At 43.0% G+C, this 128577-nt stretch overlaps 2 protein-coding genes and 1 pseudogene across 13 annotated transcripts; 2 read left to right on the plus strand and 1 right to left on the minus strand.

Annotated features, from left to right (window-relative positions):
* Nucleotides 1-3791: 3791 nt before the first annotated feature.
* On the plus strand, nt 3792-31835 carry rfx2 (regulatory factor X, 2 (influences HLA class II expression)). 8 transcript variants are annotated; one of them, XM_087830610.1, is made up of 18 exons: nt 3792-3808; nt 16783-16891; nt 17834-17923; nt 19947-20029; nt 20515-20785; nt 21865-21939; nt 22697-22878; nt 23063-23182; nt 24630-24748; nt 25328-25446; nt 28252-28364; nt 28540-28691; nt 28947-29044; nt 30634-30783; nt 30903-31111; nt 31223-31376; nt 31456-31498; nt 31631-31835. In XM_087830610.1, the coding sequence occupies exons 2-18, from the start codon at nt 16784-16786 to the stop codon at nt 31750-31752; spliced, it is 2208 nt and encodes a 735-aa protein (XP_087686736.1). In that variant the 5' UTR covers nt 3792-3808; nt 16783; the 3' UTR covers nt 31753-31835. The 8 variants fall into 8 exon arrangements, with proteins under 8 accessions (XP_087686736.1, XP_006799771.1, XP_035767432.1 ...); XM_006799708.3 differs by lacking the exon at nt 3792-3808 and adding an exon at nt 7115-7271; XM_035911538.2 differs by lacking the exon at nt 3792-3808 and adding an exon at nt 9767-9875.
* Nucleotides 31836-33690: 1855 nt separating this feature from the next.
* fcho1 (FCH and mu domain containing endocytic adaptor 1) lies at nt 33691-111734 on the minus strand. Of its 5 annotated transcripts, none has more exons than XM_087830612.1 (27): nt 111656-111734; nt 90963-91013; nt 71912-72003; nt 66462-66536; nt 63752-63893; nt 63411-63563; nt 60043-60147; nt 57378-57476; nt 56650-56746; nt 56396-56513; nt 56286-56310; nt 53189-53249; nt 51054-51247; nt 50726-50744; nt 50538-50594; nt 48363-48414; nt 47633-47757; nt 46436-47491; nt 42980-43086; nt 42724-42892; nt 42527-42641; nt 42285-42440; nt 42078-42210; nt 41814-42010; nt 37608-37672; nt 34748-34915; nt 33691-34175 (listed from the first exon to the last, which is right to left on the minus strand). In XM_087830612.1, the coding sequence occupies exons 2-27, from the start codon at nt 90987-90989 to the stop codon at nt 34147-34149; spliced, it is 3636 nt and encodes a 1211-aa protein (XP_087686738.1). In that variant the 5' UTR covers nt 90990-91013; nt 111656-111734; the 3' UTR covers nt 33691-34146. The 5 variants fall into 5 exon arrangements, with proteins under 5 accessions (XP_087686738.1, XP_087686741.1, XP_087686739.1 ...); XM_087830615.1 differs by having other exon boundaries at nt 46571-47491; nt 111623-111732; XM_087830613.1 differs by having other exon boundaries at nt 46442-47491; nt 111623-111732.
* An 8030-nt stretch (nt 111735-119764) lies between these two features.
* Nucleotides 119765-120997, plus strand: LOC148097840 (uncharacterized; annotated as a pseudogene).
* Nucleotides 120998-128577: the final 7580 nt, after the last annotated feature.

The following is a 128577-nucleotide window of genomic DNA, read 5'->3' on the forward strand; positions in this document are numbered from 1 at the left end:
TTACACAGTGCTGCGATTTCTTTGGCAGTGCGGCTGTACATTCATGCGTATTTTTAACATATTTAGGTATCTTACGTATCTATGTACACATTTACATTATTACATTAGGATTATACCATCATAGATTAACTCATAGTGTTCCTCCCTGTATGTGTTTACCCAGCTTATGCCTGCAGCTGAATGTTTATCGTTGTTTAGTGTGAGAACATTGCGGTCTGTGGAGGCCTTGCCAAAAAGCAATAATCTCCACAATGTGTGTAAGAAAGCAGAACTGGAATTTCTTGTATGTGCCACTGTATACCAGTCAAACTGATGTACTGGTAACAGGAAAAACATACAAGGAAACAACAAGGTAACTGGTGATGGATAGACAGCTCGATCAGAGCCTCTCAAAAAGAACAGGTCTTGTGGTTTGCAGAGTGAGCCCATCAAAAACCAGTGAAGGACAACCCCCAGCAAACTCATGGGAGACAGTGATTAAGGTGGGGAGAGCTGATCCTGCAGAAGAGCTACAGAGTGACTAAAAAGCTCAATGCTGGCCATGATAGAAAGGTATAAGAGTATACAGTTGTTGCGTATGAGGCTATGACCAGACGCCATGCCCATTCTGGGCCCCGTCCACACCTGGATGGGTCTGCAGAGGGCTGACCCACCGTCTTAGGTGGATCCTAGGGCAATGAAAGAAGGTTGAGGTTTCAGGTATTTTGACACCAGCTGGTGAGCATGTCAGAGGTGTATCCTTACACACAGTGGATCCATCTGTCTTTACAATTCCATAGCAAAGATTGTGGTTGTTCACCACACCGCTGCTTCCATTTAGATACGTGTTTTTGTCCTTTTCATTGGGGTTCAATATGCCTCTGGCTGAATGACTCATATTTTCTTTGACATCATGCAGACAGCTGGATGTGTTATTTACACGGGAAGAGACGGGAATCCTATTCAAGCAGTGGGATTCGCTAGAACAGGGGTAGGCAACTCCAGGCCTCGAGTGCCGGCGTCCTGCAGGTTTTAGATGTGTCCATGATCCATCACAGCTGATTTAAAGGGCTAAATGACTCCTCAGCATTTCTTGAAGTTCTCCAGAGGCCTGGTAATGAACTAATCATGTGATTCAGGTGTGTTAACCCAGGGTGCGATCTAAAACCTGCAGGACACCAGCACTCGAGGCCTGGAGTTGCCTACCCCTGCGCTAGAAAAGCTACTTAGATCTGCAGACCCCAGACCGAGGGCTTAAAGGAGCTCCTGGTGTCTGTTTTTGTCATATAATCACTTAGTTCATTTTTACAGGAGTCTTTTTTACTACATGCACAGAAAAGGCTTGTGGAACATGCAGTGGGCGATATTAAAATAGTAACACCTGAAGCTGGTGTTTAAATATAACCTTTCAGTTGACTAGAAAAAAGCTGAAGCCAGGAGGGTTAACTGGACTGGTTAAATATAAGCCTGGTTTTCATTAGGAATCTCTAGGAAGAGGACCAAACTTTTCCTGTGTAGCTGGAAGTGGAGCAACTGCAAATAACAACATCAAAAAACAAGAACACTTAAAAGTTTTTTGTTCCAGGGTTTAATTTAAAAAGTTTAATTAAAATAAATTCATTTAAATATCAAACATTCCTTCCATTTTCAAGTCATAGCATAATTTTAGCTCATAAAATAATAATAAATAAAACTATACTTTAATACTCAGACATCCAGTCCACTTCTGTCTCACTGAATCAGGTCCAGCTCCACCAAAGGCCTCATGGTGACATCAGAGTGTTTTGTACATGACTGATGCTGAGTGAAGATTAATTCAAACACTAACATTTAAACACAGTTTCTCAGTAACACATTTGTGCTGCTCTTCAATGCGTGCTAAAATGTCTGCCCACGCCGTATCACAATATAGACATATGCTGCCATCATGTGCCGCAAATGGCAAAGTGCACTGAAGTGACTGTGACTGCTGCAAGAAGAAAAAATGACATTTTCAGTATACAGATATTTTATACATCACTGGACACTTTATTAGGGACACCTTACTAGCACTGAGTGGATGCCTTTTTTTCCTTAATTCTCCATGGGATACGTTCAACAAGGTCCTGGAAACATTTCTCATAGTTTTTGGCCCCAAATCTCATGTTTGACATGATAGCATCACACAGCTGCTGCAGACGTGTTGGCTGCACATCCATGATGTGACTCTCCCGCTCTAACACATTTCAAAGACCCTCTATTGGATTGAGATCTGGTGACTGTGGAGATCGTCTGAGCACAGTGAACTCAGTTTCCTCTTCGAGAAACCAGTTTCAGATTACATTAAATGTTACCCTGCTGGAAGCCGCCATCAGAAGATGTGTACACTGTGGTCATAAAGGGATGGACGTGGTCAGAAAGGTTGTGACATTTAAATCATGCTCAGCTGGGGTCCAAGGTGTGCCAAAAACATATCCCCCACACTATTACCACTGATATAAGCCAGTATGGATCCATGGTTTCACCTTGTTTATTCTGACACTACCATCCAGATGTTGTTGTTGAACTTCAGCAGGTTTGTACTGATTGTTTGTACATACCTAAATTCATTGAGTTGCTAACATATGATTACATATGCTAACATATGTAATCATATGCTAACATATGTAATCATATGTTAGCATATGATTACAGGGTCTGTAAATTCATGTGTATAACAGAATAAAATGTGTACAAATGCACAAACAAATGCAAAGATCTGTTTATGTGCAGCAGAAATAAATAAAAGTAGAAAAAGGGTGCACAACAAATTTTTAAAACGTAACAATTTGCAACTTAGTGCTAAGATATAGAGTTGTTTGAAACGGTAAGGTGTAATATCAAAAAGTTCAGTTCTGATTTTGATTTGTGCTTATAGGGAACAGCCTATTTAAATGGGTTTATGAGGCCATGATTATGGTATTTGCTCCTTCAAATCACAAACACAGTCTATTTCACGGGTCGGCAACCTGTCTGATGATGAGTGCATCTAAATTTTCCTCAGAAGTCAGTGTGCCATATGATTGCATTAGCAATAAATTTAATAACGCTCTATATCATCAGTTACACACTATATAGATCAACTTTATAGGATTATATTTGTTCACAGATGTTGGCAGCTGTCAGCGAATAGTTATCAGCTATTTTGAAACAAAAAAAAGACTTTTTATCCATAACAGCAAATGAACTGTACAACAGAAAATACAAATGCTATTTATGGTCTCCTCACAACAATGATAAGAGAAATAAACTGGGCCAATATGTTTGTTAATACAGAGACACACATGTTAATGTGATCTCTGGTCTCCCAGTGTCCAGCATTCAGACCTGAGGACTCATGTGAGAGAAAATCTGCTCACACAGACATGTGGAGCCAAATACTGTCAATAAGGCCTCTGCAATGTTCTGAAGACAGTTAACCTTGTCAGGTAGTGACGTCCAGCAGGTGAACATGCAGCTCCATGAACACGCACAGCTGTGGATTCCAGCTGTGTTCGTAGTTCTGCAAACTTTGACCCCACAGAGTCGAGCTTTTCAGTTCAATCAGCTGCATTTCGATGTCGCATTAACTCAGCCAGTTAATGCGACACAAATCCAGCTGCTGATTAAAGCTTCTGGTTTGATCAGAAAGAAAACATTGGTCCAAACACCTGAAAGTCCTGAAAACACTTTGTGAATTCTGTCTCGAGTCTACAGATGTATCCGTGTATCTCCGCGGTGCTGATGCTGCGCTGAGCCGACAGCTGCTGAAGAATGTGGAAATTTCAACATCGCTTGAAAAAACTGCCAGCTAACAACGTCCCTCTCACCGGTAGGTGAAGTTATTTTTAGCCAATTACAAGTTGAGTCTGGTAGTTGGGGTTGTTAGCTAAGATACCGTCATTAAGAAGCGGCACAACTAATGTGTCTGTGAGCTGATTTGCGATGTGCACCGCTGGCCATTTATTTTTTAATGCTCCTTCTCAGATGCCCAGGGCTGCACTGGGACAAAACATCGGCCCGGGCATTTTGACAAGAGACCGGCCCCCCAGGTATTAAAGCCATAAAGCCTTTGAATGAAAACGCTGTTGTGACAGTGATGTACAGTCTTGTTGGTATATGTATGATTTCTATACATTTTACATCAGATAAAAACTTTGGTTGTAAGATTCAGATAATTATTTATTAAAAGCGAGATATTTTAAATGAGAATAAGAAAGTATTTCTTTGTGCCCCCCTCTCCCCGTTAATGCCCTACCTGCCCCCCTGGCAACACTTTGCTAGACCCGCCCCTGCACAGTTACCAGCTGTCAGCTACATAAAAAAAGGATCCTGGTGTTATTTGTCTCTCAGAAACAGTTCATAACTTCCCTTCAACTCATCCATGTCCCCTAAAAGGTAAACCTGTTTCTCCATCACCTGTTCAGCTCTGATGATTCAGTAAGGACATCTCCTGGTTTCATCTTCATGTTTCTCTCTCACCACATATCCAAACCGACATCATGACCAGCAGCTTTTACAGCTGTGGCTCCAGCAAACATCAGCTCATACTAGAAATTAATATTAAATAAATTATAACAACAGCTGATCAAGCTTAAACGCGACATCCGCTGGTTTCCTGTTTTTGGCGCAAAGTGATAAACAAACAAGAGAGACAGAGTATGCCGTACAGTGCAGCGAGGAATGCCCAGACCTCTACATTGGAGAGACCAAACAGCCACTTCACAAGCGCATGGCACAACACAGAAGAGCCACCTCCACAGGACAAGACTCAGCTGTCCATCTGCATCTAAAGGTCAAAGGTCACTCTTTCGAGGATGCCAATGTTCACATTTTGGACAGAGAGGACAGATGGTTTGAAAGAGGAGTGAAAGAAGCATCTATGTCCACTGTGAGCGACCATCTTTGAACAGAGGCGGTGGTTTACGACACCAACTGTCTGCCATCTATAATCCAGTTTTGAGATCCTTCCCAGACGCCTTAACGCCCACTCACATCCTGGGACATCTGACCTCAGGAATTCGCATGATAAGGTGGGGCCAGGTTTCACAATGAACTCACCCGAAACTTTGGCTGATTGGGACCCACACCCAGTTCCACACCTTGGCTCAGGCGATTAGAGGATCATCAGGGGTCCTTTTGTCCCTCTGTGGGGGGAAACTCCCACTAGGTTTATATCTGGGACTCTCCACCATTTGACCTTAGAACTGAAGAAGCTTCTCGGATGAAGGTGAAACGTCTTCAAGTAACTTAAAGAAGTCCAGACGCTTTTCTTTGCAAGCTCCTTTGACTACGATGACCTGGATGACTGAGAACCTTCACAGACAAACAAGAGAGACGATCAGCTGATCATTGATCAGTTTCATGATTATAGTAGAAACAGGAGAGGGAGGGAGGGGAGAGAATGAGAGAAGAAGCAGCTGTGCGGCAAAGACACAGAATAAATCCAGCTTTGTGTCTTTTTTTCATTCTAGCTGAAGTCCGGGACAAACTGTTCCTTTTCACCTCAACACGAAACGCATGATATTTTCTCTGAATGCGGAACGATTCCGTTTTTTACGAGACGGTTGGCAACTCTACTAACTAACCTTATGAATAAAATAAAGTTCACCATCAGTAACATCATAGCACCCACCCAGCTGTATAGAAACTCCATCATGCTAGCTAGTAGCAGTACGAGTTAATGTAACTGACTGACAGATAGACTGCAGGTCACCTGTTGCCTCTGTGGAAGCTCCGCCATAGCCACCACTAGAGCAGGGCGATATGACCAAAAATATTTATCACAATATACATTTGAAAATTTGCGATAACAATATAACTGACGATATAATTGACACTAGACAAAATACTTTACAACTCCTCAACTTTATTAGTGCAAAAAAACAACAACAAAAACATCAATGTATTTTGCACTTACACAAGCAGCTTTTTATGTGCATTAAAGTTATATAAAAAAGTTGCAGTGCAAACGCAAATTCCTTGCTGACAGTTTAACCAAAAGGCATTTCCAGTGGAAACTGGCCGACATATCCTCAGCATAACCATGTATAACATCCACAACACTTAAAAAGAGGTTATACACACACAATACGGTAATATTATGTTGAAGCACTGTACGTACGTAACAGTATGATATAGCCCAGTCCTAGCCACCACCAAACAACTGACTTATTTTTACACATGGACTAGCATCTGGCCAATCCACCACCTTTCATTGTTTATACCGTTACAAACAGAGATGGGCAGTAACGCATTACTTGTAACGCGTTACTGTAATCCGATTACTTTTTTCAAGTAACGAGTAAAGTAAGGGATTACTATTGCAAAAACGGGATTACTTTTTTGGGGAAGTAATCAGTAATTAGTTACTGATTACTATTTTCAAGTAACTTGACCAACACTGGTTACAAATAAATAAATAAATAAATAAATAAATAAATCATCGGCCCATAAAGATGAAAAATCACCATCCGGTATGCCCGATGGCCAATCCAGCTATGGTTGTGCCATCAGTTAACCCAGGGTTGCCGACCCCTGTTGTAAACCTTCCATTTCACTCTTTCTTCTATTCTTCTGTTACGAATCACCCCTGACACTCATCTCCACCCACTCCACCCAGCCTGTATTCTCTGTCTGTTGTTTTTGGATGGTTGACCCCAGGTATTTAATTTCATCCACCTTCACTCTACTCCAGCGTCACCATTACAACCGTCCTGAATGAGCTGAAACACAGTCAGTGTAACAGTGTGGAAAGGTTCCCACTTTGTAACACTTCTGTTTGCTCCTGTTATTTTCAGAAACTCTTTTTTTTTTAATTACAAAGCTTATAAAAGGTTAAAAAGTAAAGCAAAAAATTAGTTTGGGAATATAAGCAGAAAATTAAATTAATTACATTTTGAAGCATTTAATGTATTTTTATTTCATTTTTGTAATTCATTTATTGACTCGTTTTTCACCCTTATTTTATACCACGGCATCTTCGGTCTTCCATACTTGTCTACCTCCTGAGCCAAGACCACCTCCCAGCGGTTCAATATGAATTTACAGCTTTATTTAACTGGGCGGAACACGTCTCTTTGGCCCCTCCCTTGGATAGTGAGGGCCCTGACGTAGGCTTTTGAGGGTAGCAACAGTTGCCTCGAGACCCCGTCGCGCTATAGTGACTGTAGCCGTGGAGACAGTTACTTACCAACGGGCGCAACACTCAGCAACAGCGGCTGCAGCATCTGGAAGTCACCGAGCGAGTGGGAGAGAGTGGAAAGAGAGAGGGCACAACTTTTCTCAAGGCAAAGGTGACTATACGTTTGTAGAATTTAGAAGCTAAATGAATCCTAAGTTCGAGGTCGAACGTGTTAGCAGGGGTCTGGGTTATTTACAACACAACTTTCCCTTCTTTTGTGGTATCCGCCCCAAGTTGAGAACGGTTTTCCACTCTTCATTTGACTGACATTTACCAGTTGCAGGCGACAGCCTTTAGCCCGGGTTCCGTTCTTTTTATCCTACTTATTTTTTTTAACACTCTGCCTTTAACATTATACTCCGTGTCATCGTTACTTCAACTCCAAATCGATTCAGCATCACTTTACACTTGTTGCTACGTTGTACCGTGTGCTACGAGGTTTGAACGCACTTCCAGCTCCGTATCAGCGGGATGGATGGTGAAGCTACCGCTCAAAGCTACAGCTAATGCTAATTTGGACGACCAGCAGCCATGAGTGCAAGTTCTCTCGTTAGTTCGTGTGGCGTTGTTGACGGCGGCTGTGTGTTGTTCGCCACAGCACGGGCAAACTTCGTCGTCCCCAGAATCGGATTCAAGCAGGTGGAAAGGCTAGCTAGCTAGCCTTTAGCACGAGCGGCAGTTATGTTATGTTGCTCTAACCGTAACCAACGTCCGCTGCGTGCATCTTCTAACCGTGACAACTTTTATTTCTTCCGGGAGCTTGGCAGCTCTTTCGTAGCACTTTTCACTCACAAATTTTCTCTTAAAAGCAATGGAAAAATATCGAGCATTTAACCACTGATCAACTTCTGCCGGCGGGGTTACTACATACACCTACACCAAATTCTGACGCTTCCCCTGGTTTTTCCCACTACTAAATAACGTCATGAATCAAACTCGGTGACCTCTGATACCAAAATATAGCTTAAGTAGAAAAAGTTGTGATGTTTGAGAAATGGCTTGAATAAGGGGGTATATTACAGCTAGGTGGTGCTATGATGGTTCCTTTATGTAGCTGTCTTGGATGAGAAACTAAGCGTTGAATTTGCTGTTTTCTGCGTGCTTTTAAAGCAGTGCATGCGATATACCGCCATGCATTTTATAATGACTAGATTTATGTAGTCGACCTATTCCCCACTCTTAAATTTGGAGTACCCCCCCCCCCCCCCCTCTAGTTTTGACAATGCCTTATTTACTGATCAGATTCAGAAGCAAATTGTGTGCTAATGGCCAAGGTGTTCCTAGTGCCACTGCCTCTTTGTTCAAGCAGAAGGTCTCATTAGGGTTGCTGTTTGATCCCTCTGCAGAGCCGAAGGTGCATATCAATCTGTGCTGTAGCATTTAAAGGAAACAAAGGAAGCAAGAGATTTTCAGTAGTTTTAGACTGTGTCTGTAACTGGTTTTCCAGGTCTTTGCACACCAAAGAGGTCTCCCCCCCCCCCCCTGCTTTTGGGATTGTGTTTCTTCCTGTCCCATGAGGTACATTAATTCTAACGAACTGTCTTTTCTGAGACAGTTGTCAGGTGCTCGGTCATTTGTAGTGTTTGCTATTGAAGCATCAGGAAGAATCTTTGCACCATGAAAATTTCACTAATTGATGCCCTCTTTGCAATGATCCATAAACTTAGCAACACACACACAAAATCCTTGGATGAAGAATTCATTTTGGAAAGATGAGCTGAATGATTGAGTGACTAACCAATATCTTGTTTCTTTAGGTCAAAAAGAGGTATGTTAAAATATAGTGTTCATGAACCACGTGTGCATGAACTTGTTTTGGATTGTGTGTCAGAGAGGGAAACTCATGTTTGATTGGTCAGACAACTTCCCACAACTACAACGAAAATAAATAAATGACTGCGCTGAAACCGTGCGTGTCCCCCCCAATTGAGCATGACACTGTTATGTTTACATGGCAACTTGATATACAAATACACCCAAGTCGTGGAAAGAAAGGGGTTGGAGCATGCCGGGGGAGGGGGGTGAAGTGTTATTCTTTTAAAAGTCAGTGTTTTTAATCAGGTTATTTTCATCCCCCCCTTTGTGGTAGGAGTGCATAGCTTCAGCCTGCAGAGGCAGGTCAGCAAAGAGAATTAAAGTGGAGAGCAGCTGGGGGTTAGAGAGCTATTTGGAAATTGTTTACTGCGTGGCTTGTAAAGTGTGGAAATTATTAATTAGCATGTTGCTTTAATTTCTGATGTAGTTTACTTTGCCATCTGTCTTTATCCTGAATTTCAGTGACCACACTTGGCTTTATTGACATTGCCTTCACCCTGAGATCGCTAACCGTAAGTGTTACACTGGGGTGTGATTTAGAGATATTAGTGTTTCTTTTTTAGGCTTTCCTTTGTCTCTCGTAGCCTTAATTTAAGCCATGTCTGGACTTGCTTGTAGATTTATTTATTTTTTTGCAGTGTCCACTGTTGCCTGTGTGCCATTTTGAGTGTTTGTAGTACAGTTCAGCTATCAATAGGACAGCTGCAGTGGTCTCTTGAGCAGGGGGGTGACCTGACACAGCTTTATGTCACATGTCCTTTCTCTCCCTGTGTATGTGGTGTGTGCGTGTGCTTGCTCATGCTGTATTTAGCCCATCTTAATGAGGCCCCAATGCTGCCCCGGGGAGGAGTTCTCAATCCAATAGCTAGCTTCAGATACAGACACTGACCCGACCACTACTGTGAGTTTTGCTGGTGCTGTTTACAGTTGATCGTATTCCTGCAGACTTACGTTTACCTCCCAGTGTGATAAGTGAACTGTTTGGCTTTCGTAACCTATCACTGTCTGACTTTTCCCCCCTGTTTTTAACACCACTTTTAATGGCTTGTCCCATAACTGCAGTCAAAAGCATGTCAGGAAATCACAGAGCGAAGCAGAAGAACTAAGAAACAAATGCCTCGCGGGGCTTGTTAAGTGGAAATTAATAGCGCCATTTGTACACATGAAATGTTTTAATTTCATAAGCGCCATAATTTATTTATTTGTTAAGGGCTTTTCATTTTAACTGATGTGCTGCCATTACTGTTTTATAAGATTTGTTGATAGGGAAAATTGTTTTAAGTATCCTCTTGACTTGCATCAAGTCTTCCAGCTGTAAAGATGTTGGAAATCAGTGGAGACTTGTGCTGCTAGGATACGAAGAAACAAATCCCACACTGAAAAATGCTGCCACTGATTGGCCCTCGTGTGGTGACAACAAGTTGAAACTCGTTGTGAAATGAAATGTTTTTCTGTGTGTGTGTCATCAGCGGCATTCTTAGCATTCCACCTGTTTGTATCGTAGCTACAACACTGATAATTAAATTTCCTGCTGCAAACAGCAGACAAGGCAGTCACATTTGCATTACAAAGACTGCCCCCCCTTCCTTTGAGTCAGAATAGTAGCAGACACCCCCCCCCCCCCCCCCCCATTCACTCCCCACTTTTCCTGTTTTTTTTTTTTTTTAGTGCTAATTTGTTAAGGGATATTTATTTGAATAAAAGAGAACATGTTCTGTTAGTGCAAACCTGCTACAAAGTAACAACCAGAACCAAGACTAGTCTTTTTGATGGAGAGGCCTTCAAACAGTATTTTTAGGCTGAAATGCTTTTTAGAAGCATTTACATGATAAGATTTAATGGGCAACGATTGCAGAGCATTCATTGGTGGAAGCATTCTTGATTCTGTTAAGTGGTAGATGTTTTTTTTACAGTGAGATCTCATTCTTTATCTTAAATGGGGAGCAAATGTTAATCTTGGATTTTTCAGTGCTGGTGGTATCGTGTTTTCTGTCAAAAGAGCGCTGCAGATTGTGAGGTAGGGCAGCAGGCCTAGCAGTGTGTTAGTTTGACTGTTTGTTCTGTGGTCACCATGCAATTTAAGTAAGTTGTCGAGTGTTGATGGACAAGCAGTTTAAATGAATTTACATTGAAATCATTGAATTATATTGGTATGTGGCAACTGTACCGTTACAAAACTGATTATTATCTGTAACCAGTAGTCTGGCACAAACTGTTGCATGCAAAGTACACCTGTCTACATATGCTGTATGTATAGTATTTATACTAAAGAGCTGACAAATGAAAGGAAAAACCCTTAGCGTGAGGGGATTTGGTGGCTTTATTTTGTTGTTGTGTGTGGAAGTAACCTGGCACAGGTTGGTTTCGCTCCACCTCTGAGTCACTGTGAGTCAATACAAAGCTGTTCTGAGTGATCACCTTTATCCTGTGATGAAACATTTTTGTCCTGTGGGGGAGTGTTCTCCGCCAGGATAACAACGACCCTATTCGTAGGACGCTAAGAGTCACTGAATGGTGAGTAGAGAAAATATAGTGAATCAAATGACCACCTCAATCTGCAGATCTCTGCCCAGATTAAACCTGGGGCATTCTGGAGCCTTTTGGAAGACTGGCGAGACAGGTCACGACCTGGAGAATCGAGGGCCAAAGTGCACTGAAATTGTTTTTGTTTGTTCCCCCCCCCCAAAAAAAAAACAAAACCCAAAACAAGTCATGTGTAGAAGGCAAAGGATGCGTTAAACACTTAAATCTGTGTTTTGATGGCAAGCACTCAGCCTGGTGTAGTATTCACTACATAAACAACAGACGCTTGGATCTGTCTCAGATTTAAAGCATTAACTGATGACTCATTATGTCGTATCAAGTACTGCCCCGCATACATGCAGTACGATGATTCTTGGTGTCAGATCTCTATGGCGCAAACGCTTGCCAAGAAGGTAGACTGCTCAAGTGAAACATGAGGCTTATCTCAGGTTCATCGGTCAAGATTGAGAAAGCTTGCTGCCAGCACCTGAGGTAATCTTCAGAGAATGTGCTTCCCTGAAGGAAAAAAAAGGAAGTGCACAGGTTGGAAACACACCTGTTATAGCAGAATACCTAAAACCAGATTTGTGTATTTTAGTGTAGCTACAGAGAAGGTGAAAATCCACCACCAACTTAAGCATTAGGATATGTCACCTTTTTCCAGTTCCTCCTTAAAAAACCAGAACTGAAAACATGAATCCATTTCTGTAGTGTATCTAGATTTTTAATATTGCATCTCAATGACAAAATGGTATTATAATAAAAAAAAAAAAAGCTTATAAAATACAGCTGTAGCTTCTCATGTTTTCTGTAATTTGACAAAATGAAAGCATTTTGCAGGCCTGACAGGAGGATGTGATTTAAGTCTTACATGAGTAAAACTGGTATTATTGAAGATTCCCCTCTGTAGTCATTAGCTTTGCCTCCTTTGCTCTTAAGCAGCCAGGTGACTCGAGTAAACTTCCCTTCTTTGTGTTATCGGTGTGGCAGCCTTGAAACACATTAGCTAAATTCTCTCGAAGGAAAGAGGCGCCCACACACGAGAGGGTACTCTGATTACATTTCCCAGTTGTGACTGTCTCGCTCCGCTTCCTTGTCTTGTGTTGCTTTCTTTCAGTTGAACTTTTGTTGAAAATGTGTCGTTTTCAGATCCTCAGCCTTAATCTTCAGATGTTAAATGGCAAGGATAAAAGGCTCGGGCGGGGGCATGGAAATCTGGAAAGGGTTAGAAGAGGTATGGCGTCGGGGAGGAAGTTGTGAGTGTAATGCATAGGCGAACACACACAGTCTCCATGGCAACAGTTTGATCTTTCTCTCTGTGGCTGTCATGCCTGCAGCACACATGGTGACGGAGTGGACAGGTTGCACTGATGACCAGAGGCGGGGAGGTGCGAGCTGGGGAGGGGAGGAGTGTGCTTGCATCAGAGATAGTGGCCGGTGCCTCCTTTTTTCTTTTCCTTCCCTCTCTCTCTCTCTCACTCGGTCTCTCGTTCTCTTTCGCCCACCCGCCCCCTCCCAGCTCTCCCTAAACTCTGCCATCTGCAGACCCCAAGAGCTGCTTTGATTGGATTAGCCATGAATTAATGAGACAGGCTTGAAGAACAGCCTCTGTTGTGGAAATCTCTTATCATATCTTAATTCGCTCTTTGTGCGAGCGCGTGTGCCTGTGTGATCTTATAAGTTCTTTTAATGAAATCAAAGAAAAGCTCAATGCTTTCTTTTTCAAAGCCACAGATTGTAATGAATTTGCTTGAAATGATGTCGCTGACTAAACGAGTCCCCAATTTGGGGGAGTGTATGTTAAAAGCCCTGAGAGAGACCTGTTGCTCATTCTGGAGAGATGTAGAGAGGCAGTGTTGTACAAATATCCTCCTTTTCAAACGCAACAAGTGTTACTTCTGCTGTATTTTCTCTTCCACCGAGTTGGAAAAAGTTTTGCTCGGCTAAAGCTGTTTACTGTCATCCGCCTGGACAAAGACTGAGCGTGTTTTGGATGTGTTGTTTTTGGGTGGCATGAGTGTAAAGCTAACCCTGAAGAATGGACTCCTGTCTCCTCGACGGCCTAAACGTGCCCTCCTCCTTTTGACCACTGAGTGTTTTCAGAAAACAGCATTTTGTCATGTCGCAGTCAACCTAATCCTAACTGGCATAAAGTCTGTGCATTTTTCTATGACTGCAGCACAGAAATAACTCTGCCTGCATGTCCCCCTGCTGTCTGAAATTAATAGCATACACACTATTTATTGTTGTAAGTTTCTACTTAGCGTGAGATAGAAGGATCAGGTGGGGGATGGCATTGTTTGGTTTGGGAAGTATTCTGTTGGTTGCGTAGCAACAGGCTCCTGGAAACGGGAGTGGACGGTGTTGCCACTAGCAACCGTTGTTGCTCTGCAAACAATGTGGGCCAGTGCAAACATGAGCCAAGACTGCGGGCTCCTGCTTTTAATTGAACATCTGTATGTGTTTTTCTCTGATTGAGCCCTGTGCAAGTTAGATCTGTCACTGACAGATGTTTAAATTTTGTTGGCAATATAGGCCTGATTATTAATGACAGTTTGGGAGGCCTCCAGGGTTCCTAACATGTGACTTTTGTTATTTCTGTGTAGCTTTTAAAACTCCGGTATCTCCTGAAAGCAGGGATTCTTTGTGTAATGTTGTCAAGTGCTTATCTGGGATTTGCTTGAAATAAACCAGGCTTGCAGACCTGACATGAAAACAGACTTTTTGTGTGAAGTTGTCTCTGAGTAGGAGAAATAAAGATCTGACCGTAGCCCATCATAAGTAGTGGGTTTGCAGCAGCGAGCTGGCCCTCCTGCTGGGCTCTACCTTTGTGCCTTTCAGAGCTGCTGGTGGGGATTTTGTGTGGCTTTTAACCTTCTTCGAACGCTAAACAGACTCCTCTGAGCCACAGACTTTCTCCTTTCCCACCAACTCAGTGATTGTTTTCTTTTTAATTTTTTTAATTTTTAATTTTTATTTTTTGGGCGCAGTTTACCTTATCTAATTTGAGTCAGCACCTTCATAGACAAAAACACGCTGGTCAATGATCCTTTTCTTGTTTTGGTCACCACCTTGCTGTGCCGTCCACTCATTAATGGCATAAAGAAGCTCCTGAGGTTTGTCTTGCTTCCCGTTGGTGCTCTTTAATAATAGATTCTTGTCATTTGTTCACATTTGGTCCTTTTACATTCAAATATTTTAAAGGACAATGTCTCTGTCTGACTCAGAAGCATGCCCCAAAAGAAAGACTCATACAACACTTAGGATTAGCTTGGTGTTTCAGTTGTGATTGACACACATCGGGAATTTCAACATAGGCCTCCTACGCTTAGTCTGTTAGTCATGTAAGCAGAACACTGTCTTTGCCTCTGGCACACATGGAAGTTGTCACTAGTGGCACACCCATATCTGTTATCATAAAGGTATTCTATCCCCCAAACTCTACATGTTGCCAAGTTACATTCGGTGTCCAAAACCTGAGAAGTAACAGTTAAAAAGTCTGTTTTTGTTTATGATGGGTTTTTGTGTTTGTTTTCTGGGGTTTTTGTGTGTTATTAATAAGTGTTGCATCTTAAACAAAGTTATGTTTTCTTCATGGTTTTTAAAAGTGCATTAAAATAGCTTACAGAGTGAAAGAACCGTAAGCTCTAAATGCTGTAATTAACATTTGATCGAGTACTTATGAGGGACAGTGCCAGGCGTTGTGCGATACAGTCCTTAGCTGGTCTGCTGGAGATTTACTGCTTCTAGTTATCATTTTGTAGTGAAGCATTTATCGTTATGGTCTGTGTTTTTAACGTCACGGCTTTGCGTGGTGGAGATTGTGTATCTGTGATATTCATGTTTTTTTTTAGATAAATGTATTTGTTCCTTGTTGCCATCAACAGTGTCACTGATCCAGGTTTTTGCTCTCGCGTTGCTGGTTTTTCCAAATGTTTTTTTTTCTTTGGCACGTCCACAGAAAAGTTCACGTTTGGTTTTGAAGTTTGTGTTTAATCTCTAAGGCACACTTACAACCCCTTAGTTACTAGTCTAAGTCCTTTGACTTACCTGAAAGTTAAGCTTTGAGAAAGCCAAGACAAATGTGCGGCTGCACTAATGACTCAGTGTGCAGATTACTGCAGACAGAGTGGTTTTTGTCAGGTCTCTTCAAGTGAATTAAAATAACGTTGTTGCGCACGCTGTGTGTTATGACTAATCGCAGCATGTCTAGAGCAAGTTGCGTCTTGCGGCGCTTGGCTATAACACTCTATCTGAACACTACCTACTTGTTCCCCTACTGACTTTTCCTGCTACCCCACATTTTCGGCCTTTAAATTAAAGCCTGTTCTTCAGTTCAGCCCCCCCCCCCGCCCCCCCCCCCCCCCCCCCCCGCCCCGTATCTCCCTCTCCTTTATTCAAATCATCCTCCCCCTACTCTCTTTGTGGTTGTACTCGAAAGTTCCTGTGCAGAAGCTTTATAAGGGGGCTAAAATAGAGGAGTGAACACGAAGGCGTGGGGGTGGGAGTCAGGGTGAGTTTGCGGGGAGGGAGCTGAGGGGGGGCACAGATTCCTCACCATAGCAACCGACAAACGTTTACAAAGCATTGAGGAATTTCCTCATATCAGCTGGATTATTGGAGCCCTCAGAGATCAGCTCTTGCTTGAAACAAACGCTGGATATCATCAGGACCCTGGCAGGGGCTCGAACCCCACTGCTATTTTCATCTTTTTCCCCCCCATCATTTTTCTCTTTTGGAGCTTTTTTACCCCCCTCTCCCATTCTTCTCTTGTCCCTGCCTTGTTGCTCCCGCTCTTGCTCTGTCCTTTTTTTAAAGAGAGCCTTTGTGTCACTCCATTTTTAGCTCCCCTTTGCTATGCTGTGCACATTGTCACCCAGTCGAAAGCAGAGTAGTGGCAATGGGTTTGGTCCCCACGAAGCACTTCAGTCCTGTTGGTAACTTGAACTCCTCTACTGTAATTTTTCCTCCTGGGTCTCCTCTGTCAGCAGGACGATGTGTGTCAGTAATACTGTTGGCCTATTGATTTTGTCTTTGATTAAAACTAAAGGTGGGCAGCCTCTAGGGTTCTGAGTGCTGTAGTGACTCAGCTTTGGTAAAGCTAGAAACCCCCCGGGGTACAATGAATGGCCCGGTGGCTCCACAAGAGTAGTAGTTTATTTACTAAGGTGCTCATATTATATTCTTTCAAAGTTTTTAAAATTTTGCCTAGAAGGGTATTTCTTCAGTCTGGTAGAAAATGACTTCTGGTGATGTCTTTTCTGATTCTCCTTAACGCTTCCCAGCATGCAGAACTCCGAGGGAGGGTCAGAAACCACGACCAGCGTGGCAGCGCTGCGGACGTCATCATCAGCCCAGGCTCCGGTGGTACAGCCTGTCCCAGCCTCTCAGCAGGTAGGATAATATATCTACCCTGCTGCTACTGTGATGATAGGACAAAGTCTGTCATGACTTAACTGTTCCGTGCCATCTCTTTCCAAATGTTAAGTATAAGGGAGAAGTTATTTTGGAAACCAGGCCAAGCCAGGAGCTAATGTTACATGGAATGCCAATGGAAATATAGCATAGAAGATCCCTTTTTTAACTTCTGATTGGGTGTGCAGCGCAGAGAGCTGCAGCAGGCAGACCTGTCTGCTCGCACACACGGTTACACCGCCCATGAAAAATCACACACTCAGACAAATAACTTGCTCTAACTAGTGCACAGAAAGGAGGAGTTTAGTGCTCTAAATGCTATTTTAACCTAAGTGCTTTAAGCTCATTTCATCAGGAATTGTATGAAAAAAATCTGATGAGGACTGGCACGGCTCGTCTCCTGACTGAGACTACAGCGACGCCCTGCTTTGCCCACGTATTATTTCTAAAAGCCCACCCTAACACAGCAGGTCAAACCCTGCCCTGTCCAGCAGCACCGGCAATAAATAAGAATGTATTTTTAAATTGTGGTTCCAATTTGTAACTTGTCAGCAAATAAAGCCGCTACCGTCCACTCTGCCAACAGATGCCTCTCGTATCAATTTACAATATTAACTTCTGCCATGAGTTCTCTGTCTTGCCAGACCAGTACATCAAATTTGCTAATGTTTCAAGGCTGCAGATAAATGAGAATCATCAGCGCGAGCGTAAATGACAGTCGAGATTTCTGTCGTGTAGTTTTTATGTCTGTCTATTGCTATCGTTGCTACTTTATATTCAAAACCTGTATTAAAAAGAGATGTAAACCTGACATTTATAGATGTTTGTTATTGTGTTGACTGTTGCATGTTTAGAATAATGCGTTTGTATGAATTTTAAATGCCCATCTATGTAATTCAGTTATGTCTCGTATTCACACAGAGAGTGCTGGTTCAAGCCACAGGCTCAGCTCAGAAGGGAGGACAAGTACAGCAGCTTTCAGTACCCAGGGCTCAACAGGTCCCTCAGCAGGTACACAGTACTGTACTTACTTGTACTGTGCTCTGAAAATATGTACACCGCTTGACTTGATGGCTGAAGACCTGTGGAGTCGTACAATAAAGTAGGAAGAAGATTTTAAATGACTCGCACATCCAGAATACCAGACTGGTAACGCGACCGTGTCCCCTGTAGTTTTGTCGTTTGCAAATACTAGTTATTTGTCAGGTCCTGTTCAGGTGACAGTTTATGTTTATAAATAATGAAATTTAGTCCTTCAGCTTTGGTCTTCAATTAACAAACTAGGAAGTACGCGACCAAATTGGTAACAGATCCACCTTTGTGTGTTTAAACGCTCTCTAGCATGGCGGCCCGTTTTTTGTTTTTAAGCACATTTCTCCTCTTGCTGTGCTCCTCATGGGTGTGTGAAAGTTTCTTTCTCTGGCTGAGCCTGGTCCACTGGCTGTATACATGAATAACATGTGTATATCTATAAAATGTCTCTTGGTGGCTTTTAAAATGAAAATGTTATTTTAAACTGTTATTTGTCCCGCTGGATAAAAGAACAAGTTTTGTGTGTGTGTGGTGGTGACAGTGTGTTTCTTGGCTTTTCTGTTGCCTATGTGTGCTTACGTTGTGCTTACGTGTAGCTCTGGATCCCAGAGTGTAATGTGATTTGTCCATTGGTCATCTGATCGCAAATAGGACTCTTCATCTTTATCATTCAGTGCATCGTTCATTAGCACTCAAGACCTCAGGGTCACTTAGAAACGTTCTCATTCTTGGAAGAAAAGTTTCTTAATTTACGTGACTTTGAAATGAATTTGAAGCGTTGTAAATGGGATGTAATCAGTAATTAGTTTTTGTTTTAAACTATGTCTGTCTAATTTTCTGCAGCTGTCTCCCGTGTTCCACTGTACAGCTCTAATGCAAGTTTATCACATTTAAACCTTATTAATCTTTAGATTAGAATTTCAAATTTGTTTGAGTTGAGATGAAAATCTTTGTGCTGGCTTTCGAGAAAGTGAAGTAGGAGGCTGTAGTGGACATCTGACCAAGAAGACAAGTATCAGAGTCTCTAGTTAAAGAAACGGGCAAACTGCAGGTCCTCGACTGACAGCTTCATTAAACGAAACCCACAAAACAGCCTTCTCACTGTCAACAGAGGGAAGGCGACATTTACAGCAGAGTCGGAGAGGAAAAGCAATATATGAAAGGACAAGATTAAGATGGGCACAAGAACATGCCGGACAGAAAATTGGAAAAACGCTTGATGTGCTTGGCCCAAAGATTTTCTACATCTGTGAGATGTAGAATAGACGAAAAGATGATGGCGCGCGGCTTACCATCTGTCAAGAGCGGTGGAGTGCTTTGGTAGAGGTAAAGTGGGAGATTTGCACAAGATAAACAAAGACTTGAAGGAGGAACGCTATCATTCCATTTTGCAACATCGTGGCTCACTCTGTGCGAAACCACACGTGCGATATGTCTTCATTGGTTCAAGCTGAAATCCGCTCGTACGGTTTCACCGAATGCAAAGTGTATGTTTTAATCTACTCTGTCTGTGTGCCTGCAACAGCTGTCAGCGGCACGGTGCTTTTTGTGAATATGTATTGAATGCCTTGAGGGAATTTCCACAAATTTGGCACAAATGTTTACTCCACGAAGAACTGATTTGATTTTAGCAGTCAGGTATCAATGTCACTGTGATTTAATTTGCTTCCATTCTTGCCAAAGCGATAGGATCACCTTTAGTTTCTGGCACAGACGTTCAGTTAAACTCAAGGATGGAAAAGATTAAAAATTGGTAGTCGAAGGTCATTTAATGCTCTTCAGTTCATGCAGTTTACTATGTGTGTGGACAGACATGGATGTAAAGTGTTGATGCATTCTCCCGTGGGTTTGTGGGCGACTGCATCAATGAGAGAATTATGCCGTTATCTTATTTTTTCCTATTGCCCACTTGATTGCAGCTGGTTCTGATAAATAAATAAGAAATCTTCTCAGGCCTGTTTCCACTGATCACTGCTTTCATTGTGCTGTGATCTCCATGTAGGTGCAGCAGGTGCAGCATGTCTACCCGTCACAGGTCCAGTATGTTGGAGAAAGTGGAGAAGCGGTTTATACCAATGGAACAATGTGAGTCGTGCTGCTTTTTCTTTCAAATGGGGAATAAAAAAATAAAAAATTCAGACAAAGATTTATTGTGAAACTGAAACACATTTACTACAATAACTCTGTCAGTGAAAGGACCCGGAGGACTGCTTTGTAAATCACACAGACACAGCGCTGCACATATTTGGCTCCATCTCAAATGTGGAGTCATCTTGGATTATGTCTAAATCGGTGCTGGATAAAAGGAATAAGACAAATAATTGTCCAGACTACTTTTTAACAAATATCTCTCAGATCAATTGCCATTAAAGGTGACTGATGCCTAAACGACTTTTATCCCACACTTTGATATTTAATGACTCTAGCAAAACAAAATATTTTGACGACCTCTGTAATTTTTGCCGATGTCAACACAATGTTGTTTTTTCCCTGTGCGTTTGCATAAAGATTCCTCTTTGCAGGCAGAGCTGAAAATCAAATGTTCTTTCATTTCTGTGGCCTCTCTGCAGCCGAACAGCCTACTCCTACAACCCCGAGGCACAGTTGTACGGGCAAAGCAGTGGCGGGCCCTACTTTGACTCTCAGGCCGGTGGAGGTCATGTTACCACGGTGGTCTCCTCTGCCAGCGGCGGCGTGCCCACTCATGGCATGGTAGGCATCACCATGGATGTGGGCAGCAGCCACATCATCTCCAGCGGCAGCACCTACCTGATCCACGGCGGAAATATGGAGGGAAGCCGCAACCACATATCGCACTCGTCGCGTTCCTCCTCGGCTATGGTGAGCAGCAGCCATCCCGCTGTGCTGTTATTCTGGTGCACGTTTACCAACTCGAACAGGATTAATAACAAAGCAAAAATGAATACTTAATGACTGATAGAGTCTGGGGGGGCGTCTAAATAATAGTTTTGATAGTAACTTTCATCACTACCTGAGATAGACTGTCCTAACTGACCACCCAGTTTCCCAGGAACCCGCAGCCTGAGTCGGGGCCTCCTAGCTCTGTAGTAACGCACAGAGTGGTGCAGGCCAGTGAGCCCGCAGAACCGGGACATTGGCTTAAATAATTCAGCACTGCCTTGTTTCAGAGGTTTTCACAGGCACTTGAGCGCCCTATGAAACAAAGCAACCCTTGGGGCTCATTACCATTTGGCCAAGAGCCCTCGGGAGCCTTCTTAAGGCTTGGACCGCTGCCCGTTTCTTTTTCCTTTTATTCCGTCTCCAGTTTGGCTGCACTACCAAGTCTTTTTTGACTTGATTTTTCTTCTACAGCTCAACAAAATGTCCCTGGTTTTGTCGTTCACTTTGCCCGCCAGTCGGACTCCATTATTTTTCGTTGTCTAGTGAGAGACTAATATGTCAGCGTGTTTTTCTACAGTGACGGTTTTGCTTAAGTCTTAGTCACGGCTTACTCTGTCTGCCATTTAGCTCTTCAAATATTTTTCAGCTACATCGTTTGATAAACTGCGGGGTGGTAGGCGTTGTTGACCTGTTGCTGAAAACCTTAAGCTGACCTGCGACCCCTGTTTGTGGTTCCTATTTGCATACATTAGAGTGTCTGACCGCAAACCTTCACTGAGCAGCTTAACCCTATGAGTCCCTTGATTTGCATGCTTTTGTCAGCCAGTAATAGATTTGGCTACAACACTGACTGATTTTTAATAGAAATGCAGAGATCTGGCTGCTCGCTAACAGTCTTATTACCTTTATCTTTTTGTGTGTGTGTTTGTTTTCTTCATATACCCCTGCTTATTTCTGTTCCCTTTTTCTGTCTCTCAATCTCTTCTCGCCTCCTCCCCCTTCTGTGTCCACTTCTTTCTTTTTTTCTTCTCTTTTTTGCATGCTTCTTCTTTCTTTAGCTTGAAATGGCGATTGAAAACCTCCAAAAGTCTGAAGGAATTGCAAGTCACAAAAGCAGCCTGCTCAACAGCCATGTAAGTCAACCAGGAACTTTCTTTGAAAAGGACGTGAGAGGGGAAAAAAGGAAAGAAAGCCGTGGCTGAATCTGTGGGCTGTGTGCTCTTCTTGTGCTGAGATGAACGCACTGCGACTTAATCTGCTTCTGCACTGTCTCAATGACACGCACACTTAATTTTCTTTATCTGAACTTGCATTTGCTGTCACTCTTTCCTCAGTTATGTATCTCGTACATGTGCATTAATGCTCTGCGTCTGCATGTACTTAAGTCGACTGATGTTTCCAAATATTTCTGTTATTTTCACTTCTAAGTACAGCGACACGCACTCAGATTTTATTACAGTGCAGCTTTCGTCCTGCCCGTCAGGCTTAAGAATGAGATTCACATAATATCTCTGGGTAGGTTTTTATCTGCATGAGGACATTTGTGGTGTAGATTCCTTTCCTTCACTCTTAACATAATTTTTTTTGCTATGTTGTTTGCATAAATTTACTTTGACGTATTTTATTGGATTGCATATTGCAAATCATAATTTTGCTGATTATTTCTTCAGTTTCAGTTATTCTCCTTAGTTACTGTTCGTCATGCTGTAGTCACTTATGTTCTCTGAAGAATACAGTTAGACGGGGTGGGGGGCTGCAGTGGTGTCTCTGGTATTTATATCACTAAACTAAAACAGGCTACCGTGTGCGTGTTGTCTGTTTTGTGCCGTGTCTTCACCGGGTGACTATAACGCTTTATTTTTATTTTTTGTGACATCTGTGTATTTTTAGCTGCAATGGCTTCTGGACAACTACGAGACAGCGGAGGGGGTGAGCCTGCCCCGGTCCTCCCTCTATAACCACTACTTGCGGCACTGTCAGGAGCAGAAACTGGACCCAGTTAACGCAGCCTCCTTCGGCAAACTCATCCGCTCAGTCTTTATGGGCCTGAGGACCCGCCGCCTCGGCACCAGGTAGGAAGAGGAAGAGGTTGTTGCAGATGCTGATGACGGTAATCACATGACCATTATAGATTTGATGATGCTTAATGCTTATAGGCACTGGTAACCTGCTGATGGACCGGGCTAATGATAGTGATTACACTGATGGCAAGGCTTCTCGTGACTGGTTTCTGGCTTTTCTCACTCTATCCACCAGAGGCAACTCTAAGTATCATTACTACGGCATCCGGGTGAAGCCAGACTCGCCGCTCAACCGACTGCAGGAGGACACCCAGTACATGGCCATGAGGCAGCAGCCAGTCCACCAGAAACAGAGGTCAGGTCTTTCTCCCTGTCTGCCTGCTGCAGCGTCCTTTCTTTACATCTCTGTGGCTCTGTGATGACTTTTACTAGTTTCTGAATAAACCTTCACTGACATCAGTCCTGTGACAGCTGCTTATATTCATTTCCCTTTTGCTTAACCAAAAACAAGAACAGCGCTGCTGCTAGTGTGTCCATAATGTACCGTGTGTCCTGGAAACCCATGAGCCTCTTTTAGTGAAACTCACTCAGGAATAAACGCTTTAATGCAGCACATAAAATAGATCGCTGCACGTCTTGGTTTTCAGCTCTGACACACCCACCGAACTTAGAAAACATATTTCAAAAACAAAAATGTAGTTGCTGCTGTTATCGAGTGGTGGAAGGAACACTTCGAGGACCTCCTAAATGCTGCTGTCGTGTCTTCTGTAGAGGAAGTCTGGGGACGACGCACTGAGGCAGCTAAACAACTGCTCGGTGGCAGGGCCACTGGGGTGGATGAGGGTCGCCCTGAGTTCCTGAAGGCTTTGGGTGTTGTCGGGGTGTCTTGGTTGACACGCCTCTATAATGTGTGGAGATCAGGATTGGCAGACCGGGGTGGTGGTTCCCATCTTTAACAAGGGGATAGGAGGGTGGTCTTCAACTTTAGGGGGATCACACTCCTCAGCCTTCCTGGGAAAGTCTATGCCAGGGTGCTGGAAAGAAGAGTCGAACACCGACTACAGGAGGAACAATGTAGTTTTTGTCCTGGTCGCAGAACGCTGGACCAACTGTTTTTACACTTGAGTGTGCGTGGGAGTTTAGTCTACATGTGTTTTGTGGACTTGGAGAATGCATTCGACCGTGTCCCTCGGAGTGTCCTGTGGGAGGTGCTTCGGGTTGCCAGGCCTGTTGCTACGAGCCATTCGATCCTTATACAACTGTTGCCAGAGCTTGGTCCGTATAGCCGGGAATACGTCGGACTCGTTTCCGGTGGGTGTTGGACTCTGCCTGGCCTGCCCTTTGTCACAGGCTGTACCGGTCCGTCGTGGTGAAGAGAGAGCCGAGTGTAAAAGCGAAGCTCTCGATTTACGTCCCCACCCTCACGTATGGTCACGAGCTGTGGGTAGCGACCAAAAGAACGAGATTGTGGATACAAGCGGCAGAAATGGGCTTTCTGTGAAGGGTGACTGGCCTCTCACTTAGAGATAGGGTGACAAGTTTGGCCACCTGGGAGGAGCTCAGACTAGTGCTGCTACTCCTCCACATTGAAAGGAGCCAGGTTGGCTCCTGCGCGAAGTGTTCCGGGAGGAGGCCCCGGGGCAGGATAGTTGCCGCTTAAATCAGCAATAAACTCTCATAAATCAGCCTGGGTTTTGTACCGAATGCGATGTGTGCTCCTCAGTGTCCGATTCTTTCATTGTGCTTCCCCAGACCTTCAAAAATCACTAATGTACACGTTCCACCCTCTTACGTCTACACAGGTTCAAGCCTCTGCAGAAGGTGGACAGCATGTCTGACAGTCTGTGTGGGAGCTCGCAGCACTGCAGCACTCCAGAGCAGTCTGTGGCTGCTCAGAGCCAACACCACCAGCAGTACATAGGTAAGCACAGGCGCTCCCGCTGAAACTGCTCAAGGTGGTTTAACTCTTATCACTTCTCTTTCCAGATACAGTCTTTAATGCTAGCACTAGGTATTTTTATTTCACTAGCTGGGCCCACGTCCTCATTTTAGGTTTGACAGCGTTTCAGTAGGTAAAGGTGAAGCGTTGACATGAGTTGAGCTGCGGTTTGGGGACTGGTGACAGTCTAGCAGATCACCATGCACTAAATAGAAATGAAGAAGTTAAAGAATTGAGAACAAGGAGGGAGGGAGGGGCATGTAAACGAGAATGAACAGCTTGCAGAACTGAGGGAACCTATAGAGATGACAACCGGAAAGAGCGTGTTTGGAGGCGTGGTCCCGCTCCTGAAATTCTGATACATAATCTCCAATAAAAATGCGTCATAGCTTCGTCTTGGCTTTACTAGAACATCGATTTTAAACTTGGGTGATAAAAGTCCGACACTGTGACGCAGACCATATGAGCTACACGTATCCATAAAACAGTCGATGTCATATGTGTCATTACTCCTCGTTGCTGTGTGAGTGAAATGAGTGACGCCTGTCTACATTTATGCAGATATGTCTCACAGCTTGCCTCCGTTTCCAACTCCTGACTTGGGCACCCAGCCTCTGCCTGAGCGCATCAACATGAACGATATTAAGAAGTTGCAGACGCTCTACAGAGACCACTGCGAGGTGGGTCACAGTGACGCCGTGTTCTGGATTTGTCTTACATGTGAACCTTTGTTCTTCAGTTTTGTAGCATCCCAGTTACAGTACACTCTGCCCTCGCCTGCGTCGCTTCAGTTTCTCACATAGTTAAACGTTAAACAATGAAAACCTCGTTATATATAAATACTGTAACTGAAATGGAAAAAAAAACATGACTTTTCATCTATTACTTCTTTATCAGTAGGAAAAACTGTAAAACTCATGGAAATCTAGTTAAAAGTGCAAAATTTGTCCATCACTTTTATCATAACTGTCCAGCGGGCCGATTTTGGCCCCCGGGCTTTATGTTTGACACCTCTCCACCAGAGTTACTTTTAGTGGATTAAGTGCATGTTTGTGACACGTTCAGAGATCTGTGAATATACATGACAAACAGCGATGATGAATTTTTAATAAGCAGATGCATTTTGACAGTGAAAAAAGGTGATTTGTGTGTGTGTGTGGGGGGGGTGGGGGTGGGGGTGGGGGTCTTTCATCTGCAGAAACAATTAATGCGTCCTGTGTAGTTTTGGTTTTAATCATGTTATTTTGGTGTTTTGCACATCAAACACACGAACAGCACGTTTGAGTGGAGCCTATTACTGCACTGTTATAAATTCCAGCTTTGATATTTATTACCTGCTAAACAGGATGAAGCTGAAACAATGGAAGCCTGCAGTTTAATTAGTGGCATCATAAGCTGTAATGACTCATTCTTATGTCACAAACTCTTACGCATCAGTCAGCAGTCGAGTGTGATATCATATCAGCGAGCAGTGAGTTTCCTGCTGTTCGTTTTGAGTCGATCCCACAAACCTCCTGCCTTCATAAATAGCGATCACCTCGTCAGACTGACACCCGTGTCAGCCCTCTGCTCCGAGGTCAGGCGCCGCCCGGCTGCGGTGACCTGGTGTTGCTTTCGAGAATAAGAATCAATTCGACGCCACTGACATTTAAATATCATTTAACTGATGTGCAGAGAAAGAGGAGGAGGAGGACAGAGAGGTGAGACGGGAACCTTACTTGGCAGCTACGGGGTGAAATTTAGTGTCGCCCTCAGCGACCTGTATCGAACCACATTGCAGAAGAGCAGAAATAATTCTGGACATTAAAGCGTGCGTCTTTACAGACAGGCGAGCGGCTGTGATTAAAAGCAGCAAAGCTTTGGCTTTATCGTATTATCCCTGCCCTCCCCTTGTCCAGCCTCACCACGCTCCCTTTGTTCCAGCCGTCTTTTCATCTCCGTGCAGCTTTCAAGACATGCCAATTAACCTTTCAGTGCACTGGGTGGACATCTTGGTGTCTTTGTGGTGGCCTCCCCTTGGGCCTTTGTGCAGCCTCGTCGGCGGACAGGCACACGGGCTCCTGGCTTTGGCAGCCGGCACATTTCTGTCAGTCTCGCTGCCTCTGCGTCTTTAATGTTCATGCACTCGACATTTTATCCTGTTTTGTTATTTAAAAAAAAAAATTGTGTGTGTGTGTCAACACTGACCTATTAACACATTAGCCAAGGGTTTTATTGATATCATTTAACGTTACAACACAAATAATGATTATTTTAGCTAAAAATAATATTTTACTCTAAAGAGTAAAGCGTCTCTTTTCAAGTGTGCTGTAAAGTATCCAGAGTGGGGCATGTATTTATTAATGTCATGGTAACAGCCAAATATCCAGGCGTCAGCCAAGCCTTTGGATGAACGTTTGAGAATGAATGATTAGTTTTCAGTAAACCTCGCAGGCTAATAAATCACAGGATTTTATTGTGCGAGTGCACAGAAACAAGCAGTTAAGATTCAGGAAGCTCCACCGGAGGCCTGCTCGTCTGTCTGAGCTCTGCACATGAGCACGTTTTCTTTTCTCCTGCACTTTTTAAATGTTTTTTATATTTGTGTGTGTGTGTGTGTGTGTGTGTGGCACATAAAACTGGACGCGAAAAGCTCCTGTTTAAGAGGGGATGGGAAATTCTCCTTTTTGTTTTGGAGTTCTGTGTTTGACCTGTTGCTGGGGGCAACTGTAAACACGGTTGCCATGGCGATGGCTGGAGAGGAAGCAAAAACATATCATGTGATTTGAGCCTACGCTGCTGTGTAACAAGATCCAGCAGCAAGTGCGTGTCCTGCCAGATAGAGAAAGCAGAGAATTTCACGGTGCAAATCAAACTTTTCAGTTCAGCAGAGGCTCGGCGTGGACAGCTTCAGATGGTCAGATTGACCTTTTGCTTCAGGTGGAGTCCAGAGTCTCACCTCCTCTGACCTGATGAACGGCCCCAAAAAAATCTGCGCAGCGCTGGATTGGAGGGGGGCGGGGGGTTATGTGCTGACTCTAGTTTTAGAAGCGGGGAATCATTTTAGGTCTGAACCCTGCCGCTGCTTCCTTTGTGCTCGAGTGTTCACTTGTATGCAGCATGCTCTCCTTTCAAAGGGGCTTCTGAACAGGAAAAAGGAAGTCACATGGGTTGGCGCAGGTCACTAAAAGTAGGCAGATGGAAGCATAAATCTGTGTGAAATAAAATGCAAAAAGCATAAAACGACGCGTCCAGATGAAGCCCGAGCGTGGCCTTTAAGATTCTCCTGGTGATTAATGTGCAGGGAGCTGTGTTTGAGCTGGCTCATTGTCTCACCAGGAGGACCTGCAGTGAGAGAGAGGCAGCCCGCCTGGCTGTAGAAACTTTGTTGTGTGTCTGGTTGCCATGGTTCAGCTCTGTGTGTTTTGTCCCCTTCTTCCTCCCTCTCTTTTTTCCCTCCTCTGTTCCCTCCCCCTCAATTCCCTCCCCTGCTTCCCCTCCTGCAGGCTACTTTGGATGTGGTGATGAACCTCCAGTTCCACTACATTGAGAAACTCTGGCAGACGTTTTGGTATTCAACACCGCCACCTAGTGATGGAAGCACAACGCTTCCCAGCAGGTCAGAAAGAAAAAGGGGGAAAAAAGGCTTCAGTGTTTGACGCGAGGGCATTAAATGACCCTGTGATGTCATGTCTGTGATTACTGCTTTTTCACTTGAATTACAAGCAACAGTTTTGTTTGTAAGGCGGACGTTATTTTTAAAAATATGTGTTTGTGTGTGTGTGTGTGTGTAGTGATGATGAACCGGAAGGTGTGATTCCCACAGAGAAGCTGGTGTCTCTGTGTAAATATGAGCCTGTCAGGCTGTGGATGAGGAGCTGCGATCACATCCTCTACCAGGCCCTGGTGGAGATCCTGATCCCCGACGTGCTGCGACCTGTTCCCAGTCAGTACTGCTGAGGATTTCATTCAAATGATTTTTTTTTTAAAAAAATTTAAACAAGTAAAGTAATATATTGAGAGTTAAGACTGATGAGTGACAACAGGATGAATTTAGGACCAGGGGCTCGCTGTGTTGACGTACATGCTGACACATTAGAGGCATTTCTTTGTTTTCAGCGTACGGTGTTTACACTCTTGCCGAAAGGCTTTCTGCAGAGTGGGGACAGTAATGATAATCCAGGCTGCTCTCTTTCTTCAGGCACTCTCACTCAGGCCATCCGTAACTTTGCCAAGAGTCTGGAGGGCTGGCTGACTAATGCCATGACCAGCTTTCCACAAGAGATCATCCGCACTAAGGTATCAGCAGAAATCTTTTTCAGATCGTCTGCATGCATGCACATGATTTATGTGAGCTATAAAACCCAGCAACTCTCTAAGTAGGGTTTTAAAATCATATTTCCACAAATGTTCAGCTGTGAACTTTTCAAACTCTTGTGTGATCAGTGTTTCATTCAACACTACGGTGACCTGCCCACTACCTACAGAGGTTGGATACAGTCTACTATTGTGCTTTATGTGTTATTACTGGCTGTGAAAGTCATGTACATCACTGTTCTTTATACGCTGCTGTAGGGGTGGGCGATACAAACGATATAAATTCGGCAAACGATAGAGATTTTGACTATATTGCTCTATCGCGATAGCGCATGTTGATGATGTCATCAAGCTGCGCCTGTTGTGGTCGAAAGCATCGCAGCGGCTACAACCATAATCATCTGCAAATTATGGCGACAGTCATAGCAAAGAGATGAAGCACTTTTGAAATAAGGGGAAAGGCAAAAACTGCGCTCCACTTCCGTAACATTGATTCATTAATGCTGAATTCTCTCGCAGCTGTTCTGTTCCCATGTTGTTGCAGTATATTAATAACTAACCTCGTATTGTGGATGAATAATCTCAGTTGTTCTCCTGACTGAAGTTTGGCCCGTGTACAGCATCCTGCTATGCGATTGCATTTGTCCCTGACCACCAGAATCCCTCACGTTAACTTTTATCGATTGGAAAAAAAGTTGGCGTTCATCCTCAAGCTTCACTGTGCTAATGTTATGCTAACATAGCTGTGTCGCTAGCATAGGTATAGCTAGCATACGTAGCACAACATTATATACCAGGTAGCCCAACTTCAGTAACCCTGCAAACACCACTGCTGTTTAGTTTTCTGCCTTCATTTATGTTGGAAGTGGTAGCAGAGCTGTACGTTTGAATTAGTTTCAAAAATCTCTCAGAACATGGTATGAAATGTTTAGGTGGAAACTAGCGAGCTAACTTCCTGTTAACTTCTAACTCCGTTAAATTTTAATAAATTCTGTTTTCATGGATGCCTGGATGTTAAACTTAATTGTTACACCTGGTAAAGCAGCAATGCTGATGATTTAATTAAAGATGAAAGAATTTAGACAGTTTTTAACTCTCAGTATTCGTTTGACTTTGGGACCTGAAGTAGACGGAGTTTAGGACCCAGATCACTCCGCGAAGCTCCTCACTACGGCAGCCGTAATGCTCTGACAATCCATCAAAACATTTTTTAACTGATTTCTGCAGCCAAAATTGTTCTGTTTGTTTTTTGTTATGTGCAGAATATTGTCAGAGTGTAATTTTGGTTGCCTACTTGTATTGTCACAGATATCACAGGCAGGTGTCAATAAGAATTTATTCTTCTTCCTGCTCCTTTTCATTGTGTATGAGAAATGAATTATTGCTGCACCATGTGTGAAATAAATAAATAAATGTTGAAGCATCACAGGATTCTGACGCTATGACATTGTGACATTTAAAATAGCCGTGCTTTTTATTTTTGGTGCAGATTTTCAGCCTGAAAACAAACGGTTCATCTGTTCGGACTCGTTCCATTCAGACGGGGCTCACGGTGTATTTTCTGTGCGCAGGTGGCCGTGGTCAGCGCGTTCGCTCAGACTTTGAGACGATACACCAGTTTGAACCACTTGGCCCAGGCGGCGCGTGCCGTCCTCCAGAACACCTCCCAGATCAACCAGATGCTCTCCGACCTCAACAGGGTGGACTTCGCCAATGTCCAGGTGAGCGGAAAACCTCACATCGAAAAGACAAATATTTGCGTTGCACACGGGAAGTGAATGTGTCGACACTGTGTTTGGGGTTTTCTTGCTGAATGTGGCGTGTTTGTTGTGTCTAACAGGAGCAGGCGTCGTGGGTGTGTCAGTGTGACGAAAGCGTGGTTCAGCGTCTGGAGCAGGACTTTAAGGTCACCCTGCAGCAGCAGAGCTCTCTGGACCAGTGGGCCACCTGGCTGGATAACGTGGTCTCTCAGGTTCTGAAGCCTCACCAGGGCAGCCCCAGTTTCCCCAAAGCTGCACGCCAGTTCCTGCTCAAATGGTCTTTCTACAGGTCGGTGTGGTGGACTCGTCTCCATTCACACTTCCAGTATAGGAAGTGTGAACTGTTAGCTTGTAAAGCTCCCTGTAGCTCCTTGACGTGACATCTTTCCTTCTCTCGTAGCTCCATGGTGATCAGAGATCTGACTCTGCGCAGTGCAGCCAGCTTCGGCTCCTTCCACCTTATTCGCCTTCTTTACGACGAGTACATGTTTTACCTGGTGGAGCACCGCGTGGCTCAGGCCACTGGAGAAACTCCTATTGCTGTCATGGGAGAGGTGAGAGAGTGTTTAAAGAGCGAGGAAGGAAGAGTTTAAGTTATGCAGTGACTGACACAGTTTCTCATCTGAATTACAGTTCAGTGACCTGACCTCTATGATGCCATCACTCATGGAAAAAGGTTCATCTTCATTTTTCATTTGATACAATTCAGCATCAACCTTCTGGGGAGCTGTTAGGAATGTATTTCACTGTATTATAGTTTTACTGGTCACTGCTTTCACGCTGACAGTCGCCGTGTGCGTCTCTGCAGATGCGTCTTTCTCAGACGAGATGAGTGATTTGGGCAGCGACGCCGATGCATCCAGAGGACCGACTGAACCGGCCGTAAAGAGAGAGAGGATCGAAATGAGCCACCCTCTGCAGGAGATGTGAGTCTGGTGTGAACGGGGTCAGACTGAGAGCCACACCGACCAGCATCTCACTCGTGGTGTTTTTTTTTTGTTTTTTTTTTGTGGGCCTTTCGGGTCGCCGCTCTTGGCCCCTGGGCCGAGCATCCTCCTGCAGTCAGTGTGTGCAATGTACATAGACAAGAGTGTAGCAATGTCAGCTCTCCCCTCACTAGCATTTATAAATACTGTGAGCTCCTCCCCCCGAGAAGCTCACAGGTTGTTTCTTTTTACTTTTCGCGCCACTCTGTAACAGGTCTGAGCATCTTTGTTGTTGTTGCAACTGTGAACGAGTGCGTGCAGTATCTTTCCTTTTTTACTGGATGTGTGGTGTTGGTGATTCATCCTCCCTCTTTTTGTTTTTAAGACTCTAACTAGCTGTGCCATAGTGTCATTTGAGTGCCTTAGATTGCTAACTTTGAGATGTCTGTCCCTCAGCTGTGCCTCTACCGCAGTATGAATGTATCGTCTCCAAACCTCAAACATTCGAAGCACCTTTAACAGTGATTATGTGTAGGTGTGCTCTCCTCGTTGCCTCTGCTGCAGCTCGTAGCGAACGCTGGGCGGGGGGGGGGGTGTAACAAGAACATGCAACCTGTAGACCCAAAGGACCTTTCTCCTCAGTTGCTCCCACCAGCCGAGCCTCAGCTCCGGCTCCGTGTGTCAGGCAGGACCTCGTAATGTCGCAGTAGTCGGTAAGGCAGCTCCTGCTGTTAGCTTGGCTGTGTAACACGTTGACCCGTTTACCTCAGTAGATTTCTATGCTGTGCCTCATTTGGCTCACGTGATGAGGCAACTATTAAAATAAAAAAATAAAAAAAATTAAAGTAAAAAATGAAAAGTAGCCACTGTTTCGTGTCCCTCACCCAGTTCTTTTATAAAATGTAAATAGTTCTCCTCGTTCCTCCTCACGGTTTGAGTGTCGCGACGGCGCTGTGGGGACCTGTGGCCGTTTACTCAGCTGCCACGCAGTCAGAACAAATCCACAGCGATCAGCTTTACGGAGACGGGACGTTAACCCCCGAAATGGAATCTGGACTCGCTCATTTCAAGACGAATCAAACGCCTCGAAACCAAAAACGATCTCGTGGGCGTCCCAGCTGACGCGCGCTCCCCGAATCCTTCGACCTCACGCTGTTACAGAGTTCAAGTCTTACGTTTTGTTCGAATTAAAAAAAATCCAGTGCGTCGTTTGGGGAATTAATCCATAAATTATATATATATCTATCTTTCTATGATGTAGACAGTGTGTGCTTCGTGGCCTTTGGTCTTTGCCTAATCTTTGTTCATGCTGTTACCTGGTTGGTCACATTGTATCAGACAGAAATGCTTTGATGTGTAACGGATTAGACTGGCGTGTGTGATGAATCTGTATCCAATCTCAACTGTTCAATGTAATGAAATTTAATTATTACTGCAGCGCTGAAGCTCTCAGTAAGCTATTAAACTGACGTAAGGAAAAAACTATAAAATCTATTTATATGGACTAATCTGATTTAATGGAGTTTTGTGTTGAAATCGGTTCGTTTTTTTCCCTCCTCCTCCTCATTTCCCTCACAGAGGATTTTGTTGTAGCAATGGGAATCTTTGAATTTGAGTTTAAGGCTTTTTGTAACTTGTGCCTGTCACAGTAATTTGCCTTAAAGTGCTTTGGAAAGAATAATTTCTATGTGTACTTTGTAATGTTTTGTAAGGCTGTTTTAGATTTTTTGACGGAGGATTATTTTTTATTGAACTAGGTTCTTACAAGTATACTGAACCCTTATTTTTGTGTATTTTTAAACCTGTTCTTGACTACACTTTAACTAGCTTAAGGACAGATGACGGTCTGTAATAAACTGCATAGTTCAGCTGTATTTTGTACCTGGTCACAGTGTAATAAATTGATGTAAACCAAAAAAAAAACAAACAAAAACGTTCCAGCACTTTTTTTTTATTTTTATCAAATCTCATCACAAACATCAGATTTACAAACAAGTTTATTTTTTTTAAAGGTTTTGTACAAGATGTTTGCTCATAATTGACTCGATGCTGTAGAGATTTCATGGAACTCCAGACAGTAAAGTTTTATTTTATTCACACTTTTTTTCTAATTCAAAAAAAGTCATCAACAGCAAATCTCAGTCTGCAGTCTTTTGACACAAAGGCGTACAGAACAACACGGACACAGATTTAATAGGAAAAAAAAGTTTTCTTCCTGGAAGAGGAGGACAGCTGAACGTACGACAACACACGGGTTAAATTAGAGAAAAGAATTGGTCCGAGAGTAGCAGGACACCGACGGGAGGAAGCGAGTTCCTCGACTCAGGCACTGAAAGTGCAAAGTTCTCTGAACCTTCAGCGATCCCCGTTCAGAAATCTGACGGTCCTTTAGTTTGATTCACAAGGAGCAGCCCGCCATGTACTTCCCTGTCAGAGACATTAATGAATAATCAGAAGGCAGAAAGGGAGCCACACATGCAAAATGTTTAGATTAAGAAATCAAACTATTGAGGGGAAAAAGAAAAGATCCTATTTTGTTATGTTAACCATAAACACACAAAGTGGACTCGAACTGGAGCTTCTCTCTGATATCATGGAGCTGGAGCCAGAAATCACCCAGCTTAGCACCAAGTGTTAGCCTAACTAAGTGTAAAAACGTACAGCTGCTGCTGGCAGCCATCGTGCTAAACTGAGCTGCTTTAGATTTAAAGTATGAGAACGATGTTAGAAAGGAAATGCTTAACTGTCCTGCACCTGTATGTCATCGGTCAGCAACAAAATATCAAAATGACAGGAATACTAATACTCACATTATTTCCATTACAGATAAAAAGAAAATCTTAAGTCTTAAAAATAAGTTGGTTCTCAGGTCAGTGCTGGGTGCTTTAAATACAAAGACAGTCCTCTGAAAACAATTGGGGACGGCTGGACTGAAAGTGAAGGGGATAAACGGCCAACGTCCTTGGAGAACGGTTGTGAGTGAGTGTGTTCAGAGTCACCTGTGGCGAATCTCTTCTTGACCAGCGACATGCGGTAGCGACCGCCCACCAACTCCACATCCATGCCCGACAGCGAGGCCCCAGAGCCCACAAACTGAACAGCCAGGCTGGGTGGAGGGCCGCGAGGGACCTCCAGGCACTGCCAGCTGGCACACAGAGTCCCCGAGCCTGGAATCACACATCAACACACGGCAGTGATAAAGAGCAGGAAAGACCGGACCCTTTAAAGTCGGTGACTCACAAGTAAGGCTGCCACGATTAGTCGACTAGTCACGATTACGTCGACTATTAAAATAGTCGACGACTGATTTAATAGTCGATGTCGTTTGAAGCTTTGTAAGATCCCAAAAGACGCAGGAATAAGTAGTAGGATTTAAGAGTGTAATAACGGACTGAAACAGAAGATGGCAGGACTGCATGTACAAGGATGCCAGCTGCCGTTAAACCCCGAAGAAGAAGAAGCTGTGCCCCAGAATTCATAGCGCGGCCCAGCTCAGTTTCCAACAATGGCGGCAGCTAGTTAGTTTTAATATTACTCTTATTATTCTTTCTGGGTCACAAAATAAACGTTTAACATATTTTCAGGCGAGAATGTAGCTGTGTAAACCTCAAATATCTGCTCAGTTTATCAAGACACCACATATTTTCAAAAGCGCTCCGACGTTTTCGGAGACGTCTGTTACCCACTAGCTCGATAGCTAGCCGGGGGCTAGGCTCACTAGAGCCGTGAGAACACCGGACTCCCGGCTAATCGTTTTCAAACCCACCGCCATCTTTCGCTACTCAGGTTAAACATGATATATAAGTCACTTAGATAACTTAAAAATGTTATTGTTTGGCTTTTTTTTAGTATTTTATTTGTTCCTGAGTAAATCGGTTTGGCTGAGAAATAAAGTTATAGTTTTTACACAGCTGAATAAACGTTGACAGCTGATTAACAGAAGTGTGAGATGCTCGAGAATTTACTCCGGTGTCCTGTTATATTTTAGATAGCAAGGAGTTTATTAAACTTCACCGAAACAATCTGCAAATTTCATTAAAATTTAATAAACTATCATCTTGTCTTTATTTTTAGTTAGCACATACCTTAAACACTTAAAGCTGTAAGCTAATGATAGTTATATAAGAGCAGATGCTGCTGGTGCAATAAGCTGTACGTTTTACCTCCAATGGATGATGATCTGATTAGTGACTAATCGCAAAGATAATCGGTGACTAGTCGACTATCAAAATAATCGTTTGTGGCAGCCCTAATCACAAGGTCCGTTTACCTCACTGAGACACACACACACACATTCTCGTTTTGCTATCTTAGTGAGGACATCTAATTGATAATGCTTTCCCTGACCATGAAAAATGAACTCTAACCATAACCTAACTGTAACCCTGACAATAAAACCACATTTTGAGCCTCAAAAATGTCTTTAAACTCATGGCGTGTGTGTCCTCATTTGTGACTGTTGGTCCCCACAAGCAGAGTAAACCTCCAATTTTTGGTCCTCACAAAGATGTCTGAACAGGACACACACACACACACACACGCACACACACACACACACACGCACACACACACACGCACACACACGCACACACACACACACACACGCACACACACGCACGCACACACACGCACGCACACACACGCACACACACACACACGCACACACACACACGCACGCACACACACGCACACACACACACGCACACACACGCACACACACTTTGAGTTCAGGTGAAGAGCAGAATCATTTTGCGGCATCTGTCAGATATAAAGTACAAAGAAGGGGCGGAGTTTCTTAAAACACGACACCCAAATGTTTACATTTGTTTTCCATGTAACAAAAAAGCCACATTATAAATGAAAAAAGTGGTTTTACAAAGAAGAGTAAAAACACCAAAGAAGCCTGGAAGTTGAAAGTAACCATGGAGCTCCAGAGTTTTGCTGACATCTCCTCATGTCTCCACACGAGATCCACATTCAGCCGCTCAGATGTTACGTCTGCTTCGTTTGTAACGGGGGACTGTTACCAGAGTTAACAAAGCTGCAAGTCTGCTCCTTAAGCACACACTGACAGTTTGATCGTGATCGTCCGACAGAAGCAAGTCTACCCTCGGCTCACCTGTTTGACTCGCAAACAAACAACTAAGCGAGAGTCGCAGAGGTGTGCGCGTTCACGTATGATGAAGCCGCGCGTTCGAAGGCGTACGAGAAGAAATGCTAGTTGAGCAACACCTTCTGTTTGTAACACAGTCGGTGAAGCTAACTGGTGACAAACTGTCAGACAGCATTTATGCAAAGCTGCACTTTTAAAATTGAACTCGTAAAGAAACAAAAAGGATTCGAAGGAGTTAAAGCAGCCTTTCAGTGCTTTGTCACCACCTCGCACAACTTTAACTATCAATGCTTTGTCCTGTGAATAGTTAAAGCCCTTTGCTTCACATAGAGGTAATAATATATGATTAGAAGAATAAGGTATGCGATACAGAGGAGAGCTGTGGGTGTCGGGTACAAAGACGCACACGGGTGAAGAAAACCTTCAGCTTAAATGACTTAAATGTTCGACTTTCCCAGCTGAAATTAGAGCCTTAGAGCCACCTCTCATTGTGTAGCATTAATGTCATGCAATCAGTCGGCTCAGTATTCAGAAGCAGCTTCGCTCACATGTTAATTCTGCAGTTAACGAGCTGATCGCACACCGGGAAGAGGACATGGATGTTTGTGAAGTCACCGAGAGCAACGACTGTCAGCGACGCAGAGAGGAGAAAACGAATCGGTTAATGGTGTCGAGCATCAACTAATCGAGGTTTCTTGGTTCTTGGGGGTTAAAAACAGAGACGAGGGAAAAATCAGAGCCCTGACCTTTGCTGTGGTTGGTCGGGGAAAGGTTGGGCAGTTTCCAGAGCAGCCGGCGTTCGTCGGCGTTCCTGCGGAGGCAGAAAAAAGTCAGTGAGGCCAAAAACGCTCTGAACCTCCAACCTTTAAACATCCTCCAAATGTCTCGGGTTATCGACCTCAGCCAGCCTATTAAACGTCTTTAATCCAGAAGACAACAACGATAAACGTTAATCTGGACGATGGATTTGGTGCCACCTGTGGCTGCAGGCTGTAAAAGCAAATGTTTAATATCAAAGGTCACAGAAGTTAAAGCAGCAAAGAAGTTGGCAGATAACTGCACTCTGACGCTTTTGAGCCACTTCATCAGATTTCCTGCTGCAAACAGCTTCAACAGTGAGACTCTGCTTATTTACTGAGAGCATCTCTGCTGCATCTTCCCTGCAGTAAAGCCCTGCTGGCATTTTCTGAATGCCGAAGCTCCCTGAAAACGTCTCTCTGTGTATCCTGCCAGCTTTTGTTTAACCCCCAGGTCAGGGGTCAGCAACCTTTAACAAACAAAGAGCCATTTGGACGCAAAAGAAAACTCTGGGAGCTGCAAATACTTTTTGACGTCTAAAATGAAGATAAAACTGTAAATATTGTTTTTTACCTTTATGCTTTGTGTGAACAACTAAGGTGTGTTGCTGAAATCCATGAAGTGCTACAGAGAAAATTACATTTATGTAATTAACACATTTTGAAATATAACCAAAGGAAAGCTGAACTAAAATGATCCAGCAAACAAAAACTGCTGTGAGCCTCCCTTATATCACCTTTGGGCTTTTGGAGTCTTGACCTGACTTTTAAAAAAATAATTGGAAAAAAAGCACTTTGCTGCTGAAAGATGAAAAATAGATATTTGCAAAATTCTGCCTAAATATGTATTTTACCAGGTTAATGTGTGTGGCGGGGCGTGGTCTGCAGCGCCGCTGTATGGGAGTCGGACGCACCTGAGCGGCACCCGCAATCACGCCGCGCCGCCTTAACGTCTGTGCTCTCTCTGCTGTTGTGTTGGTGTATGTCGGGCTGTGAGCTGCAAAGCTACAGCCGGCTGTGTGCGTACAGCAACCGTGTGCGTAAAGTGGTCAATAAAGAGAAGCTGAAAAGCGAGTTCATGCAAACATCGTCGGGTCTGCTGTGATATGTTTACAATAAGACTTCTGCTCCTGAACCTCTGCGCACAGCGTCTGCAGGTCGGGGCTGTGCAAGTCACTTCATCTTTACAGGACTGTAAGCTGTCGTCTGTGAGGCGTGAGCGTGTTTGTTTTTAACATAGTTCACGCTGGAGCTGCTGACATAATGTGGATCCGAAGATCCATAACTGGCCTATCTGGGGTTGAAAGTGTCGATAAATGCACGGCGTTTCGGCGGGTACACCGGCTTCCGTGAGTGTGACGCTTATTTTGAGCGATGAAAAAATAATAGAGTATAGTTTTATATTTATATGTCAATATCACAATAATCTAATGGCAGCACGGTGGTTAGCACTGTTGCCGCACAGCAAGAAGGTCCTGAGTTCAATTCCACCATCAGGGGTCTTTCTGTGTGGAGTTTGCATGTTCTCCCCGTGTTTGCGTGGGTTCCCTCCGGGTACTCCGGCTTCCTCCCACCGTCCAAAGAGAAGCAGCTTGTGGGGATAGGTTAATTGATTAATCCAAATTGCCCATAGGAGTGAATGTGTGAGTGAATGTGAGCGTGAATGGTTGTCTGTCCCTGTGTGTTGGCCCTGCGACAGACTGGCGACCTGTCCAGGGTGTACCCCGCCTCTCGCCCTATGACAGCTGGGATAGGCTCCAGCGCCCCCCGCGACCCTGAAAAGGATAAATGGAAGCGAATGGATGGATGGATCACAATAATCTTCCAATGTAGAACTACAAGTTAAAAAAGAACTAACATAAGTAAAATACACTAAAGATAATTACTTAAAAAACTAATTTATTTTCCCGAACCACGCGGCGCCGCACTAAAAGGACTAAAGAGCCGCAGGTTGCCGACCCCTGACCTCGGACCTGGCGTCCACATGTGTGGACATCACATTCTGCTCTACAACAGCCTGACATCTACTGACGAGGACATGCTGCCACTGTTCTATCGACATTTTAAACAAATATCCTCATATGTGGCGCTCAAGAAAAAAAATCAGGTAATTCTTTGTTTGCATGTCTCTCTTCCACAGCATGTCTTTATCCTGTCTTCCTTCTCTCACCCCAACCAATCACAGCAGATGGCCCCGCCCCTCCCTGAGCCTGGTTCTGCTGGAGGTTTCTTCCTGTTAAAAGGGAGTTTTTCCTTCCCACTGTCGCCAAAGTGCTGCTCATAGGGGGTCATATGATTGTTGGGTTTTTCTCTGTATCTATGAAGCACCTTGAGGCGACTTTTGTTGTGATTTGGCGCTATATAAATAAAATTGAATTGAATTGAATTGAATTTTTACGTTCATCATGTTCAAGTCTTTGGAGGTTAATGAGGAAAATACGCTCTAATTGAGAAGCTGCAGTAGAAGCACAAGAGAGGAGCATCCTGATATTATGGGGCGGTGCCTGACAATATCAGGATAATCCTGCACCTGTGTCACTGCACCACTGCGTGGCGTTTCAAAATCCTTATCCCAGAAATGTTCAGAAACCATTTAAGTCATCTATAGATTGATACAGAGTGCATCATGCAAACTCCACACAGAGGCCGCAGATCCAAACCAGCGGAGCACTTCCTGTGAGGAGACAAAGACGATCACCGCACCACGGCAGCGTCCTGATATCAAAATGACTAAAAACACAGAATAAACCACAATGTGTCCCATTCGATACAAAAAGTGACTCAACATTAACAGGCCATGTGGAGAGACTGGGTACAAGCAAACTCCTAATGAAGCTCCGCCATCATTTCATTGGAGCGTAAGCCGGACGGCGTTAAACTGACCTCCTGCCACGCTGAAGCAGTGGGAACGTTTAAGATTCAACTACAATCATTTTTCGTTAGCTACTGTGTCCAATCAGCTTACTGTTACAAAACCTGAATGCAGAACTATGAAACCTTAAAGACGGAGTCACGTTACAGGACATGATCGTGTTGAGAGCCTAAAACAGCAGCACGGTGATTAAAACAAAATCAGTTTAAGATTTTTATGAGTAAATGTGTAACTGAGGACATTTTATGCATCCAGACATTTCTGTTTTCCTTCTTGTAGGGAGATCCAACAGTAGTAGTGAAGTCTGCTAACCATGCACATCTGTACCCATGATGCATAGTTTCCCACACATTTATTACTTATAGCAGCTCTCAGGAAGTGTATATACAGCATGTTTTCACTGTCTTCAAACAGTCACAGAGCTGCAGTGACTGAGCATCACCAGCATTATCGTATTATTGGTGGTTGGTGCTCCAACCTGCAGCACTGACCACATCGTCGTTGATCCTAACAACGATGAAGCCAACTACACCTGGTCTAGTGGTGTAAACACAGCATGTTTTTCTTGAATGCACTGAAGACTAAACAGATTGTGGCAGACCACAGCGCCCCCCACTGAGCATCAGCGGTGCTGCAGGAGACAGCGAGCAGCAGCAGCATGTTCCCACAGGAACTCTGAGGATGTCTCCTGGGCTCCGACTCGCCTCTGCTTCCTCTGCGAATCGATGAGAAGCACGAGTCCCGCCTCTAATCACGTTCTCCTTCTGCCAGGGCATCGCAGAGCGCGTTCTTCCTGGCTGCATCACCGTGAGGCTTCACAACCTCCTTCTCGAAGACCCGTAAACGTAGAACCTCGCCGCCCTCCCTCGTGGACAACATTTTAAACATTTGCCTCGCCCCCCTTCATGCTCCATTTTCAGCCTTCGGGGAGGAGGTACCGAAGCATTCAGGCAAGACTGCTGAACAGCTTCATCCACCAGACTGTCAGAAGAGCTCTGTCCATTACCTCCCCCCCTCTGACTGTAGCACACTCGCACACAAGTTACTGCTGCTTTACTGCAACCATGTGCACCTCTGTCATACCTGCTGCATCACAAGCTGCTCTGTTTATGTCATTATTTGGATGTCAAAGTTTAGCTCTTTCTTTGTCTCCCAGGGGTCACACCGCTCCCTATAATCACACCGACACTGTCGTTCTGTGGCCCTCAGGAGGCGTTCTGGATGTTAAAGTAGAACAAAATTAGGATAATTTAAAATACGCCAAAGAAGTCACGTCTGCTCACCAGGAGGCGGGCGGCTGGCACTGCAGGTCTGTGGCGGTGTGGTCCAATGGCAGCAGCACCTGAACGGCAGTGAGTTGGGTGGAGGGCGCGGTGGCGGGGCAGCAGTGATAATCCAGGGACACCCTGGTCACCGTGCCGCTCCGCTGACACTCGGCTGAGAGCAAAAGAGGCGCCCGACCCGGGTCCTGAGAAGACGCCTGAGAAAACGAGGTTAGTTATTTTTGGGTGTCACGAAGCATCGGGATCCTCGGTTTCTATCCTGACCTGATACTTGAGCAGCCCGACGTTGTAGTACGAAGCCTGCGGGTTGACTTCGGCCTCTCGCTGCAGGTGCAGCTGCAGAGCCTGCATGTTGAACCAGAAGTCTCTGGCGTCGGGGTCGCTCTGAGACGGGTCGCTGAGGAGCATCGAAGACAGCGGCGATAAAGACACGAGAGCCGGGACTAAAAAAGCAACAAAAAGATGGCTGACCTGTAGAGAAGCTTTTGATTGGGCAGGAAGTGATTGATCTTTGAGATGTTGACCAGTCTGAAGCTGAGCACGGGAACGTTGGGATTGGCAGTGAAAATGCGAGTGATGCCTGCTGGGAAGGACATCGTGAGGTCACCTGTGATCTTCACCAGACAGCTGAGGACGGAAGACGAGGCAAGTTAGTTAAAGTGAGCGTCTGCAGGTAAATAACAAAACGAAGAAATAAAGAGCGTCACGCTGACCGATTGTGCTGTCCGCCTTTGAAGTAGGCGTTGATGTATTCAGTAATGGCTGCTGCTACTGGCCACGCCTCCTGTGTGCTGAGCGATATGGGGCTGGGGCCTCTGGACAGATGCACTGTAGAGAAATATTGCTCACATCTCTCGCTGCGAGGTTTTAACTGAAAAGACATTTTTAGACATGTGCCCGTGTGGCTTACACTGTCTTTGTTGGAGGTCCTGGTGCTGGAAGGGCAGCGGCGAGGCCTGTCCCACCCCGGCAGGGCTCTGAGCTCGGTTTTGACCCCCCCACTCGCTGGGACTGGAAGAGGAGGAGGAGGTGAGGGAAGGGCTGGGCTCTGGCAGTGGAGAGGAACACAGGGACCGCGACTGAAACGCACAGCCGGGTCTGAATTAGTGCTGCTAACGACAGTGTTGCTTCTGAAATTGAACGGTTAAGCCGTGACCGATACTCACTCGCTCACAGCCACCGAGTCGACCCGAAGACCTCTTGGCTCGGGTCGCTCTCGCAGGAGCGGCTGTGACCCCTTCGGCTGTGTCCTGTCTGAAGTTATGTTTGGAGCCTTGAAAAAGAAACACACACAAAGTGGATGAAAGTGGATCTAAATCACACGCAGAAACCTGAGGATGAGACACGCTCAAAATCTTATTTGCACTGCTTCAACAAAGACTTGCTGAACACACGTTTGTGTTAAGATGAGCGCGAGTGATTAACGAGCTGGAAAAGTGTTTGTTTTAGTCGTTTTGTTTTTCTCTGGGATGCCTGAGAGCTTTGTTTGTTTTGTAGCTCATGTGAGAAAAATTGTTTTGTTTGGTAAACGTTCACACAAAGCAACAAAACAAGCAATTTAAAAACATAAAACCACACGGCTGGTACCGTATTTTTCATACATAAAACAAAACAGTCAGATAAGTCAAACTTTACTCAACTCATTCTTCTTGCTTCCTCCACTTCTGTACCATTGATTCATTAATGTTGAATTCTCTGCAGCTGCTCTATTCCCATGTTGTTGCAGTATATTAATGACTAACCTCGTATTGTGGATGGATTATCTCAGTTGTTCTCTTGACTGAAGTTCGGTCCGTTTACAGCATCCTGCCATGCGATTGCATTTGTCCCTAACCACCAGAATCCCTCACGTTAACTTTTATCGAGTGGGAAAAAAAAGTTAGCGTTCATCCTCCAGCTTCACTGTGCTAATGTTATGCTAACATAGCTGTGTCGCTAGCGATCACGTAGCACATCATTATATAGCAGCTAGCCCAACTTCAGTAACCCTACAAACGTCACTGCTGTTTAGTTTTCTGTCTTCATTCATGTTGGAAGTGATAGCAGAGCTGTACGTTTGAATTCTTTCAGAAATCTCTCAGTCAGAACATACTATATCATGTTTAGGTGGAAGCTAGCGAGCTAACTTCCTGCTAACTTCTAACTCTGTTAAATGTAATAAATTCTGTTTTCATGGATGCCTGGATGTTAAACTTAATTGTTACACCTAGTAAAGCAGCAACGCTGATCCTTTTATTAAAGATGAAAGATGATGCCGCAGTGTTCGTTTGACTTTGGGACCTGAAGAGGCGGAGTTTAGGACCCAGATTCCTCGTGTACGTTTGAACGGCTGTATAAATGTGGCAGCCTCTGGCGCAATGTTGCCAACTTAGCGACTTTGTCGCTATATTTAGCAAGTTTTCAGACCCCCGTGAAAAAAAAAGACGTGAACGCGCATATCGCTTTTACTCTCAACAAGCAGCGGGTGCTGTAACGCAGTCAGTTCTTCTTTTACTCTTATGCTGTTTTGTGGATCAGGTTTAAAACTACTTATAAACACACACACACACAAAGTAACTCCACCAGAGTGCCTACTTCGGGTCACTTTTGCCGGTCCAAGCCCGGATAAAGGAGCAGGGTTGGAATTGTGACATTACAAAAAACAATAATTGCTAAAAGAAATTTAATTTGTAGTTCTAAATAAATTCTAAATGCATTTAGGACGTTTTTTGCTCACTTTATGTCTCGTCCACGATGTTATTTCTCTCTCCAGCAGCGTAGGTTACAATTACGTTAGCATGACCAATTATGCAAATTAGGTGATGACGTCATTTAGCGACTTCTAGCGACTTTTAGGACAGCCAATAGCGATTTTCCTTACTGAGGAGTTGGCAACACTGCTCTGGCGTGCGCACTCACAACAATGGCTGAGCTTAAATGGAGTCATGTGTGGACATATTTTACCTCCACAAACAGCCAACACATGGTTTGCGATACATGTGGCAAGAAATGTATCGCAAACCTCGTCAAACACCTCAGAGTAAATCATATCACAGAATATGACGAGCTTATGTTGAGGCGAACTGAGAGGAGGACAGGGACAGGTGCTGCTAGGGCGAGACAGACGTCTCTCACGAGTCCTTTAGTGCTGCAGGCAACGTGTTCAATTAGCGCACAACTTCAGTTTTTTATTTCTATATGATGAATTCTGCATTATTAAGCGATAAGAACAAGTAATCTGATGTCCAGTAATCATTATGAAGCTATAATTTGAGATACAATAAATAAAATGTATCGGATCAGTATCGTTGATACCACCCCGAATCTTACTTGGAAATCAGTGGTATCGCACATCACTACCTGAAACAGACGGAGTTTAGGACCCAGATGACTCCGCCAGGCTCCTGACTCCGACGATCCATCAGGCGCTGCGGCTTCGTAGCTACCAAAGTCGCACTAAAACATTTGTGACGGATGTCTGAGCGCCGTGTAGCTCATAAAATCGGTCGAGGTCAGTAAGCACAACCAGAATTCACACATAAGGCGCACAGACGATATTACTACTATCTCTACTTTTAAGATTAGGCTTCAAACTTTCCTTTTTGCTAAAGCATATAGTTAGGGCTGGACCAGGTGACCCTGAATCCTCCCTTAGTTATGCTGCAATAGACGTAGGCTGCCGGGGGATTCCCATGATGCATTGAGTTTTTCCTTTCCAGTCACCTTTCTCACTCACTATGTGTTAACAGACCTCTCTGCATTGAATCATATCTGTTAATAACCTGTGTCTCTCTTCCACAGCATGTCTTTATCCTGTCTTCCTTCTCTCACCCCAACCAATCACAGCAGATGGCCCCGCCCCTCCCTGAGCCTGGTTCTGCTGGAGGTTTCTTCCTGTTAAAAGGGAGTTTTTCCTTCCCACTGTCGCCAAAGTGCTGCTCATAGGGGGTCATATGATTGTTGGGTTTTTCTCTGTATCTATGAAGCGCCTTGAGGCGACTTTTGTTGTGATTTGGCGCTATATAAATAAAATTGAATTGAATTGAATTGAATTGAATATTTGAAAAAATTAAAGGAGTTTACGTGCGCCTTATAGGTATGGTACTTCAAAAAAGGCCCCACATCAAAAGTACCTGCTGGTTAACTTTGTACTATTGTCTACTTGGCTAAATGTATTTTATCTCAGCGTTTATTTTTCTCCTGTGAAAAACAGTTTTAATCAGACGCAGCCACCCTGCAGCCTTAATGACCAATCAGGAAGGCATAACGTGCTATTAAATAATCAGACTGCATAACCTTCAACGTGAAATAAAAGGGCTAGCCCACCTAGAAGGGCCAATCACAGCGAGAGTCTGTGAAGCACTTTTCTTTCCAAGTGGAAAACAGCTCACTCTTTAATCTGTGAGCCAGAAAACAGCACAGGTGACACGAAGGTGTTACTAAACCCAGTATGTGCATATTCATGCTTCATTTTTCTGACTACTCTGAGAAGAAACTGATTGCTACCTTTGTGACTAATTAAGGAGCGCCACAGACTGAGGCTGGAGGACAGCATGACTCTTGCGTTTACTGTTATAATGAGTACTGGAAATGTTTTTTAATACAGGAAGTAGAAACTTTGTCTTAAAAGAATAAAGCAGCACCCTTACGAGAGCTGACACTGCAGGACATCTGTGTGCTGAGATCCAGACAGTCTTGATCTTTGTCTGTTGAAAAGCAGAGATCCTCCTGGGGCCCCGAATGCCTCGTGAGGGGAGGGGCGTTCCTGCGCGGCTCACCTTCCGATGATCGGTGTTTTCTCCTCTCTCCGCCGCCACCTTCCCCTTTTCCGCTTGCTTCTTGTGATTTGGAGCCGTTGCCTTCACTAAACGGGTTGTGGAGCGAGTTCCAGTGCGTGAGCTCCTTCTTTGGCTGAGCTGACGGTAAAGTGTTCGAATTGGCGTCGAATCCGAGTCTGGTGTTGCCGGCAGAGCCGCTGCCGCCGCCGCGTGGGGGAATCCCCCCAACAGCTGCCGCCAGCGACGACTGATGCGTCGGGCTGCCGATCATTGTGATCGCAAATGGATCATCGGAAGAAATGGGAGGCGGGAGGCTGCGATCCCGCTTCCTCTCCCTCTCTTTCCGATTGGACGAGGAGGATGAAGAGGAAGAGGAAGTGCTTGGAAGTGTCTTGGTGTCGTTTAAGGTAACGGAGAAGGGGTCCCCTCGCAGATCCATTCCTCTGCCCTCCTGAGCAGTGCGGGGCGGAGGGCGCGCCCAGGCGTCTGACAGGTTTAACGTCTCCTGGGCGACGGTCCTCTCAAAGGCGGCGAGGAAGGGATCCTCGGGTGGGATGTGTTTGCAGTTCCACACTGATGACTCCATCTCTGGTGGGGCGAGGGACTGAGAGAAGGCGGGGAACCGCACCGACGAGGGGTCCTTATCAGGGGGAACGCGCGAGGGGCGCGACGGAGCGACAGACCAGACGGAGGTAGGGTCATCCTGCGGGTGAGGACTGCGTCCGGGGGAGTGGTCACGGAAAGCGGAAAGGAAAGGGTCCGACGGTCGACCCCGTGTTTGCTCTTTACTCTGCGATGCAGGAGGCCAGGCCGCCCAGCCTGCCGGTTCGGGGGAGGGTCCGAGAGGCTGATGGGAGGGTGAGTCGAGGCCAGAGTCCTCAACGTTCTCCGGAGACGAGGAGTCGGAGGAGAAAGCAGCATCTACAGCACATAATCAACACATTAGTCGTGGGAACGAGACAGAATTTAGAGCTTTTATTTTCAGGTCGTCCAACAGTCCCGTCTCTTTGCAATCAAAGAAACAAAACACAACAGTTAAATGAAAGTAGCGTGTAACCTCACATTCAGAGGCTCCAAACGTGCTCTGCTCTCTGAGTTGGTCCCGGCTGTCGAAGCTTTTGGACTTGAAGGCCGATTCCAGCGGCGGTCCAAACAGACTGTCCGAGCCCGACGCTGTCGAGCTCAACCTGATGCAGAGCAGCGAAGAAACGATAAAGAAAATCAGTGAGAGGGACGGAGGGAGGTTCTCTGTCCGCGTACCTCAACTTCCTGCCAGAGGCTAAAGAGTAGCGTGTCGGTGAACTCGTCTAATCTGGCGAGCGTGTGCATGCGAGCACGAGTGCCTGTCCAGTGTGTAGCCCCGCCTCTTGCCCTGTGACAGCCACCCTGACTGGGTAAGAAGCGTAAAGGTGTGGGCCCAGTGCCACCCGGTCTCGCGTATCATTCGCGCCCCTGTTTGAACTAAAACCTGCATCACAGTGACGCTATTGCGTTGTCACATCTGTCCACAATCATATAAACACCGGTCGAACACGACTACATTTAGTGGTAACAAGGTAGAAACAATACAGGCCACACTACCACCGAGAAAAACAGTCGTTTCATCTGAGCGACGGAGGGGAAAGGACGAGGTGATTAGACGAATGAGCCTCACATTTAATCGAGCTTGCAAAGGTAAAATGAGATGGAAGAGGGTGATGATGCCATTTAACCTCCAAAACTGTGTCCCTGCCCTGCTCAGAGGCAGATTTAAAGCAGGTAGGAGATGATGTGAAGGGCAAAGGTAGCTTACCTACTGTGATCGGGGCTGGAGGTGGACCTGCGAAGGCCCTCCTGCTCGCCATCTGTACAGACATCACACAGACACACACATCATTACGACACACCGGAGGATGCTCCCCAATCTGGACTAATCAGCAGCACGCTGTCCTTCGTCAGAGCTTCTCAGAGGCTGGGACGGGCTGACATGAGACTACATGAGACACCCCCCCCTCGCCATTACCTTCTCTGTAATAAATACCAGCAATTAGCCGGGTCTCACTGAGCTCCAGCCAGTGCTGCTGCTACTGCACAGTAACGGCTTTAATCAGATGCTGATCATTAATCCTGCTGCCTGTGGATTTAAGAGGGAGATTCCCCACTGGTGGAGTGCAGCAGGTTGTAGACTCCCACTCGAGCCTAACCTCTGACAAAATAATGAACCAGTCTGCAATAAAACATGCTTCGGAGCAGGAGCAGACTAACGACTGGTATATGCAAGGTCAACCAAAGAAGAGATTTTCTGCCTAGATCAGATCAACCTGTCTGATGATGAGTGCATCTAAAATTTAATGTGCCATATGACTGCATTAGCAATAAATTTAATAACGCTCTATATCAACAGTTACACACTTTATAGGATTATATTTGTTCACAGATGTTGGCAGCTATCAGCGAATAGTTATCAGCTATTTTGAAACAAAAAGACTTTTTATCAAAAGCAAATGAACTGAACAACAGAAAATACAAATGCTATTTATGGTCTCCTCACAACAATGATAAGAAAAATAAACTGAGCCAATATGGCATGTTTGTTAATACAGAGACACATGTTAATGTGATCTCTGGTCTCCGAGTGTCCAGCATTCAGACCTGAGGACTCATGTGAGAGAAAATCTGCTCACACAGACATGTGGAGCCAAATACTGTCAATAAGGCCTCTGCAATGTTCTGAAGACAGTTAACCTTGTCAGGTAGTGACGTCCAGCAGGTGAACATGCAGCTCCATGAACACGCACAGCTGTGGATTCCAGCTGCGTTTGTAGTTCTGCAAACTTTGACCCCACAGAGTCGAGCTTTTCAGTTCAATCAGCTGCATTTCGATGTCGCATTAACTCAGCCAGTTAATGCGACACAAATCCAGCTGCTGATTAAAGCTTCTGGTTTGATCAGAAAACATTGGTCCAAACACCTGAAAGTCCTGAAAACACTTTGTGAATTCTGTCTCGAGTCTACGGATGTATCCGAGTATTTCCGCGGTGCTGATGCTGCGCTGAGCCGACAGCTGCTGAAGCATTTGAAGTGAAAAACTGCCAGCTAACAACGTCCCTCTCACCGGTAGGTGAAGTTATTTTTAGCCAATTACAAGTTGAGTCTGGTAGTTGGGGTTGTTAGCTAAGATACCGTCATTAAGAAGCGGCACAACTAATGTGTCTGTGAGCTAATTTGCGATGTGCACCGCTGCCCATTTATTTTTTAATGCACCTTCTCAGATTAATTCACTGCGTGTCGTGCACAGGGCTGCACTGGGACAAAACATCGGCCCGGGCATTTTGACTAGAGACCGGCCCCCCAGGTATTAAAGCCATAAAGCCTTTGAATGAAAACGCTGTGGTGACAGTGATGTACAGTCTTGTTGGTATATGTATGATTTCTATACATTTTACATCAGATAAAAACTTTGGTTGTAAGATTCAGATAATTATTTATTAAAAGTGAGACATTTTAAATGAGAATAAGAAAGTATTTCTTTGTGCCCCCCTTTCACTGTTAATCGACCAGCATCTGGCCAATCCACCACCTTTCATTGTTTATACCGTTACAAAATAATAATAATAATAATAATAAAAAATCGGCCCACAAAAACGAAAAATCACCATCCGGCATTTGCCCGGTAGCCGGTGCGCGCCCAGGGTTGCAGACCCCTGGCCTTAGACAGAAACACAGAGAGATGCTGCACGAGGCAGATACACAGATGATTCTGACTCTTCTACACTTTTCATAGCAGCAAAAACGAAGCACATCAACCTGAAAACACTCTTACAGATGTAAACAGAGACAGAACTGAAATTTAAAAACGATCAAGTGCCTTCACTGTCCATTAATCTGTCCATTATTTTCCCCAATAAGAAATTTATCTTTAGATCTTTATCGTTTATTCTGTGTAAATAAAGGATTGGACTGGATGTCTGGACACTGAAAGACTCACCCCTGCGGGAGGCGGCGTCCCCGTCTTCTGATCGGCCTCCTGCGGTACTCGAGTTTCCTGGACACACAGTTAAGATATGGCACTTTAAACAAGTTACAAGCAGAGGTATTACTGCACACCAGCAAGGACTGAAAATGTTTTATTTAGTTATTTTTTAAAGCAGTTTAAATGCCAACATTCAAACTTACTGGAGAGATGTCGCTTGACCTGAAAGTCGAGACAGAGAGAGAAATATTCAATATATCGAGCTATGAAAAGGGTAGGAGCTGATATTCTGCTGGGTGTTTTTATTATTGTCAATAAATCCCATGAAAATACTGAGAGGAACAAAGCTTTAGCTTCTTAATAACTTTGTGCTCCACGGTTCCTGCTGATAAACATCAAAGTAGTCGTTTCCAAAACCTCATCATATTGTCTCTTTGTGGGATTTACTAAGAGTACGTCTTCAGACTGTTTTGAGGAGGGTTAACGAGCACATCTCAAATAGATCCTCATTTAAAGGAAATCAAAGCCAACCTGCTGCTTCGGCCCTCTGTTGGGTGGCAGCGTAAGCGCCCCCACGGTAGCTTTGAGCTCCTTCTCCGTGGCTACGGCGCTGCTGCGATTGCTGCTGGCCACCGGTCGGATCTGGATGTGGAACTTCTTGGGCTCCTCGTCGTCAAAGTCTGAATCGCTGGAGTAAAAGTTGGTCTCCTTCTCCTCGGAGCAGCGTGGAGGAGGGTCAAGGAAGAAACTACGTGATGGTTAAATGACACAAAGACTCTGCTGTTTTTAATTTCAGTTAAAATGATCCACCTGAGACGTGAGATTTCAAAAACACGAACAGGAAAATATAAATAATTAAACCGGGAAACACTTCAATTAATTACAATCTGAACAAAAACACAACCAGCAGCAACGAGAGGCCGACAGACGGACATGATGAACATAAGCAGGACCGCCGCTTCCTGCAGGTAAGTGGTGCAGAACTGTCAAACTGCCACTTCCTGCCACATCATTACCCACAAGAAAAGCCACACCCCCTTCCTCCTCTCCTTCAAACTGCACATGAAAATGCTGCGTGCACCTTCAGACTCTTCGTGTCTGCGGGGAGCTCAATGGAGAGATGGCGAGCAGCCTCCTCACATCCACTCACGCTGCCACCAAACATGAACGCAGCCGAGCCGAGGAGCAAATATGAGGCGGCTCAGCTTAACCAAACTCCAGTGAAACAGGATTAGTCACACGAGTCTGCGTCTACGGTTAATTTGAAAACGTCGCAGACACGTTGGTTAAACTCCATCTCTCACCTTCTGATTACATCCATCCATCTTCATCCGCTTTATCAGAGGCCGGGTCGCGGGGGCAGCAGCCTAAGCAGAGAGGCCCAGACCTCCCTCTCCCCAGCCACCTCCTCCAGCTTATCCGGGGGAACACCAAGGCGTTCCCAGGCCAGCCGAGAGATATAATCTCTGCAGCGTGTCCTGGGTCTGCCCCGGGGCCTCCTCCCGGTGGGACATGCCTGGAACACCTCACCCAGGAGGCGCCCAGGAGGCATCCTTGTCAGATGCCCGAACCACCTCAGCTGGCTCCTTTCGATGTGGAGCAGCAGCGGCTCTACTCTGAGCCCCTCCCGGATGGCCGAACTTCTCACCCTATCTCTAAGGGAGATGCCAGCCACCCTTCAGAGGAAGCTCATTTCCGCCGCTTGTATCCGCGATCGCGTTCTTTCGGTCACTACCCCCAGCTTCTTCTTCTGATTACAATCCATTTAAAGATCATCGTAATCCTTCTCAGGTAAGGCGTCTCTCAGACTTCATGCAGGAATCTCAGGGTTATCATTTGTTGTCGCGCAACTTGAGTCGAGCTTTCCTTCGGTCACAGCAACGAAAGAGACGCGAATCATTTGGAGCAGCGATTGTTCTTGATCCTCGTTATATTTGTGCTCGTTCACATTTAGACCCAAGACTCAACAGGAAGTTTATCGAGATTTAGTTGATCAAAATCGCCGTCATTTACTCTCTTGGAGAGTTTCTGAGCGGTGCTCGGACTAAGTTAGAAATACTAACGGGGAGGGCGGGAATAAGACCCCTGCTAGACTTAAACTGTGGACACTGTGGTTCATGGTCATTACTGGGCTGCTAAATAAAGACTTTTATGACATATTGTGGACATTCATCAATTAAATACGGGCATGAAATTGAAATATTGCAGACATAAAAAAGACAATAGTGGCTGTAAGAAGCACTCAGCCTCTTGGGTTGGAAGTGTTCGTGTACTGAAACTGTTACATTAAATCAAAACGTTAATGTTCCAGAGAGAACAGCTACAAAATGATCTTAATAAACCAAAAACTAAATAAAAACTCCTGAGAGGGCGAGACACCGCAGACGGGTGACGAAAACAAGGAAAGATTACAGACGATTCTTTAGGACACAAGTTATTAAAAGTTACTCTGAGCCATCGACTCCCAGTAAGGCAACGTGTTAGAGAAGACTCGCCTCCACATTTTCAGCTCATTTCTAAACATTTTCGTGAACACTGAGGCTTTTCTGTGGCGTCTTTGTTTGCCACGTATCTGGATCATCAGTTATTCTTTATTACAGGTTCAAAACAGAAATATTCCTTAACGGTCTTTCCTGGCCCTGAATGCAGGAGGAGCAAAAGGATATCGTTCTGAGTGCTGTCAGCTCGGATGACGAATCCTTCGTCGTCTACTTCCAGGGGGGAATTCTGCGGGAATGAATGGGAACATACGCGCACAGAGGAGGGAGAGAGGGAGGCAGACACCAGCTGGATCAGAGACAAGCGGCTGATATCTGACACAAAGAAGTGTTTTGTCACACGGTGTAACTGAGCACTCCGGCCTGTGCGCACTGAGAGCTTTCCATTAGTGAAAAATATGACTAACTACAGCTGCTGTGCATTAAACACATTCTTGCCAGCAGCTCGCTGAAGCAGCTCGCTGAAGCAGCTCGCTGAAGCAGCAAGAGCATTTTCAAGTTTGACGGAAATCGTTTAAGCGAGGCCGGATGTCTGGGAGCGAAAGCACAATAAAGACGAGAGGAAATCCAAACTAATACCTCGCCAACATGGGAGCCGTTATTTTTAGAGCGCGGGCTTATTATTAAGATGATATTTCATTACACGCGGTTTCAACAAACAGACCTCTGTGGGTCAGCCTGAGATGACAAGTGTAACCGAGAGCGCCGATGTGTTTTTGAACAGCATCGCAGGGAAAGACGATCTAATTAAGGAGCAGTCGAGTGATCTAGTTAATATGACGAGGTTATAAAAGTCACATTAATAAGACAAATGCAACTGCAGCCACGTGCCGTAGATGTAAAGATCAATGATTTTACATTAGCACTCATCGATTACACGTCGGCCTGCTGTTGGGCTCCACGTCACCCGCTCAGCATCAAACATATAAAATCAGTGATAAACTCTAGAAAGTTAAACATGAAGAATGAGCCGTTTTTCTCGTTTCTTTGAGCTCTGCGTCCATGAGGTCGTGTTTGCGGCAGCGCTGGGATGTGTCGTCCAGTCTGTGAAAACTCGTGTTTACAGGCAGAACCGATAAAACGTGGTAGAGCTGCAGAGTGGCGTCATCTTAGCAAACCTGGCCTGCACCAAGGAGTTCAAGGTTAAATGAAAGATTTATGTGTAAAAAAAAGGCAAAAAGCCTTCGAAACTATGATTATTACAACAAAGTACTGTGTAACGTTTTTGACCTCTGACCTCTCCTTTAAGGGAAATGTGTTGATCTGAAGGTCAAAGTGTTTATCCTGTTATATAAAACACAACACACAGGGAATGATGCACGGGGATTCCTCAGATCATGTTACTTTGAACCTTTGACCTTTTCTTAACCCTTTAAGACCTACCATAGAACCAAGTCCGCCAGAGCTTATATTATATGTTTACATGCTGTGGAGCCATTTTTGGGAGCATTTCAAGTTGCTATACATCAATACAACCATTATAGCCTAAATTTTAATAATATGTATGAATTAAGTGCATAGTAATTACATAAATTGCAAAAAAGTGCAATAAACTACAAAAAAAATTGAAAATCGTTTTTGTTTTTTTAACATATATTTCTAGTTAGAGAAATTTAAGAGGCTTATCCCTCAAAACTGTAAATACAAAAAAGTTGCACAAAATAGTTTCCCACCACAGGAAATTTCTTTTGAGTGTCTTCATAGTTTTATTTTTGAAATACACCAATTTTTATACACTGCAGGAAAAACGAAAATAAATATTATAATGCAAATTTGCAAAAAAGCAGCATATGCATCAAAATAAACTATTTCCAGCAGTGCAATATGAGTCCTAAGCATCCCAGAAACCACACAGAAAGTCATAAAGTCAAACATAACTTTTAAAAACACCAGTATAGGCTCATGAGGCCCGGACGGTAAAAAACTACATTTCCGCGAAAATGACGTCACTTCCGGTTTCGGGCAGGTCATGGTGGACATGCGAAAGTTCGCGCTGACGTCTATTCCAACATAGGAAGTGTTATGAACAGCTGATCAGATCGGCAAAGCCTGTTTCTGGAATATTATGTTTTTGTTGCTGCAAGTGCTTTTTATGCAGTTTTTGCAAAGCTATATGTGGAAGGAAACTGTGACCGAGGACAAGCTGATGGCATAAGATGTAAGTACAACTCCTCTGGCTTCATATGCAAAAAAAATTATTGCGCTAGCTCACGTGGTTGCAGAGCTACCGGGATTTAAAAATAGTTACGCAAAATAGAGCGTGCTGCTCTGACCGGTTTTAAAGGGTTAAAGGTCAAACTTTCATAAATTGTCTTTTATCCTTAAAACATTCTTCTGCCTTTGTTTGTATTGGAAATATAACATTTGACCTCTGACCTCACTTATACATTTAAGATCTTATTTCTTCATCTCTAAAGAAAATCTGGTCAAGAGAAAGAGAATAAGCTGCTCAGCTAGTTAGACTTAGTTATTCACGCCCAGTTACCTACAGATAACCACCGCAAACTTCTTAAAGTTCATTTAACCTCCCAGGACCTGCGTCCACATACATGGACGTCACATTTTGGGTTATTTAGACCAAAATACTCAATTTTGCTTCACATGGGCCTGATATCCACTTACGAGGACTTTATGCTGCCACGGTTTAAACGAGTATCCTCATATGTGGCTCTTATTTTTCTTAAAAACAAAAATAAGGTAAAAAAATAAATAAATCTGGTAATTCTTTGTTTTTATGTTCTTGGGCCCCAATCAGCCCAAATATCAAAGAGAAATTAAAAATGCTGTGGAAGAGTTCGGGTCTTAGGAGGTTAAAGATAACAAAACAAAATGAAAATATCCAAAAAAATAATAATTTCCCCTAAAAAATAAACAGTTTACTTATTATTCTAATCATAACCTTTAAATAAAACACAATTTCATATCTAAACTTTAAGCAGCCACTGATTTAATTAAAGTCCATTAATCGAGAAACTAAACCTGTGTAATTAGATTACTCTCCGTGTTTTCAAATCTCAGTCTGCTGGACGACACTGTGGCAGCGACCACAGGCCGAAGCTACACACCTCTCTGTTTACAGCACTTTGCGTACCCTCACGTGGAGCGCTGCACTTCCCCTCTGGCACAAGTTTGTTCCCAGAAGTACCGAAATAGACCGAGGAAACCCCACACTGTCACACACACACACACACACACACACACACACACACACACACACACACACACACACACACGAAGGCCTTTAAACCTTTTGTGAAACACTCACCAGAGCCTCGGTCACGGCCGAATCGCTGCAAATAAGACGAACACGCAGTGAGTCAGAGAATCCCTCAGATACTCGATGTGTATTATTGGAGCATTGATGCGCACACTCACGCAGAGTCCGGCTCTTTGTCCCTCTTGCCCAGACCTGGTATCCTGAAGGCTTTCGCCCGACTCTTTTTCCCTCCTTCGGGCGCCAAAGCTGTCATGTATTCCTCAAATCCAACCGCAGCTGCATGAAAATCACACACACATCCATTTAACCAGTCACAGTTTGCCTCTATGAATCAGCTTCTGCTACTGTTATGAATGTGGGTGAACTTCTGCAGCTGAACGTTTCCTCCGAACTGGACTCGAGCTCACAGTACCTGGACGATCTTTGCCCGTGCCCTTCTGTTCAGCAAATTTCTGAATGAGGTTTTCGATGCCGATGTTCTCCACGTTCTGCTTGAATTCTTCGTGAACCTACAGTTGAGAAAAGCAGAAGGATTTATTTGGTTACTGACCCAGACCCAGGACACGCTGGAGAGATGTAACCTCCCCCAGAACACCTCACCCAGGAGGCGTCCGTGTCAGATGCCCGACCCACCCCAGCTGGCTCCCTTCGACTCTGAACTCCTCACTCCATCTCTAAGGGAAAGGCCAGCCACCCATTGGAGGAAGCTCATTTCTGTCACTTTTATCCGTGATCTCGTTCTTTCGGTCACTACCCACAGCTCGTGACCACAGGTGAGGGTAGGGGTGTAGATTGGCCGATAAACCGAGAGCTCTCTCTTCACCACGACAAGCCGCTACAGCGTCTGTGTGCTGATGCGTCACTTCCTGGCTCTAATTTACCCACAAACACTGTTTGTTTAAAATAAGCTGCACATAAAAATCCCCCCAGCAGGAAACAGAGCACATGCTGTTTATGGTCATACTGGGAAACGCTGGAATCACCATTCCACCTCTGACACATCTGCAAGGACACCTAGCGTGCGGTCCACTATCACCGGCTGTCACCACAAATCCTGAAGCAGATTTGTGGCTCTGCTCGCTTCTCCCACCGAGCTTTAAACAAACGTGACTCCAGGAGGAAACGATGAAAGAAGCGTACCTGTCCCACCTGGACGTGGGTGTCTTCTATGGAGTGGGAGTAACCTTTGATGAGCTGTTTCATCTGCCGCAGATGAGCCTCCTCGATTTCCTGAAACTTCTGCTCGAACACACACAGACAAAGATGGTGAGACAAGAAAAGCCTTTGCTTTACGGCTCCAAAACCCTCGTGTGAGGTTAAAGCTACTTAATCCAAATTACTCCAATAAATAAGCTTCTACTTTAAAACTGACAGTTTTGTTGCTTAAGTATGTAAGTTCATTATAATCGAAGGTATTTGTTGTCTGGACTAGCTACAAAAGTAGCCTTTTAGCTAACGCTGGTCGCTTTTAAATAAATTAAAAAACATTTCCACATCGTGATCGTGGGGCTTTGTTTTTTTCTGCATTTCAGGCAGGCAGTACACTCTTCAAACTCGACCTTTATTCAATAAAATGGAAATAGCCTTTGAAAAAGCGCCGAGCTGCAGCTGGGCGGTCAGCCAGCTACGGGGGCACCGGCTCGCCAGGTCGTTAAAGCCGCGATAATTCGAGAAGATTTAGCATTTGAGTTTGATCTGGCTCTTTATTCAGCCAGCTCATTTGTCGCTGTCTGCTTCGGGGGAATTGTCTTGATTTAGGGGAAATTGGCTTTCGGTGGAGAAGCAAGCTTATGAGCAAGCTTGTGCCAGCTCCTTTACTCCAATTATACGTGCAAGATCTGGGCTTGGAGAGCAAATATGAAATACTGCTGCTGTCAGCCTCAGGCGGAGTCCTCATTTCCATCTGTACTGTGACACGACTCAAGGTTTCACTGCAACGCTTCAGTGTATGTAACTGGTTTCTCCCTGAAACATCACAAACTGCTCTGAGTCTGAACCATCTCTGGTGCATTTGGTTTAGTTTGGCAGTGAGTTTGTGGATAACTACCTTCAACAGTCAGTCGAATAATCGTTTAGGATGGTCGTTGCCAAAGTGGTCCAATCAATAACTCATGCCTCATCACCAGAGATGGCAGTAACGCGTTAAAGTAATCCGATTACTTTTTTCAAGTAACGAGTAAAGTAAGGGATTACTATTGCAAAAATGTAATTAGATTACCGTTACTTTGCCGTAGGAACGCTGCGTTACTGCGTTACTAAAACCGTGATTTTTTGCGAGAATGTCTCATGACAGTGACGTAAGCGAGTGCGACGTTCGTGACAACAGCTGTGTGCAGATCAACAATGGATCATATATCGAGTGCAGAGAGAGTATGAGCGTGCAGCGTTTAAAGCGTGGAAGTACTGACCTTACTTTGAGTTTGATTCCATAAAAAGTGACAAAAACATTAGTGTCCGTTGTGCGTGGGAAGAAAACTTCTTTTTACAGCGAAAAAAAACCCTAAACTTCCAAACAAGCACCGAGTAGCTACGACGTAATGGGAAACTCACAGAGAAACTCGCGGATTCTTCCACTGACCGCTGCACACCTGCACCAGGGTAAACCTCCGCCTACCCCACTCCTGCTTTACAGGTGAAAATAGAGCAACAGGACCGCTAGTCTTTGACTTTATTTATTTTCTGCTGTGTTTTACTTGCATCTATTTGAAAGACTGAGTGTAAACACACAAAATATTTTATTTTATGTGCTGGAATGTGCAGAAAATAGGTTTAAATGTTAAACTAATTTCTTCCAGTCAGAGAATGTTGCAGATAATTAAATTTTTGCTTGATGCATAAAGTTAAAAGATTAAAACTAATAAAACAAGTTTTAAAAAGAGACTTTTCCATTTGATTACATTTTGTATGATGATTATGTAGAAAAAGTAGAATTGGGCTGAAAGATCTATCACTTTATCACCTATTCAGGTTGTAAATCGTGTTTAATTACTTTTGAAAATAAGTAATCAGTAAAGTAACGGGATTACTTTTTTGGGGAAGTAATCAGTAATTAGTAACTGATTACTTTTTTCAAGTAACTTGACCAACACTGCTCACCACTGACTTTGTATCGTGTGAAGGTGCGCGTCTGTCAACTGCATCAACAAGCAAAATGCAGCTTTAAGCTTTTCCCTAAAGCCGGTGTTGTTTTTGGTGTACGTCACGCTGCCCTCGGCTTCTCAGGGGTTTCATATTTACAGTTCCTGCAGGAGGAATGTGCGTGAACACACACCGCGTGCAATTTCTTCTTCTCTTGGTCGAATTAAAAGGCGTGAGGATTTTGATCTTATAAAAAGCAGCCTTCCTCCACCCGGACGACTGTCTCCTGACACGTTGTTCTTCCAGGTACTTCCTCATAATTACTACCAGACCTTTTCCTTCAGAGCTATTACAACAGATAATTGGTCGCTGAGATTCCTGTCGCCATCTCAAATCTAAAACACAAAGCCGCTCGACGGGGTTTGTTGAAGATTTCCATGGTAACAGCAGCAGTAACCATGGAAGTGCAGAGCCGGTGATTAAAGGTAACGAGCAGGGTTGCGGGATGTGTGCACAGGTCGGTGGGCGTTTAGGAGTCGGGGGCAGAGGTTTCCTTTTTTGGGCAAAGCAGGATGTAGGATGACAAACGAACAGATAAGAGCGAGTTCTCGTGTGGTGGGAGGACACGGAGAGAAAAATCCAGCCCGAGAGAAGCAGAAATGCATAAATCAGTAAATCAGAGGGTGGGAGAGAGATAAAAGTGGCTTTAGGCCCAGCTGGAGCTGACCTGGGCGGACTCGCTCATCTTCTGCTCAAACTCTCCTCCCACGCGGTTGTACTTCTCGATGCACAGCGCGAACGACTCGGCTGCTTTCTTTGACTTCAGCTCCGCCTAGTGAGGAGAAAAAGGAAAAAAGACAACGGGCCCTAAATACTGACCCTCGATCACAAGACGGACATAAAAGTAAATGAGTCCATAAGAGAACGAGACAGATTTGTTAATAAATGTCTGCAGCAACGCTGGAACACATCAAACATGCTCAGATTATGTAACCAGTCATCAACTGGCTGCAATAACAACGACTTTGTTACAACTTCTCAAATATGACCACGTGCTACTTTTAAAACATATTTATGACACTTTTGAGTGTTGACCGTCGTTAAAGGCTCACCTGTGAGCTCTCAGTGATGAACTCTGATGGCAGTTTGAATCCTACTACGATAACTACAGATTAGTTTGTGTGTTCAGGTTCTTTCTTTCTAGCTTGCTTCAGAGTAGTAACCCGTCTACACCACGAGCCTTTGAGCACATCCCTCCTTCAACACGACAAGCAGACAGACACGGGAGTCTGAACCAAAGGAACGTTTTTTGGATTGAAGGCTTACGGGCCGGTAAGTATCCTGAGTTAAACGGGGATTTTACAGCTTTCTTATAAACTTTATTAGCAGTTATGTCACCACGTTTCCCCTTTTTGTTCTCTTTGTCAGATTTGAATTAAATTCTGGTGAATCTTCGTCCTCTTTTACCTGCCAAGGTTTTAAAGACATCTCCTGTTGGTGGCATACCGGTGTGTTCACAGACTGTTTTTAATAACCTTCACATAAACAAAGTCTTTTGAAAAGGGAGCGCCGCCTTAATTCAGTTCAGTTCAGTTTTATTTATACAGCAACAAATCACAACAACAGTCACCTCATGGTGCTTAATATTGTAAGGTAGACCCTACAATAATACACACAGAGAAAAACCCAACAATCATATGACCCCCTATGAACAGCACTTTGGCGACAGTGGGAAGGAAAAACTCCCTTTTAACAGGAAGAAACCTCCAGCAGAACCAGGCTCAGGGAGGGCCTTGAGATTAATAATAAGTCAGTTAAATAAATCTATCATAATACAGTACATTTTAACATAATGACCTTATGTTTATTTATGTCTTTTAACCATTATTTCAAATTCAAAGAATCCTGTTTGAAACATTTATTAAACTTATAGAATTAAATTTCTGCTAGTTGTTTTTTGTTGCAAAAAGTCTAGTATAATAATATTTAAATTTACATATATTTTTCACGTTTTCAATGCCAATTTTGTGTAATGGCGAAGTTTCCCACTACCCGTGAATGCCTCTTTTTTTACGTCTCTGGCTGACTCCTGAATCTCCGCCCACTCTCTGCTCGATCCCTGCCGGTAAGCGGTGTTTCTCTGTCTCTCTTCTCTGAAATGAAATGTCTATAAGCTGTTTGAGTGATTTACCCAGTTGTTGGGAGGATTCAGGGTCACCTGGTCCAGCCCTAACTATATGCTTTAGCAAAAAGGAAAGTTTGAATCTTAAAAGTAGAGATAGTGTCTGTCTCCTGAATCCAAACTGGAAGCTGGTTCCACAGAAGAGGGGCCTTGGAGTTTCTGGGTGTATAAACCAGTACGTATCCCTCCCAAAGAGCACCTCAGACAGAAGTGCGATGAATCCAGGAAGCGTTTCTTCTGAAAGACAGCTGTGCATTTAGTTTGTTCGGCCGGCTGCTCCAGGATTCTCTGCTCCCATCTAAACCTCATCAAAACGCAGTTCTCTGACAGGTCTGACAAGATTATTAATATACGAGTTTTAATGAACTTGCACGCAAATATATTTTAAATGTTAATTTTTACAGAACTACCACAACCTGTGGCCACAGAATAGCAAAGACTGTATACGAAAGACAGCCATATCGGCGCTTTGACTGCTGCCATGTTAGTTTTAAGGAGACAGAAGTGACCAAATGATTAAAAACATCCAGCAAACAACAGCCAGGTTTACCAAACTGAATCCATACAGTGCACGGGAGTGAAGCACAGAGGCACTGACATATTTAGATAATTTCTTAAAATATAAATAAAAATATTCCAGTATCCAGATAGATGAATAATAAATAAAATCATCTATAACACAGCTGCAATGATGAGGAAACTACTTTTCCACCAGGCTGTATGCATCGGATGCATTTAATGTGTAAAGTTGGGCATTTTAATACCAAGATCTGCAGTTTTTCAAGGTTCCTGCAGCCATTTCCTGACAAATAACATTTTAGTTGGTGTAAAAAATAAACCAGCTTGCAGGAGATGAGGGATACAAGCCTACAGTGTCAGCTGCAGAGAAGGACAGACCAGTGTGTACAGCTGTGGGCAGCTTATAACTAGACAAAGTCAGAATAGCCGTCATATCAGACCTTCTGCAGCAAACACCCACACACGTACAATCTACTGATTATCAAGTGTTTCCCAAATTTAATCAGACCAAACTTTATCTGTGATGCTGACAAAGACACTGATGCTGATTTATCACTAGATCCTGAGAAATCCTGTCTGCATAATGAAGATAACTGATAATTATGACTAATTAATGACAGTTAACTGACCATACTTATGTTCCAGTATTTTTTTTAATGCTGGCTGTTTTTATTTTATTGTAAAGATATTCTGTAATGTTCCTGTTATTGTATACTCTTACATTTGTGTTACTCTGTGACTTAATGAGTACTTTTTGTGGACATTTCTGCACCTGAGAAATGTTTTTGGTCTCGTCACGGCTCTTTCTAACGAGGCTAGGTAACAGCACAGACTGCCATTAAGTACCAGGATGAAATGTTTTGACCCACTACGTGTCCCTACGCTGGTGCACGCCAACGCCCGGCCTCACGTGGTGAGGACATGCAGGCAGTTCCTGGAGGATGAAGGAACCGATACCACTGATTGGTCCCCACCCTGCCCGACCTAAATCCAACCGAGAGATCTGATGTGTTTTCAAACTGTTCCTTTATTTTTTTGAGCAGTGTATTTAGGTAAATATTCTTCAGTTGATTGAAACTCGAGGTTGCTCATTTCTTTTCGAGCCACGCTTTCAGTTTATGAGATTTTCCAAGGCCAGCATGAAACATGTAGCCTGGCTCCCTCACGCTGCTGCAGAGCTTCTCTATCTAGTTGATATTTACTTAAAACAAGAGATTTTTCATGCTCGAGACTTAACATCACCCAGGCATTCATGTTTTTAAATTACTGAATCGAATTCAAACTTTCTGAGCGAGATGATGCTGCAGCAACAACAAACCTCTGCAACAACAGAAATATTTCATTTCATGCGACACTTTGCGGTTAGTTTCTGCAGTGAGAAAGGTTAGGCGAACCTTCTCCAGCTCTTTCTGAGGACCTCCCTCCTTCCTGAGTCGATCCAGCTCTAAACATTTGGCGTGGTAACCCTCCTTGGACTTCTGAAGCTGTCCGCTCTGAACCTGAAGCACCTGCACCGCCTCCACCGTCCCCACCATCTCCTCCTTAGTCTGGTTGATACACAGAAACATGCATAAAGAACAAAGCCTACATATGGACATACTGTACAGGGGATCATATGCAAATGCACCAATTACATGAAGGAAAGATGGTAACTGGATATTCTCTGAGAAAAGAGTTGATCAGGACTGGCAGGACTGGGTGAAGTGGGTTTTTTCCCCTCACTTCAGATACGTACCTTGCGGTGAATTTTGACCTGCTCGTCTGCGTACTTGTTGATATCGCGGATGAGATCGTTGAACTTCTTCATCAGCTCGAGGTGGCAGAGGGCAAGTTTGTCTGAAGACACCCTGAAAACATCCCACATGGGAGCAAAAGTCCTGGAAAATATGCAGATAGGAATAAGAGATAATCAACATGTAATTCCACTGTTGTCCTAAAGACTCCTAAGAAATCGTTGACCACCGAGTATTTCATAGGTATATTTGTTCATGTTGGGCACCATATTAAATCGTTTTTATCATCACTAACAGGACTAAATGTTTCCAAGAGTTTTATGTGTTAGTAAAATTACATTTGCAGTTATTATTTTACACAAATTTATTCTCATTTTGTTACTCAGAGATCACTGAAATTGATTTGCCTTCAAACATCAAGCATAACAGTCTGTCTAATATTTTGTTGGTCCCCATTTGGTGCCGAAACTACAGAGCCCCGCAGGGGAAAGGTTTTAGCCGCATTCTTCGGAGGCCGCTAGCTCGAAGCCGACCGGGAGGTCGAGGCACGATGTGCCGGGAAAGCGGTGTTCCTCCCGGCTGTAGTATGTCTCGACCTCCCGTTAGCTTCGAGCTAGTGGGTGTCAGATCTCCGAAAACGTCGGAGCACTTTTGCAAATATCTGATGTCTTGTAAACCGAGCAGGTATCTGACGTTTACACAACTACATTCACGCCTCAAAATATCTTAAAAGTGTATTTTGTGACCCAGAAAGAGTAATATTACAACTAAGTAGCTGCCGCCATTGTTGGAATTCAACTTTTGCGAGATCCCGAGTTAGTTTTGCGAGATCCCGAGTTAGTTTTGCGAGATCCCGAGTTAGTTTTGCGAGATCCCGAGTTAGTTTTGCGAGATCCCGAGTTAGTTTTGCGAGATCCCGAGTTAGTTTTGCGAGATCCCGAGTTAGTTTTGCGAGATCCCGAGTTAGTTTTGCGAGATCCCGCGTTAGTTTTGCGAGATCCCGCGTTAGTTTTGCGAGATCCCGCGTTAGTTTTGCGAGATCCCGCGTTAGTTTTGCGAGATCCCGAGTTAGTTTTGCGAGATCCCGAGTTAGTTTTGCGAGATCCCGAGTTAGTTTTGCGAGATCCCGCGTTAGTTTTGCGAGATCCCGCGTTAGTTTTGCGAGATCCCGAGTTAGTTTTGCGAGATCCCGCGTTAGTTTTGCGAGATCCCGAGTTAGTTTTGCGAGATCTCGCAAAAGTCAGTCTTAATTTTTTTTTCTCCCATGTCCCTTGCGGGGCTCCGTACCGAAACAACCCTGACCCATCGAGGCGCAGACTCCACTAGACCTCTGACGGTGTGCTGTCTGAAGATGTTAGCAACAGTAAGTTGGGAGGTGAGGCCTCCATGGATTGGGACTCGTTTGTCCAGCACATCCCACCAACAATTGACTAGACTGAGATCTGGAGAATTCGGAAGCACCTCAAACTTGTTGTTATGAACCTCAAACTATTCCTGAACCATTCCAGCTTTGTGCCTGTGAGCATCAGGGAATACGTTTCCCATGAAAAAGTGTACATGGTCTGCAAAAATGCTTAGGTAGGTGGTACGGGTCGAAGTAAATCCACATAGATGGCGGGTCCCAAGGTTTCCTAGCAGAACACTGCCCAAAGCATCACACTGCCTCCGCTGGCCTGATGCAGATAGATAGCAGATGAGGCACATGCATCTGATGATCCATGTGATATAAAAGAAAGTCTTCTTCCATTACTCTGTGGTCCAGTTCTGAAGAACATTGTTGGCGCTTTCAGTTGTGGACAGGAGTCAACACCCTGACTGAGCACCGACTGCTCTGACACATTTGATCAGAACCAGCATGAACTCTTTCGTCTGTTGATGGGACCACACAGGCCGGCCTTCACTCCCTACACACATCAGTGAGGCTTGGCTGCCTACAACCACGTCGCTGGTACGTCTGTTCCTTCCTCGAACCAATTTTGAGAGACACTGACCGCTGCAGACCAAGAACATCGATGGTATGGCTGATCGATGTATGTGGAAATCAATGATGCAGGGCTCTCACAGCCCTGTCTGACTAAAACTAATCACTGACCAGAGTGTGCAGAAGTGAGCTTTGTTGCATATATAATCACAGCAGTGATGCTGGACTGCAACAATGTAGCACGGAGTATACATGCAGCTACCAGACGACACAGTTTAAAAACTAAACCTAAACTCTAAATAATGCCAAGAAAACTTTTTGTTGTCTTATAATGTGAAGTAAAAAACAAAACTCAGCTTATTTGGTTGTGTTTTGATAAGATTTGATTGACAACAGCCAAACAATCCACACACTCTGAAATATGATCAGCACAGCAAAGTATTTCCAAATGAGCCAAATCAGCTTTAAAACAAACAAATACAGAAAAACTTTTGAACCAGACTTGTGTCTTCATGTCCAGTGATTCAGTCCTAGAAGGTAATTATACATACAGATATCATGCATCAAAGAGTAGACGACATGACTGGAACGATATAGGCTGAATGGCATCACAAATGTGGGCATTTGGTGCCACAGATGGTGCTCATCCATATCTCATATGCAGCCATATGACCATTACATCTATAATTACCAAACCAGCACCTTCTGGGATATAAAATCTATACAGTAATTTCCTGAACCCCTTCACAGGACGCTGTCCTGTTGTTATATATCTTACATGAGGTACTCACCCTTGTGGACTTCCATTGCTGGCCATTTTAGCTAGTTTACTCATTGATTTAGAGTAAGTCTCCTCGATAGCAGCCCTGTAGGGAAAAAAAGTGAGAAAAACATATATGTAAGCATGAACAGGACATGTGGCTAGACTAATTTTATATCTCATCCACATATGCATATATGCTGCGCACCTTTTCTTAGCCTTCCTGTTATCCTAATAGCATGACAAGAAGACTAAAGATGCGCAAACCCCCTGAAATGTAAATTAATCTAAATACCCTTTAGACCGATAAACCAAATGCACTCCAGTAGCGCTTCCTCACAACGCCATTGCATCAGCTAATGGCCTCATATGTTATGCTCTCCATCTAGAGCTTACTTTGGCCCAGACGCCGGGCATCTGCCTCCTGAGTCAGAGTCTGTGAGATAAAGATTAATTTTCATCGGTGTTGGGTAACTGTTACAAGGAGCCACATTTAAATGATGAATAGATGTTTACAAGGTTGGCCATAAAACTTTAATAACCATCTGTGGACCCTGAAGGGACAGCAGAGGAACATCGATCCAAATATCCCGAGAACAGAGGAACCTGCTGCAGCTGAGTCGTAAACAAACAGACTTATCGTTGCTCTTCGTCTCGTGCAGAGAGTTTGAATCATTCTGACAAGTTATTTCTTATATCTTAAATTAAACTGACCTTTTTAGGCATTTGATTATCTAAAGGATCCAGTTCTATTCTGTAGGAGGCCAAAGACGAGGCTTGATTTGTGGTAACAGGTTAAATGTTTGATGTTTTAGGAGTTTCAGAAGTGGTTTATTTTAATGGAATCTCACATTAGTGCTCCTTGTGAACATCTGTATATCTTTGGATACTAAACTGCACCTATTAAAAATTCATGGGGGCTCTATTTGATCTGTGTCGACAGCATGTATAGAGAATTAATGTTACTGTTGACGGTCGTGCTTTAACATTTTGTTTATTATTGTTACTTTTTATTAGAAATGCTTAAAATCTGTTTTTAGTTGTTTTGCTTTGCCCAGCCTTCCAGGGCTCGTGGTTCCCATAAAGATGACCAATTATTTTTTAAGTTATCACAGTACACCTATAAATGACACCTGCAGGAGCTGCTCAGTCATGGAAGCTCCCAGTGCACAGACTGTGTGCTGACGTTACTGTCAGAGGAGGTTTGTAGCGTTGGAGACTTTGACACACTGTGCGCCTCGGCGCTCTGTGACCTCGCTCTGTAACTTCATGTGGTCTGCCACTTTATGGCTGAGTTGCTGCGGTTTCTATTTGCTTCCTCGTTGTAATAACACAACTTACAGCTTATTGTGGAATATCAAAGAGGGAAGAAACAAACGGGCTGCCATCCTATTCAGAGATGGGCAGTAACGCGTTACTGTAATCCAATTACTTTTTTCAAGTAACGAGTAAAGTAAGGGATTACTATTGCAAAAACGGTAATTAGATTACCGTTACTTTCCCGTAGGAACGCTGCGTTACTAAAACCGTGATTTTTTTGCGAGAATGTCTCATGACAGTGACGTAAGCGAGTGCGACGTTCGTGACAACAGCTGTGTGCAGATCAACAATGGATCATATATCGAGTGCAGAGAGAGTATGAGCGTGCAGCGTTTAAAGCGTGGAAGTACTGACCTTACTTTGAGTTTGATTCCATAAAAAGTGACAAAAACATTAGTGTCCGTTGTGCGTGGGAAGAAAACTTCTTTTTACAGCGAAAAAACCCCTAAACTTCCAAACAAGCACCGAGTAGCTACGACGTAATGGGAAACTCACAGAGAAACTCGCGGATTCTTCCACTGACCGCTGCACACCTGCACCAGGGTAACCCTCCGCCTACCCCACTCCTGCTTTACAGGTGAAAATAGAGCAACAGGACCGCTAGTCTTTGACTTTATTTATTTTCTGCTGTGTTTTACTTGCATCTATTTGAAAGACTGAGTGTAAACACACAAAATATTTAATTTTATGTGCTGGAATGTGCAGAAAATAGGTTTAAATGTTAAACTAATTTCTTCCAGTCAGAGAATGTTGCAGATAATTAAATTTTTGCTTGATGCATAAAGTTAAAAGATTAAAACTAATAAAACAAGTTTTAAAAAGAGACTTTTCCATTTGATTACATTTTGTATGATGATTATGCAGAAAAAGTAGAATTGGGCTGAAAGATCTATCACTTTATCACCTATTCAGGTTGTAAATCGTGTTTTTAAAAAGTAACTAAGTAACTAAGTAATTAATTACTTTTGAAAATAAGTAATCAGTAAAGTAACGGGATTACTTTTATGGGGAAGTAATCAGTAATTAGTTACTGAACAACTGTATCTAACTTAAAGTCTCTCAGTACATAATTCTATAATAAATGAGCACTGTGATGTTTAGTAACTAATTAGCTCATTGAATGATATATTTATATTTATTTAGACAACCGTCGTCTATCCTCAGACTCCAAGCTCTAGCCAATCAGATTGTCTTCCTTAAAGTAAACACAATACTATGCAGAGAATGCAGAAACCCTGATAGTGTGGCTGAAGGGTTGTTCTGGTACTTTAACCGAGTGTTTCATGGACTCTTATATCAAAATGACCTTTCGGGAAAGTGGCGAGAGAGAAAGATCGAGAAAATTTATCAGGGCAATTGCCTTGCCTCCATCCTGCAGGATCACACACGGTTTCACCCACAGCGCTATTTCATTTCCTGACTGCTGATTTGTTGTCTGCTGCTTTCCAAGCAGATAAGTGAATTTCCCCTGTGAGGAATGTGCACAGCGCTCTGAATCAATGTCAGGATTATATCGCTGGTCTGACAGTGTGCTCTGTACGCGTTAGCATCCAGCTGTGAGAGCACAAACTCCTCATTACTCCCCTCAGTGTGCTAACTGCAAATCACAAATGAGTTGACAGAGGATTTGACGTTACACACTCTCAACTTAGTTTTGTGTCAGTGTGCAACTGTCCTGTTTTTACATCCCAGACACGATGGCACCACCAGCTATTACTGATTCGTAGATGGCTCATGCTGATTTTGCTAAGAAAAATAACAACTAGATTTCATCTGACTGATTTATTTAAGTTTGCAAACCATTTAAAAAGGTCCTAAAGACGTGCATTGGGTCTACATGCATAGTAACCGATTAAAAAAGTGGTAAACATGTACACAAGGAAAATATTTTGTACCGCAGAGCTCAATTTAATTTTATTAATACAGCACCAAATCACAACAACAGTTGCTTCAAGGTGCTTTATATTGTAAGGTAGACGCTGCAATAATACACACAGAGAAAACCCAACAATCATGTGACCCACTATGAGCAGCACTTTGGCGACAGTGGGAAGGAAAAACTCCCTTTTAACAGGAAGAAACCTCCGACAGAACCAGGCTCAGGGAGGGGCAGAGTAGAGGTAAATAAGATTATCTGATTGGTCTTTCATTCTAACATAACCTTGTTTGTCTTTTAATTATTAGTCAGCCTTTATCTACTTTGTTGCAGTATCGGGATAAAAGGAAAAGGTGTCTCGTGTCCAACGGCCTCTCTGTGATGCAAGATTATCCCAAATCAACTAAATGCAGAACATCCTGACTCACACCTGACTCTCCAAACGTGTTTATCTGCAGCCTCTCTATGGATCTGTAAATCTATGAGATTGTTGGTTGAAGAAAAATCCCGCTGTGTCAGCGCTGGGGGAGTCAGGTGAGGAAGCTGAGCAGGTGTACACAGCAGGCGACTTCAGGTGTGTCTCACTAGTAGAAGCACTCTGGTTTATGTGAGGGTGCTCGATTGAGTGTACAAGGAGAAGGCCACATTACATTAAGTGACTTTCTGTTTATTTAATGGACAATAACCTGATGAATTTGAACATGCACACCACAGGGAGGTAAAAACTGTCACAGTTAGGTGTAAATATATACATCTGGATACATTTTTACCTGTTTCCTTAAACACATTCCAATTATTGTTATACAATAGACGTGTACAAGACGTCTAGACTCTCAGCTTTCATTTAGGGGCACCCACACTCAACATGTGCCACCCTCTTTTTAAAGGGACCAGAAGTAATTGGACAATTGACTCAAAGGCCATTTCATGGGCAGGTGTAGGGAATTCCTTTATTATGTCACTGTTGATTAAGGAAATCGATCACCTGGAGTTAATCTGAGGTGTGGTGCTTGCATTTGAAAGATTTAGCGCTGCTGAACTCCATAACGCAGACTTGGATGTCCACGGAAGATAACGGTGGTGGATGATCGCAGAATTATTTCCATTAACAACAGCCAACCAAGTAGTAACACTCTCCTCGAGATCGGCGTATCGATATCCAGGCCTACCGCAAAGAGAAGACTGCATGACAGTAAATAAGAGGGTTCACTGCAAGGTGCAAGCCACTCTGAGGTGTTCAGAGACAGACTGTCTGCTCAAATACAGTCAAACTGGTTGGGCGGCGTTTCATAACACAGATCCTGAGGAGTTTATTAAGGCAAAGAAGAGGAATATTCTTGAATGGCCAAGTCAGTCACCTGATCTTAACCCAGTTCAGCGTGGATTTTACTTGTTGAAGACTAAACTTCACACACAAAGGCCCACAAACAAACAGTAACTGAAAGCTGCTGCAGTAAAGGCCCAGCAGGAGGAAACCCATCATCTGGTGATGTCCATAAGTTCAAGACCAGGCCGTCAACGCCAGCAAAGGTATTAGAAATGAATATTTTATTTTCAGTTATTTCGTTTCTTCGTTTACTTTTGGGGTGAAATGAAAAGAATGTGTTAAAATGCTTTATTTTGTCACATTTTTAATCAAACTTTTGTCCAACTCATTGACTTAAAGCTGAAAGTCTGCACTGAGTCGTTTCGTTTAAAACGTATTGTGGTAACGTGCAGAACCAAAATTAGAAGAAAGTCATCTCTGTCCAAATATTTATGGACCTGACTGTATAGATGGCTCCACGTCCGATCCAACTGCGTCGTGCAGTTTTGCTCTGCTCGTCGGATTATGATAGAAAAAAGTTCAGAACTGCAGCGTCCAGTGTGTCGCCTGCTGTGGCGAGCTATGATGCTTTGATATGACCAAAGATGAAATGATGAAACCGATCAGTGGGCACATGTGTCTGTGTTGCAGGGATTGCAGAGGTCATCCACATACAGTGCTCAGACCTGAGTGCTTGAGAAACAGGCACTTCAAAAGAAGCACAATAGTGAGGTCAGAGGTCAAAGCACAGACAGACTTGACACGATCTGCAGACAGGACTTTGAAACAGGAGGAATCTGAACACCTTGTTATACTGAGAGATGAGATCAGAATGCTTTTTTGTATTTTCCAGTATTTCTTCCAACTTGGCACAATCTTTATATCCACGTACGTAGTAAAGAACGGTGGATTTTCCACCCAAATCTCATCACTTGCACCACCTCCCACACAGATATTCACAAATACACACAAACCTTACCTCTCTCGGACAAACTCGGCGAGTTCCTTGGTTGCCAGCTGGCCATGTTTCATGTTGTGGTAGAGCACATCAAAGCCGGCATTCTTTTCCCCCTGCCGAAAATAACACACAGACACACACGTCTGTTAGCAGTAAGTCGAGAAACAGCAAACCAACACGGCAAAGGTAACAAAAGCGATGTCAGTCTGGGCCTCAGAATCAAGTTCGCTCGAGTTTGAGACATTTTTCTCCTGATAGTCTGCTGTAAACTCTCGAGACACTCAAAGGTTCAGGGTGAAAGTAAAAATGAAACCAGCTTCTCTCCATCTGGAAAAAAGAAATTATTAAAAGAAGTTAATGAATCTTGTGCGTACGGGCATGACGGGTAAATCGTAGGGGTGCAACGATACACAAAATTCACGGTTTGGTTCGATACTTTGGTGTCAGGGTTCAATATTTTTTCAATACAAAAAAATGTTCATGCTTTTTTAATTTGTCATTTATTAAAATTATAAATATATATTTTAACTGAAATGTACAGTTTTTAAATTTAATGTTGCTGAAACAGTATTATTATTAAAGTAATAAATAAATATATCTGATGGAGAAATCACTCATCTTTGGAAAAGAGAGTTTATTACAGAGAAATGGCTCTTTCCAAAATAAAAGCTATACTATACGCTTCTTCTGGGCTATATTCCCAGCAGCATATTAAACATATCAGGTCCCCATAAGGAGAATCATGTGCTAACGGCTGTCTAAATGACTCGGGTAAAGTTTGTAGCATGCGTGCTTGTTGTTTTTGTCTGCTTCCACTTGTCTTTGCACTAGGATGATGTCAGCGTAAATGTGCAGTCATATTCGTTGTGTTCCCACTAGTGCTGTCAGCGTTAATCTGAAATGGCAAATCTCCGTTAACGAGCTACCGCGGATCGCCCCGTGCGTGGGGCTGGACAGCGTCAACACGTTAACGAGCTAACTGCGCTAACACGCTAGTTCCCACCCATGTAATTGAGCATTACGTGGCACATCCGACATACTGTTTTACTTTTGTCCATGATGCGCTTACCTTCAGGGTCATACTTCACATGAAAACCAAAATAGTTCCAAACGCCAGATCTGAATGAGGGTGGGGGAGGTTCAATTTGCCATGTTACAACGAGCTTAGCTTCTGTCTTGCTAGCTTGCGCTGCGCTCAGTGGATCTGCGCTCGACAGTGCAGCCTAGGCGGAGTAGTCGAACGCAGATCCACTGAGCTCTCAACACAGACAGCATCGTCAGAAGAAAAGTTGATAAAATAAATAAAAAAAATTGTATTGTTCCATACATATGCGTACTGAACCGAAAGCACTGTTGCACCCCTAATAAATCGCTCACCTTCTATAAGCCAGTCCTCCATGTTACACACGCGTGACCTTCAGTTATAGAAAAGCTATTCGAGCATTCGAGATTCCAAAGGCGGCAAAAATCATTTAACACATGGCCACAAATATTACTCATTTCTTTTGTTCTCCCTCAAAACATCACAGCGATTGGTCATCAGTGCACAAGGGAACTCAACACTTCACAAAAAGACCTTTTGCATGTTTAATGTTTCCTTTTTATATCCCCGAAACACGAGCGTCTCTCTGATGCACTTTTTAAGCCGTTTTACCGCTCGACGACGGTCTTCATATTGTCATATCACAGCATTTTAGCGTTTGAACAGCACAACTTAAAGTTAAACGTAACCACAGCATCTGTGTGCAGAAGCTCGTCTGACTCACAGTCCATCCTAACTCACAGGTTGTTGCCCGTAAAACAACAAAAGTGATCAATCGGGGTGAAAACCTCTTAGTTCGTTATCGTGTGAATCCTGTAGGAGGATCAGTGATTCTTGTGAGTTGCAGGTCGACAGACAGTTGAGTTAATAAAAGAATTTATTGACATTAATTATGAATGAATAACTAATTAATCGGTAGTGTTCAGATGGATTTCCATAAGCACATGTAGCACACAACACTGTGACCGTCTGTAAGCTTCAGCGGTTTAAAACCAGCTGTCCCTCACGGGCCCCTGCAGTTCCCGACTCTTCTCTCACTGCTGTTTTCTTTCGTTGTCACTTTGTTCTGATCGCTGACAGTTTTATTTTTATTTATACCCTGCAGCATCGCACAGCATCAAATAATTTATACTGAATACACTGTGCCACTCATTTAGTGAATATCATTACATGCAGCCTTCTGAAAACATTTTTGCAAATGAATTCATCAAAATAATTTAATTTTCTTTCAAAGGCTGCTTTTCTTTCTTTTGTTATTATGCCCTACGAGTTGGAAAGCATGTTCGTGTAGCACACCTTCAGACGTTGCTGTATAAGCATCAGTACCAGTCCTCTTTAGGTACTCCAATCGTAGCATGACCAGCTGAGAGACACTCTAAATGTTAGACTATCACACAATCAAAGGACCCACACTCTTCACCTCTCTCTCTATTATTTGGCATTAGTTCAAACATGAGCTGTGATAGCTGAACAGATGCTTCGTGCTGATACTCCAGGATCAACTACGCCACGTGTCGGGCTGCGAGCGGCTGCTGCTCCTCTGTGGAGCATAAAGCTCAGGACCAACATGACTCAGTGTTGTGTGAAAGAAACACAAACAAACACAGAACTGGATTGTTGGTGAGATCAGTCGCACACCTTATGGCTCAGCAGATTTAGCACAGTCCCCATCGCCGCTGCAATTACGCAAACCTCCCTCCGATTACATCTATGTAATCTGGATGAGAGCCCGACTGAGGCAGAGGCAGATTGCATCTTCAGCCTCACCACATTTTTCAGTCAGCAGACAGCAGGGTTGTGTGTGCAAGCAGAAACGCTGACAGCTGCTTCGCAGGACCTAAAAATATCGCGCTGGGGAACAGACCACTTCCCAGGTACCAGGGGAACGGCTGGGATGCCAAGGAAGGGTCATCAGTAAATCACGCGCACGCACAAACCAGACGTAAAGAAGCAGGACAAGGAAAAAACAGCTGAGAATGATCTCAGACGAGGTGCTGGCATCTGTCAGAAAACACACAACAAAGTCAGCTTCTCAGACGCTCACGTCCCCTGAGCTTTATTTTTATGATAGCCATAAAAGAGACACACGCACTCATTTTCATATCTTGTGGGGACATCTCATTGACATAAAGCTTTCCCCAGCTGCTGACCCTAAACCCAACATAACCCAACTGTAACCCTGACACTAAAACCACATTTTGAGTTTCAAAAATACCTTCAAACTTGTGGGGACCTGGATTTTGGTCCCTACGAGTAAAGTAAACTTCTACACACACACTTAAAGCAGCTATACAGATGCTGCTGAATTTTGACAACATTTATGAGTCACTGCTTTTGCAAAGGGATCAAAACAAGATCAGATCTGGATGAAAAAGTCAATCAGCTAATAAAGAAGAAAAAATTAAGCTTGTATTTTCTTTGTGCCTCAGTAAAGTCCGAGTTATGCTGTTTCACAGATAAAACAAGCTTTGTGAAGTCTCCTCGAGTTTTAAAGTCTCACAGATCAAACATGAAGATTAGAGAAACTCATTTGCAGCTTAATCTACAGAATAATCATCAGAGGAGCCGCAATCAGTTTAACTTTTGATCCTGTGTCTGCAAAGATTAGGTTCCCCCATAGGTTCGTATGGGTACATCTGTGAGTACATTCACTAACATGATGTTTTATCTTACTCTTAATTTATCTGTGTAGGTTCTCAGACATCCAGGTCAAGCGACTAGACTTCATAAAGTTTCTTTAAGACGTTTCACCTCTCAGACGAGAAGCCACTCGGTCGCTTTTCTTTCCAGCTCCTTAGATTAACCTGAATGTTAGCTTCTAAGTGCAAACACACAAGACAATTTTAATTTTAAGCCCAATATTCAACTCTTTAGAGCAGCGGTCTCCAACCTTTTTTGCGCCACGGACCGGTTTATGCCCGACAATATTTTCACGGACCGGCCTTTAAGGTGTCGCGGATAAATACAACAAAATAAAACTAGTACCGGTACTGAAAAAAAGAAGGTTTATTCATAACACACGTGAAAAGACCCAGGAAAACCGAGTAAACGATAAAAACGATAACAGAATAACGCTGAAAACCGATAAAAACCCTGAAAACTATACATTTCACACCTGAGCCTCAACTCTCGCGGCCCCGTACCAAACGACTCACGGACCGGGGGTTGGGGACCGCTGCTTTAGAAAGCTCTTTAAAACCAGTTTCAGTTTATGGTTTGCTTTTAGAAATAAAACTAGTGCAAGATACAATTTTAAAACAAATAAATAAAAAGATAAGACTTGACTGGTTACATTATCCTGACATAAAGACTCAGTCCTTTAACTTCACATAAAGTGGTTTCGTTGAGCACACGATGAAACTCAAAACACAGATCCGTGTTTTTACCAAACGGCGAGTTGGACTAATGTTATGCAGGAATCGTTCCTTCCTTGCAGAAACTTTACACGTGCCACAGAAAGGTGAGCTGCCAGTTTATACACACACACACACACACACACACACACACACACACACACACACACACACACACACACACACACACACACACACACACACACACACACACACACACACACACACACACACACACACACACACACACACACACACACACACACACACACACACACACACACACACACACACACACACCAGTACTGGTAGGCTAGTCTCTCAGTTGCATGCAAATAGAGCTTCCACAGTCTGCTATGGGGCCTTATAAGGTGAGCACCGTGTGTGATTATGATCACAGTCCTTAAGAACATTGAATTGAATATGTGAGAAGCGAGTCTGAGCAAACTGTTAGGAGCGATACAAACTTTATTACAAAGGCTTATTGCTCGGCACATTGAATTGTCTGTATTTACCTTCTCTAAGGCTCAAATATTCACTCATGTTCCCGTTTAGCCGACAACTCGGCGATCGCAGATTAAGTCGACAAAGACGAGGTCGTTTCTCAGTGACAAGTTTCACGCCACTGAAGGTGACTTTGGAAGCGAGCACTGAACGGACCAGAATGAAACCATTTCTTTCAGTTTTTGCATGTTCAGTTAGTTCAACACGACGACTTTCAGGAGCAGCTGTGCGACTCTGCTGCTCTCTGCACCGTGGCAACGTTTCACCTCAGGTTTGCTTTACAAACCACTGTTAGCAGAGAAAGCAGCGCATGTTCCAAATCTGCTTCATTCTCTGCGACAGCTGGTCTTTTTTTGGTCGTCTTGCAGTTTTCACATTAGATGGAAGAGACTCATTGTTGATGTCAGGAAATAAAAGGCTCTCCCGCCAGCAGGGCTGTCAGACAGTTTCAGCTTTGTCCATCATCTCTTCAGGGGACGACGGCCTAAAAACTAGAATATTCAGATCATGTGTCCTCAGCTGCAGCAGATCTCGTGGTTGAACTGGGTCGTTACCGATTATATGAAATGCTGATGATTGGGAAAACTGTACGGCATAAGAAAATCTTTAAATATCAACTGTTTTAGATCTCCCGTGGAAAAACCCCCCAAAGAAAATAATGCTAATATTAGACACATCCGCATGAATTCAAAGCCTGATGAAGCTCATTCCTTTGTGCTGAAAGCCAAGTTGTACCACCACCAATTCTATTTAAAAACACATCATAACATGTTTGCTGTTATGGGCTCTGTGGTTCTTTTCCAGTCAATCCCACAAACAATTTCCAGCAACGAGTAAAAACCCACCAGAGATCCGAATGTTATCGGCAGCTGAAAATAGATCCCACTGCACAAGTTTAGTGATTCATTTATTCATCTTCACTTCAGCATGAGTTCAGAAGGAAAGGGGCGACTGCAGATCAGGTTGAGAAGAACATCATAGTTTTTGGTGCTTTCCTGCTTTGATTCATTGGCTGTAACTAAACTACTGTATAGAATAAAAACAATAAATATGCAGGTTAGCAATAAGTACTCCTTAAAGCCTTCATGCCTGATATATGCGAACCCCCCTCTCTTCTCACCTCTCGCTGATCTCTTTTTCATCAATTAAGCTGACCGCTTTGGTCATGCATGATGGAGCCATTACCATGACAATGAGGAGCGGAAAGAAAGGAGGCGAGGGAGGGTTTCAAATCTGTATGTGGCCAAGTTTCTCATGAAGATACAGACTTAGCGGGACACCAAGGTCAGTAGGAGAAATGCTCAGATTTGTTAAAAGGGAGGGTGGTGCAGGGAAGACTAATCTAAAAGTGGTTTAAAATCAAGCGTGCTGATGAGTGTACTGACTAGGGATGGGTATCGCTTAGGTTTTATCCGATACCGGTGCCAAACTGGTACTTTTGAAATGGTGCCGGTGCTTAAACGGTGCTCAAACCGGTGCTTAAAGAATGAAGAACACAAACTTTGTCCAAAAACCTCTCATGTTCAGCTGTTTTTTTGTAAAAAGATAACAATGTTAGCCTTTTCTGCAGCTATGGGGCATATATGCTATCACTCTTGGCTGGAAGCAGCTTAAACAATGGAAAAAACACAAACTTTGTCCAAAAACCTCTCATGTTTAACTGTTTTCCACTTTTTCTTTGGTCATTTTAGCCTTTTTGTCCAGGGTGAAGGGAGTATCTGCCATCAAACAAGAAGACAGCTTCATGTAGCTATGATGATGTTTGCTAGTTCACCTTACATGCATTAATGTAATAACGTGGTTAGCCTACTCAACGTAAATTACACACGAACAACATTAAGCTACTCACGCAGAGAAGAACGGCTGCTGCTGCATCATCATCCTCATCATTTCTGCTACACTGGCAGGGCTAGGGGCCAGGACTCTCCTCTTCGGGTTCTTGGGGGATGTTGCTAACTCCGGGTCGATAACAGGCACCACACCCGCAGTAGATGTGCTCGGTGTGAGGTCTCGCAGCAAGCTATCAAATACGGCGCATTTCTCGGCTTTTAAAAAAAACGCTATGCGTCGCCAGGTGTTTCATCAGATTTGAGGTGTTACCTCCTTTGACAGTATCACAGTATCACCTTAAAGCACTTGTTGCAGCTGCTGAGTTTGCATCTTTTGCTGTGAAGTACAGCCAGACTTTTGACCGCTTCGCCTTGGGCATTTTTAATCTGTAGCTCTGCTCTAAAAGAACGTACGTACCTGGGCCCGCCTACTATCCTCGGAAACGTAAAATGATTGGCTAGAATCTAAAGTGTATCACAGCTCAGGAAAAAAAAAAAGCACCGAAATGTGCGCTGCTTTTCGGTCTGGTTACTACCGTTTATGGCAGAACCGGTGCCATCATGGCACCGGATACTGATACCCATCCCTAGTACTGACTATCACTGATGATCACTGGCAGTTTTGGGAGCCAACATACGAGAGAGGCTCACAGGGTTTGCTGTGAACTGCATGAGAGTGAGAAGAAGAGAAGTTCAGTCTTTTCACGGCACACTCAGAGGCTGCATGAAGGTTTCCTGTGAGGTCACTTTCATCGAAATGGCAACAATGTTTAGAGTTTAGAATTTAGTGTTACATTGTATTTCTCAAACGGTTTTCTGTGAACACAACATGTTCACAAGGATATAAACAGGATGTAAGAGTAACGTGGCTCACATGACCTAAAAATGCTGTTCCCTGTTAAAACAGACATAAAACAAAACTTTAGTGTGAAACAGGACAAGAAACAGGACGAGAAACAGGACAGTAGCGGTTAAACTCTGGGGATTTGCTTTCGCAAATCCCCAGAGTTTAACCGCTACTGCGTCTGAAGCAGACGACACTGAAATAACTGAACTTCTAAGCCTGCTGTTTCAGACAGTATATTAGGTCTTTATCTTAGTCATCATTTCAGTGTAATGTCGGTTTCTGTGTGTGAGAGAGAGCATGTATTCATATCTTTGTGGGGACCCAAAATTGGACTGCTACTATACTTGTGGGGACCAAAGTCCAGGTCCCCACCAGTTTGAAGGCATTTGTGAGCAGTGTTGCCAACTCCTCAGTAAGGAAAATCGCTATTGGCTGTCCTAAAAGTCGCTAGAAGTCACTAAATGACGTCATCGCCTAATTTGCATAATTGGTCATACTAATCAAATTGTAACCTACGCTGCTGGAGAGAGAAATAACATCGTGGAAGAGACAGAGTGAGTAAAAAACGTCTTAAACAAATTTAGAATTTATTTAGAACTAGAAATTAAATTTATTTTAGCAATTATTATTTTTTAATGTCACAATTCCAACCCTGCTCCTTTATCCAGGCCTGGACTGGCAAAAGTGACCTGAGATTGGCACTCTGGTGGAGTTACTCTGTGTGTGTGTGTGTTTATAAGTAGTTTTAAACCTGATCCACAAAACAGCATCACAGTAAAAGAAGAACTGACTGCGTTACAGTCAGTGCGGGAGCAGCAGCTTCGCTCATAAGTGATTCATTTGCAGTTTGGAAGCATGGGTGAACGTCTCCTGCCCTGATAGCAGCTGGGGGAGGACTATCCTCCGCCCGTGAGCGCTTTAGCACGGGTGAGGCGCCCACGGCAGCACCCGCTGCTTGTTGAGAGAGATACGCGCTTTCACGTCAAAAAGTCGTCATAAATAAGTCTCCAACAACACCAGAAAAAGTCGCCAGATTTGTCGCTAGTCGCTTTTTAGAAAAAAGGTCGCTAAGGGAGTCTGAAAACTCGCTAAATATAGCGACAAAGTCGCTAAGTTGGCAACACTGTTTGTGAGACTCAAAATGTGGTTTTAGTGTCAGGGTTACAATTGGGTTATTAAGGGTTAGGGACAGCAATATGATTGCAATTAGATGTTCCCATAAGATATGAATACCCAACGTGTGTGTGTGTTTAAACTGCTCTCCCTTGATTCTAATTAGACACATCTTCAGACTTCTTCCAGGCATTTATGAAACTAATTACAGACAGTGAAGTGACTCTGTGGTGGCATCTGTCATTTTTTACAGTGTGGTATGTTGGAGCAGCAGTTTATCTGCAGCTGAGAGGAAGAGGTTGGATAAACTCATCAGGAAGGCCAGCTCTGTTCTGGGATGCACCCTGGACCCAGTGCAGGTGGTGGGAGACAGAAGGACTCTGGCCAAAATAACATCTCTGATGGACAGAGTCTCCCAGCCCATGCATGTAGATGTTGCTGCAGAGCTGCTTCAGTGACAGACTGCTGCATCCTGACGCATGAAGGAGCGTTTCTGCAGGTCCTTCCTCCCTGCAGCTGTCAGACTGTACGATCAGAACTGCTCCCAACAAACAGATGTTTACATCAATGCTGTAACTGCAATAAGTTAATTAATTAACCGATTCACACTACAACCTGGTTTGCCTCTTATCTGTAATTATTTTTATTTAATTTAATAACTGTACAGTACTCTCTGTTTATAGTAACCATTGTCCTTAATGTAAATATGTAAGAAAAATTGTGTATGTTTCTGTTCTGTGTCCTGTTTGTTTGTATATTTGTCTTTTTGGCTGCTGTTACAACCAAATTTCCCCTTGTGGGACAATTAAAGGATTAATCTATTCTATTCTATTCTATTCTATTCTGAACCTGGGCTGAGCTGCACTCTGCACTGCACGGTCGTCTTCACAGCTGCTTCTGTAACAAATACAAACGTATTCCTGTGCATCTCAGCTGTTTAACCTGTGCTGCTGATTGGCAAATGACAGAAAGGGTAAAAGATTATATGGTGCCCTACACAGACGAGCCAAAGACAGCTTGAGGCATTAGCGAGAAATCCTCTGCTTTCACCTGACTTGGTTGGTGGTTTTAGAAACGTCACATTAATTCAGAAATATTCTGCTTTTTAGAATCGGCAGCAGGTTTTACCTGTTAGGACTATTTGTGCTCTTTAACTCGCAGCACACAAAAGGACCAGAGTGAGACACAAAAGGACTCCCAGTAACTGCATTTGTAGATTTCTCTTTTCCCCCAAGAATTTAAGCATACTGAGGGGAAGCGTTCGTCTCAGGCTTTCTGATGTAATGTTCCCTTTTCTGACAACATCTAGAGCTGTGCCTTTAGCTCTGCCTGATATATATGACTGTGCAGTCAGACAGGTGGATGGATCCAGTGTGTGAGCATATTCCTGCTCTTTAACACATTGTGTTGTATTGTTTCATCAATAGTAAGAAACAAGCAGAAACAAACGACACACAGTAGCACCAGGAACACAGCTCCTCTAAAAATCCCAAACAGTCTAACTTATTTCACAGACACGCAAACGCTCCTTTCTGTTACTGCAAAGAAGTTTAACTCCAGAAATAGAAATGCAATTTCAATATATCTCAGTTTTTCTACATGATAAAGACATAAAATAGTAATTAATTAAAATAAATGTTAAAAAATATTTTCTTTTTTTTTTATTATCCCTTTTATTGGGACAGCTGTTGAACATAACAATAGTTTGCCTTTTTACACTTTCTTTGCTGTCACATTTTAAGTTATAATTGAAAAATAAAGAAGACAGAAAAAGAAGAGAAAAGAAAAGGAGAAGAAAAAGAAAAAACTAGGGTTAGGAGGCAGCAGGACAGGTAGGTTTACGTAGTACTCAGGGTTGTAACATCATATACAAAAATCACACCTCATATGCTTAACATAAAAATATTTTCTATTCTAAATTGTGAAAAAAGCAACTTTCTGGTGTTTAACTATTTCGATTTGGCTCGTTTACTTAGGTGTTGTATGAATGGCTGTCGTGGTTTATCAGCAGGAAAATAAAGTTAAATGTCTAAACTTTATAACTGCTATTCAGAGGGCTAGATTGGAGTCTTCGGCAGGCCAATTCTGGTCCCGGGCCTCATGTTTCACACCCCTGGTCTACAGCACGATGTATGAAGGCCTCAGTGATACTGCACGTCTTAAGTTCTTCATATCCAGCCTCGCCCAGCACCCACAGGAAGACGTGTTGGTTTAAACTACATTTGTACAGAATAAATTTCTTCTGCTGGTTTTAGAGATCCAGTGTTATTTGTCTGCAATAAGGCAAAGCAGCTATTTCCAGTCATCACAGTCATCACAGTCACATCAATTTTATTATGTTGTAGCAGTTTTAACAAGTCACGAGCAAAACATCATTTAAACGTGACAGGTCAGCACCACACAGTGATGCACTGAACGGTCCTGCACTGACGGGCTGCTGTTGACAGAAGCTGTAAACTTTTACAACCTTGCGTCAGACTCTATCACGGAGCCGGTTGATTGGCCGGTCTGTCAGAGCTGCTGCGACTTTCGCTGACTCACAGAAACTTTCTGCTGACCGAGCAGGTTGAGCGGCGTGAACGCTCCCACAGCAGAGAGGTGTCAATAACGTCAGCAGCAGGTAGCTGCAGCAGCATCAGCAGAGGCTCGTCATCGCAGACGCAGTCGAGTAGGACGGTTTGAGCAAATTCGCCTCTTTAACCGCGTCTTTTTATTTTGCCTGCTGATTTTCTCATGTCATCTACACATAGATACATGAACTATTTATTTAATTGTTAACCAACCCAAACTATGCAGTCAGTTCACGAGGAACACGGATATTTGGAGATTACTGCCATACATAAAACAGATTTAACGAGTCTCATATTGATCGGTCTTGGCTCTTATTCTAACCTGGCACAGAGCGTTTTTTAAAATGAACAACTGAGCAAGGACGAGAGGAGGTGGCAGGGAGAAGAGGAGCAGGGATGAAATGAGCGAAGAAGGGAAAACCCTGAAAGCAGGAAGGTTTTCTCAGTGTGTTCACAGATCTTCACCCCACAAGAAACCCACATGACTCAAAGTGATGGCAGCAACACTGGCATCATTAAACTGAGACGCAGGCAATAATAAAAGTGCAGCGTTTCTGTGCAAACAGACATATCTGCAGGCAAAGGAGGAGGCATTTTTAAGAGACGACAGCAGACAATGCCGTCCTTTATACTGTACAGAGCTGCACCACTCGCCGAGCTTTAAAGGTTTCTTTGATGCAGTTCTTCTAAATTCCCCTGGTAAGCACGCACTGGCCTTCTGAGATCTACACAGCACTGCAGCGAATATTATTAAAGAACCTGATACAGGTCAGCTTAGTAATGAATTCAGATTATGTGGCTATTTTCTAAAATACAGTCCCGATAAAAAGTTTGACCAGTTCAAAAATGTTACTTTGCATGGTTGGATCTTAACAAGGTTCCAAGTCGAGCTTCAACATGCAGCAAGAAGAAATGGGAGTGAGACAAAACGTGTTTTTGAGCAATTTATTGAAAACAACTGTTAAACTGAAACAGGCTGATCTAAAGTTTAGGACCACTTGCCTTTAAAAGGCCAAATCTGTGCAAAAATGTGGATTCATTGTCCTTTCCTGTCAGGTCGTCACACTGTCGACGTTCTGATGGCAAAGGCAAAAAAACTTTTTGAACATGGTCGTGTTGCTGAACTGCATAAGCAGCGTGCCATCGCTGCTGAGGTGCACCGTGAGGTGTTTCAGGAGGTGCAGGAGCGTCCCTCGTCTGAGGGCCCTCGTCTGTGTGGTAACCACTAGGGGTGGGGGAAAAAATGGATACTGTGTAGCATGGTGATATTTTGTTTGCTAATAATGTATCCATACAGGGACAGCAGAAATCGATACTTTGTTACAAAAAGGTTTTTGTGCTCTGACTTCAGAGCATGTTGATCCTTTTTCTGAGCAAGAATCCTGACATTCCTTCACTGTCCAAATGTGTTGAACTTGTTTTTGGCAGCAATAAACATGACAGTTTACTTATTTTAATTTAAGACATGTTTTATTTTAATTAAGTTTAAAACTTTTTTATTTAATGTAAAATTATATTTTGTTTTAATTTACTTTCAAATTCTTCAGTTGCTGAAGGGGCTGCATAGTTTTCATAAACTGCATAGTTCAGAATAGCTATAATTGTACCAGATGGTTGATTCAGTTAAGTTGGACTAGACTGTAATACAAACCGTTCAGTTTGTCAACAATAAAACTGAAATGAGAGAAAGACTGAGTGTGAGACTTTGATATTAGAGAAAATGAATATTGATAAAGTTTACCTTTATGTACAGAATCTGAATATCGCAAAATATTTTTAAAAATTGCAATAATATCGTATCGTGCGTTAAGTATTGTGATAATATCGTATCGTGAGTTGTATGGTGATTCCCACCTCTAGTAACCACTGGGTTTTTTAACAGGACAACGCTACAGTACACAAGGGACTTCTTCCAGGAGAATAACATCACTCTTTTGGACCATCCTGCATCCCTGATCTAAATCCAACAGAGAACCTTTGGGGAAGTTACAAAAATGGACGACAGTTCCAGACAGTAGATCGCTTCGTGGAGAAATGCTCCCTCTCACCTCATGGAAACACTTGCATCAAGGATGAAGTGATCAACAATAACGGTGGAGCGACTGAGTTCATGTTTGGTTTACGTTTTTGTTTTTAGGTGTGGTCCTGAACTGTTGATCAGCTGTAAAACAGCCTGTATCAGTTTAAGCGTTGTCGTCAACAAATCGCATGCTCACAGAAATGTTTTGTCTCCCGTTTCTTCTTGTTGAAGCTCCACTTGGAACCTTGTTAACATCCAACCGTGCAAAATACGATTTTTCGCCATTTTTCAAGTGCTCTTAAACTTTTTATCGGGACTGTAAAATGATGCTAAATGGTGCAACTTTGTAGGTGATGGCATCAAATTAAATGTAATATTTAGTTTATAAACTGAGAACAGACTAGATTGAGTTTGTGCTGCGTCAGGACTGTGAGGCGCAGACGCAAAAAATATATGTAACCTTCAAGGTCACTGTGATTTGAAACCTGTCGATTTATCCTTAAGATATCAAACTCAAACTTGCCTGTTGGGGTGACGACAATAGCCCATATTTTACATCATCATTTTAAAAAAAACTGTAAAGCTTACTCAGTTAATCCATATTAGAAAATATACTTTGTTAAATATTAAATTATTTGAATTACATCAAAAGAAAAGAACAACAACAAACCATATGAAATTCTTAATTGGGAAGATTTAATGGCGACGTATTCTGCCCAAATTTAAGCTCCATATTTTGCTTTATCTTTGGACTCCAGTAAAGTAGCTCTGCATGATTCGCAGTTCCAAGTAATCCTTATTTATCGTCCTTATTCTGGGCCTTTGTGGAGCCGCTCAGTTCATCCACTGAAATAAACTATTTTAGCTTCTCTGCCTTCGAGGCAAAGGGAGAACCAAGAGAATAAAAACTGTCTCAATCCTTTGACGCACTCGCAAAGTGATGACATCTGAGAGCCAGCAAACGAAATCAAAGCATACTGACGAAATATTTTATATTCTATATACCTCGATGATTATTTCTAAGTGCGATTACGTTTCCTGGAACGATCGAGCGTGACGAATCCTTACAGAGAAACAAATTCTGTTCCCAAGACTTAGCAGCGCCTTAATTTGCTAAGGATGCACTTAATTACAGCCGGTATGCTTCCTCCTGCGGACCATAAGCGCAGCTTTCATTCAGTTAATGGGAAAGGACAGAGTGCTATGAGGAGGCTTTGTGAGGGGCTGTGAATGTTCTTGAGCCAAACAAGCCGAGGCTCTGTGTGTAGCTCGTCCTCGAGTGGCTGTGCTTCCTAATTAACTAGAGAGTGGTTTGTATTTCAAAGCCATTTGGCTCTGAAAGCAGGCTGAATGGGAAATATGTATAGACACACGAGTACGTCGCCTCATTTGTTCTTTAGATTTTGCTTTTCTACTTGCCTGCCTGTAAATCTGCAGTTATTTGTTCAGCACAAAGACAATCGACAGCTCATATTCACCAGTAAAGAAAACACGAAAGCAAAACAACACTACAGCTATGAGCAGTGTTGCCAACTCCTCAGTAAGGAAAATCGCTATTGGCTGTCCTAAAAGTCGCTAGAAGTCGCTAAATGACGTCATCGCCTAATTTGTATAATCGGTCATGCTAATGTAGTTGTAACCTACCTTGTAGGAGAGTAAAATAACATCGTGGAAGAGACATAAAGTCTCTCTAAATGCATGTAGGATGTATTTAGAACTACAAATTAATTTTCTTTTGGCAATTATTGTTTTTTTTAATGTCACAATTCCAACCCTGCTCCTTTAGCCGGGCTTGGACCGGCAAAAGTGCCCGAAATAAGGCACCACAAAACAACATAACAATAAAAGAAGAATTGACTGCGTTACGGTCAGGGCGGGAGCAGCATTGCATTTGCAGTTTGGACGCATAGGTGTGAACATCTCCTGCCCTGATAGCAGCTGGGGGAGGACTATCCTCCGCCCGTGAGCGCTTTGGCACGGGCGAGGTGCCCACGGCAGCACCCGCTGCTTGTTGAGAGCGATACGCGTTTTCACAGCAAAAAGTCGTCATAAATAAGTCTCCAACAACACCAGAAAAAGTCGCCAGATTTGTCGCTAGTCGCTTTTTAGAAAAAAAAGTCGCTAAAGAGGTCTGAAAACTCACTAAATATAGCGACAAAGTCGCTAAGTTGGCAACACTGGCTATGAGAGACAGAGATGAGCAGGAGAGGTAATAACAGCTTGTTACGTGCCAAGAGGTGTGGCTTTGCTTTTGTCTTCTATTTATCTTTCAGGTGTCAAGCCTCCACCTATTGGCCAGTTCGAAGTTGATTGGCATGTGTCTATTGGCTGGTCTGGGCCCAGTCAGCCAATCACACGCCGAGGATCACTACAAATGAGCAGCTCCCTGGCCAGCTGGTGGCTACTGGCTTCTGCTATGACAAACATTTGCGAACAGGCTTCTTTGTATCATGTGTGGTGGGAGGCTGGACAGGTAAGCTGGGGTACCCGATACACTGACTGCAGGCATTAAACTGTTACACACACTAGGTTATGCTGTTGATGCCACTTCTGTATGTTTTCACTGACCTTTTGTCGAGCAGCTAGGTAGGCCTTTTGTTTTACATTTTTGTTTCAGTTAGGCCCTGGGAGCTCTCGACCTCTTTTTGCTTTATTACTTTCTTTGATTTGGCTCAACCGCCCAGTCCTCCTCCCCCACCTTTTTTCTTATAGATTCCAATAAATCCTGATTCTTAACTGTCCTGTTGTCCTCCTTCATTGATTGTGGTTGTCCGGTGTTGCTGTCTCCTTCCTGCCTTTGCCACCACCATGGTGGGGGGGACGTAACACAGCTGCTTACAGTGGGCTCAAGTTCAACACAATCATCATGGGGTAAAGTTTCTATAAGAACTTGAATTATTCCAATGACGAGGTTCTCAGGAGCAGGGTTTTAATAGTTTTGCAATTTTCATTGTTTTTATTTTTATTTAGTTTTGACTTCAGATTTTCAATTTTATATCGTTTTAATTAGTTTTTACCAATTGTTTGCTAGTTTAGTTTTTATTTTTTTGAAAATCCTTAGTTTCAGTTTAGTTTTGATTAGTTTCAGTTATAGTTTTAGTTGTGTTTGCAATAATTAAGTGTAACAAAATCCCAGTTTCATCATATCAGTCATTCTGCTCATCCTTGGGTATGTTGCTATTCCAGCTACCATACTGCACCCTGGACAGGTCGCCTGTCTGTCGCAGGGCTAACACGCAGAGACAGACAACTCACATTCCCACCTATGGGTTCTTTAAATAAATAAATAAAGGCAGATGAACAACCATTGATACCAGGCAACTATAAAATGTATATCTTGGCCCCAATGAGACTATTAACTCTCGCAGCACCGGGTGTTCGTAATTTTGGTTCAAGTGAATTGATAAACTTTTTGAAGGTAATTGACTCACACAGTTGTGTAGATATCCCCGTCCTGTTGTCTCGGGATGCATCACGCTGCCTTGCCTGGGGTTAGCTTCTGTTTTCTGGGGATGAGGGTTGAGTGTGCTCCCTTACCTTCTCAAGGTAAGCTAGGTTAGCCTTCTTGTGTGAGCTTTTCAAGTGCACTTTAAGGTTTGTGGGATTTTTTTCCCTTTAGAAATGTCCCTCATAATTTGTCTCTTTCCACTACAAGACACTTGCTTTATCCAAAACACAGTCATATTCAAAGTAATCCCAAATTGGACTCTGGCTCCCGACTTTTCCTGACATGATTCTGCGCGTGGACGGAGCAGCGACACAGACGACTCGACTAACGTGCTGCCACCTGCTGGCATAATGAGACACAGCAAGAATAAAATCTGTAAACTAAACTTCATTTTCACCCTTGACTATTGTATGACACGCACACATCAATGAAAACTAAACACATTTTTGCTATAAATTCAGTTAATTTTAGTTCGTTTTGTGAACACTCCTTATAGTTTTAGTTATTTTTCCTTTTTTTGTTTTTATTTTTATTTCCGTTAACGAAAATGTTTTTTCAGTTCTAGTTTTCGTTATTTCGTTAGTTTCCTTAGATAATAACCTTGCTCAGGAGGCCCTCGGTAATAAGACTGCATGCAAAAATAAAATACTGTTTAATACCAATATACAGTTTCCAAATATGGGTGGTGTGACGGCCACCTGGTTAAATAACCTGGCACAGACCATCAGCATAAACCAGCTTCCTCTGAACATAAAACAGACAACTTATTACTAAGTCAGTGATGGGAAATGAGGCATGATGGGAAAAGAGGGGTGTGGCTACAGTTAACTATACTACTGGACTTTTGCATTTAAGTGCGTCCCCCGTCTGTGCAGGTTCTCTGGTGCTATCAATTAATGGCTTTAGATGAGTCATTTTTCTTTCCTGGCACTAAACCGCACGTCGGCTCAATGAACTGAACTCCGAGAGTCTCTGTTATAAACTGTGTCTTCTGCACCTGAATTGAAAGTCTGGAAATATTAGTTCAATGTGCAAAACTTTTCTGTCTGTTAGGCCAAAAACTAGGGCACACCTGAAATAGATGTGCTAGGTAGGCTGGGACAGAATAAAGAGGAGGACAAAGAGAAGGAAAAAGCTGTCAGCTGACACAGAGGCATGTGGGAGAGTTTCACTCCTGTGCTTTGTACATTGGTGTAAGATTACTAATGAGGCCGTTATTCAAGGAGAAATTAAGCCAATTAATGCCATAATTAGTCATACTAGTTTTTTAATACTTGCAAAATCGAGTGTAATCTGATCCGAGCTTATAAATCCTTTCGCTGTCAGGCTTTTAATTACCCTGTTGTTTTCCTCTTACATGTCATATTAGAGGATGATTCATGACATGAAATATAGTTAGTGGTGGTGAACACACAAGGCGAGACGCTGTAAACACCTGGCGCCAACTCGGGGAATCTGTGAAATGAAGCGTTTCAGTTTTTGTGTTCGCAAACAGACACAAGACCTAGATTTTGGAGGACTGCACGGGGGCACGTCTGTGGGCGACTTTTGCCGCTTGTTATCTGAAGAGAGACGTGTCCACAGACGCATTTGCGGGACGGTAAATTAGGCTTAAGCTCTTCGTCTGCACGTTAATTTGTCTGCAAAGACAGATACGGGTAAAATGTGACGACTGAAGGGAAATAACATAACTCGACTTTTCCTTTTGCAGCATTTTTTTTGCATATAAAAACATTCAAGTTCCCACCAAAGATTTTGGATTTTGATTTTCCACCAACAGATAAATCGCCAGGACTGGGATAAACATATTTATAGCTACTTTTTTTTAAAGTGGGTTTGAAAAGCTTTTATTTTATTTTATTTTATAAACCAGCCAAAAATAAAAGGAAATGCAGAATAGATGAAAAGAAGTGACAGGGAGAGTCATTCAACTTGCCATCTCTGACATTCACCAGAAAAATGTGTTTTTTAAATTAAATATCAACAACCCATCAACAACATCTGCCACATAACACAGAGTTATTCTAAATAAATAAGGTCTTAACATAATAACGAGTAACTGCGAGTTAAAAGCCATTCATCACCATCATCTCTGCCTAGAAGCAGAATTTAAATGAGATTGCTTGAAAGCTGAGATCTAAATAAAAAACTGGTATCTATTGGTAACAAGCACTTCCTGTTTGTACCTGATGCACAGAGAGGCACAACTGTCTGTGGAGAATATGAATGAGAAGCTGGGTAAGTCATAGCTGTGATCCAGCTACAACAGGTGACCAAGTTCAGTTAGAGATCTTTGCACGTTCCCTTCAGCGTTACTCCATTTAAAGATGTTTTCAAGACACTCACCCAGAAGTTGTTCTGAAATAACGCCATCTTCACTCAGAACGTCACAGCAATCTGTAAGAAAGAGGTAGAGCCGTATTAGAGAAAAGTGTGACGTCTAGATTCTCTCCCCCCCTTTTCTCCACATGCTGGAGAAGAAAATGACCCAGAGGACGCTTTGTAACTCTATAACATGTGTAAATGTCAAAACTTCTCCTCTGCCCTGTGACAAACTATCAAAGTGTCAGCGAAACACATGTAAACGATTTCAACAAAGTCCAGCTTTGTAGAAACTCTTGAGACACTTTGAGCGTAGGAAGGGAACTCCTGAGGGAGAGCAGAGCTTCACAAATGACTTCAAAGGATAAATTCAGAGAATGAAGGGAGGAGGGGTGACACGGGAGAGATGGGGGAGGAAAGAACAGGGGAGGAGAGAGAGAGCGATCGATGGAGTGAGCGAGGCAGAAGAGACCAAGGTAGCCTCCACGGAAAAAAGAAAAAAAAGAAGTGCATGTGCTGCACTTCATCGCATCACAGCTACTGCTGCATTTAGGTTTGAACATGCATGCAGCAAACAGCTTCTCTGCTCAACATTGCAACAGTTTATTACAATTTATTACTGACACACGAGCCCTGTGAAACATGCCAACGCACGTCTGTGCGAGCAGTCCAACAGGAAAATCAAAGATCGCACGACATCAGAACAACATGTGACCCCGTCGCCTCAGAGCTTAAATACGACTCGTCGTGCGTCCACCGTTTTCACGAGAGGTTTCTTTTTAATTCGCCGGTGGCAGGAGGAAGTGCACTGCAGCAGCAGAGCAACGTGCACCTTTTAAGCCCCTGCATACACAATTATATGAAAGAAACACAAACACTTTAATGAAACGTGTACACAAAGCATCTCATCCTGCCCTTTGCAGGAGAATCCATAATGGGGCAAGTGTTTCCCCAGGGCTCACGCAGGGTTCCTGTTATCGGTTATTCTGCTGACTGTGTGTGTGTGTGTGTGTGTGTGTGTGTGTGTGTGTGTGTGTGTGTGTGTGTGTGTGTGTGTGTGTGTGTGTGTGTGTGTGTGTGTGTGTGTAACAGCCCTCTCCTTCTATTGGCACAGATTCAGCTCAGTCCCGGTGACCTGGCATAAGACAACAGCCACACATACACAAACCAACACAGCAAGCCCTAGAGTGCGCACACACACACACACCTCAGTAATTAGCTCAGCAGCAGGACTGGAGGCCTGCAGACAGCTCTGTGTCGGGCAGAGGAGGAGAGCCCACAGGAGGGACGGAAATACTGTGGAGCAGCAGCTACACGACGAATATCAATGGTTGGTGTATTGATTGATTTCCAGCGAAGCTACACTTTGCCAATATTTTCATATCTGCTGTACAGTGTGGAAAACAAACCAAACAAACTCCTGAAGATGATTAATGACTGAATACTGCAGCGCTGCCACCGTAAGATTCATCATCTTTGGCCTTTAATATGGGCGGAGTCAGCGGTGGAGGTCATACACCAGCACATCAATCAATTTATTTAATAAAAACCCAACAACTTCTTGTCAGGACCTCAAATGATTATCATTGGCCAACCTCGATATTTAAAAAACGCTATCCTATCATTGTCAGAATAGTTTACAGGTTTTAACCCACTACTAATAAATCCTGCCTGAGCAGATTTCCATGGCAGCCGTGCAGCAGGACAAAGATCTGACCAGAGCACCAGATGGTTTTTAGGCAAGCAGAAAGGAGGGCAAAGGGAGCACACCAGATAAAAACAGACGCGTCACAAGGACACCGAAACCTGCTCGTAGATCTGAGTTAATTACATATACTTTTAGCTCTAATCCTCACAGTCCTGACGCAGCACAAAGCAGAGGCACAAAGACACCGAGGTGTGCACCATACCCATGGTGCTGGCATGTATAGAAGTAGCTGACATCCAGCGTTTTCCTCCTGGTTCCAACTAAACGTTGAGCTGAAATCAGCTCTGGGGCAAACAGAGCCCTGAGAAGAAGTGGGACACTCTGTGACCCTGATTCCTCAAACTCCAGATCATTTTTTATTCAGGAAATAAATGTGGGCGCAGTTTTTGGTCCTGCCATGTGTGACATCTACTGACTGCTCACACAAGCAGCGAACATGCTGAAACGTGTTATGCACCGATTAAACGCTTGACATTTGGAAACATGAGTTGCTGTAATGTCACAGTGTGGGTGTGAGACTCACGCCTCACGCTTTCTTATGACATATCGATAAAGTTTCATTGATCACATCTACTGAATACGTCGTGTTGAGCAGGGTGCAGCACCAGACCCACCCATGTGATTAGGGCTGCCACAAACGATTATTTTGATAGTCGACTAGTCACCGATTATCTTTGCGATTAGTTGACTAATCAGATCATCATCCATTGGACATAAAACGTACAGCTTATTGCATCAGCAGCATCTGCTCTTATATAACTATCATTAGCTTACAGCTTGAAGTGTTTAAGGTATGTGCTAACTAAAAATAAAGACAAGATGATAGTTTATTAAATTTTAATGAAATTTGCAGATTGTTTCGGTGAAATTTAATAAACTCCTTGCTATCTAAAATATAACAGGACACCGGAGTAAATTCTCCAGCATCTCACACTTCTGATAATCAGCTGTCTGCTTGATGTTTATTCAGCTGTGTAAAAACTATAACTTTAATCTCAGCCAAACCGATTTACTCAGGAACAAATAAAATACTGAAAAAAGCCAAACAATAACATTTTGAAGTTATCTAAGTGACTTATATATATTTAACCTGAGTAGCGAAAGACGGCGGTGGGTTTGAAAACGATTAGCCGGGAGTCCGGTGTACTCACGGCTCTAGTTAGCCTAGCCCCCGGCTAGCTATCGAGCTAGTGGGTAACAGACGTCTCCGAAAACGTCGGAGCACTTTTGAAAATATGTGGTGTCTTGATAAACTGAGCAGATATTTGAGGTTTACACAGCTACATTCTCGCCTGAAAAGATGTTAAACGTTTATTTTGTGACCCAGAAAGAATAATAAGAGTAATATTAAAACTAACTAGCTGCCGCCATTGTTGGAAACTGAGCTGGGCTGCGCTATGAATTCTGGGACACAGCTTCTTCTTCTTCTTCCGGGTTTAACGGCAGCTGGCATCCTTGTACATGCAGTGCTGCCATCTTCTGTTTCAGTCCGTTATTACACTCTTAAATCCTGCTACTTATTCCTGCGTCTTTTGGGATCTTCAAAGCTTCAAACGACGCGTCGACTATTAAATCAGTCGTCGACGATTTTGGTAGTCGACTATCATCGTGACTAGTCGACTAATCGTGGCAGCCCTACTTGTGATTGAAAGTTGCCGACTTGTACAAACACTTGCCAGTTAATCTCCAGACTGTAGTGAAGCTTGGAGAAAGTAAGAAACAACCAGAAACAGAGACCGTTTGCCTTCACAGTAAAAGCTGTCCACACATTTCAAACTTTTATTGTGAAGGTGAGCAGACACCGTTTCTGGTTGGCGTCGCACTTTTCGCAGTTTCAATGCAGAATAGCGAGTAGTTTACGAGTGTCTGCGGACACGTCAGCATCTTCCGTGCAAAATACAGGCAATTTCAGGAGTCTGCTGGCAACCACAGCAATCGCAAGGTTTCCAGTGCAGCACCGTATACAAATCATTTCACACTAGTCACTGCGAGCAACCTCCAGCAACCACTTGTCAACTATTCACAGGTTGCAAAAAATTCACTGACCAGTCTTGTGTCCACTGTGGGCGGGGCCTAAACTTTAGCTTTACCTGACCAGTGACTTATATTACTGGATACTAGTAGGACTGTAGAGTAACCCTCCTTAATAATGGTTCTAAACCTAAAAATCATATGTAAATATATAAGAGTCATCGCACGTTTATAAAATTTCATTAATCAAAAGCATGCTGGGTAATGCTAGGCAGTCAGGTAGCACAACAGTCTGTCAACAGCTGAGCAAACTGTGGAGACAGATCGACAGGAGACCAGAGACGGATCAAAGAAACTTGTGACAAAGACAGGAGCTGTGTCTGCTGTCTGCAAGTTTCCCAGCTTTACAAAATCAGACTCTGGTATCTCGTCCACAAACGCCGAGGGGAACGAGGCGAGGAAAATCCAACGGATGTTTTTCCTGGCAACAGAGTCACGTGTCCACGTGAAGTTCTGCTCTGCTGTGGAAACATTAACACCAATGGGCCAAATGTTTTCTGTTTAAAACAAGAGCAACAAAAGAAGCAACCTGTTAAGGACCAACTTTATAGTCATATGTCTCACAATCATGTGGTTTTATTTTATTTTATTTTTAATGTTGGTATTAAAGTGCGTTATATTCCACACAGTCCTTATAGATTTATAAAAGCTCAATTATGCAGAAATCATGTTAATTCTAACCTCCTTCGACTTTATGAAGCAACAATCTTAAAAAATACTGTGATACAAATTTTCTCATAGTGTGAAACACTAAAGTTGGGCCACAGTTTCCAAGTTTTTTTTCCCTCAACGAACCAAACTTTGTAGAATATGAATGTTTGGTGACTGATGCCGAGGTGATATTAGGTTAAATATTAGACCGCTGGATCTGCAATAATCAAACCAAACTAACAGCAATATCACAATCTGCTGCATCCAATATTTTCTATTTATTTGTGTTAGTTTTATTATCTTGGAGGATTGCACCAAAATATGTGGCAAAATTCAAAAATAGGCAACGGTGCTCATGTTCCTTCAATCTCGTCCTGCTCTTTGGTAAAAAGTCGTCCTGTTAATCAACACAATGAAGGTAGTTTAACCTCCTGAGACCTGAACTCTTCCACAGCAGCAGTTTTAATTTCTCTTTGATATTTGGGCTGATTGGGGCCCAAATCAGACGGCTAGCTATCGAGCTAGTGGGTAACAGACGTCTCCGAAAACGTCGGAGCGCTTTTGAAAATATGTGGTGTCTTGATAAACTGAGCAGATATTTGAGGTTTACACAGCTACATTCTCACCTGAAAATATGTTAAACGTTTATTTTGTGACCCAGAAAGAATAATAAGAGTAATATTAAAACTAACTAGCTGCCGCCATTGTTGGAAACTGAGCTGGGCTGCGCTATGAATTCTGGGACACACCTTCTTCTTCTTCGGGGTTTAACGGCAGCTGGCATCCTTGTACATGCAGTGCTGCCATCTTCTGTTTCAGTCCGTTATTACACTCTTAAATCCTACTACTTATTCCTGCGTCTTTTGTGATCTTCAAAGCTTCAAACGACGCGTCGACTATTAAATCAGTCGTCGACGATTTTAATAGTCGACGTAATCGTGACTAGTCGACTAATCGTGGCAGCCCTACTTGTAGAGCAAAATTGAGTATTTTGGTCTAAATGACCCAAAAAGTGGACGCCAGATCCCAGGAGGTTAACATAGCATGTTTGGCTTTTGAATATTTTAATGCATTTTTAATGCAGTGAAACGTGTCTGAACTAAGAGGCACATGTAGTAGAGCATCCCGAGCCGTCCTGAACTCGTACTTTTTCGAATATTTATCAAGTATAATAATATATAAATTAACAAATATTTACTCTGAAAATTGGACGGATTATCTACCAATTAAAAACGCACTGAAACCGTTTACATGCCTTTTTCTGAGAAACATGCAATGAAATTATTTTTAGAAATGTTTTCATCGGCATCAGGTAATTCTGTTTTCTACACACCCGATCAACCCTTATTTTTGGCGTTGGCACTGCAGGCCGAAGACGAGCAGATGCAGAACGGCAACACAGGCAACGCAACTAAAACTAAACACGAGGAGGAAAATATATCTTTAAGAGCCACACAGGGAGGAAATGCAGCCTTATCAATTAAAAACACTCTAACCTCGTCTTCTGCCACCCTCACACTGCCTGACAACACGCAGACGGCTGCCATGAAAAATTAGGCCTTTAAAAAAGCAGATGGGAAGGAATGAAATAAGGTCTCATACAGAAACAAGAATTTCATTCCAGCAGGATATAAATGATACATCCTCTCCGCCCATGCTAAGCATTTCAGGTTTTATTTCCTTTCCCTTCGCTTTTGCCAACGATGGCTCTACTAGCAGACGGCTCTGACAGGAGGGAGGAGGGAAGGAGGGTAAGGGAAGGTCAACGCAAACTCCCGCCTCCTCAGCACCTCCACCTGCCTTTCTCCTTCCTTTGCTTGAGAGGACAGAGGAACGAGTCCCCACGTGTGTCCTCGCGCTTTCAGACACCGGCATCCTCATCTGGCTCAAAAAGCTAAATAAAAATGGAACTGGGTTAAATGTAATGACACAGTTGAGCGTGAAATAAAGATGCCCTGCTAACACGTAGGCAAAGTGTGACTAGAAGATAAAACAAACGAGCCACAGCGCAGAGTCGGATCGGTGAATAAACCTTCGAACAGCTGAAGGACGGGAAGGAAGCAAACAACGAGTAAAGGCTTCAAAATGATGCTTTTCATGATCTATTAATACCAAACGATTTGTACAATAAGAAACAGAAACCATTATAATCTATGAATACTGACAAGACTTAATAACACCGTCTTTTAAACTGGACGAAATGGAAATGACAGGAAAACGTTGTCTCAAAAATAATCACCAGAATTATTACTAATGAACAAATGCATGAATTCATTTGCCAGAAACAGCAGTCAGACTTCCTGCTGTTACCCAAGAGCAGCTGTGAGACGCAGCGTGAGAGAGGGCGGGCGGACCGAGCTGATGAAGCGACCGGCGTCTGCTGCACTGCGGAGCAGCTCTGCCGTCCTTCGCCATCAGTTTTAAACCTGATTTGGTGAAGTGTGGAGGAGAGATCATTTTGTGTCACCGCCACCAACAGACTCCAGCGCTGCTCTGCCACATCGGCCAATGGGATGACTCGCTACTGAGGACAGTAATTTAGAGCAAGACATCAGTGTGGATGTTTCCTTCCATCATATCAAACCTGTGTGCACTGACCTGTAAAATCGAGTTTCATTACAAAATATTCAGACTTTGGATTGTATTTTTTTCCCCACTTACTTTCTGCATCATTGCTAACAGAATGACACGTGGAATGGGACTACATGTTATATAAGCACCGAAGAAACAACTCATTAACTATGGGCCATGTGAGCAGAGAAACGCAGACTTTAGCAGCTCTACTCTGTGAGGTTGACATATAAATTGACCACTTTGCTTTTACACTCAGCTACCTCTTCAGCAGAGTCCATCACTGCTGAATCACACCAAACCATCTATGATCCATCCACAAACAAGAACCCGAGATACTTAAACTTTTGCACCTGCGATGGGCACGCTGCCTTTTCACACCGCCTTTCTGCAGCTGAGAACCACGGTTTCAGACTTGGAGCTTCTAAATTTCATCACCAACACCTCACACTTGGCTGCAAACTGCCCCAGTGCTAGCTGGAGGTCTCAGTCTGATAAATCATCAGCAAAATGTAGAGAGGTCATCCCAAGGCCACCGAAGCAGAAACCCTCTGCTTACTGGCTGTGCCTCGGTATTCTGTCCACCAAATCTTGGAGTGGACAAAGAGTTGGCCCGGTCTCGCACAACCACGTGAAAAGTGCACTATCCCCCCTGGATTGAAGGGATCTCTTCTCCAGCACCCTGGCAAAGACCTTAAAGGGGAGGCTGAGGAATGTGAGCACACGCTCAGATCCTCCTTTTTGTTGTTACAATGTTACAGAGGTGTGTCAACCAGGACAGCTCCAGAGGCAGAACAATTATTGATCAAAGGAATTTTTCTCATTTCTAATGGATACACAGTTACAGAGGGACATTTTTAACTTAACATGAGCACTTTTACCTTTTAACACTAAAAACGGTGGAAATTGTCTGGTGCATTTGCTTTTGTAGGTCGAGTTTCAGCTTAAAACAAATTGCTCTGAGAAATAATAATTAATTTGGGAAGTTTTCAACAATAGTACTACTACTTTTACAGACAAGAACAATGGTTCTCACGGGTACAGGTGTCCATTTATCACAGCAGAGACACTGACACACTTCTCTTGATTGATGGACAGTGGTGGTGGGGGGGGGGGGGGGTGTCCTCCCAATTCTCTCTCTTTTCAGGCTCTGTGAAAGGAGTGCCTCCTGTTTTAAAACTGCAATGAGACAGGAGAGACCCAGAAAGCTGCTAGGATACTCAGCTATACAAATGCATTCACTCTTTGATGAGCAGTTTAACAGTTTTCAGCTGTGCTAACCTGATAAAAAAGGCTGTTTCCAATGATCAGTTATGATATAAACACAATAAACTTTGATTATGTTAAAGAGTCTCTGTAAACAAGAGTTTCATTTATAACATTTCTGGTTAGTTTTACTGTAGCATGCTGCAGTACTGCTGGGCCTGTTGATGCTGCAAACCATGACATTCAATTCAAGGCGTTGTATGAATGCAACAAATATCACATTATAACACGATGATGTTATAAGACGCATCATTCAGCTTTTGTCGATATAAACGAGACGATGTTGTGAAATTAAAATGGCATAATGCACAAAATCAAAAACAAATATCAGTGTAGGGCTGGGTGATATGGCCTAAAATTCATATTACGATATAATTTGAAGCATGTGCGGTAACGATATATATCACGATATATTCTTTTCTTCTGTATAACGTATTTTCCACACTATAAGGACTTAAAATCCTTTAATTTTCTCAAAAATCGAGAGTGTGCCTTATGTATGAATTCTGGTTGTGCTTACTGACCTCGAACTGATTTTGGCTGCAGAAATCTGTTAAAAAATGTTTTAGTACAACTTTGGTAAGCCGCACTGCTTGATGGATTGTCAGAGCATTACGGCTGCCGTAGTGAGGAGCTTCGTGGAGTAATCTGGGTCCAAAACTCCGTCCACTTCAGGTCCCAAAGTCAAACGAACACAAAGTAAAAAACGGTCTAAATTCTTTAATCTTTAATAAAATCATCAGCATTGTTGCTTTACCAGGTGTAACAATTACGTTTAACATCCAGGCATCCATGAAAACAGAAGTTATTAAATTTAACGGAGTTAGAAGTTAGCTGCTTGTTTCCACCTAAACATTTCATACCATGTTCTGACTGAGAGATTTTTTAAACTAATTCAAACGTACAGCTCTGCTACCACTTCCAACTTAAATAAAGACAGAAAACTAAACAGCAGTGGCGTTTGTAGGGTTACTGAAGTTGGACTACCTGGTATATAATGTTGTGCTACGTGATTGCTAGCGACACAGCTATGTTAGCATAACATTAGCACAGTGAAGCTGGAGGATGAACGCCAACTTTTTTCCACTCGATAAAAGTCATCAATGAATTAATGTTCCGGAAGTGGAGGAAGCGCAGTTTTTGGCTTTCCCCATATTTCAAAAGTGCTTCATCTCTTTGCTGTGACTGTAGGCATAATTTGCAGATGATAATGGTTGTAGCCGCTGCCATGCTTTGGACCAAAACAGGTGCAGCTTGATGACATCATCAACATGCGCTATCGCGATAGAGCGGTATAGTCAAACTCTCTATCGTTGGCCAAATTTATATCGTTTATATCGCCCACCCCTATATCAGTGCTGAGAGTTTCACAGATTCTAAAGAGGAATGTGTCGCTAAAAGCTTTCTGACAGAACAACTTTGTTTCTCACTTCTCTTCTTCTGTCCTACAGCAGCTCTGATGTGGAGGTTTTCCTTGGTGAATTATCACGCAGAGTGAGCGCTCACACCCAAAGTGCTGGCATAAATGGTAGGGAGCTGTCGCAACGTCACTGTTTGCGTGGATAACGGGCCCAGAAAATGTACCCAAGCGCCAAGTTTGTAGCTCAAATCCTGATTGTGTCGGAGGAGATTGTGGACAAAGAAACAAACAGAGACAGACGGAGATTTGCTGTTTTACAGTAAGGATAATGAGATGACTAAATGACTACAAACCTTTGCACGATACAGTCTATGACAACAATATATTCACGGTCTCCTATTTTTTTTCTGAAATAAAACAACTGTTTATTTTCTATAATATTTGCATCATTTTAAAGGTTGAAGAATTATTTATTTTCGGTCGATCATTTTTGTAAACGCTGTGACAGTTTTAGGATGCCCCTATGACACCAGGCTGTAAACTCTCTACACCACTTGCAAACGTTTTTTTTACATCCATGCATCAACTGTCAATGAATTTCAACCGCTTTATCACCTTTTTGGTTCAAAAATAAAAATAACTGCGCGATGTTCCGTTTTCAAGATTGAGCATCCCAGCAAAGCCGCGCATGCTTGTTCGGGAGCGGAGGAAGGACCAATCACAACAGTGGGGCCAACAGCCACACGAACGTCTCCGCCGCTTTGGAGACCTGACTTTGGGACTCCCCTCGTACTTCTGAGAAACTTAAACCAAAAAAATATTTCACGTCTACTTGAAAAAACAAAAAGAACTTTTCGTAAGTTCATCATTAGACTGACTGCTTTAACTTTATGAGTCTAATAATAAACATTCAAGCAAATTACGTGCTCGGATGCTGGGCCGCCTTAGCTTTAGGACTATTAGGATTTGCTGCTCTTGCATCATGCAAATGGAAAATGTATGGACATTAGTATTTCAGCATGCTGGCTTAATCTCTGGCAATTTGCAATGAGCGTTTCCTTTAAACAAACTCATTAAAGTGACTGATCACAAAAACAAAAACAGACAGTCGGGCTGCTTCTTGAGGCTGAAAGATTGGATCAATTGTCCACATGAGACTGTGATCTTACCAGACATACAAAATCCTCTTGGTGATTCATTGCTGGTCTATTATAAGAAAACATGATTGCTACAATTACAGACAACTACCTCAGCACCCACAAATTGCTGCCCACCAAGCAAATGAGTCAACAAAAGTGTGCTAAAGCAGAGCCTGAACCCAACAATCAGATCGCTGTCACTACCGTGACAGAATTACACCCTGTGTTTAATGACGAAGCAACACTGTGCACAGCTCTTCTCTTACAGTGACAAACGTGCTGCCTGGTGAACGTATGCACAGGCCTTCAACGACCGAGGCGGAGAGACGGCAAACACAATAAACAGGAGGAAAGCAGCGAAAGAAAAAGCAGAGTGATAAACACAACCCGGGCTGTCAGCTCCCCATTGTCCCGGCCTGAATGCGCTTTTGTTACTGCAGCACACAGCTCCAGTCGAGTCCAGTCTATGACAACGTGCCAGGCGAGCATCACTTCTAAGCTTGGCACGACCAGCTGCGTGAGGCCAGAGCCGCTCATCGAGCGCTATGCACAGCTAGAGCAGAACACGTTTTTATTTTGTGTTATATTCACATATGGCGTTCAGGAAGCGCTCTTTAAAAGGACAGCAGTGGAGGTGACAAGAAGACTCTTTGAAGGGTAAATTAGTCAGAATTGAGTCATTTTGGCTTCTTTATGGCACAAGGTTGCAACGAAAACAAAGAAAAGCAGCAAATCTTTACATGTAAGAATATATCTTAACTTAAAAAAGCTTTGTCTATCAAAAAATTAAAAATGTATATAAAACCAGAACTACTGCTGCTGGGAAAGCATCTAGAAACACTTTGGGGACATTTATCAAAAGAAATGTGAGTCCTCTACTACAGCGGTCCCCAACCCCCGGGCCGTGGACCGGTGCAGGGCCGTGAGTCGCCTGGTACCGGTCCACGAGAGTTGAGGCTCGGGTGTGAAATAGGGGTGGGGGGAAAAATGGATACTGTGTAGTATGGTGATATTTTGTTTGCTAATAATGTATGGATACAGGGACAGCAGAAATCGATACTTTGTTACAAAAAAGGTTTTTGTGCTCTGACTTCAGAGCATGTTGATCCTTTTTCTGAGCAAGAATCCTGACATTCCTTCACTGTCCAAATGTGTTTAACTTTTTTATGGCAGCAATAAACATGACAGTTTACTTATTTTAATTTAAGACATGTTTTATTTTAATTAAGTTTAAAACTTTTTTATTTAATGTAAAATTACATTTTGTTTTAATTTACTTTCAAATTCTTCAGTTGCTGAAGGGGCTGCATAGTTTTCATAAACTGCATAGTTCAGAATAGCTATAATTGTACCAGATGGTTGATTCAGTTAAGTTGGACTAGACTGTAATACAAACCGTTCAGTTTGTCAACAATCAAACTGAAATGAGAGAAAGACTGAGTGTGAGACTTTGATATTAGAGAAAATGAATATTGATAAAGTTTACCTTTATGTACAGAATCTGAATATCGCAAAATATTGTAAAAAATTGCAATAATATCGTATCGTGGGATGTATGGTGATTCCCACCTCTAGTGTGAAATATATGGTTTTCGGGGTTTTCCTGTTTCCCTGGGTCTTTTCCTGTGTTGTAGTTGTGTGTCTTATTTTGAAAGAAATATTTACCCGTTACCATAGCGACCAGAGAGAATTAAGGGGCAGAGAGGAGGATGTTACTGTCAGTGTTGTTGGCGCATTTCAGGTGGACGCTGCTAATAAAGTTACACAATTACACAGTGACACGCCTTTATTGTTATATTTACAAAATACGGTTTTTTGTCGTGGTCATTTTTGCTCATTTTATGTTGTTGTATTTATCGGCGACACCTTAAAGGCCGGTCTGTGGAAATATTGTCTGACATTAAACCGGCGCAAAAAAGTTTGGGGACCGCTGGTCTACTATGTACCTGTTATCACACTCGCAAAGCACGTGAGACTTGGTAAGATTAGGTGACATGGTGTAATACTCCTTTATATTCCAAACTGTACCAGTTAAAGCGCACATATTACAGGTGTGCTACTACGCTCAGTCATCTGAGACCAGTCCGGGGTGTCGGGTGATCTTTAAAGAATAGTCAAACAGTCCCGGTGAAAACCAGTTATTTTGTCTTGGATTACCACTCCTTAAATTGTTTGGTTTGTTTGATCAGCAGTTAAAAGCATATTTACAGTATTAGGTTCAGGAAAGAGTCAATTCCTCATCCTGCAACCAACCACTTTTAGTTGTACTGCTCGACACATTTCTTCATTAATGGAAAAATGAAACATTTTTGCAGATTATTTATTAAATTAAACCACCACCACACATAAAACAGCCCAATAAATACACTTGTATTATTCTAAACTACATGAAAACACAACCTGTCACTGACTCAGAGTTTCCCTTCTGGTGGCGGATTTTAGTTTTAATCTGAAGTAATTAAAATAATCTCCATGTTCCTGTTAAGCAAATTACTTTAATTCAACGCTCCTTCTCGCTCTGCTGAGCACTCAGAAACAGACCCGGGCGAGAGCCGAAGGGGCGAGCTCGGTCCTCCATCCTGCCTCGGGACCCTCCCATCTGCTACAAGAGGAGCTTGGCTGGACTCACTCATGACCTCAGGCACAGGTCGTGGTTTTAGATACTTTTTTTATTTTAATCTTGCTTTCATTCAAATTCCTTACATGTAACTCAAACTACTTTAAAAGTACACAATATTTGACTGTAAAATAAAGAGCAGCTCAGAACTGAAAGTGTTCTCTTTTATTACAAAAGAGCTTCACTTGACTGTTTCCTGTCTCATATTTCCTGTCTCTAGGTCTTGCCCTGCTTGGCAAGGACAAGGGAAGGCCTTGCGGTGCTCCAGCCTACATATGAAAACACACATGTATAATTGATCATGTGGCTCTGTGTGCACATGAGCATTTTTGGACTGTTCACACAGGTTAAAGCATCAGTTCAGTGCAGGCAGCTCCAAATTAAAATGCAGAACAGGAAGCTCTTTTTGTTTGTCCTCTTCTGCCTGCAGGAGGAAATATCAGCAGTGTGTGTGCTTCAGTAATTGGCTGTGTGCAGCAGGTGAGAGAAAGTGCGAGTCAGCAATGTTTGAGGGTGTCATGAGAGGTTTGGGTACTTTTTCACTGCCTGTATTATCTTCTCAGGTGGCCGGCTTACTCACTCGCTGTGGCTGCATAGATAATGACCAGTAACTACTATATATCTCACCTGGAATGATCTCTAGGTGCCCATGCTTTTGGTCTCCCACAACTATTTTACTGTTTGCTGTGCTGTTAAACTGCAAAATACACGGAAACTGGGAATCCTACAAACGAGGCTCGTCTCATGCACCACCATCCTCAGATAACATTAGCGGCGCAAACATTCACTAAATCGGCTCAAACGAAAAACCATACAACACGCTTATCTGGAAAAAGTAAACTAACGGCTCAGTCACGCTGGGAGAGCAGCCTCCCTCCACCTACAAAAAATAAATAGATACATAAATAAAATAGAAATGATATCTGCCTGATTTCTTCACATCCTCCAACCAACTGCAACCTGTGGTGACCTCATGTTTGTCCCAAGCTTGAGGGTGTTGCACACTTATGGCCCCTTTTGATTAAGTCAGTTCGATTCCATGTTATTTACATGGTGGCAAATCAGAACAACAGTTGCCTCAAGGCACTTTATAGTGTAAGGTAAAGATCACCCCCCCTTGGGGAAAAAATTTGGCTAAATTGGGAAGGAAAAACTGCCTTTCAACAGAGGTGAGAGACGGGACAGAAATAAATAAAAAGGCAATTATGAGGAGATTGCACAAATAATGGTGTCTGACTTGGACCGAATGCAATCAGCTGAAGATTTTCAACACTTACTGTCTAAACTTTAAGATGCATAGATTGTCAACATGTTGCCATCAGTCTATAGGAATCACCTCAAGCTAGCTGATGTTACTCTGCTTATACTCCCATAGAACAGGAAGGTTAATCATCATATTGGAAAATGTTAAAAATCCCAATAATATCATATTGTGTGGTGTATGGTAGGGCGGCACGATTAATCGTTAGAAAATCGCGATCTCAATTCATACTTATGTGCGATCTCATTTCCAAATGACAACAATTTAAAAAAAAAAAAAAAAAGACGACGATTGTACGGCATTTTGATCCGGGACGTAATCTGCATGAAAACAAGCGCTCACTCTTCCTGCTCAACAAATGACGAGGGCGGAGCCTTATACCACGTGATACAGAAGCTGGCTGCTAAAATTAGCAGGAAAAAACAACGGAGAGCACGTCAGGGATGACGAGAAAGTGACAGGAGAAAATCCGTCCCGGTCAACCACCCAAACATCAATAACGGGAACCTTATACAGCGCTTCCCTATACACGTGGAACTCCCGCAGGCACAAAGAAATTACGGAGGCTGTTACTTATCACCTGACCAAAGATATGGCTCCATCAACACTGTGCAAAACGAGGGATTTAGGAAAACGATCAACACCCTAGACAAACGCTACACAGTGCCGTCCCGCAACTATTTTTCTATTGTTGCACTACCTGCTCTATACACGCAGCGTCGAGCAACGGTGGAGACGCAATTTCAAGCAGCACAACATTCTGCGGCAACGACAAAACGTGAGACATTTGTTGTTTTTATGTTTATTTATTGTTTTTATGTTCAGTCTCAACTGTTACGAAGTTGATGTGCAGTTAATAAGTGCAATAAATATTTATACTGGAAAAGAAAATCGTGAGAATCGTGATCTCAATTCTAAGCAAAAAAAAAAATTGTGATTCTCATTTTATGCAAAATCGTGCAGCCCTAGTGTCTGGTTATTCCCACCTCTTGTAAATACAGATATCACATGTTATCCAAACGGTCCTGTAATGATCAGTCCTGGAGCACCACTGCTCATGTGAATGCATTAGGGCATTTTTATATCCAGCGGTCAGTATTAAGTGCTTTGCTTAGCAGCAGTACGTAATATTTAGACAAAACAAACAACAACAAAAATAAATAAACAAATAAAATAACCGTGAAAGGACTAAATCTAGCGACACAGCTGGTAAGTTGGCAATGACGAGAAGAACTCGCGTTGCCAACTTCTTCACTGTTCAGTGACGATCAGTGAAGGAGACGCAGCCAGGCAGACCAGCAGAGACGGTTCGTGTGAATCACAGACTTAACATCAAATCCAAATAACGAAAAGTCAAATATTTTATACATGGAAAACACAACACTGGCAGAACTGTGCAACGTGTCACAGTACAATATTGATCCAGCTTGCACAGCACCTGTCCAGGACTCAGACTTTCTGTCTTCAGCTGCTCCAGAGATACTGCAAAGCCTGACCAGGCACGTAATAACATCTGTAGGTTTGTGTGTGTCTTGAAAGATGCAGTGTTTCCTCACGCACACGTGTGAATTTTGAAACGTGCCCTTCACCTTGAGCCCAACTGTGGTGAAGATCCATTAGGTGATTACTGTGTGCAGGGTTCAGTAAAAATCACACAATACTCAAGGATGAGTAACAATTCTGGTTAAAATTGGAAAAATGCCACCTAGAATGACAAGTACGACCTTGACCTTCAACACAGAGTGAAGACTCATTCAGTGATCGCTGCGTGCAAGTTTGATTAAATTCTGTCTCTGTGGGAAGAGCGGAGATTCTCTGCAACTGCCGTGATGTAAGCCTTCGTCACATAATCAGCTAAACATCAGCATCTTCACAAGCAACTACTCAACGAATGCCAAAGTAGCTGATTTAAGACTCAATCTATGAAGATGGCAGCAGTTTGACCGAACACAATGCACATGAATCTAGATATCGACCTCAAGACTCCCAGAAAGAAAACTCCTCTGCAAACACACACCCTTGTAAATGTCAATAACCAAAATAAACCCACAACAACAAACGGCCTAATAAAAATGACAAACTTAGACCGCATCGTCATTTATGATGAAACCAGTATACGCGTCCTTCTACATCAAGATCTAACTTTTGGTCCATGTGCAATCAGATTTTTAGGCAGAGATCGGTGCGGGGGTGTGAAAACACGCAGCTTAGTGAGCGAATGAACAGCGAGCGATCAAATGCGATCCGTTCTAATGACGTCTGTAAACAAAAGAATCGAGAAAAGAAATCCATTCCTCCCGACGCTGCTGCATTATACTTTATTTAATGATAGTAAAACCTCCTTTCAGTTTTTTCTCTGCATCCCACTCACCCTGACTCAGAGTCAGGAGGAAACAGAACCTTCTCCTTGCAATCAAGGCACAAGGGGGAGTGTTGTTTACCTCTCATATCAAAAGATCCCAGCAGCCTTCAACTCTCAACTCCTGCCACTCGGTTTCAAAGACACACAGAGAAAGACAGCTGTGCTACAGGCTGAGGTTGCAAACACTGCGGCTCACGCTATACATGCTTGCATGTAACATAATGTCATGGCGAGAATGTCTATCAGTCAAACGGGGATTTCCACACAATGGTTTCTTTGGTGCAACCAGACAGTGGTTGATTTGCACCTCAAAAGTGATGCAACAAAATTAAATTAGCCTTTACTTGTTTCACATGATGCATTTCCAGAATCAAGCAAAGTGGATTCAAGGTTAGGCTAACACCAGTCAGTCTACCTTTATTTGACAGCAGTCAACAGAGTGACAGAGAGAACGTGTAGCGAGGGGGTGGACCTGATTTACATGTGGGTTTGCTTGTTTACCGACAATCAGGACTTTATGAAACTGCCAATATGTATTTTTCTTGAGTTGAGACTGAGACACACGACAAGCTCCAAACATTACACTCATTGTGAAATTCTGGGCCAACACAAACGTTTAACACACAACAGAACTGCCAAGTGCTCTTGCTATCATATTTGCAGATAACCAATATGAGTCAATGGGGCTGGTGGAAGCTGATTTCCATGTTCTGTTGATATCTTGTTGCATCTCTCGGTTTAGTGTCTTTGAAGTAGGGCTGCCACAAACGATTATTTTGATAGACGACTAGTCACCGATTATCTTTGCGATTAGTCGACTAATCAGATCATCATCCATTGGACGTAAAACGTACAGCTTATTGCACCAGCAGCATCTGCTCTTATATAACTATCATTAGCTTACAGCTGTAAGTGTTTAAGGTATGTGCTCAAGTCAGTCAAGTCAAGTCAAGTTTATTTATAAAGCACATTTAAAAACAACCAAGGCTGACCAAAGTGCTGTACAATAAAATACAAATATAAAATACAATAAAACACAAGTACATAAAACACCTCACTGATAAAACAATAAGTTAATACAGTAGTTAAACCTTGCTAAAAGCCAATGAGAAGAGGTGAGTTTTAAGAGCGGTTTTAAAAGTTCCTAGGCTTGTGGAGAATCTGATGTGAGGAGGTAAACTGTTCCACAGTCTGGGTGCAGCCACAGCAAATGCCCTCTCTCCCCTAGTCTTTAATCTGTACCTGGGAACATCTAAAAGCATCAGGTCTGCTGACCTCAAAGATCTCCTGGGGCGGTAAATGCTAAGAAGCTCTGCCAGGTAAGGAGGTGCAGTACTGTTAAGAACCTTAAAAACCAGCAGTAAAATTTTAAAATCAATCCTAAAAGCAACTGGGATCCAGTGGAGAGAGCAGAGGACCGGAGTGATGTGGTCTCTCTTTTTGGAACCGGTCAGCATGCGAGCAGCAGCGTTCTGCACCAGTTGGAGGCGATGCAGACAGGAACGATCTAAACCAGCATAAAGGGAGTTACAGTAGTCCAGCCGTGATGTAATAAAAGCATGGACCACCCTTTCTAGATCGTTCCTGCACAGGTAGGACTTGACTTTAGCTAAAATCCGTAGATGATAAAAAGATCCCTTGACTACGGAGCTGATTTGTTTATCAAATTTAAAAGCACTGTCAAAAGTAACACCGAGGCTCTTAATGGAGGAAGTACATTTGGGAGTTAGGGGTCCCATAAAATCAAAGGAAAGGTTGGGGTCTTTAGGAAGCCCAAACACAATGACTTCAGTTTTACTTTCATTTAGATGTAGGAAGTTAAGAGCCATCCAAGTCTTAATGTCAGACAGACAGGAGAATAACGGCTGCAAAGAGTCCTTACAGTCTAACCTCAGAGGGAGGTAGATCTGAATGTCATCAGCAAAGGTGTGGAAGGACACATTATGTTTGCGCAGCACATCGCCCATGTGCTAACTAAAAATAAAGACAAGATGATAGTTTAAAGTTTAATGAAATCTGCAGATTGTTTCGTTGGAGTTTAATAAACTCAGTCTCGTCTGCTCCTTGCTATCTAAAATATAACAGGACACCGGAGTATATTCTGGAGCATCTCACACTTCTGATAATCAGCTGCCAACGTTTATTCAGCTGTGTAAAAACTATAACTTTAATCTCAGCCAAACCTCAGGAACAAATAACAAATAAAATACTAAAAAAAGCCAAACAATAACATTTTTAAGTTATCTAAGTGACTTATATATCATGTTTAACCTGAGTTGCGAAAGACGGCGGTGGGTTTGAAAACGATTAGCCGGGAGTCCGGTGTTCTCACGGCTCTAGTTAGCCTAGCCCCCGGCTAGCTATCGAGCTAGTGGCTAACAGACGTCTCCGAAAACGTCGGAGCGCTTTTGAAAATATGTGGTGTCTTGATAAACTGAGCAGATATTTGAGGTTTACACAGCTACATTCTCGCCTGGAAATATGTTAAACGTTTATTTTGTGACCCAGAAAGAATAATAAGAGTAATATTAAAACTAACTAGCTGCCCGCCATTGTTGGAAACTGAGCTGGGCTGCGCTATGAATTCTGGGACACAGCTTCTTCTTCTTCGGGGTTTAACGGCAGCTGGCATCCTTGTACATGCAGTGCTGCCATCTTCTGTTTCAGTCCGTTATTACACTCTTAAATCCTACTACTTATTCCTGCGTCTTTTGTGATCTTACAAAGCTTCAAACGACGCGTCGACTATTAAATCAGTCGTTGACAATTTTGATAGTCGACGTAATCGTGACTAGTCGACTAATCGTGGCAGCCCTACTTTGAAGGTACAAAACAGACATGCAAACTGAAATGTACCTCACAGCCCAGAGAATATGTCCATATTGCTTGAACCTATTGCTTAGAAGTATTAGAAGAATTCCCTCATATGTCTTTAAGTTAGGTGTCACTCGGTGAAGCCTGACACACTTCTAAGAACTGACAGAGGATATCTAGGACAAAACATCTGCAGTCAAGTCAGTGAAGCCCCACAGCGGGTGTGTGATCTGTGATGTCCAGCAGTTAAACCCAGGACTGGTTCTGATCCACCTTGCAGGCATCCTCGCTGGTCACGCACAAACGGCAGCTGATATTAGCAGCTGCTTTCAGGTTATCACAGACAGACCTGTACGAGTATACAGTATTTTAAACTCTTAAACGCTAGTACCAATACCGGCCTATAAGTCAAAGGTTTCCATGATTGCATAAACTTGTCTAGTAACAATCATCACAACGACAGACAACCTGCTTCAGCATGCAGGAAACCCCATGTTCGAGCAGTTCAACTGCCAATAACAACCCTGTGGCAATAAATCCACTCAAGTCCCCCAAATGCCTGCAAAGTAGCATCACAGAGCAGAAATAACCTCTCAGCGTGAGACAGGATATTAAACATATTTGTGTTAGCAGGACCAACAAACAAAATGCAAGTGTTTCTGCGGAAACATTAACATAAAGTTCAGCTTCTGGCCACAGCTTACATTTTATACCCACGTACTTGTCTCACCCAAGTTTCTCCTTCAGCGTTAGCTGGATTTCCCTCGCTTCATATGTCAAACAAGCGTGTCTACTACTACCCGATATTTTTAATAGCGGTAGCACTAGCGCAGTCTTTCTAGGCTATTTCTGCCTGCAGTGAATGTCACAAAGGAAGGCAGAAGGAAAAGGAAGAGTGTATCACCTGCACGGAGTTTTCAGACAAAGCTTATCGTACATTTTCCATCCCCGGGCTTTCAGCGGCTTCGACTCTTCAGCGGACCCTGAGCGGTTTGATGTTAGTAGTAGAAATTCACCAGGCAGTTTCCAGTGTGAGCGCAAACTCCCTCCCAGCTCAGCGCTGATTGGCTACTCTTCCCTTCAATCAGAGAGGAACGCGGAGTAGGCATAGCAACCACAAGAAGGCGGGTTTAATAGTGTATAACGGCAGCCCATTGGATAACTTCTCCACAAAATCGAGAATATACAATTTAATAGGAACCTGAACCCTTTATGCGTTTGTACGACAAATTCAACAACAGCTCGTCAAAGTTCAGCCAACGAACAACTGCTGAAGCATTTAAACGATGATTTCTGATCATTTCTGTCTTTATTCTTCATTCTCAGCGTCACCTTTTGAAACTTTTAAATGGGAAACGGTAAATATTACCACTCAGACACTTTTCTGTTTCCACAACAGATGTTGCAGCTGTTAATTTAAACCAGGGGCCTCAAACTTAAATGAGCTGTGGGCCCCTGCCGGCACTGATTCTCATTGGAGGGCCACTTTGGTGTTCAAGTAGTGCAAAGAAACAAACAAACAAGAAAAACCCCACAAATATTTCTGAAAATGTGGTGTTTGGTTGTTTTTTTACATTTCAAATATTGTATAACAGGACAAAACTACAAACACACCAGTACCTCATGCCCAGTGAATAAAGCCAAATCCCAATATAATGAAGTGGAGCTTTTCTCGGGAAAAGCATTTTTGGGATGTGTCCACTTAGAAATTAATAATAATAACAATTGTAAAACAGAAATATCCTCTGGGTTTAATTCTTTCACCATGGTTCCTTTATTGAGATCAAACCAACATTTTAATTCATAAATCCACTGGGAGGTAACCTCCAAATTAACTTCCACGTATTCTTATTGAACATCTAAAGAACTTTCAAGTTAACTGCAATGTTATTTTCCCAAACTGGTTAAACAAATGAGAATTTTCCTAAGGGGTAGGCCTTAACCACGTCTATTTCTGTTGTTTTTGAAGTACCATATTCACTAGCTACCTGACTTTGGGAGAGACTACCCTCAGCAGTGCAGTGGGAAAGAATCAGGAGGAAAAATAGAGACTACTTTAATCTACCAGAGACATCAGGTACATCCGGGCATGTGCCCAGAATACCCACTGGATAATCTGGCCCAGGATACAAGAGTGAGTGTCCGCAGCTGTCTGTATAACATGGTGGCAGCTCTGCCGTGGTTTGGAGCTGCATTTCAGCCAGTGGTACTGGAGCGCTCGCATTAAAGCGTTAAAACGGATGTAATTATGAATGCTGAAGAATATTCTAAGATTTTGTTGCACCATCTGGAAAGCATCTGATTGCCAACACCTTAATTTTTCAGCATGACAATGACCCAAATACACTGGCAATGCAGTTATGCAGTCATAGATTGGCCTCCCCAGATCCCAGAGCTCAACATTATTGAATCAATGTAGATCATCTTGATCAGAGAGCAGAACAAAAGTCAGACAACATCCAAAGAAGAGCTTTGAATGTCCTTCAAGAAGCTTGGAAAACTGTTCCTGAACACTACTTATACCAAACACTGACTCATACAGACTATTTTTCCCTGGACGTATGCATATATTTCCACTATATTTCAAATCAATGCACCTATTTCCATTTTCCTGGCAAAATGTAAAGAAATCAGGACTGGCTCAGGGCTTCATTCATTTATCATCTCACGTCACCATCAGAGTAAATCTTAGCTGTAGCACAGTTAATGATGTCTGTGATTTAAAAGAGAATATGTATTTTTTTGTAATAAGAATTCTCTGCTCTAACTTTAACAAGTGTTTAAAAAAGCAGTGATTTACAGGTTTACTAGCCAGTAGATCATGAAATAAAGAATTAACCCTGAAAGATTAATTTGAAGACATTTCCAGCCTGAATGCATGAATGAGTGCAGCGGGGCAGGTGGCAGAAATATATTAACCCTCGTGCCAACCTCCTAATGAAAATCAGATGGTGGAGACACTGACAGAAGGCTTTCAGCAGGTGATGGTTTCAGGCTGACTGACCGCGAGAAGGTAAAACGAGTGTTCTTCATCAGTTCCTCAGCGAGGCCTGTAAGATACAGAGGGTTAAAAGAGAAGTAGACTGCTGATTTTTTCAGAAGATAAATGGCAAATGGCCTGTATTTGTAAAGCGCTTTTCTAGTCTCTAAGGACCCCAAAGCGCTTTACACAACCAGTCATCCACACATTCATAAATGTGAACTGCAAAGATGCAGGCCCAGACTCAGCATGGCACTGCTCACATGGGGTCTGTAATGTTTGTGCAGCAGGAGAAACTTTGTCAAATTACGCCGAGTTCTTTTAATACACAGGTGTGTCCAGACCTGCTGAGAGATGCATCAGGGAACAGCAGCCCTTATTTCTGCGAGATGTATGAAATGCATGAAAGTGTGGCGTTGCTTTGGTTGATACCCTCACCACACGCAAAGCTGCTGCCACTCACTGCTGTGCACCTTCACTTGCCCTTTCTGGTGCTGCTCTACATCAAAGACAGGAGCAGTGAGGGTTTCTCTGCTGGAGGCGATTCAACGATTAGCGGTGCAATATTGCAATCCACACCGGGTGCAGGAGAACATCGTGTCAAGTGCAGCTCAGCTTTAATGTTAGAGTTAGTGCTACTTCCTGTGAGATGGTTAGATTAGATCACTTCCACCTTCACAGTTTGCACGAGTCGACAGCGAACCACAAAGTCACGGAAGAAGATATTTTAAGATGTCTTAACGTGAGACATAATAAACAAAATGTGCATCACGTCGGGCATTTTTCACGCATGTGTTAAGAGACAGAGGATCTGCAGGATGCTGGCACAGAAGCTGTGTGATCGCTCTTTTTGCGAGCAGTGCGACTGCCATTTCCTCCTCTTCCATCTGCAAACACAAATGAAATGGGGGATAATTATCAGAGCCTTTAATCCCCGGCAAAATCTCACAAATAAAATGAAACGAGCTGTTGAATTTAATTACGTATCATCAATCCCTGCCACCTGTTGCTGTGTCTATTCTTATCCCGCTCTGACACCGGCCGATGTGCTCTCATTTGTCTCCCTCTAAAGGCTCTTTGTGAACATGTTCTCACTCGTAACATTAGTACTTTTTAAAGGATTTATTTAAAGGCGCTGGAAGGATTTCAGATGGCACATAAGGGAGTTTCGTCACTTCGTGGCCATTTTTCTTTCTGCTGTCTACTTAATTTGGTCTGTTTGAAATGGAGTTTAACAGGAACTGAACTGAAACAGACTCAAAGTGATGGCCGGACACACCGGTTGTTGCATTATTTCTTGTTTGTTTATTTTGCACTCAAATAGGATGCTGCTCTGCTTCTAGTATCTAGCGACTGAGGTCCACGGTATGGCCACAGGCTCACCTCATCATGGATCACCTCTCCTCCGGTGCTTCTCCCTGCTCTCAGCAGCCACTTTCAAATCAGCTTAACTCCTGCCTGAACAGGCAGGCAATTAAAGCTGGCGAGACAGAGGACGGAGACCACTGCTCAAAAAGCACACGCAGACAAAACAAACATTCTTCCCCCCTAAGTGGTCCTCCAAACTCCCCAGGAGACCCAGAGCGCTATCTATCCATCTGTGGTAATAAGTGCCTTGTGCCACGTCTCAGTGATATCATTGCCTTTGGCTGGCTGTCCCTCTGGGTTGGGATTGTGTCTCTCTGGGCCCTGTTGGCCTGTAGAGAGGTGTTGCAGAGAGATGGCTGCTCGTGTCTGTGAAGAGGAAGCGACATCTGTTGGTAAAGGAAACTCGAAACGCCTCTTAGATTAAATGATCATTTTTCTTTCGTTGCTTTCAAGAACATCCACCTATTCATGGATACTTTACCTACTTTATGTATTGTTGTTTCTGTGCTTATCTTTTGGATGAGACAAGGAAGCAGATACTCTCCCTCCATCTCACCCTATCCCTACCATCCTCTTCTGTCACAGCAGGACACGTCCTCCTTCACTACAGCCTTTAGTCTTCCTCTTTCCTCCTGCAGCCTTTAGCATCCTTTGTCTAATATATCCACTTTCCCCACTCAACCCAGGCTGTCCCTCTGTCATACTCATTTCTAATCTTATCCATCTCGCTCACTTTTAGCATCTTTGCCTCTGCCATCGGTGTAACTAATTAATTTACTGCCCATCCAGATGAATTTTTTTTTTTTTTACTCAGTTCTTAAAGGTATCACATTGTTGGTTTCGATGCCCTGCAGGAGGGCTTCATTTCTAAACTAAAAACCACACCGCACTCTGAAATAAGGTTTAAGAGAAGATATCTCTAACGCTGGAAACCTTTTAACCATCCAACCAATGTTCCCTCTAATGTTTCATGTGTCTGAGCGAACACACAAACTCCCTGAGCGTCCCTTGGACCACTGTGAGCGACAGCAGACGTGTGCACTGTGGTCACGCCAGCATCGAATTGTCCAAGTTACATGTTTATTAAAGTAATCAAATGACAGCATTTACATTTATGTTAGACTACTTTTAATTAACTGCTTTATCCCACTTACAATGAAAATTTTAAAAAGTCTTGTTCATGACCTGTAGCATGTTAACACTATTGGAAGGAAAAATAACTTGAACTCCAATTTTGAAAAGCTCTTTATAAAGCTCTGACTTGTATTGTGAGTCTGTGGTCTGGGAGAGAGTCTGTAACTCTGTCTGCAAAATACAGTAAATAATGACCAATGTTGGGCAGTTAATGATATAGTTACTTCTTCAAAAAAGTAACTGAGTTTTGCAAACAAAGTGTTTTGCAGCTGTTTACCTAAAAATGCAGCCAAGGCGTTTTTTTAAATAAACATTTCAAACTATTTACAGAACAATCAGCTGTTCTGCATCAAATCTGATGCCACACAAATTATTTGTGCCACTCCAAAAAATAATTTGTGTCCACTATGAGATGAAGGAGAACAACAGCCTGATACCTGCAGGCCTGACAGCAGCAGATGTGTCACTGCTGTAACACCTGTAACACTCAGCAGTCGCCTCATTGTTCTGACACACACAACACAACTATTGACTACACTACACACTAACTACACACTAACTACACAAGATTTGCGCTAAACGTCGCAAATCTCTCACATCTCAAACACGCCGTCACTCCTAAAACTTCCCCCTCCCTAAACAACTAAATGCCCTGTTGCCATGGAGAAAAAAAAATTAAGACGGACTTTTGCGAGATCTCACAAAAGTTGAATTCCAACAATGGCGGCAGCTACTTAGTTGTAATATTACTCTTTCTGGGTCACAAAATACACTTTTAAGATATTTTGAGGCGTGAATGTAGTTGTGTAAACGTCAGATACCTGCTCGGTTTACAAGACATCACATATTTCTTAGTTTCTTAGTGTCTTAGTTCCATTGATGTTAAGTTAGACTCTTTTTCTCCAATCGATCTTTCTGAGTTAACTTCAATAATTACTTCCTCCAAACCATCAACGTGTCTTTTAGACCCCATTCCTACAAAACTGCTCAAAGAAGTTCTGCCATTGATTAATTCTTCGATCTTATATATGATCAACCTATCTCTAATAATCGGCTATGTACCACAGGCCTTCAAGGTGGCTGCAGTTAAACCTTTACTCAAAAAGCCATCTCTAGACCCAGCAGTCTTAGCTAATTATAGGCCAATCTCCAACCTTCCTTTCATATCAAAAATCCTTGAAAGAGTAGTTGTCAAACAGCTAACAGATCATCTGCAGAGGAATGGTTTATTTGAAGAGTTTCAGTCAGGTTTCAGAGCTCATCACAGCACAGAAACAGCTTTAGTGAAGGTTACAAATGATCTTCTTATGGCCTCTGACAGTGGACTCATCTCTGTGCTTGTCCTTCTTGACCTTAGTGCAGCATTCGATACTGTTGACCATAATATTCTATTAGAGCGATTAGAACATGCTGTAGGTATTACAGGTATTGCACTGCAGTGGTTTGTATCATATCTATCTAATAGACTCCAATTTGTGCATGTAAATGGAGAGTCCTCTTCACACACTGAGGTTAATTATGGAGTTCCACAGGGTTCAGTGCTAGGACCAATTCTGTTTACATTATACATGCTTCCCCTAGGCAGCATCATTAGAAGACATAGCATACATTTACACTGCTATGCAGATGACACCCAGCTCTATCTGTCCATGAAGCCAGATAACACACACCAATTAGTTAAACTGCAGGAATGTCTTAAAGACATAAAGACTTGGATGGCCACTAACTTTCTGCTTCTCAACTCAGATAAAACTGAGGTTATTGTACTCGGCGCTGAAAAGCTTAGAAATTTGGTATCTAACCAGATTCTTACTCTGGATGGCATTACCTTGGCCTCCAGTAACACTGTGAGGAACCTTGGAGTCATTTTTGACCAGGATATGTCCTTCAACGCACATATTAAACAAATATGTAAGACTGCGTTCTTCCATTTGCGCAACATCTCTAAAATTAGAAATATCCTGTCTCAGAGTGACGCTGAAAAACTAGTTCATGCATTTATTACTTCCAGGCTGGACTACTGCAATTCATTATTATCAGGATGTCCAAAAAACTCACTGAAAAGCCTTCAGTTAATCCAAAATGCTGCAGCAAGAGTACTGACAGGGACTAGAAAGAGAGAGCATATTTCTCCTGTTTTGGCTTCCCTTCATTGGCTTCCTGTTAAATCCAGAATTGAATTCAAAATCCTGCTCCTCACATACAAGGTCTTAAATAATCAGGCCCCATCTTATCTTAATGACCTTGTAGTACCATATCACCCTATTAGAGCACTTCGCTCTCGCTCTGCAGGCCTACTTGTTGTTCCTAGAGTATTTAAAAGTAGAATGGGAGGGAGAGCCTTCAGTTTTCAGGCCCCTCTTCTGTGGAACCAGCTTCCAGTTTGGATTCGGGAGACAGACACTATCTCTACTTTTAAGATTAGGCTTAAAACTTTCCTTTTTGCTAAAGCATATAGTTAGGGCTGGACCAGGTGACCCTGAATCCTCCCTTAGTTATGCTGCAATAGATGTAGGCTGCCGGGGGATTCCCATGATGCATTGAGTTTTTCCTTTCCAGTCACCTTTCTCACTCACTATGTATTAACAGACCTCTCTGTATTGAATCGTATCTGTTATTAATCTCTGTCTCTCTTCCACAGCATGTCTTTATCCTGTCTTCCTTCTCTCACCCCAACCGGTCGCAGCAGATGGCCGCCCCTCCCTGAGCCTGGTTCTGCCGGAGGTTTCTTCCTGTTAAAAGGGAGTTTTTCCTTCCCACTGTCGCCAAAGTGCTTGCTCATAGGGGGTCATATGATTGTTGGGCTTTTCTCTGTATCTATGAAGCGCCTTGAGGCGACATTTGTTGTGATTTGGCGCTATATAAATAAAATTGAATTGAATTGAATTGAATATTTGCAAAAGTGCTCCGACGTTTTCGGAGATCTGACACCCACTAGCTCGAAGCTAACGGGAGGTCGAGACCTACTACAGCCGGGAGGAACACCGCTTTCCCGGCACATCGTGCCTCGACCTCCCGGTCGGCTTCGAGCTGGCGGCCTCCGAAGAATGCGGCTAAAACTTTTGTGAGATCCCGAGTTTGTTTTGCAGATCTCACAAAAGTCCGTCTTAATTTTTTGTTCTCCCATGTCCCCTGCGGGGCTCCGTAATTTTTGATTGGTCGACATGGTACATTTTTCCACCAATAGGAAAGGCTGGGGGGAGGTTTCTTTTTGCTCACAGGCTTTCGAGCGTTTTCCTTATAAAACGCAGTTTTTACCGTTTCTTCCAGCAGTAAATAAACAATGACAGTATTCAGGAAGAAAACCAAACATTGCAGATATTTTTTATCATAACTCTGGTTTTACGTGGTCGATCAACACAATTTAAAAACTGGTATAAAGTCCACACTTTGTCCGTCAGTTGTTCCGTCTGTGGCTTGGACTATGGGATAAGGTGGCATCGTGCTAATCCCATACGGGAGCAGTCACTCACTGACTAACACTGCAAAACAGAATTGTTAAAGATTTAATTTTAATTTAAATTTAGGTTAGATTTTTTTTGTTTTTTTGGAAAAAAAACCAAAATGGCGGATGTAGCAGGTGGTGGTGTAGACGTAGCTCCGACTTTCAAACGGTCACGATTAAAACCAGAGATATATAAAACAACTGATGGAAGGGTAATTGTAGAGGATGAACTACTTAATTTCCTTGCTGTAAAAATCAAAACTTTAAGTCAGGATGAAATTGTGTTGTTGGCCACGAACACATTTGAATCCGAGGGGATTGAAGCCTCCAAGAAAGTTTTGTTTGAACTCTGCCCCACTACCTCACAGCGGTGCGTCGGATATAAAGGACAGCATAAAGACGCCAACAATATTAAACTCTGTCTCAAAGTGCTGAATGAGTGTGGGGAGAATATCCCAAGATTTGTATCTCATCACCTGGATGATTTGCCGCCTGTTACATACTCCAGCATGGATGTGTGTTGTCTACTACGGCGAATGGACCAGCTGTGTGCTGAGGTCGGTGCTTTAAAACTTGTAGTTAAACTACAGGCGGATGTCTGCGAGCAAGTCATGACCAATGCTGTGGAGGTCGACCACCGTGTGACTGCTCTTGAGTGTCGGCCTGAGGTACCGGCTGAGCCTGTTACGCTGAATGCTCAGGGGTCGGGGTCCGCTTCCCACTTTCCCCTGGGGAAACACGCAGAGGAGCGGTGGGGGAGTCGAAGTAAAGGCGGCCCGCGCGGAAGGCAGGAAGCCGGAGCTTTGGCTGCTTCAAGGACTGGGACAAGCACAGTGTCAGCGTTTTGTCCGGAGATGTTGCTACGTGGTCAAGATCGGGCTCCGACGACAGCCTCAGGTCGTAATATGGAAACTACAGCAACAACGGAGGATCCCGTTGAGACAGTGCTTTCTACATGCTCCCCACAATGGAATAAAGTTGTGAAAAATGGCAAGCCTCGTCACAAGCGGGAGAAGGTTAATTCGGGTTCAGGAATGCATGCTGTTACCACTGGACACAATAAGAGGCCTGGACCTGTATCGATTATTGGCACTGGAGCTGTGAGTACAATCAGAACTGTGAAAACTAAATTGGTGAGCGTGTTTGCCACTAAATTTGCCCTGGATGTAGATGCAGAAACTCTTGCTCTGTATTTGAGAGAGAAACTCAAAAGAGATGTGACCTGTTAAAAAATTGCTGGTAAACGTAGCAGGTTCGGCTCTTTCAAGGTTACTGCTGAATGTAATGATGTGGGTGAAATGTACAATCCTGAACTCTGGCCTGAAGGGGCTCTGGTCCGGCGTTTTTTATGAACCTCGTAAGACCGGTACGGTGGTGCCAAGCTCAGGGGATCCAGCAGGGGAGATAACTGCGCCTTTTGGTACCAACGTATCAACATGAAGATGTCTATTAGGATATTATCTTATAACTGTCGTGGTCTACGTTTGGGACAGAGTGCAGGGGGCAAAGCTCGACGGATTGTTGTGGACAGTCTGCTTGCAGAATGTGACATTTTATGCTTGCAGGAGACATGGTTGTCCAAACAGGACCTGGGAAAACTTAACTGTCTAAATGCAAGTTTTTTGGGAGTGGGGGAATCAACAACTGATCTCAGCACAGCTATAGTCAGAGGCAGAATACCTGGAGGGGTTGCTGTGCTTTGGGATAAAAAAATAGACCCTATGATAAAGCCCATTAGACTGGATGTAGACTGGTGTATTGGTATACAATATACACAGAACAATAGTAGTTTTATCATTCTTAATATTTATACTCCCTATGAATCTTGTCAAAATGAGCAAGAATACCTCAGTAGGCTGGCTTTTATTAATGCATTTATTCAAGACAACGATACCTACAGCATATATGTTTTGGGTGATTTTAATGCTGATCTCACAGACAGCAGTTCTCGGTTTGCTAACCACTTAACTCACTTTTGTCAAGTTAATAATCTTATCTTGTCTACCAAAGTGTTACTGCCTGCAGATAGCTATACATACATAAGTGAAGCCTGGCATAGTACATCATGGCTGGACCACTGTATCTGTACAGCTGATGGGCATGCAGCTTTAGCAAACATGACTATTAGGTATGAGGTAACTGTGTCAGATCATATACCTTTTGGTTTTACTGTGAATGTGGAACAAATGCCAGCAACAACTGGGAATAATATTACTAATATTGCTACCAGTGTAAAATTAGACTGGTCAGCATGTAGTGAAGATGATTTCTTAGCTTATCATATTAATACCGATATACATTTGAACAACATTTCTTTGCCCAAAGAAGCTCTTTTGTGCAAGGATGTCAACTGTAAGAATGCTGTGCATAAACATTTACTCTGCTCCATGTATGATGATATAGTGACTGCTCTGTATGAAAGTGGCACACTGCTTGATAAACAATATAAGCATAAGAAACCTAACATCAGACCTGGCTGGAAAGAACATGTATCCATGTATCATGATGAAGCTCGCATAGCTTATAAATGTTGGGCCATGGCTGGAAGACCTAAACAAGGCCCAGAATTTGAACAGAAAAAATGTGCGAATGCCAGATATAAGTACGCTGTTCGCTTTATAACTAAAAATGAGCAAATGCTGAGAGCAGATTCTTTGGCCAGGAAAATGCTGTGTAATAATATGGCAGATTTTTGGAAAGAGGTGAAAGCTCTTAATAACTGTAAACCATCTCTACCATCAACTGTTGAAGGTGTTTCTGGGGCAGATAACATTGCAGCGTTATGGAGACAGCATTACAGTGCGTTGTTTAACTGTATAAAAAGTGATCCATATGAGGACAATCTTGACATGAGTAATGACACAATAAGTGTAAGGACACATGAAGTATATGAAGCCATTCATAGGTTGTCTGATAATAAAGCTTCTGGTTTGGATCACATCAGTGCAGAACATTTAAAACATGCTAGTTTAAGGCTAGCTCCTCTTTTAGCACTCTGTTTCACTGGGTTTATGATTCATGGCATATTACCAGACTCAATGCTGTGTATTTTACTGGTACCAGTTATGAAGGACAAAGCTGCAAAAGTGAGCTGTTTGGATAATTACAGGCCAATTGCACTAGCCAGTATTTTATCTAAGGTGTTAGAAATAATCTTGTTTGACAGAGTTAGTGTGTTCATCTCTTCTCTGGATAATCAGTTTGGCTTCAAACCAAAGCACGGCACTGACATGTGCATATATGCACTCAAGGAAATAGTCAGTTTGTATAGGACTAAAAATTCATCTGTCCTCGTGTGTTTCATTGATGCCTCTAAGGCTTTTGATCGAGTGAACCACAGAAAACTTTTTGATAAATTGAAGACACGGGGGGTTCCTCAATACATCGTGAGGATTCTCTCTTACTGGTACGCTCATCAGAACATGCAGGTTAAATGGGGAAGCAGTATTTCTGCCCCCTTTGGTGTCAGCAATGGTGTCAGACAGGGTGGGATTTTGTCTCCAATTTTATTTAATTTATATGTTGATGATTTGTCCATACAGCTGAGAGCCTGTAACACTGGGTGTATATTAGGTAAAACATTGATAAATCATCTTATGTATGCAGATGACCTGGTTGTTTTTAGTCCAAGCAGTGCTGGATTACAGGATCTTCTTAATGTCTGTACTGAATATGGTGTGCAATATGACATTGAGTACAATGCTGCTAAAAGTGCTGTTTTGATATGTAGAACCAAGCAGGATAAACAGCTAAATTTCCCTTTGTTTAAACTGGCACACAAAACTCTTGAAGTTCATAAAAAGGTGAAATACCTTGGTCACTTTATTACTGAGCAAATGAATGATGATGATGACATGTACAGACAACGATGCAAGCTCTATGTGCAGGCAAATACGATTGCACGCAAATTCAGCTTTTGTTCACTTCCAGTTAAAGTGGCTTTGTTTAACTCTTGATCTACGTTAAAAATTTATACCCATTCGTTGCCCTTCGTACCCAAAATGGTCCCCTGACAAAAGGTGCTATAGCAATATCATATATCAATTTTTTTTAATTTTTTTTTCACATCAGATCTTTTAAACAACTCCAGACCTAACCACAGATATAAAGTTTTTCATAATTTTTTAAATATTTTTTAGGTTTTTATGGCTTTATTGTCATAAAAAACCCTGTTTTTTGGGGGTGAAAAACCCCATAATATGCAATATTTTCAAAAAATTAGTTGCAAATGGAAATATTTGGCATGAAGTTATTACAGCCTTGAATAGGTAAATAATTCACAACAACATTGATTTGGATGCATTATTATTTTTGGAGCAATAAGAGTTTTTCAAATTTACACCCATCCTTTGCCCTTCGTACCCAAAATGGTCCCCTGACAAAAGGTGCTATAGCAATATCATATATGAATTTTTTTTTCATTTTTTTTCACATCAGATCTTTTAAATAACTCCAGACCTAACCACAGATATAAAGTTTTTCATAATTTTTTAAATATTTTTTAGGTTTTTATGGCTTTATTGTCATAAAAAACCCTGTTTTTTGGGGGTGAAAACCCCATAATATGCAATATTTTCAAAAAATTAGTTGCAAATGGAAATATTTGGCATGAAGTTATTACAGCCTTGAATAGGTAAATAATTCATAACAACATTGATTTGGATGCATTATTATTTTTGGAGCAATAAGAGTTTTTCAAATTTACACCCATCCTTTGCCCTCCGTACCCAAAATGGTCCCCTGACAAAAGGTGATATAGCAATATCATATATAAAATTTTTTTTCATTTTTTTTCACATCAGATCTTTTAAACAACTCCAGACCTAACCACAGATATAAAGTTTTTCATAATTTTTTAAATATTTTTTAGGTTTTTATGGCTTTATTGTCATAAAAAACCCTGTTTTTTGGGGGTGAAAACCCCATAATATGCAATATTTTCAAAAAATTAGTTGCAAATGGAAATATTTGGCATGAAGTTATTACAGCCTTGAATAGGTAAATAATTCATAACAACATTGATTTGGATGCATTATTATTTTTGGAGCAATAAGAGTTTTTCAAATTTACACCCATCCTTTGCCCTCCGTACCCAAAATGGTCCCCTGACAAAAGGTGATATAGCAATATCATATATTAATTTTTTTTTCATTTTTTTTCACATCAGATCTTTTAAACAACTCCAGACCTAACCACAGATATAAAGTTTTTCATAATTTTTTAAATATTTTTTAGGTTTTTATGGCTTTATTGTCATAAAAAACCCTGTTTTTTGGGGGTGAAAACCCCATAATATGCAATATTTTCAAAAAATTAGTTGCAAATGGAAATATTTGGCATGAAGTTATTACAGCCTTGAATAGGTAAATAATTCATAACAACATTGATTTGGATGCATTATTATTTTTGGAGCAATAAGAGTTTTTCAAATTTACACCCATCCTTTGCCCTCCGTACCCAAAATGGTCCCCTGACAAAAGGTGATATAGCAATATCATATATTAATTTTTTTTCCATTTTTTTTCACATCAGATCTTTTAAACAACTCCAGACCTAACCACAGATATAAAGTTTTTCATAATTTTTTAAATATTTTTTAGGTTTTTATGGCTTTATTGTCATAAAAAACCCTGTTTTTTGGGGGTGAAAACCCCATAATATGCAATATTTTCAAAAAATTAGTTGCAAATGGAAATATTTGGCATGAAGTTATTACAGCCTTGAATAGGTAAATAATTCACAATAACTTGGATGCATTATTATATTTGGAACAATGAAAATTTATTGCAAAAACAAACTGAACTAAGCTTAACAAACAAAACAACAAACTGAACAAAGATGTTATTTACATCTTATAACATGAACAAAATGAACTAAGCTTAACAAACAAAAGAACAAACTGAACAAAGATCTTATTTACATTTTATAACATGAACCGCAAAGGATTTTGGAATGCACTTTGCAGACCGGGGCACCACATTTGCAGCAGCTCATTCGGATTCTCCTGCGCCTTTTACACGATGTGCACTGGTTTCGTAGCATGGAATGCTGCTCCTCCTCCTCCTCCTCCTCCTCCTGCTCCTGCTGCTCCTGCTGCCTCTGCTGCCTCTGCTGCCTCTGCTGCCTCTGCTGCCTCTGCTGCCTCTGCTGCCTCTGCTGCCCCTGCTGCCCCTGCTGCTGATCTTTGCCCTGGGCCTGTAAGACCAGGCTGGCTGCAAATGGTGTTCTGGGTAGCCGTGTTCTTGTCATCATTGTTGGGGTGATAAGGGCCCTGCCAACCTCGTCAATGAACAGACGCCGCCTGTAGCGCTTTCCTCTGTTCCACTCTGGTTCCACGGCAGTGAACAGGATGAAAGCATTGTAGAGGCTGACATCGATCATGTGGTAGAACAGACACATGGGCCACCTACGTGTCCGCCGACGGCAGGAGTAGGTGCCACAAACCTGCAAAACAAAAAGAAATGATCAGATGATATGAACAGATTTATCCAGCCATAAGCAAGGGATTCTTTCTGCCTGTGGGCACCAAACTAGACACCCCCCCCCCCTTAACTATCAAAACTATCATAGTCTAAAATTATCATCTCATATCAAAACTGTCATAATCACATTATCTGACTTTATCAGTTATAAAAATGAGAAACAGTAAACAATTTGGCATGAATGAATGACTTATAATTGTGCTTACCTGGTCCAGATGGTCCACAGCCGCTTTGCATTTGTTGTAATCCAGGATGATCTGGGGCTTTCTCTTCCCAAAGTCCTGGACCTGTGGCTCACGGTGCCTGGTGCTCAGCACAACAACATTTTTTCTTCTTTTGGGGACATAAGATACGACAGCCCTGTTGCGGCTAAAGCCAAAGACAGACGACAGAACGTCTCTGTCTCGAATGTTCAGAAGCTGTGGGGGCAGCTCAGGTTTATTCAACCGTAGCGTGCCCACCAGGGCCATCCTCCTCTTCCTCAATTCCTCTGCAAGAGGAAATGAAGTAAAAAAATTGTCAGTGGTGACTGTGTGGCCCTGCAGCCCCTCTGTTAACTCCAGCACCACCCGCATGCCTTGGTTCATCTCTCTGTTCGCTGATGCAGACTTTCCTGTGTAGACTTGAAGCCTCCACGCATAGGAGGTCTGCACATCGCAGAGGGCCCAGATCTTTAGCCCATATTTAGCCGGTTTGGAGGGCATATACTGCTTGAATGAACAGCGGCCCTTAAAAGGGACCAGCTGTTCATCTACACAGATATCCCTCCCTGGGTTGAAAAATTTGGGCAGGCGGTCGCTCCATTTGCTCCAAATATCTTTTATAGGCGTCAGCTTGTCCCCCCTGTAGCGACCTGGGCGAGAAAGTCGATCATCGAATCTGATTGCCAGATTAATTTGAGCAAATCTTTTCTGTGACATGGTGGCAGGAAAAAGAACTCGTCCTGTCTCCCCATCCCACAGGCTTGTTGTTGATTCATGTTGGGACCTGTACATGCCAGCCAGGACCAGAAGCCCCATGTAGGCTCGCAGCTCCTCCTCATCTGTGTCCTTCCACTCTTTCACCGATCTTTTTCCCTGCAGGTTTGTAAAATGCAGGATTAACTGCATAATGTCCTCCGCAAAAAAAAGATTGAAACTGCTCACAGGGCTACTGATCCTAGCAATTGCATAGTGAGTTGGTCCTGGGGTCAAAATGGGAGGAGGAAAAAAGGGCAGGACCTCTTCATGGGTGGGTTGCCACATGATTTCTCCATTTTTTGATGTCCACTGATGGTCAGCCTCCAGTCTTGTCTCTTCTTCCTCTTCTTCCTCCTCCTCCTCAGACAAGCTGCAAAGCTCCTCTGTGCCTGGCAAATATTCCTCCCCTTCGCTGTCAGAAAAATCTCCACTGCTTGGAGTGGTATCTTTTTCGCTTTCTGAAGAGTGCAAAACTGCAGCAACAGCCTCCTCTAAACTGAGTGTACGCTTCATGGTGTCTGTGCAGAAATGACCACTAAGACCAGGCTGCAAAGTATTCTCATAGACTTCAAAGGTGCACCTGCATAAACATGCTATACCATGCATCCAATAAGAGAGAGGAGGCTCTCTCGATCAAGAAAAAACATAAACACAGCCCCTTTGGCCTTTGATAATCTCTCTCCCTCTCTCTCTCTCTCTCTCACTCACTCACTCACACACACACACGCACATGCACACATGCACACACACACACACAGACACACACAATACCATTTTATGGTGGTTAGATGTTTTATTGTCATGCATTTTGCAAGGTAAGATAACCATGTCCTGCATTCAAAACCACTGAAAATGTCTATGGTGGTGCTGTGCCTAATATTGTGCTCATTTGATCCAAAACCTATTTTTCCTTTATTTTGAAGGCAGAGGCTTAGATCCATTAGGTATTCACGAGAAAAGCATTATCACATGTCAGGATTACATCATATCGAAAATATGTGATTATAATGGGAGTCAATGGGGCCCAAAATGGTACAAGGGCAACCAGAGGTAGTAAATATGTGAATCTCCTTTACTATACACCACACCATAGAGGGGATCATTGAATTTTAAAAAATATTCCTAAAACACACATCCTGGCCAAGTATCATGCAACTGGTCTTTAAAATGACTGATATATTATAGAATCAAACATCCAAAAGTACCCAAAATGGTCCCTGGATCGCTAAGGTGACTTAAGAGTTAAAGCGTATTGCACACCGCTATATACTGCCCCCTTGTGGTCATCCTACAAACAATGTAGCATGCTGAAGCTACATGTTGCATATAATGATGCAATGAGAATCCTTTGCAGGATACCTAGAAGTGGTAGTGCCAGCCAGATGTTTGTAGCTGTGGGTGTTTGGACTTTTAAAGCACTTTTAAGAAAGTTAATGTTCAATTTTAGAGAACGACTGGATGGTTCGAGAAACAGTATAATTTTAGCACTTA

Source organism: Neolamprologus brichardi, chromosome 17 (assembly GCF_056152115.1).
Source record: "Neolamprologus brichardi isolate AB-2024 chromosome 17, ASM5615211v1, whole genome shotgun sequence".
Taxonomy (NCBI): Eukaryota; Metazoa; Chordata; class Actinopteri; order Cichliformes; family Cichlidae; genus Neolamprologus; species Neolamprologus brichardi.

What these genes read in the sequence shown, in the direction of transcription:
- rfx2 (XM_006799706.3), top strand. Translation starts at nt 16,355, where the DNA reads ATGCTGTGCACATTGTCACCCAGTCGAAAGCAGAGTAGTGGCAATGGG. An exon ending in CCAGTCCACCAGAAACAGAG is followed by an intron (nt 23,183 to 24,629) that starts GTCAGGTCTTTC and finishes ACGTCTACACAG; the next exon opens with GTTCAAGCCTCTGCAGAAGG. An exon ending in CTATTGCTGTCATGGGAGAG is followed by an intron (nt 31,377 to 31,455) that starts GTGAGAGAGTGT and finishes TCTGAATTACAG; the next exon opens with TTCAGTGACCTGACCTCTAT.
- fcho1 (XM_087830612.1), bottom strand. Translation starts at nt 90,989, where the DNA reads ATGGCGTTATTTCAGAACAACTTCTGG. An exon ending in AGCTGACAGCACTCAGAACG is followed by an intron (nt 51,248 to 53,188) that starts ATATCCTTTTGC and finishes ACCCTCCTCCAC; the next exon opens with GCTGCTCCGAGGAGAAGGAG. An exon ending in CACGTTTGGAGCCTCTGAAT is followed by an intron (nt 47,492 to 47,632) that starts GTGAGGTTACAC and finishes TATGTGCTGTAG; the next exon opens with ATGCTGCTTTCTCCTCCGAC.